Source organism: Chlorocebus sabaeus, chromosome 11 (assembly GCF_047675955.1).
Source record: "Chlorocebus sabaeus isolate Y175 chromosome 11, mChlSab1.0.hap1, whole genome shotgun sequence".
In the NCBI taxonomy this organism is placed as follows: domain Eukaryota; kingdom Metazoa; phylum Chordata; class Mammalia; order Primates; family Cercopithecidae; genus Chlorocebus; species Chlorocebus sabaeus.
The window spans coordinates 8,711,532-8,850,251 of record NC_132914.1 but is presented as its reverse complement, the minus strand read 5'-3'; the positions used below and the strand labels follow the sequence as shown (position 1 = coordinate 8,850,251).

General features: G+C 37.9%; 2 protein-coding genes and 1 pseudogene across 12 annotated transcripts; 2 read left to right on the top strand and 1 right to left on the bottom strand.

Annotated features, from left to right (window-relative positions):
- Positions 1–19,133: 19,133 nt before the first annotated feature.
- Positions 19,134–43,570, bottom strand: YBX3 (Y-box binding protein 3). 4 transcript variants are annotated; one of them, XM_007967646.3, is made up of 10 exons: positions 43,048–43,570; positions 39,262–39,325; positions 38,270–38,303; positions 35,714–35,803; positions 33,273–33,395; positions 29,997–30,203; positions 24,142–24,239; positions 21,981–22,152; positions 21,295–21,395; positions 19,134–19,699 (listed from the first exon to the last, which is right to left on the bottom strand). In XM_007967646.3, the coding sequence occupies exons 1-9, from the start codon at positions 43,310–43,312 to the stop codon at positions 21,330–21,332; spliced, it is 1,119 nt and encodes a 372-aa protein (XP_007965837.1). In that variant the 5' UTR covers positions 43,313–43,570; the 3' UTR covers positions 19,134–19,699; positions 21,295–21,329. The 4 variants fall into 4 exon arrangements, with proteins under 4 accessions (XP_007965837.1, XP_007965836.1, XP_037851071.1 ...); XM_007967645.3 differs by having other exon boundaries at positions 21,981–22,155; positions 43,048–43,569; XM_037995143.2 differs by lacking the exon at positions 29,997–30,203 and having other exon boundaries at positions 43,048–43,568.
- Positions 42,331–96,454, top strand: LOC103218594 (uncharacterized). 8 transcript variants are annotated; one of them, XR_491638.3, is made up of 5 exons: positions 42,331–42,531; positions 42,732–42,815; positions 82,912–83,028; positions 93,071–93,103; positions 96,332–96,454. XR_491638.3 is itself a non-coding variant. In XM_073020452.1 (4 exons), the coding sequence occupies exons 1-4, from the start codon at positions 42,471–42,473 to the stop codon at positions 52,637–52,639; spliced, it is 294 nt and encodes a 97-aa protein (XP_072876553.1). In that variant the 5' UTR covers positions 42,331–42,470; the 3' UTR covers positions 52,640–53,100. The 8 variants fall into 8 exon arrangements, 3 of the variants coding, with proteins under 3 accessions (XP_072876553.1, XP_072876551.1, XP_072876552.1); XR_012094440.1 differs by lacking the exons at positions 82,912–83,028; positions 93,071–93,103; positions 96,332–96,454 and adding exons at positions 44,673–44,712; positions 52,557–53,100; XM_073020452.1 differs by lacking the exons at positions 82,912–83,028; positions 93,071–93,103; positions 96,332–96,454 and adding exons at positions 44,673–44,712; positions 52,531–53,100.
- Positions 89,368–89,746, top strand: LOC119622689 (10 kDa heat shock protein, mitochondrial pseudogene; annotated as a pseudogene).
- Positions 96,455–138,720: the final 42,266 nt, after the last annotated feature.

Here is a 138,720-nt window from a genome sequence, read left to right as displayed (position 1 = left end):
AAAGTAGCGGCCAGCAACCAGTCTGATTGGTGATGCAAAATGACCAATCGGAAGCTGAAGTGAAGTTACAAAGTTACACACGAAGAGTTGGCCTGTAACCAGTCTGATTGGTTGCAGGAGGGGACCAATCGGAGGTCCTTTCATTTTTCATCTGCAACGCAGAAAAGGGTGGAGCGGGAAGTTGCAAAGGAAGTAGCCTCTGATCATTTTGTTACTTGGGTGTGGAGAGGTGGGGTTTTCCTTTTGATTCAGTTCTAGGAGTCAGAGCCAATCGGCCTTAGGTTTCCTGCCTTCAAACCCTATTCTCCTGCCTCATAATCACAGGTTCTGAGGATTAGGGTGTGGACATCTTTGGGGGCCCATTGTTCTGCCTACCACACAATGCTTGTAAGAGCGTGCAGTATAAGGTCCATGTCTTACACCACTTCGTAGTCTCTGTTTCCTGTAAATACTAAAAAATAAATGTTATTGTCCATAAAAAACGTATACCACTTGCCAACTACTTTTATTCTCAAGAACATTCGTTCTCCCTATGGATTTAAAAAACGTGATAATTAAGGATATGATGTCAACCATTTGGGTCCACTCACTTTTTTCTTCTCGTTTTCCTTCTTTCGCCAGGATTCTCATACAGTTTTCAGTTGAGAATGACTGTTTAGAGATCACTGACCTACAGCTAGATTCCAGAGCTCGCATCAGCTTGAGCAGGTTGACCTTTCTGGGCCTCAGTTTTCTCACTTGTAAAATGGAAACGTGAGACTACATTAGCCTCAGGTTCTTGTCAGGGTTCATATTCTATGATCCTCTAAACATTGCATGCACAATCTCGTCTCCCCCTAACTCCTGCCTGCTAGAGCTGTTGCATGCTTTGGAACATCTCCGGCAGGTAGACATCCAGCTTTGTCTACACTTCTTCAGTGCTGAGGACCGGCCACCAAGTAGCTTATTCCATTCATAACACCTGATTATCAGAATTTTTTTTCTTATACTTAACCTCTCTAACCCCCAATTTGTTTACATGTAAAATGAAACAAAAAAGGCCTAACTCACAGAGTTGTTGAAAGTTCAAATAAAAAAAAAAATACTGAAAGTACTTCTTGAAAATCAAAAGCACTACATAAGTGTTAATTGCCATATTATTATTACCTAATATTGCTAATAATAACTTACGTTTCTATTAATCTATACTTGTGCAACTTATGGTGGATTGTACATCTCTCTTTTAAACACTTTATTTGTTCATCTCAGTCCCCTTCAGGTAAAACATTAAAAATAATTCTGACTCAAAATTCTGACATTATCCCTCTCTAGCTATATTACTGAGATATTTTCAACTACATACTTGACTTTTTAAAAAAGCACCCGTTTTATATTATTTCCACCTACTTCACTGATAAAGGTAAAAAGAACAGAGTTTTTACGATACTACTAAATAATTATCTAAATGTTGGTACTTAATTCAATAAGCAGTCTTTAAATATGATTTTCCAAATAGCTACTGCCCTCCCTAATGGACTATAAGCTTCAAGTTAAGAATACTGTATCCACTGAGCTGTTCAAATCAGGAAGCTGGGAAATGCCACATAAAAGATGTTCAATCTTTTTGCCTCCATTTCACGTAATCAAATATCAGTAACAATTGTACCTTCTGAATCTCTTTATCTTGTCTCTTTTCTCTCTTACATTATGTGAATTCACCCCTCTTCTTTTCCTGCCTGAATTTCTGTAAGAGTCTTCCAACTGGCCTTCACTCCTCAATCTCACCTTCTAATTTTTCATTTTATTGCCAGCATATTTTTCCAATGAGTATGTCTTACCATGTAATACCTACCCCCATTTAAAATCTTTGCAAAATAAAATTTCTTAAAGATGATTTCTTACATCATTACAAAATAAAATTTCTTGATAGTGAATCTCCCTTAACCCTCACCTTATCTATACTTCCTGATATCCACCAATCATACTACATATTCATTTTTTCTACAAAAACCAAAGAAACAAGTACTAAATCCTCTTACCTGACAAGCATTTGCACACTCTGTTCCCTATGCTTGTAATGCCCTTCCCCTCCTAACTTAATAATTCCCACCTAGCTGTTTAGGATGCAGCTCACCTCTGAGAAGTAAATGGTCCCTGAGCTTTACTCTGAGTCATCTCCTATGCAGACTGTCCTTCTTTCTTCTTGGCACCAGAGTGTTTCTCATTTGTAGTTTCCTTGTCTATTTCTTCTAATAGACTACATTCTCCCTAAGGACAGAGACCCCAATTTATCACTATTTATAGACCCTTGCAAAGTGCCAGGATGTGTTTGCCAAATACGGGAAGAGTATAAGAAAAAGTGATGGTCTTACACTGAAGTCTCAAAATACTTTCAGATTTATCATTTTGTTAGATCTCTATAAAACCTTAGTGAGGCAGAGAGGACAGCTACTGTAAAAAACATGTAATTTTTATTGAGATTCAGTGATTGTGTCTTGTTCGTAGTCACACAGAAAGTAAGCTGCAAAGTCAATATTTGCCAAATTAAATGCTTTATTAAATACCTATTTGTGCCCAAATACATAAAAATTGCTAGTAAAATAAACTTTAAAAATATAACTATGTGCTAAAGCCTCTAAGAGGTAATTAAGAAATGCATTGAGATCAGGAAGCCCAAATCTCACCAAGGATTCATTTATATCATAGTAATGCTGTGGTCTGAATAGAGTCCAGAAAAAAAAACCCAGAGTGAAATTTTTTATGTATTCAACATTACCAAGGGGAAATATGCTTTTATCACATGATGTGAACACTTTGTGTAGCATAAGGTTGCTATTACTACATAACACAAGATCCCCAGTACTTCCTTCCCCAGGTCTCCCCAAGGAGACTGTGTCTCCGTGGCTTCCCAATATCTTTCAAAAACTCTAAACATATTCCCGGAGCAATGCACTTGTGATTTATTGTTCCTAGAACATTCTGGATTTCTCCTCAGCTACCCGCCACCATCACTTCCTTCAGGTCTCTGATGAAATGTAATCTTATCAGTGAGGCCTTTCCTGACCACCCAACCCCACTCCATCTTGGCACATATAGTCATCCTTGCCATTATTTTCCCTTTAGAGCTTATCATACCCAAACATACTATACAATTACTTTATTTATCATCTTTCTTCCTCAACTTTGTAAAGACAGAGTCCTTTTTGGTTCACAGAAGTATTTCCAAAACCTAAAACAGTATCTGGTACATGATAGCCCCTTAATAAATATTTATGAAATGGATGAGTGAATGAGTCAATGATCCGTGGGATATATTTCCTTCTGGGTTAAGCATGAGGTGTAGTTGTACATTTTGGAAGCAAATTATTTGACTCTTTTTATAGGTGCAGTTCACTTATAGCTACTTGTATTTCTTAGAAGTAAATTTGTTACAAAATATCGGAACCAAATTTATGGCCCACTTTATTATGTATAGGATTCATGGCTAACATATTGTGCTCTGCCTCAGTTTTAACTTCAACCTATTTGCCCTTTACTTCATTATCTTTCCAATTTACTTATTTTTATCTTTTGGTGTCATATATATACATATATATATATTTTATATATATAAAATAAAATCTTAAGATGCTTTACTATATATAGTATATAGTAAATATAGTATATATTAAATACAAATATAGCATACAGTAAATATATAGTATATACTATATAGTATAGTAAATATGGTCTATAGTATATACTACATATAATGTACTATATATCATATATACTATAGTAAATTTAAGTATATATACTATATAATATATATATTGTAATATATTTCAGTATATGATGTATAAAGTATATATAGTATATCATATACTATAGAGCGAGTAAAGCATCTTAAATTGTTCTAGAATAGGAAGGAGAAAAATTCAATAAACAGAGGAAGTTTTTTAAAGTTATTAAAATGTCACTTCTTATAAATGATTTTTGCAAACATAGTATTAAACAATCCTTGGGGAACTAAAAATTAGCAGTTTATGAACGGGCAAAGCTAAAGACAGATCTCATTTTCACCATGCTGTGCCCCTACAAAGTGCAGCATGAAGAGGCAGTTAATCTTTTCATGGGTTCTTCCTTTTGCCTAGCACTGACAATGTAGCATGAAGAGAAAAGCATGGATATTGTAATCAGAAAGACCGTGGTTGAAACCTAAATCCACCTCCAAACAGTTCATGCTTTGGAACTGTGGCAGAGATTGTGGTAGGTTCTGCCCACCTCACCTATTTCTTCCCTCTAGGTGTACTTTCCCAGCACCCTCACATCTGGGTAGGACCATGTAACTAGCTCTTGTCCAGAGACCATAAGCATTAGTGCGTTGTTACTTCCAGTCTGAAGCCCAGGGGCTCCCTCATTTCCCTGCCTACTGGCTGGATGACCACAGAAGAGGCTGAAACCACGTTAAAGGTGATAGAACTACAGTGTGAAGGAGACTTTATTCTTAAGTAGTGACCGGAAGGAGAAATGCCCAGAGAGAGCCACCAAACCAAACACACAAGAAAAAAATATATTAAGCCACTGCAATTTAAGATTGTTGATTACAGCAGCTAGCATTATCTTGAGGAACGCAAACATATTAGGATGCAAGAGCCACTGTTTTCCACATCAGTAAAAGGGAAATAGAATGTGTTTCAGTAAAGGTAAAAGATAGTATAGTTACAATGCTTGATATTTTGGTTACTTTGGTAGGTAATATGTAAACCAGAAGGAAAAAATATATGTGTCTTGAAATATATATGTCTTGAAATATATGAAAATAAGTTTTTGCTAAAATTTACTAATATTTTATATCATGAAATGACAGTGGCACCCTCACTGGGTCTGTATGTCACAGGGTTGTGTATTCTGTATGGAAGACGAGATATTCATCTAGTATCCTGGTGAGTAGGACAGCAATACATGGAATGAAGGGGTTGCTCATGTGCAAGATGCATTTGTTCATACCTGTTTAACATAATGCAGCCTATGATAATATCAGTGTGGTTTAGTTTATAAAATAAAAACCAATAAATAGTGTGATCTTAGCAAAACCATAAAATGACAGGAGTAATAATTATAATTACTTGTTTTTACTGCTATCATCTGTCAAAATACTCAAGAGTTATCACGTTCAAAATACTATTCATTTTTCCCTTTACACATAGTCAAGTTTCCCACTTTGCGCTCTATTCTTTGATAAGTACTGGCAGGAATATGCTACCTAGCAAACGATATCCCATGACTTAAATACTATGATATAAAATAAACATCAATCCTCTGTATATGTGAGTTTCAAATCCACAGATTCAACCAATTGCAGATTGAAAATATTCATTAAAAAATGGATGATTGCATCTTTACTGAACATATGCAGATTTTTCCTTATCATTACTCCGTAAATAATATGGGATACCAATTGTTTATATAGCATTTACATAGTATTAGGTGTTATAAGTAAGCTAGAGATTATTTAAAGTATATGGGATGATGTACATAGGTAATATGCAAATACTATACCACTTTATATAAGGAACTTGAACATCTGTGAATTTTGGTATCAGCAGGAGGTCCTAGAAGCAATCCTCCATGGATACCGAGGATCAACTGTACTTAAACACTATGTCTATACAATGAATATATCTTTTGTTACATGATAAGGAAATAAGAGAGGAAAGAAAACAAAGATGCACATAAACACAAATGTATTCATGGCAAAATAAGGAGGAAGTACTCATGACAATTACAGTCCTTATTTCTGTAAGCAGTCAAGTGGTTGTAGCTGGTATTTGTAATACCATCTTTCACTACCTTTTCTGTGTTCCCTTTGCTTTTAGCAACACCTCAGCTAGTCATGATTCTTTATCAGGTGGTGTGACCAAAACCTTCATTTCTGAAGGATCTGCCCCCTTAGTCCTCCTCCCTAGACTGGGTTGCTATAGTTTCACTGACCTTAATCACAGAGCATGTAATCTAAGAGATGCCCTGAAGGATCTACTGTATTCCAGACATGTTTTCTTCCTTATTTCCATTGCAAAGCAGTTGTCCCATTTTGCCTTACAAGTCAGGATCTTCCTCTGCTAAGGTCAGTATTCACATGGGACACAGGAGAAGTCTATCCATATAGCTCTTCTGCAAATATTTTTTGCCACCAATATTCCAATCATATTCCTTCCAAATCCCTGAGCACCCAGTGAAACCATTGACCACAGCCCATAAATCAGTACATAACCACATGTTTAGCCATTTTCTATTACAAGCAAAGTAAACAATCAGGTGCACTTCTCAAAGTTCAGCCCACTGGGGGGCGTTCCCTTTACCACTGTCCTTCAGTGATGTTCCATAGCGGGGCTTTAGGGTTGCAGCTGTGTAATTTCAGGTAGTGCCTGCATATAGTGCAGAACCATCTGTAAACCAGACCTAAGTCTTCTCTTCCTCTGACCACTGATCACGGGGAGCTCCCAGTGAGGCTGTAAGTGTAGGCTGGGAGAGAGAAGGCAGTATAGTCGGAGTGGGCATTTGGGCCACTTTTCATGTAACCTACTTGTGCCTTTAGGCCTGCTCAGGCCTGATCATGTATATACCACTTCCATTTGGTGATGGAGTATTACTGGCATACCCAATTTTATGGGTTGAGGAGCCAGAAAACTCCCAGTTCATGGTGGGGGGCTCAGGTCCAGTTAAATTAGTGGCCCATAATTAAGTAGTCAGTCTCTACTAGGCCCAGTAGCACAACAAGAGTTGTTTATCATAAGAATAGTAGTTACTTGTGGATGATGGGGCAGGACCTTGCTCCAAAATCCTAAAGACTTGTCCTGTGATTCACCTAAGGGAGCCTGCCAAAGGCTCCAAACAGCATCCTCATCTGCCACTGATACTTCAAGCTCCATATGGCCCAAGTAGCAAAGCAGCTTGCACAGCAGCCTGGACCCATTGCAGAACCTTGTCTTGTTCTGGGCCATACTCAAAACCAGCAACTTTTCAGCTCGCTTGTAAATGGGCCAGAGTAACACACTCAAATGAGTAACATGTTCCTTCAAAATCCAAAGAGACCCACTAGGCATTGTGCCTCTTTCTTGCTTGTAGAAGGGGCCAGATGCAACAACATATCCTTCACCTTAGAAGAGATATCTCAACATGACCCACATCACTGCATCCTAGAAGTTTCACCAAGGGAGAAGATCCCTGAATTTCCATCAGATTTATTTCCCACCCTCTGACATATACATTTCTTACCAATAAGTCTAGAATAGTTCCCACTTCATGCTCATGAGGTTCAATCAACATAAGCCATCAATGTAATGAACCACTGTGATATCTTGAAGAAGAGAAAGTCAGTCAAGATCACTGAGAACTAAATTAAAACATAGGTCTGGCAAGTTGATCTACTGATATGGTTTGGCTCTGTGTCCCCATCCAAATCTCATCTCAAATTGTAATCCCCACATGTCAAGGGAGGGACCTAATGGGAGGTGATTGGATGATAGGGGCAGTTTCCCCCATGCTATTCTCATTATAGTAAGGTAATTCTCACGAGATCTGATGGTTTAAAAGTGGTGCACTTTTCCCTGCCCCCTACTCCCATGTAAGATGTGCCTTGCTTCCCTTTTGCCTTCCACCATGATTGTAAGTTTCCTGAGGTCTCCCCAATCATGCAGAACTAATAAAATTTGGTTGTGTCCCCTCCCAAATCTCATCTTGTAGTTCCCATAATCCCCACGTGTCATGGGAGGGACCCAGTGGGAGGTAATTGAATCATGGGGTTGGTTACCCCCATGTTACTGTTCTTGTGAATTTTCATGAGATCTGATGGTTTTATAAGGGGCTTTCACCCCTTTTGCTTGGCACTTCTCTTTCCTGCCACCATGTGAAGAAGGGCATGTTTGCTTTCCCTTCCTCCATGATTGTAAGTTTCCTGAGGCCTCCTCAGCCATGCTGAACTGTGAGTCAATTAAACCTCTTTCCTTTATAAATTACTCAGTCTCACGTATGTCTTTATTGGCAGCATGAGAAAAGACTAATACAGGAAGTGAGTTAAGTAAACCTCTTTTCTTTATAAATTACACACTCTCAGTAGTTCTTTATTGCAGTGTGAAAATTGACTACTACAGAAAATTGATACTGGCAATTTGGGGCACTGCTATAAAGATACCTGAAAATGTGGAAGTGACTTTGGAACTCAGTCACAGGCAGAACTTGGAACAGTTTGGAGGACTCAGAAAAAGATAGAAAGACAGGGAGAATTTTAGAACTTCCTAGTAACTTGTTGAATGGTTTTGACCAAAATGCAGACCAAAAACCTCTTTCCTTTCTAAGTTACCCAGCCTCAGGTAATTCTTTATAGCAGTTGAAACTGGATGAATACACCTACCCTTTAGTTAAGACAGTGAAAGTGCATTAATGGCATCGCCAGGAGAAAGCAAACTGCTTCTGGTGAATCTTATGAACAGGTATGGAGAAAAAGGGATTTGATAGATCAGTAGATGTATACCAAGTACCAGAGGATAAGTTAATTCGCGTAAGCTATGAAACCGTATCTGATACTGCAGCTGCAACTGTAACTATTACCTGGTTAAGCTTGTGATAATCCTCCGTCATTCTCCAAGATCTATCTGTCTTCTGGACAGACCAAATACGAGAGTTGAATGAGAATGTGGGGGAATCACTATCCCTGCATCCTTCAAGTTCTTGATGGTGGCGTGAATCTTGGCAATCCCTCAGGGAGTGCAGTATTGTTTTTATTTACTATTTTCCTACGTAGAGGCAGTTCTAATGGCTTCATCTTGGCCTTTCACACCATAGTAACCCTCACTCCACAGGTCAGGGAGCCAATGTGGGATTCTTTCAGCTACTAATGGCATATGTCTATTCCAGCAATGCATCTGGAACTGGGAAGAAGACCACCGGATGGATCTGGGGACCCACTGGACCCACTGTGAGATGACCCTGAGCTAAAACTCCATTGATCACCTGATTTCCATAAGCCCCTACTCAGACAGGTAGGTCAAAGTGATATTTTGGGACTCCCAGAATAAGTGTAATTTCAAAACCAGTGTCCAGTAATCCCCCAAATGTCTGATTATTTTCCCCAGTGATTTTCACCCCAGCAAAAGGCAGTAGGTTTCTTTGTGGAGGGCTTGGAGAAGATTAACAGTGTACATTTTTGATAGGGCACCAGGCTCCTCCCTCAAAAGGACCTGGACTCCCTTTCATTTAAGGGGCTCTGGGTCTGTAAATTGGCTTGTCTGGTAATCAATTGAGGAGCCATGACTCTCTGTTTTTATGATTCAGCTTAGATTTTTGTTCACTTGACCTAGAACTTTTCTGCTTAAACAGGTAAAAAATGTAGTAGACTTTCTATTTGTTTCCCTTCTAAGAGCACTATAAGCAATTAGCTAATATCACAGGTCTACACAAGTCAGACTATTCTGATTACTGCTTTGACTCTGATGCCCTCTAATGTAACTACGCCCAACTTGCCTTCGCCCCGCTACCCCAAGATCCAATTACTCCTACTGCATTTAGGTTTCCCAATTCAGTGACTGCAGTTCCCACTATGAGATCTGGCCTATAGAGAGTAGAACAATCAGAGAACTCTTCAAGGATGCCAGAACTTCCTTCACAAATTTATTTCTTCCAGTATTGCTGAAAGATATGTCTTCTGGACTTCTCAGTGTGAGTATGTCTTAAATGACTAATTCACTCTAATTCTAATATCCCTATGCCTTTGGATTTCTTCCTCTACATTAAACCAAGGCATTTTTGGTATTTCCAATTCACTCATGGTGAACCACCTTTTGGTTAATGTTTTAGCCAAACAATCAAATTAATTTTTAGAGCTCATTCTAACTCCTTGAGTTGATCTGCAACATTAAATGCAGAATCTCTGCATAGTGAGCCCATGTCAATAAATTCAGCTTGATCCAATTTTATGTTCCTTCCATTATCACCCTATACTCTTAGTATCCATTCCCACACATATCCCCTGGATTTCTGTGTGTATGAATTAGAAAACTCAAGTAGCTCATTGGGAGTGTAGTGCACCTCCTCAAGGGTCATACTTTCTACCTCACCCTTAGGGGCCTGCTGGGACTTGAGTCTGGTTGTAGGTCTAGAAGAAAATAAGGGTGTTGGGAGTGGGTCCTGAAAATCAACATTGTTTCATTGGGCCACTGTCTCAGAGAAGGCAATTACTGTTTTCAAGGCAATTCAGGGTTAATACCACTGGGGGTGAGGATGCCATTGTATTGGGCATGGGGGTACTGCTTCTTCTGGAGTTCAGGGGACCACTTCTGCTGGGGCTAGGAAGACCTCTTCTACTTGTGAAGAATGCTATGAGAATTGAGGGACTCAATGTCCCCAGCTTCATCAGGGTCTTCCCACACAGCCACATCCTAATGTATAGGATCCCATGCTTTTCCATTTAATGCCCTCACTTCAATAAAACATACCATGCAAAGCTGGGAATTCAACTTGCCGTGTACTCAGCCAGTCACAGGATGAGGTTCTGCCTTCAATTTTCAGCAATTTCAGTCCTACAGCTACAGGAGATAAGAGTCTCCTTCAGCTCAAACATAAAAACTCTTGAGACAGTTATGTAGTGCTTAAGCTGGGATTTCATATCCCTAAGCTCATCCTTTCATTTCACTACTTTGTCTAGCAACATAGGAACAACCAACTAACATCATTATTTTCCTTAGTTTTCCAAAAGTGATTGAAAGTATCATATACATAGTCACTTAGCTCCTTGCTTCCTTGTAAGTGGTGAACTAGGAGTACCCAGTAGAGAGATTTTGCATATCTCCATAAACTATCAATACACTATCATTCATGCCATACACTATCAATGCTTTATTTACTACTGGAAGTAGTCATTAGCATCTTTAAATCTAATCAGATTAGAGTCAATTCTGGGAACTCCAGAAGCAATTCTGAAAACTCATACTTAAAATTCTATTCCTCTAGAAGCACTCTCAATACCAAAATCTCTATTAGTCAGGGTTCTCCAGAGAATCAGAACTAGTAGCATATATTTATATGTGTATATATAATATATACATATAAAATATAATGATGTATATATGTATGATGTATATATGTATGTATATATGAGGTATATATGTGATCTATATATGATGTATATAAAAGATTTATTATAAGGAATTAGCTCATTATAGAGGCTGAGAACTGCTTGCTGTCTGTAAGCTGGAGTTCCAGAGATGTCAATGGTTTAATTCAGTCAGAGTCCAAAGGCCTGAGAGTCAGAGGAGCCAGTGGTGTAAATACCAGTCTCAGGCAAGAGAAGATGAGATGAGATGTTCCAGTTCAAGTGGTGAGGCAGGGAAAAAGGGGTAAATTCCTCCTTCATCTGCCTTTTGCTCTATTCATGGCTTCAATGGATTAGGTGATGCCCACACACACTGAGAAGGACAATCACTTTACTGAATCCACAGGTGCAAATGCTAGTATCTTCTGGAAATACTCTCACAGGCATACCTCAAAATAATGTTTAATCTAGGTACCCTGAGGCCAGTCAAGTTGACACACAAAATTAATCATCAAAACCTTCCCAACTACAATGAACTTCATAAAGGAAGGTCTCAATACCCACCAAATGCTGCTTGTTGGGGATGATGGAAATGATTAACAATTGCACATGCCATTAGCAGTCATATAACCTTAAAATTTAACCTTAAAAAGAAAAAGGAGGAGAACTAAGCAGAAAACGTAGGAGGAAAGGGTCTGAAAGTTCTGAGTCTGTCAAGAAAATGACTTCAGGAATAAAGGGGGAAAAAGTCATTATCAGCACACTTACTTTCACAACATCATCAGGGTTATCTCAAACTGTACTTGTCAAAAAGGATCTAATACCACAGTTTAAATATACTTTTTCTAAATAGAAACTAAATGACCAGAACGAGCAAGGTATTTGATCCTTGTTTAGCTTCTCTTACCTATTTTCGTCGGCTATACTTACGATACAATGTCATTGGCACACACTTGGATTACTCTACATTGGCTGTGGCCTCCACTATCCTTTGCCCTACAATTATGTAGAGGTATAGATTACATGTCTCAGGCAGTGAAACATAATCCCTAGATGAGACCAGGACAGAACCATCCACAAAAAGACAATGGCATATTCTAGCTGAGGGAGAACTGGGATAGTCTGAAATGTCTTCCCCTTTACCTTTAGTTGAAAACCACATTGTTCCTTTCAAATATGTTGAAACCACATTCTTGAGTGAGCAGCCTGAGGTTATAGATGATGAGAGTTTTAGACCTGAACCTAGATCTTGTAGCTCCTGAGCTTGTTCTCCATCTAGCCTACTTTCTGTGAATTTCAGTCTTATAATACATTTGTGTAACCAGCATCCACAACATTCTCATTTCCTAAATGGCAACAAAAGAGACTAGCGAGGATTGTTGTGGAGGCCTAAAGCAATGTTGAGAACACTGGTATTTAATATGCTGTTCATTTATGCAAGAGAATTTAAAGATAACTTCATACCATGCTTCTCAACATTTTTCACAAAATTTTTATAATGTTTCACTTTGCCTCACCGAATTTCTCTGACTTCTGCAGTAGTCAAGACAGGTTTTGGTTAGATTTACTTGAGTCCACAAGGCAAGTTTCAAAATGGAAGAGGTGCTTTAATTGGCTGGTTCAAACCAGGTCTTTTGGCCACCCCAGTCAGCATATGGCCCCAGATTCCCTTGTCTCCCCCAAAACTCAGCAGTTATCATGTTCATAGAGCAGAAACTACTGGACCTACATGATTAGATGGTCTTTCTATTGGTCCAAGGATAAATAACTTAATAATATCACTAAAACCACTAAACAATAGCAGAGTTATTTTTAAGAGCCCATGGAACATTCACTAATCCTGGATCATAAACCAAACAAAACTCAACAAATTAAAATAATCAAAATGATACACTGTGTGTTCCCCAATTATGATGAAATAAAAGTAGAAATACCAGAATAACAGAAAAACCAACAAGCATTGGAAATTAAACACCATACTTCTTAATGGGTCAATGAAGACGTTTCAAGAGAAATTTTAAAATACATTAAACTGTATGAAAATATGAATACAATATTTGAAATCTGTGGGCACAATTAATGCCATATTGAGAAGGAAATTTATAGCATAAGTGTTTATATTAGAATAGGAAAAAAAGTCAAAAATAAATAATCTGAGCTCTAGTCTTAAGAATCAGAAAAAGAACAAAATAAACCTAAAGCAAGCAGGACAAAAGACATAATAAAGAACAGATGTCAATAAAGTGTGAAACAGAAAGCCAGAGAGAAATCAGTAAAACAAAAAGCTGGTTCTTTGAAAATTTTTGATGAAATTGAAAACCTCTTATGAGACTGACAGAAAAAAAAAAAGGATGCAAATTACAAATATCAGTACTGAAACAGAGATTTTACTACCGTCCCCAAAGACATAAAAGGAAAATCTAAAAAATCATTATAACTCTTCATACATAAATGTGGTAATAATTTAGAGGTAATGAATTCCTTAAAAAGCACAAACTACCAAAACTCCCCCAATATAAAATAGATAATTTGAATAGACCTATAATTGTGACATTTGTAGTTTAAAAATTCTCAAAAACATCCTCTATGCTCAGATGGTTTCACTGAAGAATGCTACCAAACATTTAAAGAAAATTTAACATCAACTATACATAATCTCTTCCAAAAAATACAAGAGGGAGGAACACTTTCCATCTCATTTTATAAGGCTAATGTTAACTGTGATACCAAAACCAGACAAAGACAGTACAGAAAAAAAGAAAAACTACACACCAGTATCCCTCATGCACAGAGGAGTACAAAACTTCAACAAAATATTAGCAAGTTAGATCCAATAATATATTTAACATTATACAACATGACCAAGTGCATTTATTCAGGGAATGCTAGGCTGGTTCAATATTTGAAAATCAATATAACCCACTATATTAACAAGCTAAAGAGGAAAAATCATGTGATCATATCAACTGAAGCAGGAAAAGCATTTCCCAAAATCCAATAATCATCCATGATAAATACTCTCAGCAAACTAGAAAACAGTGAGGATCTTCCTGAACCTGATAAAGAAGATCTACAAAAACACCTACAGCTAACGTGATACTTAATGACGAAAGGCTGAATGCTTTCTCCCTAATATTGGGAAAAAGGCAAGATTATCCACTCTACTATTCTTAGTTAATGTAACACTGAATGTCCTCACCAGTCAGCACAATAAGAACAGAAAATAGGCCGGGTGCGGAGGCTCACGTCTGCAATGCCAGCACTTTGGAAGGCTGAGGCGAGCGGATCACGAGGTCAGAAGATCTAGACCATCTTGGCTAACAGGGTGAAACCCCGTCTCTACTAAAAATACAAAAAAAATCGGCTGGGCGTGGTTGCGGGCGCCTGTGGTCCCAGCTACTCCAGAGGCTGGGGCAAGAGAATGGCGTGAATCTGGGAGGCCCAGCTTGCAGTGAGGTGAGATCGCGCCACTACACTCCAGCCTGGGCGACAGAGCCAGACTCCGTCTCAAAAAACAAATAAAAATAAAAATAAAAAATAAAAATAAAGAACAGAAAATAAACGAATAAATGGCACACAGATTAGAAAGGAAAAAATAAAACTGTGCCTACTTGCAGATAACATAATCTACCAAAAAATTTCCTAAAACTGTTAAGTTCAGTGAATTTGCAGCATAAAAGGTCAACATATACAAATCTATTTCTATACACTAGCTATGTATGAACAGTAAAAGCTTATAGTACCATTCGCAACCACTAAAAATGAAATACTTGGGTATAAGTCTAATTAAATATGTACAGAACATATATGCTGAAAAGTAAAATGCTGACGAAAGAAATCAAAGATTTGAATAAATAGATGTATGTGTTCATGGATTGGAAGACTCAACATCAATTCTCTCCAGACTAATCAAGGGCTTAACACATTCCCTATCAAAATCCGAGCAAGATTTTTTTTTTTTAGAAACAGATAAGCTTATTCTAGAATGTACACAGGAAGGCAAAATAACTAGAATAGCTAAAACAATTGTGAAAAAGAATAAAGTGGGAAGAATCACTCTACCTGATATTAAGATTTACAGTAATTATGGCAATAGGTTATTGGCAGAGAGATAACAAACAAGACTAGTAGAACAGAATAGAGACCCTAGAAGAAGACCCACACAAGGAGAACCAACTGGATTTTGGCAATGCTATAGAAAAGCTATGCAAGTAAGACAGTCTTTCCAACAAATGGTGCTGGGACAACTGGACAGACACAGGTGAAAAACTGACCCTCAACTTAAACTTCATATCTTATACACAAAGATGAAGAAAAACATGGAAGAAAATCTTTAAGACCGAGGCTAGGTAAAGAGTTCTTAGACATAACACCAAAAGCACAATCAATAAAGGAAAAAAAATAGTAATAAACTGGAGTTCACTAAAATTAAAAATTTTTGTTCTGCACAAGATACTGTTAAAAGGGTAAAAGACAGCTAGGTGCGGTGGCTCACACCTGCAATCCCAGCACTTTGGGAGGTCGAGGTGGATGGATCACAAGGTCAAGAGAGCGAGACCAGCCTGGCCAATATGGTGAAACCCAGTCTCTACTAAAAATACAAAAATTAGCCAGGCATGGTGGCGCGTGCCTGTAGTCCCAGCTATGGGAGGATGGGGCATGGGAATCGCTTGAACCTGGGAGGCAGAGGTTGCAGTGAGTCGAGATCGTGCTACTGCATTCCAGCCTGGGCGACAGAGACTCTGTCTCAAATAAATAAATAAATAAATAAATAAATAAATAAATAGATAGATAGATAGATAGATAGTACTCATCTAGATTACATAAATAACTCCCAAAATTCCAACAGTAACAAAAACCAAACAGCCCAATCAGAAAATTGGTAAAAGACATGGAAAGACATTTCACCATAGAAGATAGATGGCAAATAAGCACGTGAAAATATATTCAACGTCATTAGCTATTAGGGAAATGCAAATTAAAGCCACAATAAATATCACCTCACCTATAAAAGTTAAGCAAATAACGGGGACAATACCAAATGCTGATGAATATGTTAAGAAACCAGGTCTCATATGCTGCTGCCATGAATGTAAAGTGACATAGCCTCTGTAGTAGTTTGCTAGGGCTGCCATAACAAAATACCACAGATTAGTGGCTTACACAATAGAAATTCCTTTTCTCAGGTCTGGAGGTTGGAAGTCCAAGATCAAGGTGCTGGCAGGTATGGTTCACCCTGAGGCCTCTCTCCATGGCTTGCAAATGGCCTTCTCTTGCAGCTGCTTTACATGGTCATCCCCCTGTGCATGCATGCTCCTGGTGTTGCTTCTCACAAGTACACCAGTTATATTGGATTAGACCTCACCCTAAAATGGACTTATTTTAAAGTAATCTCTCACCCCTTAAAATAACTTATCTCCCAATATGGTTACATTCTGAGGTACTGGAGGTTAGGACTTCAACATTTGAGTTTTAGGGGGACACAATTAAAACCCTAACAGCCATGCTGGAAAACATCTTAGGAATTTTTTAAAATACACACACACACACACACACGAAAGCTTCTTCCCACAATTTTTATTACTCGGGAAATTCTGTTCTCAACTGATAAGAGGGAGTTTTCACCAGTGATGCCAAGTCCATGTGGCAGGCACAGGCGTTGCCTGGAACTCCTTATGTGCAAGTCTTCATGAATTTAACAATGAGATCAATGCATAAAAGAACAATACTATGGCAATAGCAAAGTGGTGATTTCTAGTCTCTTTTATCACATGCCTCTATTCTATACCCCTTTTACTAGAATACTGTCCAAACTAGAAACATAGGGAGGGATCTGCAAACTAAGCTCCCTGTGTTATTTGACCAGTGTGGATCATTCATTAGAGCTTACCATCCCCATTCTGAAAGCCTGGGTGATTCTGGAGCTAGGTCATCAGTTAAAATGAAATGCTTTCACAAAGCATTATGAGAAAATCACAAAGCTGATGAATTCTTATTTCAGCTGCTGTACAAGGTCACCACATTTCCAGAGATTTATATCAGCACCTGTATCCTTTCTAGACTTTTTATTAAACAAGATGCTTATGCCATAATATACAAAATCATTAAGAGATTCTTTTCCATTTTTTACCCGAAACTAGCTTCAATCTAATTCTGCTCTAAAATGTTTCTTTAAAATCTCAAAACATTGGTCTTTATAAACACATTTATCCACTCCAAGAGCAAAAATCTTTCAAAACTTGCATCTTTGCAATAAACACAAGAGCCCTTATAACACAGTTACAGCTGATTTACTTGTGATCTGAAAGCACCCAGCATCACTCTTACACATAGTAGGCACTCAAATACTGATCCGCATAGTGCTGTTTTCTAATAGGTGCAGTACCATCAAATATGAACAACCACACAGTTGTGATTGCAGTATGACAGATAGCCTTCCAGTTAATTTCTGGCTGTGGTCTCACCCCAGTAGCGTGTATTTCTTGATAAAGCAATCCAAGGTCCCTGGTCTGCTGCTGTGAAATAACGTGCTTTCGGCCCATCCTCACATCACATCCAATTTGTGTTCTTTCTGTACCTACAACCAGTGTGTTTTCCCCAACTCTGCATTCATCATTCCATTTTTTTTCTCCAGAAATAGAATAGCTACAATCCTGAAACAGGTAATAGCATCTAGAAGTAAGGATATTGGGATTATATCAGGCAAAATGTTTGCAATGGCAATTAAGATACCCTCAATATTCCATCATAGAAGGCTAGTACAATTATGGATAGTTATGTAATGGAATGTTATATAGTCAATACAAATGATGAGAGGACTCTACACATGTTGGTAACAGGAAAAATATTAGGTGAAAAAAAAGTCGGTGCCAAAAAGTATACGGTACATTTTAAAAACATTTTTAAAAAGTATGTTTGAAATATTCTATACTAGAATAGCTTTAAAGTGAGCAGGAACAGAGAAGGGGAAGTTAGGAAAAAGAAGACTGGCTAAATAGTATAGTTGAATTATCCATAGAATTTTAAACACGGATATGTCTAATGATTGTTTTTAAGTTGTTAACATAAGCACAATTTAAGCTCATTTCCTCTTCTCAAATTTGCATTAGTCTGCCAATCACACACACACATACACACGGACTCACACACATGAAATATGTGAAATGGATGTATTTTTAAGATATGCTAACTGGTTGCCTGGAGGAAACTGGAACCAAGATGGGAGACTTTTTAAATAGAATACTTTTTTATGTAGTTGATTTTTTTTGCTTTGGCCTATTACCAATTTTTACCAACCCTTTTAACTTCAAGATAATACAAGGTTCTTGAACAGTTCACATTCACCTGCTTGCCATTTATTAGGCAAACAACGACCCCTCCACCTGTAGTGTTCTTCCCTGCAGATACTCAAATGTTTAATGACCCCTCACCTTAGGACTCCATTTAAATAGGAGACCCTCCCCACTATTTAAAATCAACATACCCATATAATTATGCCAGTCCCTATCCTCCTACCATGTCTTATGTTTCTTAACAGCACTTATTGCCATCTGAATTAAATTCCATATTTGTTTATTTTCTATATGTGCCTGGTCATTGAAACAATGGTATTTTGTTGGTTTGTTCCGTCCTAGCCACTAGAATAATGTTTACCACAAACCTAGACTCAATATGTACTGTTGCAGCAGATCTGAAAAATAACTATATAGCACTGACAGCTGCTATAGTTTTTCTCAACTTAGGGGCACCATGGCTGGGAGTGGGGGAGAAATGTGAATGAACCCAAAAAGGCAAGAGCTCCCTTGTATACTCTTGTCACCCCACTGAATGAAGATTACTCAAAGAGACAGTACCAAATAATTCATGCCTACTACTGACCTCAGACATGAACTTGTGAATTTCCAGCTGTACATTTCAACAGGAATCCAATTTTTTATCATCTCAAGCTTATACGCCTAAATTTGTGAAACAGCATTAATTTAATTTACATTTGGCTTTGAATTTGCCAGTACTCAAGTCAAGTAAAAGAAGTGGTGGAGAAGACAAACACAGGCTAAGGTCAGCAAAAATACACTCCTCTTAAACATTTTGTCCTTTGAAGGGTAAAAATTTTATTTTTGAGGAACTTCTTACTGCACATTTTCAAAGAGAGTCACATAAGAAAGCAAAAATGTTATCCTCCCCTCATTCTAGAAATAAATAAGGACATAAATTTTTTTTTTTTTAAATCATGACACTTGGAGGTTTAGCACCAGCATCCAAAATGAACAAAAACGGAAAAAAAAGCATTTACTATATATTTCAGATTTCTTTGGTTGGGGTTCTCCCCATGCGGTATTAATATTTCTTGTTTCAATATATATATTACCAAAACAGTAAAAACCAGGAAAAAAAATATAAACCTAGCGGTCGCTGAAACTGGGGAGGCTGCTCTCTTGTCTTCTGTGCAGGAATTCCCAGGTTCTCAGCTTGCTGGAAAAATTTGTTGACATTTTCTTTTTGTAGTTGTTTCTTCAAGAATAACAGTAAACATTCCAATGTCCAAATCTTGGTTTGTCTTCCACTTTATTGCTTGAATGTTTCTTTGGTGTTGGTAAGGTTGTGGCCTGCTTTTTGCTTTATTTCTGAATGGTCACTAATTCTTTAGGTCACCTGAGAAAAATTAAAATCAAACTTATAAAGAACGACAAAGTAATCATGAGTTAAAGAATAAAAAGGCAGAAATCTGCTTTTCATATAATTAGAAAAAGAGTACTTCAAATGCTCTAAATACAAACACATCTTGTATAGATCTGTAAGCAATATGTAAATTAAATGGAAACTCTCACTTTTTAATAAACTATTTTTATAAACCAGAAGTCAGTACATAATAGTAAAAATTTTATAAAATTGTATAAATGAAAATTACCATTACTAATGAACAATACTCAAAATCATTTTAGTGGCTGCACCCTATCTCCTAATATGAATATACCACAATTAGCTACTTACCAAATGTCAGACAGACTACATTATAAAAATATTTTTTCCTAATATTTAAAATTATTTCCTTAGAAACAATACCTAGAAATAATGTTACTCCATAAAAGGTTATGATCATTTTTATGATTAATATGCTACTCTAAATCAGTTAATTCCAAGTTTAAATAGGGAACTTATTTCTGTGACAGACTGTCCATGCTACCCAAGATAAAACAGAATATTGCCCTCATAGCAAATGCCTACCTAATTAAAGGCTGATTAAAATCCCACATCATTGAATATAAAAGCAGATGGCCTTAAGACACAAGAACTTATAATAATCCCAAAACTTCATTTATGAAATGTTAACCATTTTTGAAAAATAGCATTGACACTGAGTTTACAACCTCTCTCTTAACTAAAAGCTAATGGAAAGGGTGATAACCAGAAGTATAAGAACTAAAGTCTCGGTTAAAAGGGTTATAGGAAAAAGAAAAAAAAAAAAGCCCAGAACTTATAATTGAGTTGATCTTTCTAGCTATAATTCTTTCTATGTAAATAAAATGTCCAAGACCTTTAAAAGACAGAAAAAAGTAGAAAATGACAAGAAAATAACAAGTTATCCTTTTATGAGAGGTTATTCTTTACCATACCCTACTGTAAACACTTCCTGTTATTTCACTTAATAATCCTTGCAACAACCCTAGTAAACATAATTGGCATCCCAATTTTTACCAGTAGCAGACAGTACTGAGACAGAGGATAAACTGCTCAAGATCACCCAGCAAATGAGAGGTGCAGTAGAGCCTGCACTGGATAGAAAAACCTTGGCTCTTATACATTACGCTGCACCGCCGCAAAATAAATAAAGTTGATTATCAAAGGAAAAGGGAAGGAAAAAAAAACCCTTTAGTTTATTCTACTGTTTCTGATTACTTAACAGGTTCTGAAACTGTTTCTGATTACTAAAACCAGGCCTTTGTTAGGAACTTTCAGCATCAGTTTTCCTAAGTGGTACTAGCAGTTAAAAAACTGCCTGTCTAGAAAAAAGTTGAGTATCATCAACTCCGTCTGAATGCTTATACCCTCACCAAAGCTTATCAAAATGAGGTCAATCCCAGAAATATTTAACCACCAAATCACTCTTGCCACAGAATCCCAACAGAGACAAAGAGTTGGCACAGATGAACTGCAGAACTAGTTTAGACTAATTTGTAGTCTTGTTGAGAAACCAGTAATACTAAACAGAAAATACCAACTCAAGACTGGGCTGCCCCAGCGCTTACCCTGCCGATGGTGAAGGTGCCTGGGGAGCCTGGTGTTACTCAGCACTGCTCTGCTGGGTGGGTGGAGCGGGGTTCTCAGTTGGTGCTTCACCTGCCTTGGCCTAAAATGCAAAACAAAGCCATAAATCAGATAAAGTCACATGACAGTGGAAAGTTCAAGACTGAAAGTTCTTCAAAGTTTGAATTTTCCTGTAAAGGAAAATTAGCAGCAAAAAATTACTCTTATGTATGAGTCACAAATTAGTACCATATTCAGTCCCTGGCATTTCTACCAAAACAAAACAAAACCAAAACCCCACAAAAACAAAAAAAAACAAAATTAGTACCATAAAAGAACAGCTTACAAACGGCAAACTAAATACCGCTACTCTCCATGAAGTCTGTGACATACAACTGCTTTCAACTCATGCTTAGAGGCAGCTTCCTCTCGATTAATGCCTCTCTTATTTGAAGAGCCCTAAATGTATAAGCTCTGAATCCCCATTAGTATGGGTCATTCTTTCAGAGAATGTTAACTGGATTCAAATATTTGGTCTGTGTTATGTGCAAGGCACACCCTATATATACAGATCTTGAGCAAAATGTTTTTGTATTTGTTAAGTGTCAAGTTATCATGTGATAAAACCACTCTTAGAATGCTAGTTTGACATGATTAAAGACAATCCACCCTGACTGGTTGGATTGACCTCTTTGCCATCTTGTGAAGGAGCGTTAGGAAGACGCGGGCGACGTCGGTAATTGTAGGGACGCCGGTATCCACGGCGAACTGACGGCTGGTTTGGACCACTGGAGGCTTGCTGATTTTCTTTATCTTCAGCCTCTCCAACTGCTGGGGCAGGTCGTGGGCGAGGAGGTCCTCTGCTGGAGGGAACACAGGACAAAAGAGAACAAGTGCCAATAGAACAAAACAGAACAAGTGCCAATGGGACAGGGCTTCTCCAGAAAATAAGGTTTTATTTATTTTTAAAAATTAAGAAGTCAAGTGATCAGGACCAGGCGTGGTGGCTCACCCCTGTAATCCCAGTACTTTGGGAGGTTGAGGCAGGCGGATCACTTGAGGTCAGGAGTTTGAGACCAGCCTGGCCAACATGGTGAAACCCTATCTCTGCTAAAAATATAAAAATTAGCCAGGTGTGGTGGCACGTGCCTATAATCCCAGCTATTTGGGAGGCTGAGGCAAGAGAATTGCTTGAATCCATGAAGCAGAGGTTGCAGCAACCAGAGACTGTGGCACTGCACTGGAGCCTCGGCGACAGACGGAGACTCCATCTCAAAAAAACAAAAAAAAACCAAAACAAACAAACAAACAAAGTCAAGTGATCAGTACTTATTGCTAGAATTATTCACAGGTCAGTGCAACAAAAGGAATAGAGGTTTCATGAAATAAAGAAAACAAAACAAACAAAAAAACACTTAATTTTCCATCATTTTCCCCTTTCATTTGAATACCTATTTGCAGTGCACATACACATACTGAACACATACTCTGTTCCTATCAGACCCTTTGATAAGCACTAAGAATAGGAAAATTAAAAAAGAGAAGAAGAGTAGTCTGGCATCTGCCTTCCATGAACAGAATTTAGTAGAGACTAAGGGAATTAAACATGAAAAGAAACAATATTATGTGTCAGAGTCTGTGCTAGTCGGTGTTCAAATTAAATATTTAAAATTTGAATGGTAATTCTGTGGATGAGATTTATAACGAGAAAACCAAGAGGTTTGGATGATAAAGTGTACGGTTGAGCTGTATAAAAGTGCTGCTTTTATAGGTTAAAAAAGGTCAACTATGACTTTCCAAGATCACATAGCCAGGGACTGACGAAGCTGAACCTCACACATGCTACTGTATCCTTTTTGTTCCAATAAGACATTTCTATGCCATCTCTTTTATTTGAAAGTCCTTAGTACTTAATCATTCATGATTATGCCTAAAACTGGAGGGAACCTTGTGAAGAAAAAGGATACAATCCTTTTACAATTACATTGGTAGAATCCTTTCCCAGTATAATATACTTTTTCTCCCTTTAATAAACCCGTATTGACACATTTCAAGGTAGCATAAACACCATTCAGGAAGGAAGTTGTAGTTTTCCCACTTACCACAAAGGGTAAGATAAAAGAATGGGCAGGCTTATAGTATAAAAAGCTTCAAAGGGATCTTAGGGAGGGAGTCTAGCCTAACCCAGTCTTCAAAAGGAATAAAGCACAAATACAATAACCCAGCATTCACTAATATTAACCTCAATGGTGGTAATAATATCTAATACATATTGAGGTCTTTATCAGGTACCACACTAATTATCTTAGATGCATTAGTACCTTTAATCCCCAACTACAGAATACCTCTGTTTTCAGACAGGGTCTCACTCTGTTGTGTAGGCTGGAATGCAGTCCAAGAACATATATCTTATGAATTATAGAGTAGGAAGATAAATTCAGGTGATCTGATCATACCCTGATTTAACCCCTCTACTGGACTGCCTCAGCGATTAATATTCAGTATCCCAAACACCCTCTGACACTCAATTCTTCCTCCATTTGCAGCATCACCACAGAATTGCCCACCAATACTTTATCTGATTTATTTTGATAAAAATTAAGTATTAATTTACATCATATTATAGTTCCAGAATACAAAATGATGCTTTGATGCAGAGATAACTAAAAAAATCTAGTATTAAGTAGGGGGGAAATGTCACACCACCACCTGAAAACTCTGGCATGCAATCAAAGCATTCACATCTTCTAGATATATAATGAATCCATTAAAACAGAACCACACGGTCCTCATTCTACCACTGTGCACACAAGTCCTTTAATAGGCAATTAGTGGAAAATGCGACATACCTACGGTACCTTGGGCGGTAAGTTGGATTTCGATGAACTGGTCCCTGAAGTTGTGCTCCCTCTGGGACTCCATCCTTCATCTCTCCAATCTCACCAGCCTGGAGAGGCAATGAGAGCTGACAGTGAGTGTCACAGCACAGGGGATAAGATACAGTGCATACAGCTATGTTCAGAACATTTTTTAGAAGTAAAAAATAAAATGCTTCATTACAAAGCTAGGCACTCTCGGCGGTAACACAAACTATTTACGAGTAAATCTTTGTGAATGACTGAAAAGGAAGACAAACCTAGTCTGACTAGAACAGTCATTTGCTTAATCCCAGAGCACCTCACTTTATTTTCGTGCATCAATTTAACATTTTGAAATCGGATACATCTCATTCATCTCTTTAAATAAAATACTCTTTTATTTTTCTTTACAACAAAGTTACTTTAAGCCAGTGGAATAAAACTAACTTATTGTACTACTTCCAGGGGGAAGAAAGAACAACTTAAAAAACAAACAAACAAAAACCCACCAACAATGCCTGCAATTCTTTACCATACAAGCCATAGCTTAACTTTATTTTCTTATCTCAAAACATCCCTTCTGCCTCCTAGGAGCCAAATACTGTCTTTCATATTTCGTCAAGAAAAGAGATAGTCAGAAGACAGTTTCCACATCACTAGCAAATCTACTAAGCTCCCTGTATTTACATTAGAATGTTCTTGTCTCCCATTATCCTGGATAAGTGATCCAAGCTCATATTTGAAACCAACAGCCTCTCTATTCTCATCAAGTAGATACAGCATGTTAACTCTATTCTTCACTATATATTTTTGCCTTTTCTATCATTTCCATCCAAGCATATATACCCAGTGAAATAGCACCCATACTTTTCAATTTCTTAAAAGTGTGAAATAAGCACAAAGTTCCAGAAAAGTTACATGTAATTCTCAGATCCCATTCGAGTTTCACCATTTGTCCCAATGATGCCCTTTATAGCAAAAACACCATTTAGAATTATGCACTGAAGTAAGTTATATCTTTTTGTTTGGAGCATTTATTTATTTATTTGAGATGGAGTCTCGCTCTGTCGCCAGGCTGGAGTGCAGCGGCGTGATCTTAGCTCACTGCAACCTCCGCCTCCCTGGTTCAAGTGATTCTCCTGCCTCAGCCTCCCAAGTAGCTGGGACTACAGGTGTGTGTCACCATGCCCAGCTAATGTTTTGTATTTTTAGTACAGATGGGGTTTCACCATGTCCGCCAGGATGATCTCAATCTCTTGACCTCGTGACCCACCCGGCTCGGCCTTTCAAAGTGCTGGGATTAGAGGCATGAGCCACCACGTTGGTTTTCATGACCTTGATGCTTTTTTAAAGATGACAGACCAGTTATTTTGTAAAATATCCCTCAACTTAGGTTATTTGGTATTTACTAATGATTAGATTTTGTTTTTGCATCCCCAGCAAAAGTGACACTGCATTCTCCTCACTGCATCCTGTGAGGTGGCATATAGTTCCAATTTGTGCCACTACTGACAACGTTCACTTTGATAAGTGGTTAAGGTGGTTATCTGCCACCAGGGTCCTCCTCTGTAAGTTGACTCTTTCCTTCTTTGTAATTAATGAGTCCTTTGTGAGGAAGTACTTACAAAGTGTGTAAATACACTATTCCTTATCATATTTTTCAATATATTGGTTTATTTATTTATATTTTTATGGACTCATGGTTTTCTATTTTATTCAATGAGTTGTATTCTGTTACTATCATTACTGGCCAACGGGAACCCCTTCAAGCTGGCTCATATCCTTTTGACGTGTTTCCAACATTCTTTGAGTACTTCTTCCCTTTCTGGCACAACATGATGTTCCAGGCTCATATTGTACTTTCTCTGTCCCAGCTCTGAAATCAGCCATTTCTCCAAAGGGAATTCTTTTTGTTTGAGAATATTATTTAAAAACAAAAAATTGGGGGACAGGTATGCTCAATGCTGTTACTAAGGTATCACTGCTTTCAGGAACTTAACAGACAGAACTATGGAACACATATACACACAATGTTACATACATATGTGTGTCTATGTATGTGTATGTATGTGCATGTATGGCAAACACACATGCCTACCTTGATCTGCCCATCTAATGGCTTTATAAGTGGTTGGTGAGATAAGGGGTAAGGGAGAGACTGGGGCAACTCTGCATTGTAAAAAGCAAATCAAATCACGCAAACATCTTGCTCTGATCGCGTATCTTTTTCCAGCTACTACCCCATTTCTTTACAGACAGACATACTAAAGAAAAACCAAACACCATGACCACCACTACAGGAACCTCAGTGGGGGATATGTCTCCTCTTCCCACCCTTTGCTGTTTCTTAAGTTCATTCTATTTAAACTCTTGTCTTCACCAAACCACTAACCTCCAAGTTACCAAATCTAATAATCAATTCTCAGCTCAATCTCCTCTACTTATCAACAAGCATTTAACACATTTCATTCTTGAAATACGTTCTCCTTGGCTGCTCCTTCTCATTGTCCTTTGCTAGACAATCCTCATCTTCCTAATCTTTAATTGTTGGTGTGTCCCGGAACTTGATGCTGAAATCCTATTTCCACCTACACTCACCTTATAGTTAATCTCATCCTGCCCCTATGGCTTTAAATATCCTGTTTTATAACTCCAAATCGGCCAGGCGCGGTGGCTCACGCCTATAATCCCAGCATTTTGGGAGGCTGAGGCGGGCGGATCACAAAGTCAGGAGATTGAAACCATCCAGGCTAACACAGTGAAACCCCATCTCTACTAAAAATACAAAAAAAAAAAAAAAAAAAAAAAAAAAAAAATTAGCCAGGTGTGGTGGCGGGTGCCCGTAGTCCCAGCTACTCGGGAGGCTGAGGCAGGAGAATGGCGTGAACCTGGGAGGCGGAGCTTGCAGTGAGGTGAGATCACGCCACTGCACTCCAGCCTGGGCGACAGAGCAAGACTCCACCTCAAAAAAATACATAAATAAATAAAAATAAATTAAAAAAAAACTCCAAATCATTATTTACAATCCCATTTCTCCCCTTCAGACTCCCATTCACGCTTTTCCTGGGACTTGATGGACTTGATCCTTTGCTCCATTTAGGTCTCTTCTCAACTACAACTTAATAAACTCCCCAAAACGCTGTCAACCACTGTATCTAAGGCTACACCTTCCATCCTCCAGCCACTTCCTACCTCTTCCCTCTGTTTTTTCTGCCTACTTAACACCTCCACTTGTACGTGAATTTACTATGAGAAAAAGACCTCCAAAGAATTTTCACCTTTCCCTCCAAAGCCAATCTTCTTCAATATTCCCATATTTGTTTAAATCAAAACTACAGAGGTATTATTTATTCCTCATATAATACATTGCCATTCCTCATACTCCTCATTCAATCCATCATGAAATGACGACACTTCTATATGCTTAAAACATCTTCCAAATCTAACCATTTAATGAGACCTTGCACTGACAGCTTCTCTAAAACAGCCCATGTTCATCTCTCTACTGAGAAGATTACAGCAGCTGTTCTCCCTCCTTTTAACTCTTGCCTTCTGTGGTCTAGTCCCAACAAAACAGTCCAATAATCTCTTAAATGTTTCTTTACTGTTGAGATCCCTTTACTGGCTTCTCATCACATTCACAGTAGGTCAAGTCTTTACAGCGGTCTACCAGCACGACTGACCTCCCCTGAGAGCTCACCTCATACCCTCCCCCGCTTCACTCACATCATCCCCACCACATGAGCCTCTCTTTAGTTTCCTAAGTAAGCTCGGCCATTTCTTCCTCAGAAACTGTGAGTCACAAAAAAAGACTGACAGAAACAGCCATTCACGTGTATAAAGGGTGAGAGTCTGGCGGAAAGACTGGGTGACATGAACAAAATGAATTAAAATTAAGTTCTACCACTTCTTGTCCATGTAAAATAAAAGCTGCTGATTTTTAAAAATAATCAAATTCCTTCATTTGTGACAACAACAAAAAATATGGAAGCCACTGTTTCCCTCAGGCTACGGAGAGAACTAAAGAACCGATTCCAAACATCTGGCACTTGGTAGGTGCCACAATGTTGCTCCCTTCCCTCCATCATATAATTATTTTCTCAAAGACGACAAGTACCTAGTAGCTCAGTGAACGACTCTACTTAATTTTCAAATCTACAGAACTATTTTCTTTAAAAATGGAAGTCATTCAGTCACTAATAAATCATGCTATATTATGTCCTTGCATAAGGCAAATACCACAGGCCTATTCTATATATTCCTGTTTTTTTGTATTATGCCCAATACATTTCATAGCGTTGTAATAGAAAACGTTGGCAAAGACTTTTCTATTTGATCTCAGTAATTTTACCATCCTAGAGATCCATCTATATATTTTTAAGACATCACACTGACAACTTTGAAGTAGCTTAGTTATATGGATGAGAGCTTTAGGAATTTTCTTTTGATGATCTTGACCGGCTCAATCAGACTACTTAGTCAGGGAACTAGTAGATATTATACACATTATTAAAAAATACTGTTTAAAGGATCAAGACAACTTTTACTTCTGACATGGAATAGGTAGGAAAGTCAGTCATTCAGTCAACAACTAAATGCAGTTAGGTTACGGGAGTAAGTGTACATGTTCAAAAGGAGCTTTTGATTAGCTTCTGCACTTCATGTTTTACGTGGCACTAAGGAATGACTTTGCTCTGAAACTTCAATTCCTAAGGTGAAATACATTTTATTTCAAAAGATATGAAAAAGAACCACCACGCTTTCAGCAAACATGACATATGTTGTATATGCCAAACACTAAGGAGGAGTATTTCAGGAAAGCACTATGAAGACACTAAAAATAAGTGCATATTACAATCTCACTGACTTTTCCTGTCCTTGTTCCCTAGAAGCCCAGAGTGCCGCCCTAAAGCTACTATGTCTCATGCGCCCCATCTCTCCGTATATGTAAGTCTACTTGCTATTTTTAGCACATTTGTCAGGGGCAGCTGTTGAAGAGTAGAAGGAAAAAAACAAGAAAGGACACAGTCATGCATGATGGGACAGGAGAAGGGTAGCAAAGAACAGACTGAACATAATGTTCAGTCAAAACATCTAGTGGGGGGGAAAAAAAGAAACCCCAAGGACACTGAGGAAAAAAAAGCTGTGGCTAGTGATAACAAAAATGATGACCTATCCCTAGTTTTCCAAGTTCCCCAGGAACTGCAAAGGTGATGTAAGGTTTATTAAGCACAAAACAAACTCACAACAGCTGTACTAATATTTTGCAGTAAAAAAGGAGTATCGATAATCAACAACCTCCGTTGTGGTAGGTTGCCTTTAAAAATCAGCACTATCTCATTTAAATCTAATACTTTATAAAAGTTATTTATGCTGCAGGCATCTTTTGCTAAATCCTTTATATTTAACCATCACAACCCTATGGTGCAGGCATTTAATGCCCCCATTTAATGGATGAACTTAATCTAAAACTTGGTTTACTCAAAAGCTCACAAGTAAGTAGCAGAAACAGGATTCAAATTAAGCCTGACTTCAGAGTCCAGGCTCTTACACACTCCACCTGTCTTGTTACCTTAATTATTTTTTCATTCTTCTATCAACTAGAAACTTTAGCCACGAGGGTTCCCTATTATAGGCATGGAACACGTGGTTTTGCTTTTAGAAATGTTACCGGAATGACTGCTTTGAAAAAGCAGACTGAAGGCCTTGCCTCAAGCTTTTGTAGCATCAGGAAGCCATAAGCAAGGTTTCTGCAGCTGGTGTTGGAGGAGGAGGAGGAGGAAGAGGAGGCAGAGAAGGACGGAAGGGTGAGGATTGCTGAAGAGAAGTCTCAGTTGCAATTTTACCTGTATTCTGTTGGGATGGGGTAAGACCCGTGAGCGACGGTCAAAGGTCTGTCCCACGTGGTAAGGCGGGAACCGCCGCTGCCGGTACTGAGGGCGATATTGGGGGCGGCGCAGCTGATTCCGGGCCCCAGAGAACTGCCTATCAGTGGCAGGGGGGTCAAATCCTTCACTGCTGCCGCTCCCTTCCTCCTCCTCCTCCCCAGCGTACTAGCGAAGCAAAGAAACAGAGATTCAGAAGAAGTTTTAGCAAGGAAAGAACCAAAGAATACCATTTAGGATGAGTATCACCAAAAGAAAATCTCCCCAAAGCAATAATCCTTTCCATTATACAGACAAAATGCATTTAACCCAGATTATCATGTGATTTCCTGGGATAAACTACATTAAGATTAGAGTAGATTTGTGCAGATAAAATACCAAGAAGCAGAAAAGCAAGAGCAATCAATCTACAATCAATTTAATATTCATCTAATTAGAACTGGTATCAGCTAACCAACCACCCAAAGAGTATCTGCAAAGCTTATAATGTTTAGCTCCATCAAATGCGTGTCTCCCAGGATTTATCATCCACTGAGGCAATGTCAGGGAAAAGCCAAAAAAGAATACATTTTATGATGTTACCAACATATTTGACCCAAGTGGTATTCTTCCTACAACAGTCTGTAAAGTGTGGATGGGATCTCTGAAAACTTCCAGGGGGTCAGCGAGGTCAAACTATTGCCATAATATTACTAAGATGCTATTTGCCTTTCCCAGGCATTCTCTCAGAAGTATATGGTCTCCCAAAGGCTACAATGACATGTGGTCTCTCAGCAGACTGAATGCAGAAACAGATGTGAGAATCCAGCTATCTTCTATTAAACCATACATCAGAGATCTGCAAAAGTATAAAGCAATACCACTCTTTTCAATTTAAATAGTTTTTCCCATAAATACTGTTATTTTCATGAACATATAGTTACTTTAAATCAATTAATACTTCAAATTTTACTTTCTAATATAATATTAATATAAATACACATTGACAAAAGCTCTAGGATCCTCAATAACATGTAAGCATATAAACAGATCCCAAATCCAAGAAGTTTGAGAACCACTGACCTATGGCATGACTCCCTTTATATGTTTAAGAGTAAAGCTTTAACCGTACTCTGATGGTAATAAGCCCTAATACTGGAGGTTTCTAAATACAGAACTTATTAACAAAGGAAATTACTGATTCATTTTATATTTTTCCTCTAAATTATATCATATATTACCATTTTACATTTTAAAAAACTAAACATCCTACAAAGACTATGTGATTTCATGTCTGACTTTAAAGGGGATATGCAACTGTCTTTAATGGGAAGTAACTAGATTTTAAAATGAATAAATAAAAAAAGCAAAATAATGACCCATTACTTTTTTTTTTTACACGAGTGTATTTAAGCTTTGGACCCTTCCAGAACAAGTGCACATGTGCAACCAAACTCCCCCTCCAAAAAAGCCTCAACTAGTCTAACTTCAAAAAAAATCAAGCCTTTCTACTCTTCAGACAACCTCTACCAAAGATGAGATTCACAATTATGTAAATGTTTATTTGCACAGAAAATGCTTACCAAAATATTAAGTGTGAGACAACATAAACTGTTTTTCTTCTTAGGCTTATCTTTCTCTTTTGCATTTCACACAATCAAATCTTTAAGAGTTTTACAAAGCATAATAATGGCACCAGCACTGCTGAACGTGCTCTTTTGAGAGATACTGAACAAGTTGTTGGGACTTAGACATTACAACAACAAAGCTCATTTATGTCTACACTTAAGAGTTTTAATAATTTTGTTTCTTAAGCGTTTTAACAATTTTGTTTCTAAATATCTTTTATATGTGTAACTTTAGAATTTTCAGGTTTTGGAGGGGAAGTCTTTAAGAAAAATTTTTCACTGAATGTTTTTCTACCACTTTTACTTTTGAATTAACCTAGGAGTCAAAATAATCACAGTTAGAGCTCTGTGACTCTGACGAACTTGAAAGAGAATATGTAGGAAACGCTACAGCAGCTCTTTCCTAGCTACCCCCTCATAGCTTATTAAAAATCAAATAAGATAAGCAAAAACAAAGAAACAAGTGAGAAGTCCTAAGGAATCTGACAGAATTAATTTGGGCAGGGTGTGACGATGGCAGAATAAAGAGGAAAAGCAGTTAGGTAAACAGAAAGATGTAAATCTATCAAAACATAAAGATAGGTCATTCTCAATCTGCAGATATTTAATTCTGTTGAGTTTTTCTTTGGATGAGATAGGTAGTCACAATCCCGTGCTGACAAAACATTTGGAGTTTTCTTCCATGTGCCAGTACCTGGTTCTAATTCTAGAAACACCAAGAACTGATTCAAATCTAGTAAGTTCCTCATGACCACAAATATACTGGATCCATTTTGGGTGCCTTGAGAATACTCCTATAAACTGAGCCTCCCAAGAAAGCTTCAGCCAGATTTGCTTACAAACTCTTTCCCCTGCATTGAAACCAATCTAAAGAACTAAAAATCCACAGAATCACTTATTGCTTCTTTCCTTTGAAATAATGGAAAAATGCTATGCTAAATAAAACAGCCTCTTAACCAAGGCAAATTAGTTAATAGTTCCCTGGCCTGCACTTTTATTGCCCATTCACAAGTTATTTCCCATTCTTTCACCAACAAAATTTTTATTTTCTTAGAGGTCAAAAGTGTCGGCACCAAGGAATGAACAAGGTTAAGTCAATGATGGAAATTGCATTCCCCTTTGCCAGTGAATGTGTGACTAGGTTCTGGCCAGAAAAAAGAGCCAAATGAAGAGAAACCTTGTTAAAACCTCAGCACTGTCTCCCTTAAGTCTTCCTGTTCCAAGATAATTAAATGTCTATCACTTGTAGCCAAATATATCTTAACTGATACAACTTCTGAATGGCAAGTTTCTAATGAGACTAGTAGCTCTTTAAAAATTCTGAGCACTAAAATTTCCCCTTTAGAGTACCGTGTATACTGCTCCAGTGATGGGTGCATCAAAATCTCAGAAATCACCACTAAAGAACTTATTCATGTAACTAATCACCACCGGTTTCCCAAAAACCTATGGAAATAAATAATAAACATTTAAAAAAATAAGATAAAAATTTCCTCTAAAGAAAAAATAAAAATCACTTAAATCATTTGTCTCCAAGAGAAGACAAGGCATTTATCTGCTCCAAGTACATACACTTAATTCCATGCATGAAGAATTTCTCAATCACTGGTAAGTAACAGAAGCAACGTACATTCCGGGGAGGGCCACGGCGCCTTCCATAGTAGCCACGTCTGTAACGGCGCCGATCAGCAGCGTAACGACTCCCTTCCACAGGAACTCCATCCGGGCCAGTCACATTGGCAGCTTCTGCACCCTGAGAAGAAAAGAAAAAGATGGCCTCAAAATTAAAAAGAACATAAGCTAACTCACAAAACAGCCTCAGACTGCAAGAGTGTAAGACTGACAGAACATACTAAGAATTCCCACTGTGATTTTAAAAACAGATCTAGGTTTTAAACAAAGTGAGCAAGGCACTTCACAACCTGATTTAAACATGTATGGCTTCTGCGCTCCCACAACCTGAGCTTTGCTTTCTTGTCTAGTTATGCCAATCGCAAAAGCAACGTGTAACCTCTTTAAAGAACATAAACTAGCAAATATACAACTGTCAAAGTAGAAGTAATGCTAGACCAGGAAGACTATTCTTCAATGGGAAATATCTGAGATACTGTTACTTTCCTAGAATGTGTTGAAACCTATGTTAGTCTAGGAGGTACCAAGAGAATCCCTATTCATGGGCTCACGTGATTCTCTGTCCAGAACAAAGGTACTGAGTGAAACTTCTCCCATTTTGGCAGCAACAAGAAGAAAGGGTCTTTGATGAATAACATTCTCCACACATGTAGTCCTTCTTTACACTTTCCTTCTTTAGACTATCCTTGAAACAGATTTAGAATTCTTATTCTCATATGGACAAATGGATAATGTTTCAAAAATGTAAAAAAAAATGTAGACCAAGAAGATTTCAGAGAATGTATTTCACACCCTACATCAATTTGTAAAACCCTGGGTTCTGAAAACATACAGAAGAAAAATCAACCCAAAACAATTTTTAAAAAATTGGACGGGATATCAGAGATCCCCACAGACCGGCATGTGCTGGTGAGTGATCTGGAAATCTAAAAGACTTACAAGATACCCCGGAGATCACACTGGTAAAGATAATCACTTAAATTTCTGCATCAAATGAAATAAAGTGTTTTCTTTTAAAACACAATGGTTTGAGAGCCATTAGGAACATGAACTATGGAATGGTATATGTGTATGTGGGAGGAACACATACAGGGAGTTAACCTGTCATTCATTCAGTTAATTTCTAATTCAGCTGCCATGACTATCTGCCATGGCAGTTGTGCTATATGTAGTTTTAGCGTGTTTTTAATCTAACTCAACATTGTTTTACTAATATCTATAACAGACTAAACACAAAGCATAGAGGATACTACTGACATGGAATTAAATATATAACAGTATTAAAAACTTCTGTAGCTAGTCTTCAGGATAATCCCTCAACTTCTTGGATTCAATTCACCTGAACAAAGCTATTTTAAGGTCTATCAGGATACCTTCAGCTTCCCAAAATCCAAACCAAACAGAAAACAAAATGATTAATATTCAATTTCAATTTCCTTTTATTAAGATTAAAATATACTTTACTATGTATTATTTGTAGGTAGAAATGCTTACAAGTCAGCCTGAAAACTTTACTTTGATAAAACAAATCTTCTGCCCCAAAGCAGTTTTTTCTTTTCTTTTAGTGTTTGAAACAGAATCTTGCTCTGTCGCCCAGGCTGGAGTGCAATGTCTCAGAGGTACAGACTCCATCTCCTTGGTTCAAGCAATTCTCCTGCCTCAGCCTCCTAAGTAGCCAGAATTACAGGGATGCAACCACAATCAGATATTTTTGTAATTTTAGTAGAGACGGGTTTCACCATGTTGGCCAGGCTGGTCTCGAACTCCTGACCCCAGGAGATCTGCCCGCCTCAGCATCCCCAACTGCTAGAATTACAGGTGTGGGCCACCGCGCCTAGCTGCAAAGCAGTTGTAATAATAAGATAGTTAAATTTTAATCTGCATTTCAAAATACATACCTTTGGTACAAAAATAAAGTTATTTTTAAATTGCGAAATCAGCTTTTCTTTCCATAATCAGAGTTGATCATTTATTTAATAAGAATTAAAGTATCTTTATTGCAGAATGTTTATAATGACAATGTCAAAAATATTTCCGCTGGCTGGGGGCGGTGGCTCACACCTGTAATCCCAATACTTTGGGAGGCCGACACAGGTGGATCACCTAAAGTCAGGAGTTTCAAGACCAGCCTGGCCAACATGGCGAAACCCCGTCTCTACTAAAAATACAAAAATTAGCTGGGCGTGGCGGTGGGTGCCTGTAATCCCAGCTACTTGAACCTGGATGGCGGAAGCTGCAGTGAACCAAGATTGCGCCAATGCACTCCAGCCTGGGCAACAGAGGGAGACTCCATCTAAAAAAAAAAGGTTCTGTATAAAAGTCACTTCCTGCTATTGTACAAAAATTCCAAAGTCATGTCAATTAATAAGGGGCTGACAATTTACTGTGCAACAAAACTATGTGCCAGCACTTTGATACCCAACCACAATTTCCTCTCACCTTCTCTCCTTCAACCACATCAAACTCTACAGTTTCTCCATCTCCTACACTGCGCAGATATTTCCGTGGGTTATTCTTCTTGATGGCAGTCTGGAAAGAGAACAGAAAATTTTATTTGAAGTAAAGAGAACAGAAAATTTTATTCAAAGTATATTTCAATATTGGCCAGAGATGTCATTGCTTTCAAGTACACTAGAGTGAACCTGAAGAAACTGTTGATCAATTATTATTTTTCCATCATTCTCCCACTAACTTGGAGCTCTAAAACAACAACAAAAAAACCACTATAAAACTATATTCCACATTACTTTCTTGATTTGTGCTATTCATCTTGACAGGTAGATTAAACAGAACATGTTTTTCCTATAATTGCAGTATGTGCAGTGACTACACACTACTGTCCCAGGCTGATCACCTGATCATATTAGCTGTATTAATTACCTCAAACCAAAGATGAAGCTGTAGCTCCATCAGCAAGGGCAAAAAAATGCTTTTGTGAGATCTTACATACACACACAAACACATATTTTAGGGATAGAGGTTGCTGTAGACAACAGAAACTACTCACTTCAATAGGGATTTTTAAAATGTGAGCTAGGCTTGAGGGTTTCGGAAAGGAGGCAGTGATAAAGAAAAAAAATTAAAATGCCAAGGGGAGAACTATTTCTGACAGAGTAAACAAAATTGTCTCAAGAATCAGAATGTATTAGCAATAATCTGGCCTCCCCCCTCCTCCCTCCCATTTTGCAGAGGAGTTAACAAGAGGCTAACAGTTAAAGTGATTTATCTGAAGTCACAAAAGTAACAGCCTCAGGGATGATGGGGGAAGTGGAGGAGAGGGAATTCATATCCCTGTAGTCTACCTATATGATATTTATTCAACATTTCCCCCATCACACAATTCATATGTCAACAAATCCTATGTTTCCTGATAATACATTAAAAGGTTAGTGAAGATGCTATTCTTCATTAAACATCTACATCTAAATATCTCCTTATGAATAGGTACTGCTCTCTCTTTTTCAATCAATGAAGGCAGAAAATAATTCCTGCAATGCATTTCCATTTCTTTGGCTGGTATCTCTAAACAGTTAAAGGGGCTTGAGTTTCTATGGAACTAGGTCAACCTTATTTTACAAAGCGATTAAGCATGTGTAATCCAGCCCATCCCCTAACTCTGAGTAGGAGGGAAAAGAAATAGTGAGCCAATAGAGCAGAGACCTCACCCATAGAGGAAAAAAGGCAGTTCAGGACAGGATATATGCGCACTCGGCATGAACATTCAGCCATTCCAAAAACAGCCCCTCCCTGCCGGCTCTCTCCCTTTTTCCTGTTAAACTGGGCAGGCCTCAACACACTGAGGTGACTCACCACACAACCTCACAGGGGCTGGAATCGGGTCATATACTCACAGGCTAATAAAGCCAGCCACCAATACAGCAACTTCTGAGGACCTTTACCTCTAGCAGTCTTCAGCATTCTTAGCCCAAAAGGTCTATTAACCTCAAACCTCCAAGTATTATAAACAACTCTATTATGACCCTAAAAGTCACTGTATCTCAACAAAATAAATCTACTCAAATTATCTAGGTACAACTGAGATATATCCAGTCAAGTAGAAATATAAACAATAGAAACCATAGCTAGATACCACTATCTCCAACTCCTACTGCCACTCCAATACACACACAAACCTAAACAGAAGGAAACAAAAACACAGAAAATCAGATGTATTTCTGGATTTCTGCATTGCAAGAGAACGGGCTGGCATTAGTACCTGCTGCTCTATCTTCCTTACTGTTATACTCTGAGAACGCATATTTCAGACAATTCACTGAAAACTAAATAAAAAGAACACAAAGGATAGTATTCCTTCTCTTAGCCTATTTTATAAAGGGAGTCTAGGATATATTAATAACAAAATAAATAACATCCTAGGCTATCAAAGCAAAGAAAAACTGAGGCACCAATAGCAGAGAAGCTCCATATCTTACCCATTGCCTGTTTCCTGTAAATCTAAGGGAATTTGCATCTTTTGACCTGGATATGTCCTAACATGCCTCATTTAACAAGAGTGAGGGCTACCCTGGAAACTGGAAGTTTTCTCATCTTACTATCTGCTTCTCTGTGCTATTTACTTCAATTGAGAGCTGCTCTGACAGAAGAGCTTTAACCAACACTTACCCAGGCAGAAGCCAGATTGGCTCCAGGCAAACACTGAGGAACCACATCAGGAGAACAGGATGCTAATATGGAAACAGACTTTTTTTTTTTTGCCTAAGGACTCAAAGTCTTTAAAAATTACAAAGTGGTCTAACCAAATATTGCTTTATAAAACTGCAAAAATAAAACTATTTGAAAAGAGTTAATATGACGGGACAGAAGAAATTATTTGCCAATCTTAAAATGTGGAACTGAGCTCTTGTTGCAAAAGAAATCACAGAAAGAGTTTAGATTAAAATAATAATCCACAGGACTTACTTTTGGGAAAGGGATGACAGAAGATTACATACACCCTCCTCACATAGCAAATGTAATATTTATAATCCCTCTTACCTGATGTACAAATACATCTTCTTTGGTGTCATTTCTGTTGAAAGACAAAAAGCTCACAATTAAAGGTAGTAGGTATGTGGAAAAACTTAAAAGAACCTATGTGTTATTAATTTAAATCCCAAGTTCTCAAAACACAACATATATTTTCACTTATTTTCTACACTCAATTCAGACACCTAAAATCAATCCTTGTTAAACATTTCTAACTCCACAAGCCACCCACCTTCTTCCTCCACATTGCCAGTGCTTAGATCCAAGCTCACAGACTCAACATACAGAAACATCCCCTTCCTCTGTCTCTTTCTGAATCACATGGTGTGTAATCAGAGCCTTAGATTTTCCTCCCAGCAAAAGCAAAGCAAGACAGTTAAAAGGACAGGGCACAGCTGTGAACTAGGCTCTCCTTACACTGAAACTTAAAACAGTCCCCCACCCCCACCCCACCAAAGGAGACAAGAAATTGGAGGAACTTTAAGAAAGGGTGGGAAAGCAAGAAAATGTCGATATCATGTAAAAACCTCAGAACACTCCCAACATCTTGTAGTTGTGTTCTCATTCCTGTATGGTTAAAAGCGGCCACAGTTTACAGTTTCTACATAGGACTGGACCAGAAGTGGGTTAAAGATCCAGCTCAAGTACTCACTAGTTGGGTGACCTTAGGAAAGCAGCTTAACCAGTCTAAGACTCCATTTCTCCATCTGTGAAATTATGGATATTGTCTCATTTATCCTAAGGCCCTTCCCATTTCTGATTTTATCCCCTCCTCCTTTTTTTCCTTAATGACTAGACTTTACGAAATAAGTTATTTATTAGTGTCCAAAGTATTTTAAGTAATATTTAACAACCAGTAGCTTAGAAATAAGAATATTTACAGTGCTTAGAAACCTAAAAAATTTATATAAGCCAATAATGAAGTATGATAAGGGATTTATAACTGTTAGTGCCACAATATAAGTATAATTTAAAACATGCAAATATACACAGACACATACCGATTTATAAATCCATATCCATTTCTGACGTTGAACCATTTGACAGTGCCAAGGACTTTGGTGGCTAAAATAGGATTAAGCAGATAAATTAGTATCTGACCTACAAAGAGATAAAGCTCATATCACTAAGATCTTGATAACATTAGACAAAGCCTAAACATACCTAAAGAAACCATTAAAAGCTTAATTCCAAAATACGTTAGAAAAAGAAAATGGAGCAAGCCAAGATAGTCTAAGGAAACACTTTTCAGAAGACTAAACCTTTCTTCCTTATTCAACTTTTCAGGAAAGTCACAAGATAAGCAGTGATTATGTCTATACAATTCTGTAATCATTAAAATTGAGAAACACTGAAGGAAAAAAAAATGTTCAAGAAGAATGTTACAAGTTTTAAGCTAGACAAATGTTGTAAGTTCAAAAGAGGGGCTACAATAAAAGAGTGAAAGACCTTAATACATCACTTTCATACTTCGAAATATTAGGCAAACTTGAATGAGAAACATGGTGGCTCCTTGTTAACAGGCACTCTAGAAAGACGTAAAGCAACTTGTCCAGTTGCCAAATGGGAGCCCATCAGAGGAGTCAAGAATAATAACAGAACTGCTGCTGTCTCAATCCAGTTCGGTACTTACCACCCTGAGACATGATATAACAGGTCTTTTCAAACCACATGATGAATTTGGGTTTGTTTCTTTGTTTACCTTGCTCTCTACAGTTGTGCGAATCAAACTTAAGCATTTTCCGTAAAATCCCCCTCTTTACTGTGATCGCTGTCTCTACCTCATGAGCAGGACCACTTCTCTACAATGCCTGGTTTTAGCAGAATTAAGAGAAGGAATCTAAACAAAATAAAACTTCATGTAACTTGTATTTTGTAGGTTTATATTTATCTCAACTATTTCAAATATGATCTTTGGAATCAATTGTGAATGACAAATTCAGTACTTCTAGGAAATGTCCCTGTCTAAATTCAGGAAGTGCAAAAAGCAATTATCAAGACTTAATGAAACAGGACACCTGATAATAGATTACCTTAAAGACAAAATAAAGAAAAAAGGCTCAGTAGAGAATGAAAGTAATTATTAACATCAATCCATGCTGTCTCTTCATAAAATACAAAGTTTATAATTTCCAAGGATAAACAATAAGGCTTCACTTTTAAATTCAAAACTAAAATAGTAATTAGGACTCGCTCTGTTGTAGGCAGGGTTAGTTCTGAATTTTGCTAGACTGATATACTTGGGAAAATACTTTAGCTCTCTTCGTGGGGGGAAAGAAAAACAAAAACAAAAAACATGTCTTTATATCTCCAAAGTTATGCAGTCTACATTGATTAGGCATTCTCCAGCTTTAATTCCAAAGATCTCTCATCTCTCCAAAGGAGAGATCAAACCCAGGCAATCTTACGCTTGAGGCCACTCTAATTGGAGCAGCAAGGCAAAGGACAAAAAAAACAGTTGATGTTTTAGATGCAAATGTACACAGAAGAGGCCCGTTTTTGATAACATGCATATGCATTTAAGTCAGGCAATATTCCAAATAATATGCTTTTAGTGCCTCTTTTTATTTGCCCCAAAAATTAATTACCTGGGAAAATACAAAGACTGGAACTGTTTTTTAATATCTAGCATTGTTGATGGAATAATCTTGATTAAAAAGGCAAAACTAATAATACAGGGAAAAGATGATAAATAATTCTCAGGGCTAGACTCAATCCAGGCTGAAGGTTATTTTTACTCTCCAATGTAGTTTAAAAAAAAGTTTTGTAATTCCACAAATACTTCTCCGAGGACTTCATATGATCAAATTCATTCCCACTTCTTGCTTTAAACCATAAACCTACTACATATACACTAAGGGGAAGGTTTGGGGAGGAACACCATAGATTTCCATAATATTTATCAGAAGGAAAATTTTTTTTGCACTCGTGAAAACAATTTTTCCTGGTCTATGTGCCTATAAACTCAAGTTAAGGCCCATTTGCAAATACTAGAACATATCCATTTTAGTCAGCACTGTGCCTAGCACATCTTAGGCATCCATGTGTTTGCTTGGCAAAGGAAAGGGGATGGCAGGACACACTAGACAGAGACAAACAGTGTTGAGGTGTCATGTAGAAAGGGCTGTCCTTCATTTTTAGAGAGATGCAGTAAGAGTGGAAAGATAAAAGTCAACAGACTCATCACCAGGGATCTGCAGAGGCAGTTGGTTGAGGAAATCAACCTTCATTTATCTGTTTCCCTCATCTTTAAAGATAGTAGTATCTGCTTTCCCAATCTCAGAAGAGTACAGGATTAAGTGAAAAATCGCAAAAGTTTTCTACAAAAATAAGGTATCATTAAGAATGTTATCTTAACAGTGCTTTGGAGAACACAAGGTTGTCTCTCTCAGACATCTGGCAGAAAGTGTTCCAATAAATATTTGCTAGAAACAACATCACAATGTACTACTGACTAGATTTAAGTAACTTTTAGTCCAGTAAAATGAGGCCTATTTTGTTTCTTAACCTACACAGGTTACAATTACCATGTTGTTTGGTAGGGACTTAGTAAAAGCCCTGGGAAAAAAAGAGGAAAATAGTCCTCTCAAGGTGGGGAATATTGAAAGGTGTTACACTTTTCTCACATTGTTCCCTCAACTTTCTTCCCAAAGGGGAAGTAGGACTCAGAGATCAGACAAACATGCCCCACCCCAAATAGTGAAAATGTCTCCGAAGCATCCTACACCATCTGTTAACATTCCTGTGTTCCTGTTTAAAAGAGTGAACGATATGGACACACACCCTTTAGGGAGGTTATTCACCACCCACCTGCTTTGCAAGCGTTTAAGAACTCACACAGGGCGTTACTTAAGAACAGAACGCTTAAGTTACGTGACTAAACCAACAACCATCACAGAAACCCTTTCCATCCACTGCTCCCCCCTAAATCTGAACATTTCATCTTCCTGTTTCCCTTCCTAGGTTACAAGTGCCAAGGTAACAATGTTTTGAACTAACGTCATACTCCTACTTCCGACGAAGTTTTTTCAGCTGCTACACCACGTGCGTTCCCACAGTCCGGGAAGAGGGAAGCGTGTAGCCATTGGTGGACACTGAATGGCTGTTTGCAGCAGTGGGCACAGAGAGGGGGAGGAGGACGTGGGACTAAGATCCAAGTTTCCCGGAGACGATTGCAACACCTCTTTGCTGGCATGTGGCCGACAGGAGCATGGCGTCTTTCCCATGCCCATGTGGGAAGGGCGTCAGGGACAGACACCCGACCCTTTCTGGCAAGAAGCTTTTCTATCTTTCCCTCCCTGTTTCCTTCTAGCGCCTTCCTCTTCCCCAAAGGAAATGCTCTCCTTTCCCAGATCCCAAGCAAGGACCCCAAAGTGCCAGGCCCACGTGTCCGTCCTTCCCCTACGTCCACATCCATCTCTACCCAAGGTCCCCTCTCCCAGACCGCCTCTCTTTTCCTTTCCAAACGTAGGCGTTTTCCACCACGGCAATCCGCGACAGTGCCCGTCTGGTAGACAGAAGTTAAGACCTAAACTTTCTGGCCCGGAACCAGAAGGTAGGTGCACGCGGCGGCGAGGAGCGCAGGGCGCAGCGCGCTCACCTGGGAGCGCCGGCAAGGGAGGCGGCCAGCGGCGGCCGGAACTGGGGACGCGGAGACCCCCAGGGACCCCGTGCTGTCAGCGTCTCCAGCCCGGGTGGGAGGTGTAGCGCGAGCTGCCCACACGTGCTCCGCGGCCGGCCGGGCCCGCCCCACTACTGCATCCCCTGCCCTCCCCGGCCTGACTCACCGAGAACTTTTTTCTCCGCGTCTTCACTGCCGGCGGCGGTGGCTAAAGATGCGGCGGCCGCGGTACCCGTGGCTGCGGGGGCCGCGTCCCCACCCGGGTTTCCTGCGACGTGGGCGGCGGGCGCCGGGGCCGCGGCCTGGGGCGCACCGCTGCCCACCGGGCTCTTGGGCGCGGGGTCCTGGGGAGCCGCGGCGGCCGCCTCCGTCGGAGCCTGCGGGAGGGTGGTGGTGGTGGTGGTGGTGGTGGCCTCGCCCGCCTCGCTCATGCCTCCTCCTCCTCTGCTCTCGCTCAGGCGCCTCGGTGGCGGTTGGTCGGCGGTTAGCGCGGCTGGTGGTCGCGGCGGCCCGGGCTCGCTCTCGGGGAGGCCGGGGCGGATCTCGCGGCGCAGGCGGCGGCGGCCGAGGTGGGGTCGCGCGGCGGAGGCGGCTCGAGCTTTGGGCTGCGCGCTCGCTCTTGGGCTCCTCGCTCGATCTTACTGCCCCAAAAATGGCCCCGCACAAGTTTTTCTAGGCGGCGCACCGGCCCGGGAGGGAAGGGCGGGCGAGGGGAGAGGGTGGAGAAACTTGGCTTGGGGGTCGGGCCCTTGGCTCTCATTAGCATTTAAAGGCGCCCGGTGCCCTTTCCATGGCTCCAATCCGCCGGGACGCGAGCGCGCGGGCCGCGTTGCAGAGCCAAGGAAAGCCAGGGTGAACGAGGCGCCTGGGTTGTCGTCTGGAGCGTTCCGAGGAGCCCGCGCTGCTGACCCTTTGTTGGAGCGGGATGCAGGGGCTCTCCTCCCTCAACCCATCTTGACACCCGCAGCTGACCTATAGGAGAGGTAAAATAGGGCACCCAAACTACTCTGCGCTTTACTGTCTCAAACACTTGTTTTTAAATCCTTTGCATCTAGTCAGTCATTCAACTTATATCAAGCCCCAACAGCTATTCGTAGCACAGCCATTAAGAACTGGAATAATAAAACCTTAAGACTATTTGGCAACTTACTCCTGAAAGGTAATATACGGATAATTTCATCTGTAACACGCAGATGAGGAAATTGACCTCACAGATTTAATGTAAATTCAGAGTTTACACCAATTTAACCGCGACAAATAATGAGCTGTCAATATATATTTAATAAGGTACTTGAAAAAAGCTGAATAAATCCACGTCCTACCTTCTGCTCCAGTTGCCTCTGCCAGCTGGTGAAAGCTTAAGGAACTGAGCCCTCTTAACCTCCAGGATGAGAGGTATAGAGAAACAGATCACCCAATCAACATTATTCCCAACTTGATGAGCCCGCATGGCTCTTTGAGAATGGACTGGATGGTACTAAACACAGGGCCAAAGGGTCTGGGATCTATACCCAAAGACTGTCTGGAATACAGGATTATTTGGCCCCTAGGGTTCAGACAGGCGAGGTATAAATTCTGGCTCTGTTCTTTATTAACCAGGTTAACTTGGGACAGAGATTCAATATCCTAGAGTCGGTTTCCTTCCTTATGAGAGGTTCTCAAAGGTGACATGAAAAGTAGATGAGATTATCATGTGTAACTCCAATGTCCAGTCCACTTAAAGCTCCTTCGTTTTGTTTGTTTTTTAAGTTATTGCCTGTTCCCTGAAACAATTTACCAAATTTTTTCCAGGAATGTATCTGGAATGTCGATGTCTACCTTACATCAGTAGGTAACTATCAAGTGTAATTCATCTTTGTATCTCCACTGGTTAGTATAGTATGTAGCACAGAGTTTGGACATAATACATTTTTACAGAATGAAAACAGATCAAATTCTTCCAAACTCAATTACTTATCTGCACATTTGCTATCAATTATGAAACTTTCCTGAATTCTTACTTTCTTGTTTCATCCACAAAAAACACAAAGAAAATAAATTATTTGAAAAAATGGCAAATTATGGAATTTTGAGCTTTTCTATGTAATTCATCAATATTTTAAAAATTACAAACTCTTAAATGTTAGATTCATATTTTAGTTTGACTTCAATATGGAGCATACAGTGATGTTATATAAATGCAGATGCTTTTAAAATGCTGGTCTAATTCTGAGAATGATTAAATTCTTTCTTAATTTGAAAAGTTATGCTCTTAATTACAATTAAATTATAAGAATGATTTATTCTGGTGAGGACTGACCATTGACTTTCTTATTCAGCAAAGTGATTATCATTGCCATTACCTTTCAGAATTACATTACAGGAAAAAAGAGATTGAACTCTTCAAACCGATCCAAAAGTAAAGCCTTTTAAAAAATTTCATCCTTGGAAATAATTCATAACTAACAGGTGTGGTCTCCAACCTCTGGAAGACCCTAAAATAATTACAGATGCACCCTGGGATTTCCTAGAATTTGTGCTGGACTGGCTCCCAAAACTACTCATCATTGTCATCCAAAAAAAGCAGTGAGCAGCTGGAAGTTCTTGGTACTGGGCTAAATAAATCTAAAGAAAATTAGAACAAACATGATCTATGTTGTTTTAATAATCATAACTAGGAAGCAACTTGGATACAGATACACATAAATTTATCCATTCTGTCATTCACTAATTCATACACTCATATTTGCTAAGCAAATACTTTGTCAAGTACACCATTATGAGTATCCAATGTTGACCAGAATGGAGCTGGTCGTAAGGTCTTTTGATGTGATGTTAAATTATTTTTTACTATCAACATTTCTGTTGTAAGACAGTATCATCACTTATTAAGTTTAAGTCAACAAAGAATTATAATCTAATTGCTGACAGCAATCATTTTTAAGCAATTATTGATTTGATCATAAAAACAAATGCCACTCTGTTCCTAGCATGGAGGAAGTTAAAGCTTTCACAACCGTTGGAAGGGCTGAAGGAGGGAAACTCAGAGAAGCTCCGTTGAAGATCTCAGACTCCAGTCCCCAAGACAGTGGTTCTCAGGAGTTCTCCTGAAGCCATTGGAGCCACAAGATCTTTCGGAAGTTCTCAGCAATTCAGGGCTGGATTGAGGTTTTGTGACACTTAAAACTCATACAATTTAGAGAGCCCTTTTTGAGATAAAGTTATGAATACTAAATTGCTATGAATACTAAATTGCTAGGACTGCTCCTAGAGTCTTAGAAAGGATCGGCACAAGATAGGAGCCCTGAAATTTAAACTTCATTAGCTTTACTTCTGTACCTGCTATCTCAGTCAGCACCACAGATGCAGTAAGTCCTCAAGAAGTTCATCTGGAAGCAACTTCGATGCCCATGCATCTTTCTGGAACTGACTCTGGAATATAATGGTCTCCTCCTCTTCTTCCTTCTAAACTTTGAGCGAAAGCCTCTCATTTGCAGATTCCAACTTGGAAATACACAGGCCAGGAGGGAGATTCTGGGAAATGTAGTCTCTGCGTTTGAAGAAGCTAAGGTTGATGCTAAATTGAGAAGAGACTAGCATATCACCCTAAGGAAGAAAATGCAATTAATTGACTAAGGAGATTGAGGAGAATTCAAGTTATTCAAGGGACTGGAGCTTAAAGTAAGGAAGCATTGTATATTAGCATATTTGAAACTGGAAAACAGTGAAGTATTAATCTAAACTTAATTAATACAAAAAAGAACATGAGGGAAATGATCAGTTTGGAACAGAAGAGTTCAAGAATAAGAGAGTAAGGTATTTCAGGATGTCTCCAGCAATGTTCAGGGGGAGAGTGGACCTTGGTTATCATGCTCTGTTTGGCACTCAGTAATAGTGCATTCAGCACATTTATTAATCATTCCAATTCGGTGTTGAGAACATCATGCAAAACAGGACAGGAATGCCCCTGTATTGATGAATTTATGGTATAGACCCACACTGTCCCAATGGAAATATAAATTGAGCCCCAAGTGTGAACCAAATATTTAATTTTAAATTTTCAAGCAGCCACAATAAAACAGTGAAAAACAGATGAAATTAATTTTAATAGATTTTACCTAACCCAATCAATATAAAATATATATTATTTCCACATTTAATCAAGAGTAAAACTATGAATGATGTATTCTACATTCCTCTTTTTTTTGGTGCTGTCTTCAAAGTGTGTATCTTACACTTTTAAGACATCTTAATTTGAACTCACATTTAAAGAGTTCAGTGTGGCTGATGACTACCATATTGAGTAGCACAAGCCTTCTAGTCAATTAGAAGTTTAGCCTGAATAATTCTTCAGGATTCCATTGGGAAAAAGTCCTGGTCCTGAAAGGTGGACCATACATTAGTCTGTGGTTACCCATCAGGATAATGCTACCTGTTGGGCTGGTTTGAGCTTCCTTTGTGACATATAATAGCCAAAGAATTGGATATTATATCCAAACATGTAATTGGATATTATATCCAAACATATAATATCCAAACATGTATCATAGTGCTGTAATTCTGAATATAATGATGTCACTGATAATCTCTAGGGTATGTAAGCAAAGTGAATTTACAATATCCATTCCATGTCACCACTGCCTTTATAGACTATGCTTCTTATTTAACTTTCACATATATTGGCCTACCATAATGAAGATGTATTATAGGATTTCTTCCTTTTCATTAAGAGAACTAAGAATATGGTGGGGAATTGGCTGTGACTTTACTCTCCCCTATGGAAAGCTGGATTTAGAGTTCAGAAAATGTTGCACCTGTAGACCTGAAATTAAGCAGGAGAAAAAAAAAGCAATTACTGAGAGGTTTTAAAAAACCTGATTATTTGAACATATATTGATTTTATATAAAAGTTCCAGCTTCTAAGTGACTTTGTTGCATTTGTTTTGCTTTTACTTATTTTCTCAACTATTTAGATGTGTTCTTAGTGTTTATTTAAAGACTAGCAGATGGATACAGTTTTGGTGGAAGAACTTGAAAAGATTATCCGATAAATTCGAACTAGAAAGAAATTTATGCATTTCAACCCCACTCATTTTAGAAACAAGGAATTGCAGTTCAGAGATTAACCGACTTTCTCAAACTAATTTATGTATTTGGTGGCGAAGCTAGAACCAAAACCCGAGTCTCCTCAAACCCAACTGAGCGCCCTTGCCACCATAAAATTCGGATTGACAAAATGTCCATGCTCTATCGTTGAGTCCCCTCAAAAACAGAGCAAGGCAGCACTTTGGGAGGCCAAGGCGGGTGGATCGCTTGAGCCCAGGAGTTTAGGACCAGCCTGGACAACATAGCAAAACCCCGTTTCTACAAAACCAACCAACCAAACAAAAACTGACAAAAATTAGCTGTGCTGGACATGATGGCACATGCCTGTAGTTCCAGCTACTCAGGGCTACTCAGGAGACTGAAGAGGGAGGATCACTTGAGCCTGGAAGGTTGAGGCTAGAGTGAATCTTGATCATGCCACTGTGCTCTAGCCTGGGTGACAGAGTGAGATCCTGTCTTAAGAAAACAAAGAAAAGAAATAAAGCAAGGCTGTCTGGCCACAGAAGATAATGTTCAGATCTTTCCAATTAGGTCCTCTGGAGAGGAAACCAAACAGCTGTGTGCAATTTTATTTGAAGCATTTTGAAACTTTCTGAAGCAATGAATACAATATATTCTCTTCTTCCTAAAAAAGTTTTATTCTGTCTCTTTTTGCAGTACTATTTTTCTCTTTTTTTTCTGTTTTAATCTACTTTCTTTATTCTTTTAACTTTCTTTGTCACCTCACTTTATGTCCGTACTTGTTTAGGAATTAAATCTCAGAGACTATCAAATCTAGATCATTGTCTAGAAGATATAGAGTCTTTTATTTCTTGGTAGATATGATAATTCTTAAAAATGCACTCTCAAACAGCAAACAGGAAAATGCACTCTCAAACAGCAAACAGGGAGGAAAATCATCCAATGTGTCTCTTCTTCAGTTTTTGCTCTTCAAAATTCTTCCTTCTCTTCTCCTTAAATTGAACTCTTCCTTTTAGTCAGACTTTCATTTGATCTCTTTAGCATCCCTAGTGGCTCACCATAATGATCTATTTAATACTCATTTTTTGGAGACATGTTTAATTGGATTTTGATGTTCCTTTAACATGGAAACTTTGGAGTAGAAACTGAGAATGAGAAAATTTGGGAGAAAGAAAACTGGCTCCTAAGAAAATTCCAAGAGAGATTTGTTAAAATTCCAATCCGAGTTTTAACTTCCAAATGAATATATATATATATATTCAAAAAATAAATACACGTGCACATGCACACACACACACACATGACCACAAAATAGTAGTATTTGTTAATGTAGATCTGAATATGTATTTATTTTGACATTATGGAGTAAATATAAACAAGAAGTATAATATCTGCTTCTCCAAGGATTTAGATCTCCAGAAATCTTACTGCACTGTGAGCAAAATATTTCTAGTTTTTTATTTCCTTTTATTCTGCTTTTGCCAAATCCCTTGCATCCATCACTATTGGTCTTTTAGTAAGCATGGGATGGTAGGGAGGAGAATTTAAGCACAGACGAGTATTATGACGGGATACCTATTAGTTTGTTTGGGGTGCTACAGAAAAATACCATAGACTGGGTAGTTTCTAAACAACAGAAATGTATTGCTTACAGTTTTGGAGGTGGGGAAATCGGAGATCATGGCACCATCAGATTTGGTGTCTGGCGAGGGCCTGTTCTTCATAGATGTTGCCTTCAGTGGGTCCTTACATGGTGGAAGGACAAAAAGGCTAACAAGCTCCCTCGGGTCTCTTTTATTAGGGTGCTAATCCTATTGGTGAGGGCCTGTGCTCATGACCTAAATGTCCCCAAAAGGCCCCATCTCCTAATGCCATCACCTTGGTGATTAGGCTTCAACGTGTGAATTGTGGAGAGACACAAACATTCAGACCATGGAACCTGTGTCTTGACTAGCATGTATTTTACTACCATTTCCAATTACAGATCAGCTTGTTGCCAATTTCCAGAAACGCATCAACCTAGTGATATTTTACTTTAAATCATAAAATATATATTTTAAAGTAGTTTTAGTAAAATAATTTTTATTCTCTTGGTATTCTTTTTTTGCAGCCTACACTGATTTGCAACATTAACTCTTAAGCCAGCTTTTTCTTCTCTTTGACTTTTTATTAAATTTAAGATGAAAAAGAGTAATCAATAATAGAATGGTCTTATTGATAAAGACAGATCAATTTTAGAGTTTTTCAAGATAAATGTTTTAGCGTTTAAAGCTATACCACTCTAGAAGTACCCACAGTGAAATTTTACATGGAAAATTAAGAAACAAAACTAGGAGTCTTGAAATATCAAAGGGATAAACTTAAATTCAAGTAGGTTAATTTGTAAAAACAAGATTGCAAGAATCAACTGGAATGGTTTGGTTTGTTTTCTGAGGGGGTTACTTTTTTTGTTGTTGGTGAGTTGAGTGATGATTTATATACATTTATTATTATTATTTTGGGGGCCATCCTAAAAAAGGACCCACTAAGCTAAAAACCTGTATTTTAGAATAGAAGGCAATATTAAAAAGTATGTTCCAGTAAGGACATATACTGTTTGGCTGTGGCTACTCCCATTCTCCTGTATGTCGATTTCATGAATTTCTTTTCAAATTCAGGATTCATAACCTATAACTACTATGAAATACAAAATATTTCCCTAAAATATGGAAGCTGACATCTAAAAGGACCCATTACGCATATTGGGGCCTAAGAAAATAGAAGAATGCCATTTTATTTGAATTGCACTGATGTGTATAACTAGCTTTTTTAATGTGTCTAATAAGTGTAAAACAGAAGAACACAAGTTAAATTGTACCAAGAAGGAACTTGGTTTGGTAGCATCAAAATGTGAGGGGTGAGAAATTCCATCATGTGACAAAATGACTTTGAGGTGTCCCTTTGAGGTAATCTTTGTGGGCAGGGAGTTGGTTAATGGTTGGATGTAGTCTGGGCTGTTTGTGAAAAGGTCATTAAAATATACTCAATTAGGACTTGACTGTCCGGATTTGACAGGAGTAGGAATCTGCTGTGGAGGGTTATCCACACTCCATTCCATCACTCAACCCTTCTTTATAGATTAGGAAATAAGATTCACTATGAAGACTCAACAGGTATAACTGGGCACACCTCATCCTTGGTTTCTGATCTCAGTGTATCCTGGTCCTTCAAGATTAGTTGGCACTTTCCTGACCTTTATTAGGGCTGAAACTCTTAAGCAAGCTGTACATACCTGCAGAAATAGGCCACAGTACTCTTTGAGTTAGAAGTCTGTCGAGAAAATGCTGGATTGGGGTTACTGAAGCCTTTTGCTCCAGATGGGGACCAACCCCTGTTGAGAGTAAATTTGGTAATCAGAGGATCCCTCTCATTTCCTGCAAACAAAAACTGGAAAGAAGAGACAAAAATATCTTATGAGTAGAGACTCTTATAATTTCATTTGACCTTAACTCTCAGTCCAGTTCATTTTTCTTTTTTACTTTTCTATTTTCTTTACAGACAGGGTCTCGCTCTGTCACCCAGGCTGGAGTGCAGTGGCACCACCATAACTCGCTGCAAACTGTATTTTCCAGGCTTAAGAGATCCTGCCTCTCCTGCTTCAGCCTCCGGAGTAGCTGGGAATACAGCTCTGTCGCTATTGTTCCTCAAACTCCTGGCCTCAAGTAATCTTCCTACCTCACCTGCCTCAGCCTCCCAAACTGCTGGGATTACAGGCTTGAGCCACCACACGTGGCCAGTTCATTTTTTTAATCCATCAACTTCTCAGGCCTTTCTCTGGTTTGCTGTATTCTGTGGTTTTGAGGGTGGGATAATTACTTGAATATGAACAGGAAGCACTCTTCGTCTGGTACTTACCATGGTCTATGTACTAAACAGGGACCTTGTATTTATCATTTCTAACCTTTACACCAGCTCAGTAAGTTTGGTGTTATTGTAATTTTATAGGTAAGGAAACCAAAACTCAGAATGGTTACTCAATTTGCTTATGATCATAAAGATAGTAGGTCATAAAATAGGGATTCAAACTGATTCATCAGGGTCCAAAGTCAGGACCATCTCCTCAGCTCTACACTGACATTCATTTCTCTTGTCCTTATCCATGCAGATTATGTGGGACTATCAGCTCTGGACAGTAATTAAGTACACGTTCAGAGAGGCAAGTTTGTTTAAATATTATAGGGGAAATTACATCATTATATGTTTACCTTAATCCTCCTGCCTCCCTCCATCTCTGTCAAGCTCCGAGGCTCAGAAATATGGAGGCAAAGAGTGGAGGGGAAAGGATGTATATGCAGTCAGACAAGTGACAAGGCTATGACTGTTTTTCTACTTTTATATACATTGATATTTTATGTGTATATTTTTTTCTTGTTTCTATCTTATATACAAGCTAGAATTAGCATCAATTTCCCCTTCTGCTATGCTACCCCAACTCCAACTCCATTTAAAATTCCAACTTGATTATGTAAATTAAATTGCGTGTTATTCATGTTGCAATAGAAGAGTCAGAGAGAATTCTGACTAACTGGATTTGTTTCGGTGATTTTCTTTTTCCTTATTCTAGGAAGCTAAGTTTTTGGCATTTGGTAGTTTGCAGGACTGAAAGCAGAAGCTGCTTCCAGAAGAACCCCCTCCCCCGCCCTCTTAATTTTGTGAGAATCCAAGCCCACTGAAGAAATTATGCCAGGAAATTCAGAATGGAAGGGGAAAAGAGTTAGTGTCTGAAAGAAGATACGCAAAAGCAGAATTCAAGTTAAGGAGAATCTCAAGCCTGGGGAAAAAACAATAAGCTCATCTATATAACTGGGACTGTGGTTGTTTCCTCTTGTGTTCTCTGGAAGGACTTGGAAATGTGGAGGATATCTTCATAGTAGGCACATTTGAGTAGCACCGTGTTCCTCAAGGTTCTCACTTCTAGCAAAGATTCCCAAGAACACTGTGGTGCAGAGCCACAGAACCACTGGACTTGGGCATTCCTGCAAGTTGGACAGTGTTCATCTCATCAGTAAGTGTGGTCAGAATCTAGATTAAAGACTAAACAGCATGCTGTACTGAAGATGGGATGGGTGTGAAGAGGAGGAGATGGATTTGGGATGGATTCCCCCAAATAAAGTTAATTTTAAGTGAAAGAAAATAATGTAGGCTGATTTTTTTTTTTTTGTCTCCAACATCCATTCTTTACCTTTTTTTCTCCCTGCTCTGTGCCCCAGAGAATTAACCACTTTGAACAGCTTCTACAGACTTCTTTGCTCTGGCTTCCAGTTGGGTCCAATCACTGGAGGGCACTGCAGAAGAAGAGAAGAGAATGAATTGGGATATTTATTTCCAAGGATCCCTCCCTATAGTTTGATGGAGTCCCTTTCCTGAAGGCAGCAAATCCTGTCTGGGGGCCCTGTCTAGTCTGGGTTGGGTTCTGGAAACGATTTCCTCTCTTTGCACTCTCAAACCCTAGGATCGTTAAGTGTCCCTGTTGTTAGCCCTGAGGGTGCTTCATCATTCCTGGTTGATCTCCCCTAATCCTCCCTACACACTTTAGGGTATTTTTTTGGTTAAAACTCTCAATTACTTGCCTTTTATCATGCTTTTTCCTGCCAGGGCCCTGACTGATACATTATATGACTTTTTTTCACCACACACGAATATGTGGGCTATGATTCATATCTCTATTATGTGCCTTCCCCCCGGCTCCCCTGCCGCTGGAATTACCAAAGTATTTGTGTGGTCCATATCAGAGCCATGGGTAGATTACAACTCTTAGCACTGAAGCCAAATCATTTTGAAATTTTAGCACCGAAAGTCCCACATCCTGGGAAATGCCTTAGTCCCAGACAAACTGGATGACTGGTCAGCCTAGCTGTGACTCTGGTGTAGATTTGGGTGTGCACTTTCACAAGTCCCCAGTGATATGTGACTAGAGTACTATGGTGAGACTGTTTGAAAGTTACTACACAATTACACATATAAGATTGTCCAGCAGAAGATAAAGAAATTAAATTAGGGTAAATATAATCCACTTTAGTGTTTAGCAATTACCTGGAGAGTACTTTTTGGGGGGTATGACTATAAGACCATCATTTCAGAATGGATTGTTAAAAATTAAACTTCTGCTTGAAGATGGTGGAGTCATGTTGTCAGAATCCTGGGCACAAGGCAAACATCATTTCCCCAAACCTGGACATGCCATCTGACACATGGTTTAACATGATGGGACAGATGACAGAACCTGGAAAAGGGCACTTAGATTAAGCTGGAGATGATTACCTACCAGAAATTCAAAGTGTTTTTAGGAGACACAATTTCCATCCCAAGAGAAAAGACATTTCTGTCTTGATTAAGGCTCAATAATGAGGTGTCAGGTAGCTGAGAAACGAAGAGGACCTCTGGAACGCCTGAGGGTGTCAACCTCAGGAAGCCACTAGTGCTCTCAAGTCATGTGTTTCTGAGACTAGTTCAAGGTACTTGACAGATGGTTCTGGGTACTTAAAACCAGAGAAGATTGTAGGTAGACATCCCAAATGTTGCCAGAAGGCTCGGGAAAGCTGACTATATTCATAGTAAGGTTAACTGGCCCATTCAGCCCTGGTATGGGCAGGAGCAAAGCTGAGCATCCTTCTCTCTGCAAAGCCTAATCTGACTATACCCAATCCCTTTGCCAAACTTCTCTCAACTGGTGAAGCTGGTAAAAGAAACTGTTTCCTTCCATAGCAGGAGACAGGGTGCAGGCAAACAGATCCTTTTCTATGGGCCCATGAGAGAGTTGATGGGGAATTAAGGTGGCAATTAAAATCTCTGAATGCTACTTTTCAAAGTTTTAGGTAACTGGGGCCCCTGGATATCCACACTGGATACCCTTTTCTCATTCTCACCAGGGAATCGGCTTCTGTGAATGTTTGGCTGCTGGTACCCCCACTGAATTGCAATAGACTTTAACCTGCCGCCAATGTGGTGGCCTGAGGCACCTGGAGAGAGCCTGGGACCTGAAAAAGACTGGCCCCATAGCAACACCAGCTCTACCAGTATCATTTTGAAATTTTAGCACCGAAAGTCCCACATCCTGGGAAATGCCTTAGTCCCAGGCAAACTGGATGACTGGATAAAGGAAATTTGAAGTCATATGTCCTGGGTTTCAATTTTACAAGCTGTGCAACTTTGGACAAATTTCCATTTCTTTTCTTCAGTATCTTCATCAGTAAAAGGCAATGATAATAATAGTACCTCTTGCCAAGCATGGTGCCTTATGCCTGTAATTTCAATACTTTGGGAGGCTGAGGTGGGAGGATCGCTTGAGGCCAGGAAATTTGAGAGCAGCCCAGGCAACATCATGGGACCTTGATCCTACAAAATTAAAAAGAAAAGAAATCAGCTGTGCAGTGGTGCACGTCTGTAGTCCTAGCTACTCAGGAGGCTGAGGCGGGAAGATCACTTGAACCTAGGAGTTCAAGGCTGCAGTGAGCTTTGGTGGCACCACTATACTGCAGTATAGGTGACAGAGCAAGACCCCAGCTCTTAAAAAATAATAATTATAAGGTTGTTGTGATGATTAAATGAGACAAAGTGCATAAAGTTCTTAGAATAATACTTGTCACAACCAAAATACCCAGTGAGTGTGTGCTTACCCTCATCATCAGAAGGGACACATGTGTAAGATAGCTGTTTACAGTTTAGGGGTGTGCAATCACCCTTCTTTTATTGTGCTTTTGAGGAAAATTTACGTGCTCACAACTAACCACACAGTAAGTGCTTTGATGAAAAAGCTGAGTGTGTTTTGGGGTTCTTTAGGAGAGGGAGTTCCAGTGGGGCCACTCTTGTCTCAGTAGAGGTCACATGCAATTGACACCTCTTTTGCTTGACTCACTTTGAGTCACAGCTCTGCACACTGTGCTCAGGAACTGGGAAAAGCTAACCAGCTCTTACTAGGTACTTTCTCTGTAACAGAGAACTGGTTGTGCTTGGGAAAGATTTTTAGACAATAATAAACTGGAAATTTGAAACAGGAAAGTACAGTCTAAACCTTCACCTGGTAATGGATGAAAAGCAAGGAGAGTGGCACCACCCTCTCATTCTTCCCCAAACATGGATGGATGTGAGCAGGGGACTATGACCCAAGGGTCAGGGAGAAAGGAGAAATGGAATAGCTTCAAGGATGAAGAGGCTTGACTGAAGATTTGGTTTGAATGAGCAATTCATGGCTTCCCACCAATAGAAAAACCTCATATCTCCGTTTAAGCCCCACATGGCTACTCCATTATCTGAGACTCCAAGTTCTGTGAGGCTAATATAGACTCTGAGTAGCCCTGTCAATGAGTGGATTTGGAACTGTCCTGGAAGAGAGAAAATTTTCCAAGAAGACTCAGTTTCTGAAAGGCACAGGCAAGAAATGTCCCCTGTGCTCAGCTCACATATTCAGCTCTTGAGGAATTCAGGGAACTTATCGCCCCTCCATTCAGCCACTGATTTTTCTGAAGCTTCCTGTCCTTGAAACATCTTTCATTCAGGCTAAAAAAATGGTTTCTTTTTGTATGCTGTAAAGAGGAAAACAAAATAGGTGTAAGTTTTCTTTACAGAGATAAATTAATTGATTATGGAAATGAGGTAGAACAATATTGAAATATAATATTAAATTATACCTTTTTGTCAGCCTATTTGAGTGGCAGGTTGGATTTGATTTAATTTCATTTAAAGAAAATAATTTGACAATTCATGGATATCTCATTTTGTGAAGACTCATGTCCTCATTATTTTCTCGAAACCTTCTTGAAACCATATAAAGTTCTGTAATAAGTGTAGATATCTTGATGACAGTTAATTTAGTATCTATCACGTGTTAAACCCCACACTACAGAGCTAATTCTAACTAGTTAATATGTACACTCAGCCAGTTGATCACAAGAAGATTAGTTTACAGGCCATGAGCCATCAGTGGAACTCCAAAAATGTGCCTTTCTTATGTGCATATCTTAACTAAGAGATAGGTATTAACAGTGTCCACTGTCTCAAGGCCAATTTCCTATTACTTCCTTTTGCCTCTACAGTGTCTCCGGGGAAATACTTTCTTTTACCGTTTTAAAATTTTTTTCATTCGATCTTTTAAAAAGAGGGAGGGATATGCGCTATTGTGAAAAGCTTAAAAAGTAGAGTTTGGCTGGGCATGGTGGCTCACACCTGTAATCCCAGCACTTTGGGAGGCCAACGTGGGCGGATCATGAGGTCAGCAGTTTGAGACCAGTCTGGCCAACATGGTGAAACCCCATCTCTACTAAAAATACAAAATTAGCTGGGCGTGGTAGCACACGCCTGTAATCCCAGCTACTCGGGAGGCTGAGGCAGAAGAATCGCTTGAACACAGGAGGCAGAGGTTGCAGTGAGACGAGATTGCGCCACTGCACTCCAGCCTGGGTGACAGAGAGAGACTCTGTCTCAAAAAAAAAAAAGTAAAGAGTTTATAAAAAGTGAAAATCTCCCTTTCAAAGCCTTTTCTCCAAATCCCGCTCACCAGAGATAACCACTATTAAAAGTTTGTTTTACATAATTAGGTACAGTAATGACTTACATAATTAGGTAGAGTAATGAAAATATAGAAGGCTAGAGAGTCATGGTGATTAAAAAAATAAATAAATGGAGAGAAGAGAGGAATCTTGCTTAAGAACAAAACGCTGAGTAACCGCTGACTGGCGAATGTGAAAGGCAAACTGAGTTGTAAATCAGCATTCAGCAGCCATCGTGGCACTAACTGGATCAAGGTAAGATTCATCAATTTACACTAAATCAAGGAAGAAAATTTGATGAGGAGCAGGGCATCTCCATGGGTTCAAAGTATCCCCACAAATTTCTCATTAGTTGGAAGAGAAAAAATAGTAATTATGTAGTGGAGAAACTGAAGAACACCTTGATTAGGTAGGTGATCAAAATTAATACCATCAATGAGTGGTACATGGACATCGTGTGTCTCTAGATGAGGTATCCTGTGAGGATACAACATCACCTACGTAGGATTCCAGCTGTAAATGCATAACCTGAATTTAATAGTGAGGAAATAGTAAACAAAACCCAAATGAGGAATGCTGTATTAACACGAAGTGGGTCTATATTCTTCAAAAATGTCAATGTTATTAAAGAAAAAAAAGCTGAAAATGTAGTCAAGATTAGAGGAGGCTAAAAAGGCATGACAACTAAATGCAGTAGTAAATTGGATCTGTGAGCTGGAAGATGAAAAAAATCTATAAAAGATATTATTGGGTCAACTGACAAAACTGGAATTCAGATAGTAGATTAAAGCATTATGTTTAACACTGTGATATAATGTGGAATTTATTTAAGTTGACACCTGTTCTGTAGTTATGTAAGAGACGATTATGATTGTTAGGAAATACATCCTGAAAAGTTTCGGGTAAAGGACCACAATTTATGTAACTTACCCTCAAATGGTTCAGGCAAAAAAAGAGATAATAAAGCAAATGGTGTAAAATTTTAATAAGTGAATCTGTGTAAAAGGCAAGTATGTGGATTATTTTTGTACTCCTCTTCTACTTCCAACTTTTCTGTACATTTGAAATTACTGGAAAATGTAAATATTCTAAAAGCATTTTTTTAACCTTTCAGGATTTTTCTACATTTACAATGTTTGTGTGTGTGTGTATGTGTGTGTATATATATGGATACCATATATTCAAATGCATTTTCTGTCATTATAAATCAAGTTTACTTTAACAATTTATTAATCTACCAATTGCTATGAGAAAACCACAGAACTGGGCACTGAAGAGGAGTTGGAGTGGTTCTCAGTGGTACACCAAGAAGCCTAAGGCCTCAAAGCAGAGAGTATGACATCTTTGTCATTGGTTACGGTTCCTGTGGTCACCTGGCAGGTTGGGGAACAGAGCGAAATAAGGGTGAAGGGCATAATGTGAACATCTTACTATGTCTAAACACCCAAATCAAAATATAAAACACATTAAATAGGCCTGGCGCGGTGGCTCAAGCCTGTAATCCCAGCACTTTGGGAGGCCGAGACGGGCGGATCACGAGGTCAGGAGATCGAGACCATCCTGGTTAACATGGTGAAACCCCGTCTCTACTAAAAAATACAAAAAACTAGCTGGGCGAGGTGGCGGGCGCCTGTAGTCCCAGCTACTCGGGAGGCTGAGGCAGGAGAATGGCGTGAACCCGGGAGGCGGAGCTTGCAGTGAGCTGAGATCCGGCCACTGCACTCCAGCCTGGGTGACAGAGCGAGACTCCGTCTCAAAAAAAAAAAAAAAAACACATTAAATATATGAGATAAATATGGACCATTATACATTTGGCATATTTTTCACTTATTCATCTTAATATATGTCAGATTTATAATCCATGCAACATCTAGCATATTGTGGAGATTTAATAGAATTTTAAGATAACTAAGAAAATAAATTATTTTATTAGATTCTGTTGGTCAATCACAATGCTTATGACCAAAAGGCAAAAGAGACATTAGTTATCAAAAGACTCTGCTATTGATTGTGAGCCCTTCAGAATATAACTTGCTAAATTTAAGGCCTTTTTTCCTCTCATTATTTTTTGAAATAGGGTTTCGCTCTGTTGGTGTGTAGTGGTGCAAACAAGGCTCATTGCAGCCTCGATTTCCTGGGCTCAAGGGATCCTTCTGCCTCAGCTTCCTGAGTAGCTGGGAACACAAGTGTGCACCATCACACCTGGCTATTTTTTAAATATTTTGTAGAGATGGAGTCTTGCCATGTTGCCCAGGCTAGACTTTAGCTTCTGGGCTCAAGGGATCTTCCTGCCTCGAGCTCCTAAAGTGCTGGGATTACAGGTGTGAGCCACCACACTTGACCTTCTTTTCCCTATCTTTAAAAGGCCATAATAATGCTGATTTCTCAGCAGCTCTCTGGGGAGTAACTTGTAAACAATGTCTAAAGGCTTCAATAACTTATGAGTGCCTTATAAAGCTAAGTTAATACTGACAGGTGTTATGGGCTGAGTGTTTGTTTCCCTTCCTCCCCAAATTTCTTATGTTGAAGCCCTAACCATCAATGTGATAGTATTTGGAGGTATGGCCTTCTGGAAGGAATTAGGTTCAGAGGAAGTTATGAGAATGGGGCCACCATGATGAAATTAGCATCTTTATAAGAAAAGGAAAAGACCAGAACCCTCCCTCTCCCTGCCTTGTGAGGACTCAGCGAGAAGGCAGCCATCTGCAAGCCAGGAAGAGAGCCCTTATTGGGGTACCAAGTGGGGTGGTACCTCAATCTTGGATTTCCCAGATTCTAGAACTGTGAGAAATAAACTCTTGTTCTTTAAGGCACCCAGTTTATATTTGTTATGGCAGCCTGAGCTGACTAAGACAACCGGGTATCTCAAGTCACATACAACTCTGTAGTTTCAGATGGTAAAGAGTGGAGTGAGTGGGAGGTCTCAAGACCGGCTGGAGGCAGTCATGAGCTTTAAGAAATATTGCATGTGAACATTGTGACAGTAAAGATATAGACATTACTGTTATTTATTTGGGGATATAATTCTAGGAGCAATACAATATGTACCAAACAGAATCAAATGAATAATGTAGCAATTTTTTTTTTTTTTTTTTTTTTTTTTGAGACGGAGTCTTGCTCTGCATCCCGGGCTGGACTGCAGTGGCCGGATCTCAGCTCACTGCAAGCTCCGCCTCCCGGGTTTACGCCATTCTCCTGCCTCAGCCTCCGGAGTAGCTGGGACTACAGGCGCCCGCCACCTCGCCCGGTTAGTTTTTTGTATTTTTAGTAGAGACGGGGTTTCACCGTGTTAGCCAGGATGGTCTTGATCTCCTGACCTCGTGATCCGCCCGTCTCGGCCTCCCAAAGTGCTGGGATTACAGGCTTGAGCCACCGCGCCCGGCCGTGCAAAATTTTGAAACACTTACCAAAAGGTAAGGTTCTTACAGAGCCCAGGAAGGTTATTTCAGGTCCTCACCTAAAACTCTAGTTAACTTGGCTTGTTTGTTATCACTCCTCTGAATGATACAAAGCAAAAAGGTAACCGAATTCCCCACGCTTGACTCATCATGCCCTTTCTTTCCCCACCTTCGCTTTTTTTTGGTCTCATTTTGAGACAGTCTTGCTTGTCACCTAGGCTGGAGTATAGTGGCCTGGTTACTACTCACTGCAGCCTTGATCTCCTGGGCTCAAGCAGTCCTCCCACCCCAGCTTCCTGAGTAGCTGGGACTACAGCCGTGCATCACCACACCCTGCTATGATTTTTTTTTTTGTAGAGACAAGTTGTCGCTTTGTTGCCCAGACTAATCTCAGACTCCTGGCCTCAAGCAATCCTCCTGCTTTGGCCTCCCTGCTGGAATGGCAGGTCTCTTTCCCCTTTTATCATTTTTTCCTCTCTTTTCCAGGCTCAAGCCCTCTCTTCAGCAACAGTAGCATCTTGTTACCCTTATCTTACATATATACAGAAGGCTGTCACCAATGAGAACTAATTTGAGTTATTCACATGGAAACCTCATCTACTGTAAAATATATGCCACAAGTAGACTGAAATTCTAACAAATAGAAACTTACACATTTTAGTTAGTGTGCTTTTGGTAAAGAGATTTTATATCTTGTGAAAACTTCAATGGGTTAACAGTGGTTGCCTAGACTGTTTCATTAAGAAGAGCTCGGCGGGGCGCGGTGGCTCAAGCCTGTAATCCCAGCACTTTGGGAGGCGGAGACGGGCGGATCACGAGGTCAGGAGCTCGAGACCATCCTGGCTAACACGGTGAAACCCCGTCTCTACTAAAAATACAAAAAACTAGCCGGGTGAGGTGGCGGGCGCCTGTAGTCCCAGCTACCCGGGAGGCTGAGGCAGGAGAATGGTGTGAACCACTGCACTCCGGCCTGGGCGACAGAGCAAGACTCCGTCTCAAAAAAAAAAAAAAAAAAAAAAAAAAAAAAAGAGCTCTGGAGTCACATCTGAGCTCAGGATGAAGGAGAACCTTGACGGGTTAGTGATGCCAAACATGTCTACACAGGATTAGTCGGGGGATTCCTTGTTCTTGTGTCGGATCTTCCATCTATAGGTAAACATATTGCCTCCTCTACAAATCCTCTTTTTACTCATGTGCTGTCACGGCTTCATATGATTTTACAGGCTGTTTCTTCTGGCTGGAATACCCTTTCTTGTTTGCACACCTGAGAGCTTTCATTATTTTTTCAAGACTGTGTTCACACTTTACCTTTTTTCCAAAGCCTCTCCCAGCTTCTCAAAGCTTCTTTTGACATCACTGGATTGTGAACTTCTGGTTTCTCACCAATCTCTGCAGCACCTGAAGAGGGCCCAGCTAAAAGTGAGCACCAAAAGAATGATAAGGGAGTAAATGTTCACACACAAGAAAAAACACAAACTAGTGGAGGAAAAGAGAAGACAAGCAGTATCTAATATAGGAAGTTAAGCAGGCAAAGAACACAAAAAAGTGACTTGCAGTATTGTAGGTATTTGGAAGCAAAGAAAAATCTGGGGATAAGGCAAAGAAGCATGGAAGAAATGACATTTGAGTGACACTTTGACAAACATAATATTTTGAGAGAGATGGCAAGGATCATTGCCATAAAGGCAGTGTAGGTAAGGATGAAAATGTCCTCAAAAAGGCATTTATGTCATTTTAGATCACTGACAATATAATGTAAACTAGTTTATAAAACAGCCTCTGTTCTGTAGAATAAATAGTAAGAGAAAATGAGAATCTATTTTGTAGAAGAAGTTCAAGATCAGATCCCACTCTCCCTCTGGGAACAAATTTAAGAGCAGAAACACTAAAGAATTATTGGAACAATGAAGGAAAAAATGGAGATAAGTCACCCAAAATAAACTTTCCTGCATCTTACGTTTGCTTAATTAGGTCTGCCAACAAGGTCCTGATGGAATAATAACTAAAAGTAGTGATCATTACTTAGAAAGAAGTAAAGCTAAAGAGGGCAAGGCATGGAATATTGACTAAATGAGGAAGTTATTCTGCAGTGAAACCTCTGTTTCATAATTGCCAGGGAACTTGAAATGGGAACTGTAAGAGGTATAAGATAACTCATCTTTGTAGAAACATTTGGCTTCAAACTATTGTGGTTTGACTTTGAATTTTTGCCTAGATTATCTTGTAATTCTGTTTTTTTTGTTTGTTTGTTTACAAAATAGGAATAATGATGGTTATCATGATGATGACTGAAAAAACTTTTGTAAGGATTAAGTAACCTAATCGAGTTCCTTGCACATAATAGGACCCTAAAGCAATGTATGGTGGCTTCTGTGAGTGCTAGGCATTATGCCATATGAGTTCTACTATGCACTAGGCATTTTAGTATATGTTATCTGATAGTGTTCTCAGCATCACTTTTAATAGGTATTATGAAAACCAGGATACAGTCAAACAAATGTCCTCAGAGAGTTAGGTAAATCCTCAGATTCCATATTTAGTAAATGGCAGACCTAGATCTTAAAGACTGGATGGCCTGGCAACAAAAGGTGTAATAAATCCATTATACCATGCTCCTTCACAAACGTGTGACAATTTGAGCACAAATTTTTTTTCCCTTTTCATTTTTGTCTAGGACTAGCCTTGACTCTAGCTTTTGAGCTTTCACTTACCTTTGAGAGTATGTAGATGTCATTTGTGAATGCACCTATATATATATATTTTTAACTCTCCTGACCACCATTGTACCAAATTGCAAATGGACCTTGAGAAGTAGGTCAGCTAAAAATTTTGCTGTATATTTGTTTGATTTTGGTTTTTGTTACATTTGGTTTTGTTTAGTATAACTCTGTATAAACCTAGAAAAATGTCAGTTAGAAATGGTTTCTCTGTCCTGAGCTTAGAGCAAGAGTTCTTAAAGTGCAATCCCAGATCAGCAGCATTGCATCACCTGGGAATTTGTGAGAGAAGCAAATTCTTGGACCATATACCCCAGGCCTGATGAATCAGAAATTTGAAGGGGAAAAAGGTGGCTGGCAGGCAGCAGTCTGTGTTTTCACAAGCCCTTTAGGCAATTTTAGAGGGTACTGTAGTTTGGGAACCACTGACATAGGGCATAAGCAGCATGTAATTTAGCTTTTGATAATAGGTTACACTTATAGTGCATTGGTAACTTTTACCTTTCTTTTTTGTTAAGTATAATAAGAAATACTGGTTGTAAACAACTTCAGAATGTCATTTAAAAAATCCACTGACTTGCTTCTAATCAATGTATTAAATATCCTTACTATATCTGCTTTATTATTATTATGAATTTTCCCTAGGAAAAAGTCTTTTTTTTATTATTATACTTTAGGGTACATGTGCACAACATGCAGGTTTGTTACATATGTGTACATGTGCCATGTTGGTGTGCTGCACCCATTAACTCATCATTTACATTAGGTATTTCTCCTAATGCTCTCCCTCCAACGCCCCCCCCCCCCCACCCACAACAGGCCCCTGTGTGTGATGTTCCCTGACCTGTGTCCAAGTGTTCTCATTGTTCAGTTCCCACCTATGAGTGAGAACATGTAGTGTTTGGTTTTCTGTCCTTGTGAAAGTTTGCTCAGAATGATGGTTTCCAGCTTCATCCATGTCCCTACAAAGAGAATGAACTCATCCTTTTTTATGGCTGCATAGGATTCCATGGTATGTATGTGCCACATTTTCTTAATCCAGTCTATCATTGATGGACATTTGGGTTGGTTCCAAGTCTTTGCTATTGTGAATAGTGCCACAATAAACATACACGTGCATATGTCTTTATAGTAGCATGATTTATACTCCTTTGGGTATATACCCAGTAATAGGATCACTGGGTCAAATGGTAATTCTAGTTCTAGATCCTTGAGGAATCGCCACACTGTCTTCTACAATGGTTGAACCAGTTTACACTCCCACCAACAGTGTAAAAGCGTTCCTATTTCTCCACATCCTCTCCAGCACCTGTTGTTTCCTGACTTTTTAATGATTGCCACTCTAACTGGCGTGAGATGATATCTCATTGTGGTTTTGATTTGCATTTCTCTAATGACCAGTGAAGATGAGCATTTTTTATGTGTCTGTTGGCTGCATAGATGTCTTCTTTTGAGAAGTGTCTGTTCATATCCTTTGCCCACTTTTTGATGGTTTTTTTTTTTTTTCTTGTAAATTTGTTTGAGTTCTTTGTAGATTCTGGATATTAGCCCTTTGTCAGATGGGTAGATTGCAAACATTTTCTCGCATTCTGTAGGTTGCCTGTTCACTCTGATGGTAGTTTCTTTTGCCGTGCAGAAGCTCTTTAGTTTGATTAGCTCCCATTTGCCTATTTTGGCTTTTGGTGCCATTGCTTTTTGTATTTTAGTCATGAAGTTCTTGCCCATCCCTATGTCCTGAATGGTATTACCTCGGTTTTCTTCTAGAGTTTTTATGGTTTTAGGGCTAACATTTAAGTCTTTAATCCATCTTGAATTAATTTTTGTATAAGGTGTAAGGAAGGGATCCAGTTTCAGCTTTCTACATATGGCTAGCCAGTTTTCCCAGCACCATTTATATTAAATAGGGAATCCTTTCCCCATTTCTTGTTTTTGTCAGGTTTGTCAAAGATCAGATGATTGTAGATGTGTGGTGTTATTTCTGAGACCTCTGTTCTGTTCCATTGGTCTATCTCTCTGTTTTGGTACCAGTACCAAACAGGCTTTCTTCAGAGCTGTCACCCGGCTTTGATGAAACAACCATGACACTGACCCTAGACTAAGGTTTGAATTCTGCCTAAGTCACTGACTACCTCGGTTACCTTAGATAATTTACTTGATTTCTCTCTTTCTAGTTTTTTTTTTTTTTTTTCCTGTAAAATGAGGAAGAGATTGGTACAGTCTCCTTTGCATTACTGTGAGGATTGCCAAGGGTCTGGATCACAGTTGGTTCTCCCGTGGGAATCATTGCCATCATCGTCATTGCCTTGTGTGCGGCCTTCCTTCCGCCAGCTTCTGTGTCCTCGGTGACATCATAAAATCAGGGAAAGGGAAATCTGGAAACACTGGCCATTGAAGAATACGGTTTCTGAGAATTTCCACTCTGAATTCGCTTTCAGTTCAGTGTTATCGCCACCCTGTGGATTTCTTGGGTAATGAGACTCAGACCGGGAAGTGAAAACGGGGATTTTCAGCAAATGGGTTCCAGTAAATCTCAGCTGCTCTTGTGGGCGCCCTCTTTTGAGCACCGGAGGAATGAGCACAGTCTTTCATTCCTTTGGTTTTGCAAAGTTGTAGAGCTGCGTTCATAAGTGATATCATTAATTAATCGGCCCTTCTCCCTAGACCTTCCTCCTCCCCAGTTTTCAATATAAAAACTGACTCCCAAATAGTTTTAATTTCAAAGCTGGTCAGTGGTAAATTCAGGAAAAGAATTTAAGGTCTCCTGACTTCCAATCAAACATAGTCCCCTCTTGCCCAAGTGGATAATAGATGTTTGTTTTACAATTAGCTGATTATTTCTCAGTATTTACTTACTTTATAAGTAGTAATCAATTGACCAATTGGACTTATGGCACTGTGTTTACATGTGATCCTGCTCCTTTCTAGTTTATTTTCTGGAGGTTGTCAATCATCTTCCTTTAGAAGTATTTTCTGCCATTCTTTTTTGTGGAATTATTGGGTGATTGTCTAAAGGCCTGTCCCTATTTTCAGGGACTCCTTGAGAATTTCCACCTTTGTGTATTTCTCATACTTCCTGAAATATCCCTTCATTTCTCAGAAACTGTGCAAATCTTCTTTCCTCTAAGCCCAATTTAAGTCCTGCTCACTTCTGAGCCTTTTAGGCCATAGTAACTCTTGCTCTTCTTTCTGAGGCTCGTATCACTGGCATGTATGAATTATTTTAATGTCTTAATTGCATTACTAAGAGCACTCGAATTCCCAACACATACATGATTAATGCTTATTTCTGGATCTATTGTGGGCATCCCTGCTTTCTCTTCCCCTTTCTATCATATTTCCATCTTTCCAAACAAGCAGAAAAAAAAAATCTATGGCCTATTTTAGGTAGTGGCAGATTATTGTGTTTTGTTTCTACAGGTGTTTACTTGTGGCAACCTGTTTCCTCGTTGTGCATGTGTGTGCATGCTAAGAACGTGTGTGTGTTTAATTCCCTTATAACCTTCTGCTGTGAGGATTGTATCTATAAGTATTCCTTGGGATCTGTGTGCAAGTTGCTTTCCTCTACAGGAAAGGTTTTCCTTTGCTGCTTACATGCAAACTGAAGGTATCACTTTAAAACAAAATTTCAGGTTGAAGTTTTGGGGACTAAATGTTGCAAACACGTTTGAAGCCTGGCTTATGGTTATGAATTCTTAATGGCAATTATTTTCCCTCTCTCCTCTCGTTTCCAAGGTTGAAACCTTTAATACATTTGTTGTTCCCTTTTTGTTGGCTTGTTTGTTTGCTTGTAGCTCTCCATCACAATCAGGGTGTAGTTTTATTGTATCCCAGGTGCATGTGTGCTGGAGGAGTTTCTATGAATTAGTCTCCAATTTGACTGTTTTTTTCATTAGTCCAACTTGAGTGTGGGCTTTGTGGCTGTCCTTTGTCCACACTGGCTACATGAATGAAAGCTCAGATTATCCTTGATTTACATATACCTTCAGGACAGGACCAAATTTTAGGCTTTACTTACTTCCCTGGATTTTTGCTTTGTCTTTATTTTTGTTAAATCTATGAACATTTCCTTTTATTTTTACCAGATCAGCCATGCATTTAGCCATATTTTTTCATGTTACAGCTAGAATCCTAAATTCTTTGAGTTGAGATACTTGTCCTTGAAGTACACAGTGATCACCCATTGAAAGTTTTAGACTAATTTTAGGATGAGTTTGTAAATTTCATGGAAAAATTCTGTTAGGATTTTAGATTGGAATTTCACTAAATTTGGAGAATTCCAGGAGAATTAATATCTTCACAGTACTCTTCCTTCTCATTCTTGAAAATAACTTATGATTCCACTTATTTATGTCATTATGTTCTTCAGTAATGTTTATGATTTTTCCTTTGAAGATCTTATGCTGCGGTTTTGTAAACAGGGTTTTTTTAACTTCCATTTTTTTATTTGTCACTGTTGTGTAACTAGCTAATACTTACATAGTACTTACTATGTGGCAGAAATCATTTTAAATCCCTCATTAATCTTTTACCTGATGAACTTGTTTATTGATTTAAATAGTCTGTCATTCGGTTTCTCTTGAATTTTCAATGAAGGCAACTATCTTATCACTAGTCATTGACTCCTTTCTCATTTTCTTTTCAGTACCTGTGCTTTTCATATAATTATTCATTCATTTGTTCTTATTATTTGTCTATTTGGTGTCTCTCTTTAATAAGATTGTTCTGCACTGTGTGGGTTGTCACTCTTGATTGCAGTTTTATATTTTCATTTGAGAATTCCTCTTCCCCTGCTTACAGTGTTCGAGTAGAGACGGTTAGAATCTGAAGGATAGAAATCTGACAGGATTGAATTGAGGAAGAAAATCTGGGCCCAAAGATAGAAAGCAGATAAGATGGCTATGGGTGAGATTTATTCTGTACGTATATATGCAAACACACACATGCACACATATATAAAAGTATTGTCAAACCATTTGCAGTGGTAGCTCAACCTGATGGTTCAGAGTTTCCAGACAATACAAAATGTGTTGGGAAAATAGTGTTGAAAGACAGATACTTCCATCTCTCATGGGGCTTATATCAGAAGAGGAGTCAAATGTTAAAAAAAAAAAAAAGATTATACTAAAACAAAGTCATAATCATTGTACTAAGGACATTAAAGCCATAAATCATTTGGCAATGTACTGCTCAAAAGAATCAAGTTTAATTCCTCTTCCCCTGCCTACAATGTTCTAGTGGAGATGGCCGGAATCTATGACTGCAAGCCCTTCCAGTGCAGGAATGAAGATTTTTCTATTCCTTTTGGGTGTTGCCAAACACCTGGAACACTGTGCTACTTCTGTGACCCAGTTATTCCTACTAATGTCTCCGGTCTAGAAGCAAATGCTACACTGTTCACTGCCTGACTGTCTCTCTCTGTCTCTCTCTCTCTCTCTCTGTGTAAATGCTTGTGTTTGCGTGGGGATGTGGAAACGGGGCCAACCTGCCTGACTGTTTTACATTCCATCTCTAAGCAGTCATCCGAAGGATGATTGTCCTTGGCTCCAGACTCCTCTTTATTTTCATTAATTGCAAGTTAGCAGAGTCTGCAGAATTCATCTCATTCGTATCAGCCATCTTATCTGATTTCTAATTTCTATTTTTGCGCCCAGATTTTCTTCCTCAATTTGATCCTGTCAGATTTCTATCTTTTAGATACATATACACATATTTGGTTTTCTAGTGACATTTCCTTCTTTTGTTCCAACAGGGTTAAGACTTTGTTCTTTATTTTAACATTCATTCTCAAAGATTAGTTGTGAGGTGAAATTTGTTGCATTTGTCCATCCTGCTTCATTGATGTAATTGTTACTAATACTTACTTATTAATTGTTTTCCTTATTCTTAGCTATCTTTTATTGGCTGAACTGCTAGCACAACAACCAATAATAGAAGAAGTAATAAAATAATATTTGTATTCATCAACCTCTGATCAATGCATAGATCAGAGAAACAGTGACGTGAAAAAAATGAATAATGATCATAGGCTATTATATATTAACTGAAATCACTTTGCATTTCTCCAAAACATTCATAAATCATATCACAAAATTCTCCCCACAAGCCTGGGACAATTGGTGTAATTTCAAGTAGAGAACAACAGATCCAAAGAGTAATTGAGATTCACACTATTAGAATGTAACAGAATGTCTCAATGCTCAGGGTAGCATGGCTGTTAAAAGCACAAGATGTGCAGCCAGACAGTCTGGGTTCAAATTTCATTCCAATTACCAACTAACTTGTGTTACCACTGCAAATTATTTAATTTCCCCCTCTCATAGTTTCTCATCTACAAAGTGTTATTAATTAGTACTTCCCTTAAAATATTATAGTAAAGATTAAATTGAAAGAGCTTAGAACCGTTTCAATTATATAATATGGTGGTCAGGGACAAAGGCTCATAGCTGTAATCCAGCACTTTGGGAGGCCTAGGCGGGCAGATCACTTGAGGTCAGGAGTTTGAGACCAGCCTGGCTAACATAGTTAAACTCCATCTCTACTAAAAATACAAAAACTAGCCGGGTGTGGTGGTTGACTTGAACTCCTGGAATCAAGTTATCCACCCACCTAGGCCTCCCAAAGTGTTAGTTTATAGGTGTGAACCAGCATGCCTGGCCACATATATGATTTGTATTAGTCCTTTTTCTCGCTACTGATAAAGACATACCCAAAACTGGGTAATACAGGAAAAAGAGTTTCATGCACTTGCAGTTCCACATGGCTCACAATCATGGTAGAAGGTATGGAGTACTGTGTCACACCTTACATGGATGGTGGCAGGCAAAAAGAGCTTGTGCAGGGAAACTCCGCTTTTAAAACCCTCAGATCTCATGAGACTTATTCACTATCATGAGAACAGCATGTGAAAGACATGCCCCATGATTCAATTACCTTCCACCAGATCTCTCTCACAGCATGTGGGAATTCAAGATAAGATTTGGGTGGGGACACAGCCAAACCATATCATTCCGCCCCAGCCCCTCCCAAATCTCATGCTCTCACATTTCAAAACCAATCACGTTTTCCCAAAAGTCCCCTGAAGTCTTAACTAATTTCAGCATTGACTCAAAAGTCCACAGTTCAAAGTCACATCTGAGATAAGGCAAGTCTCTTCCACCTATGAGCCTGTAAAATCAAAAGCTAGTTAGTTGCTTCCTAGATAAAATGGAGGTACAGCCATTGGGTAAATATAGCCATTCCAAATGGGAGAAATTGGCCAAACAAAGGGGTACAGGCCCCATGCAAGTCTGAAATCCAGAGGGGCAGTCAAATCTTATAGCTCCAAAATGATCTCCTTTGACTCCATGTCTCACATCCAGGTCATGTTGATGTAAGAGGTGGGTTCCCATCACCTTGGGCAACTCTGCCCCTGTGACTTTGCAGGGTATAACCCCAGTCCTGGCTGTTTTATGGGCTGGTGTTGTCTGTGACTTTTCCAGGCACATGGAGCAAACTATCAGTAGATCTACCATTCCGGGGTCTGGAGGATGGTGACCCTATTCTCACAGCTCCACTAGGTGGTGGCCCAGTAGGGACTCTTTGTGGGGGCTCTGACCCCACATTTCCCTTCCACACTGCCCTAGCAGAAGTCCTCCATGAGGGCCCAGACCCTACAGCTAACTTTTGCCTGGACATCCAGGAGTTTCCATACATCCTCTGAAATCTAGGTGGAGGTTCCCAAACCTTAATTCTGGATTTCTGTGCACCTGCAGGCTTAATACCATGTGGAAGCTGCCAAGGCTTGGGGCTTCCACCCTCTGAAACAACAACCTGAGCTGTACCTTGGCCCCTTTTAGTCATGGCTAGAGTAGCTGGGGTGCAGGGCACCAAGTCCCTAGATTTCACACAGCAGAGGGACCCTGGGCCCGGCCCAGGAAACCAGTTTTTCTTCCTGAACCTCCTGGCCTGTGATCAGAAGGGCTGCTGCAAATGTCTCTGATATGCCCTGGAGACATTTTCCCTGTTGTCTTGGTGATTAACATTCGGCTCTTCATTGCTTTGCAAATTTATGTAGCTGGCTTGAATTTCTTCTCAACAAATGGGTTTTTCTTTTTTATCACATTGTCAAGCTGCACATTTTCCAAACATTTATGCTCTGTTTCCTTTTTAAACTGAATGCCATTAACAGCACCCAAGTCACCTCTGGAATACTTTGCTGCTTAGAAATTTCTTCTGCCACATACCCTAAATCATCCCTCTCAAGTTCAAAGTTACACAAATCTGTAGGGTAGGAGCAAAATGCTGCCAATCTCTTTGCTAAAACATTACGAGAGTTCAGTTTTTTTGGTTTTTTTGCTCCAGTTCCTGACAAGTTTCTCATCTCCATCTGAGACCATCTCAGCCTGGATTTCATTGTCCATATCATTATCAGCATTTTGGTCAAAGCCATTCAACAAGTCTCTAGTGAGTTCCAAACTTTCCCGCATCTTCCTGTCTTTTTCTGAGCCCTCCAAACTGTTCCAACTGCTGGCTGTTACCCACTTCCAAAGCCACTTCCACATATTTGGGTATTTTTTCATCAGCACCCCACTCCTGGTACAAATTTACTGTATTAGTTCGTTTTCATGCTGCTGATAAAGACATACCCGAGACTGGGTAATTAATACAGGAAAAAGGGTTTAGTAGACTTACAGTTCCACATGCCTGGGGAGGTCTCACAATCATGTAGAAGGCAAGGAGGAGCAAATCATGTCTTACATGGATGGTGGCAGGCAAAAAGAGCTTGTTTAGGGAAACTCCTCTTTTTAAAATCATCAGATCTCATGAGACTTATTAACTATCATGAAAACAGCATGGGAAAGACCTGCCCCCATGATTCAGTTACCTTCCACTGGGTTCCTCCCTCAACATGTGGGAATTCAAGATGAGATTTAGGTGGAGACACAGCCAAACCATACCATGATTGAAACAGTTCTAAACTCTTTCAATGTAATATTTACTACATTTTGAGGGCAGTACTATAATTAACAACATTTTGTAGATGAGAAACTAAGAGATGGGGAGATTAAATAATTGCAGTGGTAACACAAGTTAGAATAAAATTTGAACCCAGACTGATTACTAGACTAGTAGCCTAGTAATCCCAGCTACTTGAAAGGCTGAGGCAGGAGAATCACTTTAATCTGGGAGGTGGAGGTTGTAGTGCCAAGATTGCACCCCTGCACTACATCCTGGGTGATAGAGCAAGACTGTCTCAAAAAATAAAATTATTTAAAAAAATCATATAACATGCACTCAATAATTGTAGTAGTTGTTATTATTATTGCTATAATTTTGTCCAGCAGCTTTTACTGTATTATATTATTGTATGTATAGGGGTAAAACCCCATCCCCGATATTTAACTGTGAGTTCTTTTCTATTTCCCTAAGCATCTCGGCTGGTTTGAGAAATAAAGGGAGAGTACAAAAGAGAGAAATTTTAAAGCTGGGTGTTGGAGGAGACATCACATGTCGGCAGGTTCTGTGATGCTCCCCAAGCTGTAAAACCAGCAAGTTTTTATTAGTGATTTTCAAAAGGGGAGGGAGTGCACAAACAGGGTGTGGGTCACAGAGATCACATACTTCACAAGGTAATAAAATATCACAAAGCAAGTGGAGGCAGGGTGAGATCACAGGACCACAGGATGGGGCAAAATTAAAATTGCTAATGAAGTTTTGGGCATGCATTGTCATTGATAACATCTTATCAGGAGACAGGGGTTGAGAGCAGACAACTTGTCTGACCAAAATTTATTAGGCGGGAATTTCCTAGCCCTAATAAGCCTGGGAGCGCTACAGGAGACCTGGGCTTATTTCATCCCCTCGGCTTCGACCGTAAAAGGTAGCCGCCTTTAGGGGGCCATCTATAGACCTACCTTCAGGGTGCATTCTCTTTCTCAGGGATGTTCCTTGCTGAGAAAAAGAATTCAGCGATATTTCTCCTATTTGCCTTTGAAAGGGGAGAAATATGGCTCTGTTCCATCCAGCTCACTGGCAGTCAGACTCCAAGTCTTATCTCCCTTGTTCCCTGAAGATTGCTGTTATCCTGTTCTTTTTTCAAGATGCCCAGATTTCATATTGTTCAAACACACATGCTCTACAAACAATTTGTGCAGTTAATGCAATCATCACATGGTCCAGAGGCGACATTTATCCTCCTCAGCTTATGAAGATGATGGGATTAAGAGATTAAAATAAAGACAGGCATAGGAAATCACAAGGGTATTGATTGGGGAAATGATAAATGTCCATGAAATCTTCACAATTTATGTTCAGAGATTGCAATAAAGACAGGTGTAAGAAATTATAGAAGTATTAATTTGGGGAACTAATAAACATCCATGAAATCTTCACAATTTATGTTCTTCTGCTGTGGCTTCAGCCAGTCCCTCCATTTGGGGTCCCTGACTTTCCGCAACAGTGTGTAAGACATTTTACATAAAATGTAAATTTTCACAGTCCTTTTGAATTTAGGGATAAGCCCAGAAAAAAAGAAAAGAACTCTAAAAGTGCAAATATACACAAACACACACATGCACACATATATAAAAGTATTGTCAATCCATTTGCAGTGGTAGCTTAACCTGGTGCTACAGAGGTTCTAGACAACAAAATGTATCAGGAAAATAGTGTTGAAAATGATAGATACTCCTGTCTCTCATGGAGCTTACATCAGAAGAGGAGTCAAATGTTAAAAAAATGATTACACTGAAACAAAGTCATTATAATTGTATTAAAGGCATTAAAGCAATAAATCATTTGGCAATGTACTGCTCAAAAGAATCAAGTTCAATCATGATGACTGCAATTTTATCTCCTGGAAGATATACCTGGAAAATATGATAGTTGCTTTTTAAATTGTTAAAAAAATGTGGTAGCAGAATGTTTACAGCTCTTATTAGAAGAATTGGAAACTTAGCACTTTTTTATTTCCATTTTTACTCTACAGTTGAGAAAAACAAAGAATCTAACAGGTAGGATAATTCAGGACTTTGGAGACATGTATTCCATTGTGAAGAAAATGACAGATGTTCTATTGTTATTGTTGTTAGAAGATTCTGGAAGTGGGGAGATGGCTAAAACAGTAAACATGCATTAGTAGGTTCATGGATTGTAACTAGTATGTTAGGAAGGCAAAAATAAAAACTTTCTTTTTTTTTTTTTTTTTTTTTTTTTGAGACGGAGTCTCGCTCTGTCGCCCAGGCTGGAGTGCAGTGGCGCAATCTCGGCTCACTGCAAGCTCCGCCTCCCAGGTTCACGGCATTCTCCTACCTCAGCCTCCCGAGTAGCTGGGACTACAGGCGCCCGCCACTGCGCCCGGCTAATTTTTTTCTATTTTTTAGTAGAGACGGGGTTTCACCATGGTCTCGATCTCCTGACCTTGTGATCCGCCCGCCTCGGCCTCCCAAAGTGCTGGGATTACAGGCGTGAGCCACCGTGCCCGGCCAAAAATAAAAACTTTCTATGTATTTATTGGAGATTAATATACACAAGAATTCTTCCATTACTTGTGTCATTAATCTATATTTAACTCAAAGTTGAATTAATAAAAACAGTTTCAGGGGTTTCTTTATTATTATTATTATTATTATTATTATTATTATTATTAGATACGGAGTCTTGCTCTGTCACCCAGGCTGGAGTGCAATGGCACAATCTCGGCTCAATGCAAGCTCCGACTCCTGGGTTCACGCCATTCTCCTGCCTCAGCCTCCTGAGTAGCTAGGATTACAGGTGCCTGCCACCATGCCTGACTAACTTTTTTGTATTTTTAGTAGAGGCAGGGTTTCACCGTGTTAGCCAAGATAGTCTTGATCTCCTGACCTTGTGATCTGCCCGCCTCAGCCTCCCAAAGTGTGGGGTTTCTAACACTTAACATTATATAAGAGTATCCAATATATTCTGATTGCCTACTATGTCCTAAGCACTATTCTAGGTATTTGGGGTGTATTAGTGAGCAAAATAGATAAAGATCTCTAACCTGAATGCACCTCAAATAAGTCAATAGAAAATACCCACTGTGTTCCATGAACCCTGTCTTTGTGGAGAGAGAAATGGGAGAGGAGTAGAACCCTGCTTCTGAGGATAGAACTGAGGGCAAATTAAAGGTAGCCAAGCTCCAGTAAAAGAAAGGGACAGCTGTCATGACATGCTCCTCATGCTTGTTCCAATGATGTTTGCTCACCTGAGGTATCTTCACTGTTTACCCCTTAATAAGCAACTACACTTGTAGGCTCACTTGCCACTAGGTATGCTGTTCAAGCAACGTCACGAACTATCCCCTGCATCTCAGGTCATCTCTGTTTCTAGGCAGAATATTCAGGGCATGAGGAGAAGCCAGATTACAATGGATTGAGAAGTGAATGATTGCTAAAGAAGTATTCTTAGATGACAGAGTGAGATTTCAGTGGCCTTAAAACAGTCATTCAGGATCCTGCTACTCAGATTTTTGCCACACAATTCCTGTTGTAGGAGCTTATATGAAAATAATAGTGGAAAAAAGAAAAGCACACTTCTGTTGAGTTGCATCTAACATAAATTTAAGAACCAAAGTTAGGACACCAGGGGAAAAATTGTGGATTGACGGAATTACCCTTGATGATCCCATAATTGCCCAAGTTCAAGTACTTGGTACCTGTTTTGTTTTTACAACTATATATCAGTTCCTGTAACCTTTCGTTAGTTAATGTCTTTTATGCAATTAGTGAATTCTCCAATTGCTTCCTCAAGAATATTAACGAATCCATCACTGCTTACATGTCTGTTCATATGAACCATTCATTTCTTTTCTTCTTTTTTTCTTTCTGACTCTATCTCAAAAAAAAATCTTTTGAATCAATTCTTTATTTTGTTTTATTTTATTTTTTTTTTGAGACGGAGTCTCGCTCTGTCGCCCAGGCTGGAGTGCAGTGGCCGGATCTCAGCTCACTGCAAGCTCCGCCTCCCGGGTTTACGCCATTCTCCTGCCTCAGCCTCCCGAGTAGCTGTGACTACAGGCCCTCGCCACCTCGCCCGGCTAGTTTTTTGTATTTTTTAGTAGAGACGGGGTTTCACCATGTTAGCCAGGATGGTCTCGATCTCCTGACCTCGTGATCCGCCCGTCTCGGCCTCCCAAAGTGCTGGGATTACAGGCTTGAGCCACCGCGCCCGGCCGAGACAATTCTTTATTATTTCCTTAGGTTTTCCCTTGTATACTGACTTTTTCAGCCTGATTGTACTCAGTAAAGGTGATCATTAGCGTCGTATATGCTACATTTCAACAATTTTAATGTGTGAATGGATAGCTTCCATTGTAACATTTGAAATTATCTGGATAAGCACTGGGTAATGCAGGACTATTTGGTGCAAACCAGATTACAAGTACCTAAGTGAGCCCTTTGACTCTATTTCTCCTTTGAGAAGGCTGAGCACAAGAGGGCACCATTGACTATTTATTGACCTAGCCAAATGATGAAGAGAGAAGAGAAGAATCTGTCTGTCCTAAGCGCGAAAGCCCAGCTAGAATATATTCCAGGGGGTAACCCAGCTAGAATATATTCCAGGGGGTAAATGACCAATAGTGTGCACTGCACAAGGATTCTGAAACAGCATACCTATCCCTAAAATATAACCAAGTTAATATCCTAATATCCTTGGTTCCGAACATTCAGATGAGAAAATCGTTATATCCTGGGAGGGAACAGAAAGGGAGGTGGGCAGAGATTGGAAACATGGAATGAAGCACAAAACTGTATGAAGAATAAGCATACCTCTCTTTTCATAAGTACCTCATAGCAAACACAGTATCCTATAGTTACTAAACGAACCCAAATTTTACAATAAAAACACCATCAGAGAAAAAGTTATCTCTTATTAAATTTTCAAATAAAATATCTCATGCGTTATCAATTAAAAATTTTAAAAAGTAAATTCCACATTACTCTGCTCTCCAACGTCATCTTCTGCTCATTTTATTCAGGCCATTCAGATACCTTGTTAAATTCCACTTTCCTTTCATTGTAGCTAAGATTGAGTCATTTTCACTTAAGCAATTATAGGTGCTTGCATCTCGAAAGTCAAAAAATATTCCCTTGCTTTCCCCCAACAGTCTCACACATATTCCTTTCCCAAGTGATAAGAAAGATGATTACACATAAAAAATATTACAAAAATATCTCCACAGTTAAGTTTTGAAAATTTGCCTTGAGCAATACCATTTAATGAGCAAAAGCGATGTTCCTTTGATGAGTTACAGAGGTAGAAAAAATGAAAGAAAGAAAATATTGTTTTCTACTTAAACTGTCAATTTCTAACAGATGTCCATAGTTCATAAACTGTAAACTTCAACTCCACAGGAAAAAATATCACCTTTAAGAAGTTAATGGTGAGTTTATGCCTTATCTACACTCTCAGAGAAGAAAATGTGAAACTCCCTGTTTTCTTTAAAATTGTGTAAACATTGTATACAGTTTACTTAAGGAATTATTCCCCTTAGTTTATGAGAAATCTGAATTTCTATTTCCTTTTGAAGCTGATACTCCTAGTATCATAATACTAAATGGAACATGAGTTCCACAGTGTTTTATTTTATTTTATTTTATTTTTTTTCAGCAGGGCACTCTTATTTGTAAAAATATAGGTCCAGGAAAACTTAGCCATCATCCAAAATCTTCCAGTCTCCTTCCTGTATGTATGTATTTCCATCAGAATCCCAAAACTTTTAGCTCTACATTATAGTGTCTGTCTTTATTACCTCCAGTGGTAAAATTCTCTACCATCAGCTTTATTGAAGTATAAATGACAAATACAACTTGTATATACTTATAATATACAATGTGATGTTTTGATATGTGTATACATTGTAAAACAATTACCAAGAGTTAATTAACTATGAGCCAATTAACATATTCTTCACCTCACATAGTGATCCCTTTGTGTGTGTGTGTGTATAGTGAGACTATTTAAGATCTATTCCCTTACTGATTTTCAAGTATACAATACATTATTATTAACTATAGTTACCCTTCTGTAAAAATGGATCTCTAGAACTTATTCCTCCTGTCTAGCTGAAACTTTATACCTGTTGATCAACATTTGTCTCCCCATTCTCCAACCCCAATCCCAGCCCCTGGCAACCACCATTCTACTTTCTTTAGATTCTACTATAAGTGAAATCATGCAGTATTTATATTTCTATGTCTGGCTTATTTTGCTTAGTAAAATGCCCCAGGTTCATCCGTGTTGTCACAAACTACAGAATTTCTTTTTTTTAAAGGTTGAATAATATTGCCTTCTAATACACACACACACACACACACACACACACTACATTTTCTTTATGTGCTCATCAGTTGATGGACACTTAGCTTGATCTCATAAATGGCTATTGTGAATAATGCAGCATAACATCAAGATACTGATTTTTTCCTTTAAATATATATCCAGAAGTGGGATATCTGGATCATATAGTAATTGTATTTTTAACTTTTTGAGAAACTTTCATACTGTTTACCATAATGACTGTACTAACTGACATTTGCACCAAAAGTGTGCAATAGCTCCCTTTTCTCCACATCCTTGCCAATACTTTTCTTGTATTTTTGATAAAATCCATTTAAACAGGTGTGAGGTCATCTCTCATTGTGGTTTCAATTTGCATTTTCCTGAAGATTAGTGATGCTGAGCATTTCTCAAATACTTACTGCTCACTTGTGTATCTTCTCTTGAGAAATGCCTATTCAGGTCCTTTGCCCATTTTTAAATTGGGTTATTTGTTTTCTTGCTATTGATTTTCTTACATATTTTGCATATTCATCAATACATATATGGTTTCAAATATTTTCTCTCATTGTGTAGGTTGTATCTTCACTCTGTTGATTGTTGCTTTCACTCTACAGAGCTTTTTAGTTTGATGCAAGTCTATTGTTGCTTTTGTTACCTGAGCTTTTGGGGTCACATCTAAAAAATCATTGGCCAGATCAATGCTAAACTTTTCTCTGTGTTTTCACTTAGCCATTTTACAGTTTCAGATCTTACACTTAAGTCTTTAATTGATTTCACTTTTGCAGATGGTGTAATATTTTATATATGATGTGGTCCAAATTCATTCTTCTGCATGTGGATATTCAATTTTCCAACATCATTTATTGAAGAGATTGTTCTTTCCCTATTGTGTGTTCTTGGCACCTCTTTGAAGATCAATTGATTTATAAATGCATGGGTTTACTGGACTTTCTATTTTGTCCCAGTGGTTTATATGTCGCTTTTATGCCAGTGCCATGCCATTTTAATTACCATCATTTTGTAGTACCTTATGAAATTACATGGTGTGATGCCTCCAGCTTTGTTATTTTTACTCAAGAGTGTTTTGGTCTTTTTTTTTTTTCATAGAAATTTTAGGATTTTCTGTTTCTGTGAAAAATGCCATTGGATTTTGGTAGGAATTGCATTAAATCTGTAGATCACCCTGGATATTATGGACATTTTAACAATACTAGTTCTTCCAATCCATGAAGACAGGGTATTTTTCCATTTATTTGTGTCTTGCTCAATTTCTTTTGTCAGTGCTTTATAGCTTTTAGTGTACTGACTATTCACCTCCTTGGTTAAGACTTCCCTTTTAATATACTTTTTGACCCATTTGCTGTGCAAGAGTGTGTTGTTTAATTTCCACATTATGTGAGTTTTCCAATGTTTTGACTGTTATTAATTTCTAGTTTCACGCTATTGTGGTCAGATAAGATACTTGATATGATTTCAGTCTTCTTAAATTGGTTAAGACTTGTTTTCTGACCTAACATGTGATCTACCATGTAAAATGTTTCATGTGTACTTGAAAATAATACATATTCTACTGCTGTTAGATGGAATGTTCTAGATATGTCTATTAGGTTGATTCGGTCTATAGTGTTATTTAGATATGCTGGTTTCCCTATCCCTAATGATTTTTTGCCTGTAAGCTTTTTCCATTGTTGAAAGTAAGGTATTAAAGTCTCCTTCTATTGTATTGCTGTCTCCTATTATTGTATTGTTATTTCTCTCTTCAGTTCTGCTAATAATTGCTTTACAGTTAGGTGCCCTGATCTTGGGTGCATATCATTTTACAATCATTAAATCTTCTCGATGAATGGACTCTTTAATGATTATATAATGACCTTCTGTGTCTCTACCCACAGTTTTTCACTTAAAGCCTATTTTGTTTACATAAATATAGTCATGTCTGCTCTTTTTTAGTTATCATTTGCATGAAATATCTTTTTCCATTCCTTCACTTTCAACCTGTATGTGTTCTTAAGGGTAAAGTGAGTATCTTGTAGGCAGTGCGTAGTTGAATTTTGTGTTTTTTAATTCATTCAGCCACTCTAAGCTTTTTGATTGTAGAATTCAATCTATTTACACTCAAAGTAATTATTGATAGGTAAATAATTACTGCTGCCATTTTGTTAATTGTTTTCTGATTAGTGTGTGGTCCCTTTGTTCCATTCTTCATCTCTTGATGTCTTCTTTTGTGATTTGATGGTATTTTTGTAGTGATATACTTTCAATCCTTTCTCTTTGTCTTTTATGTACTGATTATAGATTTTTTTTCTTTGTGGTTACTATGAGGCTTACATAAAACACGTTATAGTATAATAATCTATTTTAAGCTCATAACAACTTAACTTTGACAACATTAAAAAATTCTATACTTTGACTTCTCCTCCCCCTCCCAGTTTTTATGTTATTGATGCCACAATTTACATTTTAAATGTATCTAGTAACAAATCTATTATTGTGAATCTATATATCTATTATATAATATATACCTATTATATCCATATAATAGATATATATTAACAATTTATCTATTGTTATATCTATTAACAAATTATTGTACCTATAGTTTTGTATTTTATTATACTAGATTTGAAGGCTATTTATGCACTACCATTATATTAGAGTATATAAATTTCACTATATTTTTTCCTAAAGTGAGTTTTATTTTATTTTTATTTATTTATTTAAAGTTAATAGACTCTGTTTCTTAGAGCAGTTTTAGATTTACAGAAAAATTGAACATAAAGTACAGAGATCCTATATATTCATCTCCCATCCCTACAGTTACCTTTATATTAACATCTTGTGTTGGTGTGGCACATTTGTTATAATTGATGAATCAATATGGACACACTATTGTTTATCTAAAGTTCCTATTTTATATTAGGATTCACTATGCATTGTACAATTCTATGGGTTTTGCCAAATGCATAATGACTGCTTTAACTTTTATCCGTCATAAGAACTAAGTGATATACAATTTTAGTAGAATGAACAGAAAAGAAATGAATATAATTAAAAATCAAATTGTGCAATAAAATGATTTAAATTATGTGGATTGGTGCTGCATAATTTAATAAATTTTTATTTGCACTGTAACATACTTGTAAAAGTAGACTTATACAGTGAGTTACATAGCTTTATATGTTTCTACGTTTATAGTTAGAATTCTTTCCTTTCAACTTTAAAAATTTTCTCTGGCATTTCTTGTAAGGCAGGTGTAGTGATGATGAACTACCATAGCTTTTGTTTGGGAAAATATTTCCCTCTCCTTTATATCTGAAGGGCAGTCTTAGTAGGTATAGTGGTCTTGGTTGCCACTTTTTAAAAATTTTAGCTCTTTGAATAAATTATTCCACTCTCGTCTGGATTCAGGGTTTCTGCTGATAAATTTGTTGAAAGTGTTTTTGGGGTTCCCTTATATGTGATGTGTTACTTTTCTCTTTCTGCTTTCAAAATTTTCTTTTTGTCTTTGACTTTTGATAATTTAATTATAATATGTCTTGTGAAGATTTCTTTGTATTTAGTCTATTTTGTTACTTTTGGCTTTATGAATCTATACATTAATTTCTCTCTCCAGATTTGGGAAGATTTTTGCCATTATTTCTTTAAGTAAACTTTCTGCTTTTTCTCTTTCTTTTCTCGTTCTGTTACTCCTATAATGCATACATTGACTCTCTTGATGATGTACTATAAATTCAGCAGATTTTCTTCACTCCTTTTCATTTTTTTTTGTTTCTATAACTGGATAATTTCTGATGACATGTCTTTATGCTCACAGATTCTTTCTTCTAATTGATGAAGTCTGTAGTTGAAGTCTATGATATTTTTAAGTTCAATCTTTATGTCCTTCAGCTTCAAAATTTCTATTTGATTTTACTTTTAATAGTTTCCATTTTTTTTGGAACTTTTCATTTTATTCATGTATTATTTTCCTAATATTTGCTTAGTTGTATATTTGTGTCCTCTTGTTCTCACTGAGCCTCTTTAAGATGGTGTTAATGACAATGATTACTGTTATTTTTTGAAACAGGATCTTGCTCTGTCATCCAAGCTGAGTAAAGTGGCATGATCATAGCTTACTGTGGCCTCAGGCTCCTGGGCTCAAGTGATCATCTCACCTTAGCCTCCTGAGCAACTGGAATTACAGGTGAGTGCCACTATGGCCAGCTAATTAAAGAAAAAAGTTGTAGAGAAGGGGTCTTGCTGTGTTGCTCAGGCTGGTCTCAAACTCCCGGCTTCAAGTGACTCTACAACCTCGGCCTTCCAAAGTGCTGATATAGGTATGAGCCACTGTACCTGACCAAGATGATTATTTTGAATTCTTTTACAGGTAACTCATAGATCTCTATTTCCCTAGAGTTTGTGCATTTGATGAGCAGGTACCTTTTCCAGCCTTTATAGACTGGCTACAGCAGGGAAAACCCTGCACCAGTCAGTTTATCTAGAGATTCTGTGTGGGCCATGTAAAAGAATTTCTAGAGAGACGGCTTTGGTGTTTGGATTAATGTTGAGCAGGTCTGACACCTGGAAAAACAGAAGCTGTCCAGGCACCATGGTCTACTGCGGTGGACCTTTTGTCTGGGTCCGCAGAAGCAGGCCTGGAGGTGGGATCCACAAAGACCAGCCTGAAGCCTGGATCCATAGCAGCCAGTTGGAAGCTGCAGTGGGACTGGGACCTGGGTCCATGATATAATAGTAGGCTTGGGTCTTTGGTCCTGGATCCACAAAGTCTGTCCTGGAGCCTGGATCTATAGCAGTGGTCCTGGAGCTTGGGTCCATGGGGCCAGTCTGGTATTGGAATGTACTGTAGCAGTTCTGGACCCTGGGTTTGTTAAAGTAAATCTGTAGTGTGGGATTCCAGGGGCTGGCTGGGACTCTGGGGCCATGGGAACCAGTCTAGAGCGAGGCAGACCTGGAGTCTGAGTCCATGTGGGCCAGCCTGGATCCTGGGCCATGGGATCTAGCCTCGTATGATATTTCACTGAAAAAATATAGCAAAATTCTTTATGCGTATGGGTCCTGTCCACTAGAAGAGTTTAATTGGCTCACTTCTTCATTTTAATGGAGGCATAACCTATATACACTATAGCACATATCTTAATTATATAGCTTGGTAAAATTTTACATATAAATAAACTGTGTAACTGCTTATGAGATCTAAAGAACATCTCTGTTAGTTTATTCTTAAACTGAACTCTTGATGTTTTTGGAGCAAAGTCTGTGCCCCCAGATCCAGGTGAGGAACAATATATCCCTTTCTGTAAGCTCTCTTCTTCCCCAAAAAGTGCTTTTTTATGGCTTCTAAATTTCGCAGGCCATGAGTATATTGCCTACTTCAAAGGAAGCAGATATAGCTCTGTAGTCCAAATCCTATTCTGAAGCAGTGGACTTGGCCTCTGGTGTTCTAAGATTTTTTGCAGATGTGACTTTACTTTTTTTTCCTAAACCATATTTAACTTAATTGTTTTCATTTTGTTTACATAATGACTAACAAAGTTGAATATCTTTTCTTGTGTTTATTGGCTATGTCAATTTACTGCTCTGTGAAGTGTCTGCTCAAATTATTTGCCTATTATTGAATGGTTGTCTCACATTTCTTATTGCTTTGTAAGGGTTCTTTCTAATTTCTGCTATAGCCCTTCTTAAAGACTTGTGATGCAAATATCTTCTTTATGATCTGCTCTGTTGGTGTCAATTGCTATTTTTATGATTTCCTAGGACACTTTTGGAGGCCACCTCTCAATAAGTTTTGCAAATAGCTCCTACTAGATCAATTATTCCACTTTGTAGGATCTTGTTTTTCATTCTCCATTAAACCAATCCTGACCTATTGAAAATGAAGTGAGGCCATTAAATATAAATTGTGCTTGATCCAAAATGTAATATGTAAACATTACATGTAACTTTTTGAAATTAAACCTTACTATGGCATCATGAAGAATTAACAATAGATAAAGGAATCTGAGCAATGTTCCATAATGAAGTTTGTTTATTCCAGAGTAAAAGAGAGTGAATAATCTATGTATTTATATGTTGTAAAGATATTATAAATATATCTGAGTTAGCAGGGAGACATGTAACCATTTTAAGGCAGGAGAACAGACTGTTAGATGCTCTTGCATTGTTCCTGCATACCTTTGGTTCTAGGTGTTTTCATAAAGGGAAACTATAACTTATGAGAAATAAGACTTTAGATCTATAGATTATTTGTTTAATAAAATAGGAAGATATATCAGGAAGCTCAGCATACCTCATTTAAATGGGCACCGACCTCAATAAAGAAACTATTTTCTCTCAAAATTCTAATCTTTTCAAACAATACATTTTGTTAACCAACAAAAATAATCACGGTCCCTTTACTTTCTATTTCTTATTTGACTGATATTGTGGTTGACCCTAAGAAAACTCTCAGAAGCTCTGTGTGGTGTAAGTATTAAGAGGAAAAAGCAAAACAAGCTTAAATATTTCACCCTTGTATATAAGGACTGATGCCTAACATGGATTAACATCATGTAAAGAAAGTTTGAATAATATCATGCTTTTTAAGAAAATTCCTCTCTCGATCAGGAATATCAGACGGCTGTTAGTGTTTGTTAGTGTTTCTCTTGCTGTTCCACTTAGTGTTATTGACTTTTGTGCTTTAACCTTTCCCTTTCCTGGAATATCTAACTCTCCTGCCAATCTCAACAACCGGTGGAAATCTGACTGAGGAGCTTTCTCTAAATCCTGTGCTGGAAACCTTCTGTAATGAGGAGGCACATTCTACGTCATTGAGAATAAAGCTATCAATCATAAATAATCCATAACAATAAAATAATAAAGATAACAATGTTTTTCCTTTATCTCCCTGTTTTTGTGTTTTAGCATCCCTGTAGGACTCAATTTAATATTGAGGGATAGGTAACATTTCACTGATTATTTCTGTATACCCACCAATTCCCAAAGGGCTGTGATGGAGGTTTACTACTTTAAAATGGAAGGTACAAAGCAAAGGTAATAAGCTTTTATTCAAGGAAGTCTTTCAAAGTCATTGATATAACATCTATTTCAAATTATCATGAATATATATGGCACATGAAAAGAAAGCAACCTCAAGAATTAAAACCCAAGTTTTACTTTGGATTCTTCTCCCATAATGAGTAAGAAGTACTTGAGAAAGTCATTAAAACACTCTGGGCTTCACTTCACTCTCCTCATTTTCAAGTTAAGGATTTGGGAAAAAAAGTTTCCCTGATATTTTTTGCTTCATTATTTTAAGATAAAGTTTAGTTTTATAAAGTTAGATTAATAAAAATTTAGGTTTTAAAGGAGAAAATAAAAGAGCTATATCTATTGGGAGATAACCGGTTTTAATGATACCATAGATACATTTTTCACCTACATCAATATTGTTTTCACCTGCAAACAATATTGTTCTGTAAAGACGACACAAATGGTAGATGTCAGTTTAGAAGCCCACGTTTACCCGTGAATAGAACATACTGCTCTTTCTCAAATTTGCATCACTAGATGGAGCCCTTGAGGGAACAGCAGGAGATGGAATTTTGAGGATTCATTTTAGAAATGAAAGATTCCAAGCCTCACACAAATCCAAAGGGAATTAAAGCTCTTCTCTTGAAGTTCAATGCACTTTAACTTGGCTTTGGATAAACAGAGTGCCAAGCTGAGCTAATGATTTTCCCCAACTTCTACGACTGTTCTTCTTATTCCCTTCATATTGCTTTGAAGTAGACAGCTTTTAAAATTTCCCAAACTGAAATTCTAATAGTCTTCCTGTCTAAATTGTGTGAGTCAGGGCAAATAAAAAAGTTGAAAATACAAAGTAGATATTTGGATAAGGCTATAATATACTTGTAGAAACTCACCTAAGGGCTTAAGACAGTAGAGGGATAATAATGTGAAATTCATCTATGTTTATAATAACTGTTGTTCTGTTCCCTGATAAGACTACTTTTGTGTTACTTTAAAAAATACTACAGTCATCATCTGGTCACTTCTCACTGCAGCTACTGTTATTTCTGCAGTGTGCTCCTGTGCCCCACCACCGTCTCTCCACATCTCATTCTGAATACTATACAGCTCTCAACTTTCTCTTTGATACTGCCTATTTGTTTTCTAATTTCTGCCCTTATCTTGTATAAAAGACAGAAATAAAAAGATAATTGGCCGCAATCTTGCCTCCTCTCTGTAATAGCTCTGATTCTTTTCTGCCAATGTCTTCCTCCCGCATGCCAAAGACGTGGCTGCCAGTGCCTTGGATCCTGTCTCTGGTGTTAACCTTCTACTTGGCTCTCTTACTAACTCACTCTCACCCTCCATATACTAATACATGCTGTCAGTATGTGGCAGGCAATCTTTTCTTTCATCCTGCTGTAAATATCCCAAAGAAGAAATGCGTGCATTCTAAGGAACACCCATATCGTTCATCATTATCACTTTTAATATTTATTGAATATTTATGAATGTACCAAGGTAAGAACTTTATATGTGTAATGTTATTTATCACAAAATGATATGAGTTAATTACTGTTTCTCTTTTATAGACAAAGAGAATGAATGCAGCTTACAGAGGTTAATTAGTTTGCTCTAATTACACAGCCAGTAAGCGATGAAGACAGATTTTGACACTGTATCTGACTTCACAACATAAAACTTAACCCCTGTGTTCCATTACTTAAGGGAAGTTTTCTTCTTTGGGTGTATTCTCTCAATCAAGCCTTTCCCCTGCTTTTAAAATAGTCTTTTTTATTTTTGTAATTTTTCATAGACAATTTGATAAAGTATCAATTTCTACCATGAGAAACCTTTTTTTTTTTTCCCCGGATATGAAGCGTTTAAGACAAGCATAAGTCTTTAGAAAGTGATTAATTCAGTTCTCTCAGTTTTAATAATGCTCCAGGTCAAAAAGGTAATAAATGGAGGAGTCAAGTCCTGAGTTCATGGAAATCATTAGATTTGACCTTTTGTGTTTATGTGAGAAGCAACATTTTTTTTTTTTTTTTTACTTCCTAATTTCCTTCTGTGGAGGCAAGTTTGTCTTAATTTTCCTTTCAAGGTGCTGTGAAAAAATGTCATTGTTCACCACATGTTCTCTGGATCCTCTATGCAACTTCTAACATCTCACTTCCAACATTTTTTGCTAAGGGCATGCATAAGGTGTCATCCATCTTTATTTTTAAATTTAATATCTATGAACTAAATTAAATCTTACATTAGATATTATACGTTAATGTGGGTCTCTACATTATAGATGCTTTCTCTGATGCTCCTTTGTGACTCTTTTTCTACTGAGAAATCAGAAAGTTCTCCTAGATTCTTTCCCAGAAGAGTTTTTGGGCCAGCAGGCAATTATATTTGTGTTATCTTAACCTTTTGTTGTTTGTCATTCTTGTCATAGTTAAGGAAGACAGCAGAATCCATATATCATTTGACAATTGTTAGTAACATAGAACACCATGAAATAGGTGGTAAATCATATGAAGGGAATGTTCCGGTAAAAGCCGCCTCAAACTCCAGAGGCCATTCCTGGGTAGCAGCAATGCTGTTATTGTTCTCTATAAGCCGTATAAGTGAGGATCCCCAAATTTCTCCAGCAGAGGGGGAAGTATAAGTCTGATTTAAAGATGTTTTCTTTCTTTCTTTCTTTCATCTACCTTGCTGGCTTTGAGCACAACCCAGGAAGAAGTTCAAAACCAAGAAAATGATAAGTCTGATACGATGACAGGTATAAAGTTTTGAGACGTGTTAGCAACTAGACTGTCTTTTTCACTTCAGTCATGTTTTTCCTTTCTTTTTCCCAAGACCATAGAGAATAAGATGTAACAGAATTAAGATTTCAACCCTAATTCCAACATAACAACTGACTAGACAATCTACTCAGCATATGACTTGTTAAATCATGATTCCATTTCATATTTGTCTTTTAAGTCTATTGATTTCTCTATCAGTTACGTACGATGTCAGTTCTTCTAATCAGTAGTACAGATTAACAACAACTACACACTAACATTTCTAAGATTTCTCTTATCCTTTCTTAAGAGTCTTGCCTTATTATTTTAATCATGTGGTATTGAAATTTCAGGGAGAGATTTAGCTTATTTTGAGTAGCATTTCTAATAGCTAATTGAAATAATCAAAGGACAATTTCTTGTTATACACTTGTCACTTTGGTCAATTAAAATACAATTTTAGAATGCTAATTAAATTGATTAAAGAAGTTATTTTTTTCTATAGAATTGTAGAGATAAGCCTTCTTCAACTTATTCATTTTAAATTAAAAATGTATTTACTGAAAACCTATTATGCAGAGGGTACAAAAGAAACATGTGATGTGACTTACTGCCTTTAGGTAGCAGACCATCTTCATGGGAGAGTAAGGCTCAAATATACTTAGTAAGGTAGTACCTAAAAGAAGTACTAAATTCAACGTTTTTACTGATAGATTATGTTATACAAACAAGTGATACACATTCCGTAGACCCGCAGGATTAGGATAATGACGAACGGGGTCTCTCCTTGCAGTACTATATGAAAGCAGAGTAAAAGTCAGCGATAGAGGGGCTCATGGCAGGGCAAGCATTTAGAAAGTTACTTCCACTCTTTGACCAAGTATTGGTTGAAAGGTGTGCCATCGAAACTGTAACCAAAGGAACCATTATGCTTCCAGAAAAATCTCAAGGAAAAGTATTGGCAGCCACAGTAGTAGCTGTTGGATCAGGCTCTAAAGAAAGAGTGGAGAGATTCAGTCAGTTCGTGTGAACCTTGGAAATAACGTTCTTCTTCCAGAATATGGAGGCACCAAAGTAGATGACAGGGATTAGTTCTCATTTAGAGATGGCGACATTCTTGGAAAGTATGTAGACTGAAATAAATCCTGTTGAAATGGCATCAACACGAAGCTTCCTATTCCACTGAAGTTCTGAAATTTTTCATCATGTAAATAATTTATATGTCTCTCTTTTACACTAAGCTAATCATAAATAATGGCAAAAATAATAATGACTAAGTTATTAGAATCAAATAAAAAGAGAATTAAAGGAGTCAGAAATGAGCAAGAATGGAGTATACTCGATTGAATTATTTTTTCATAGTTATGTTTGCATCTATTATATGTCGTGCTATTGCAATGAACATATAAAAAAGTAGTGCTTGGAATAAGATTAATAATAACTATTGTAAATGTATCATTTGAACCTCTCCATCCTTATGGATTTCATTATTTTAAAAAGTACCACTTTTTTTCACATAGAAATAATATAAAACATAATTTAAAAGTTGAAATATTTACAAGTCAACCTTAGGTGTCATTACAAAGTTTTCAGCTAAATTGTAAAATCATGTATTTAGTTTTAAGAACCTATTTTTTTCATTCTTGTTAGTTTATCTAATATTCTTTTCTGTAATTTACATCCTATATTTGGTCTTATATATTTTCAATCTTATATATTGCTTAAAAATAAACTTAAAGTAGGAAGCCACATTAAGAATAAAATAAAAGGACCATGAAAATGGTTGTAATTGATATCTAGAAATAAGATGATGTATAAAGTGGGTTGCATCAAAGCTATACTTACATTTACCACAAGGTGACACCCTAGCATCACGAGTGACAATAAAACGATAATACATTCAGAAGCATAATCACAATATGATGAAAACTAGCTCAAATTATTACAAGTTCTTTCTTTCAAGGAAATCATCATGAGAAACCAGGGTTTAAGCATTATGCTTAGTATTTTATAAGTTTAACTCTCCCTAACTCTAGTTACCTTAGATTTTAGATAATTCTAAATAATTATCCAGAATAATTCTAAATAATTATCCAGAATAATTCTAAATAATTATTCAGAATTCTATATACTTATCTAGATAAAACTAGATAATTCTAACATCTAATTTTACCTCTTATCTTGGCATCTGCCCTTTCCTCCTAGTCATATCTTCCTTTATTTAAAGAGAAAAATGAATCCTTCCTAATCCTCAAGCCAATTATATATCAGCTCACTCAGTTCTTGAAAAATAATCCTTGATTTGTAGAATCCACTTTCTAATTACTCTCCAGTCAACAGGATTTTGGTCACCAATGCCACCTTTCTGTTGAAACTAGCTTTCAAAGTTTCAATGAGTTCAATGAGTATCAAAATGAGCTTGCATTTGACACTAACTGCTGTTCATCCTACTCCTTTGGAAACTCTCTTCTAGTAAGGTGTGGTGGCATTAGCCTCTTCTAAATTTGTTGTTAGCTGTTAGGTTGTTGCTATTTAATTTTATTAGTTCTTCTTCCTTAGTCTCTTCCTTATATGGTGGCATCCTCCAGAATTTTGCCACCAAAAGATCTGTCAGCCAGTCAGTTTTCTGTACAGGAGTCCACAGACTATTTTCTCAATCTTTTTCTTCGAGTTCAAGAAACATAATCCAGCCAATATGGATTTCATAATGTGATGGGCTTTGGGGCATGCACATCTTTTTCTTGAGTTTCCATCCAAGGTTTAAGGTTTTAGTTCCTGATACTGAGAACACCCAAGGCAGATGGCAGGCGGCTTCCCCTCTGAATCCTTTTCAGGCTCATCCTTCTATCCTTTCAACTTATCCACTGCCACCACTTGTCTCTTCTTGCATTTGATTCCGATGAGTGGTTCTACTGCTGGGCTCCACTGTTGAGTAGGGAGAAAAAAGCAGTCTTGGATCCTGCATGTGAAGGTGGAGAGGGAAATAACTCCAAGTCATGTATTGTGTTAGGTCAGATTCTTCAGAAGCCAATCCTTAAATGGGACTGTTTTTAAAAAATATTTATTGAGAGCTCTCCCAGAGAGGGGATTTAGTAAGCAGGGTAGATAAGGAATAAGGCTAAGCAAAATGTGGTCTCACGTGCAGACTAGCTTAGAAAAAGTCTGAAACACCTATTGCTCCACAGAGTTAGTCTCAGTTGAGGCAAGGAGGCCAGACTTTTATACCTTCATGCTAGAGAGCCACTGCTAAGGGTAGTTACCTAGAGAATGAGGTAGCTGTGAGTTGCTAGTAGCCAATACTCATGGCAAGTCAATGGCCACTGGCCAGTAAAAGGGATGAGGGCAGGGCTCCCATAACTTCCCTACCTGTTGTCTTCAGATGGAGGATCTGAAAGCAAGTCACACTTTTTCACTGCAAAGGTTAATCCTTGCTAATATCCTAGAGGTAGACATGTTCTATCTTTGACCTAGTGTTTAGTCACTTTTAAAAACTCCGTTTACATATAGACAACAAAAAGTAGAAACTTTACAGTGAAGAAACCTGGCAGATACCATCTTAAATAAATAATCAAGTTAACATCGTCAGTAAGTACCAAGACACAGTGATATCAGGCACCCCCTGATGTGATCCAAGGAGAAGGGCTCTTCACCTCTGTGGTACTCTTTCCAAAATCCATTACTGCAGTTTAGCTATAAAAAAATCAGACAAACATGAATTGAAGGACATTCTATAAAACAGCTGACCAGGACTCTTCTTAGATATACAGGTCATGAAAGACAAGGAAAGACTGTGATAATCTCACAAATTGGAGGAGACTAAGAAGTTAGAAATAATGCAGTGTGGGTCTCGCATGGAATCCTGAAACAGCAAATGAACATTGGTGGAAAAGCAGGAAATTCAAACAAAATCTGTAGTGTAGTTAAGAATATTCTACTACTGCTAACTTCTTCATTTGGATAGTTGTACCATGGTTACGTAAGATGCAAACATAAAAGGAAGGTAAGGGAAAGGTCAACAGGCACTCTCTATTATCTTGGCAACTACTCTGAAATCTAAAATCATCCAAAACTTAAAAAATATTTTTTTTCTTTTGAAAATCCTTATTCTGTTTACTTATAAATGAGGGACTGGGTTTGTGATGAAGAAGAATCCATTCTGCCATATTACAAGTACATGAAATAGTTGACAAAATAATATTCCTATTGAACAGTGAAAAATCAATAACAAAGAATATTTATATCAAGCGTAATTTTATGCTACATATTCACTGAGATGATACATGACAAATGGCTGTAGTATGGCAAATAGAAAAGAGCCACTTTGTTTTCCAATCACTTACTTATAGTAATTGCCCTAGAATGAGAACAACATATTATCAAGTCACTTTAGAATTTGCTAAAAGAAGATGTTTGAGCAAGAAGGGAGCACTTACTTTATACTTTATTCTCCATTTCCCTTAGGTGTCTGGCAAGACCAGGATGCTCAATGGCAAGGTGAGATCCTGGTTATCTCTTTTTCTTCTAGCATTTGTTTCCCTAAGTGGAATACGAGATTTACTGCATCTTTTTGGTGAATGATATGAAATAGAGGCCTGATGTTCATGACTGGAGGGCTTATCACTGAGAATTATGTTAAGCTGTAAGTAATAGAATTCTTGACTAACTGTAGCTTAAACAAATAGCAGTTTCATTTTTGTGTATAATGGGAAGTCTGGAGGTAGACAGGCTCCTGTATTTCAGCTCCTCTGTCTTCCTTTGGGGGTGCTCCACCCATTGCAGGACACCCAGCAGCCTTGCCTCACTTACTGAATACAGTTAGGGAGCTGCAGTGCTGTGACAGCCAGATTGGCCAGCAAAGATTTCCAAAATGCTTCCAGTTGAGATCCACTGGGCACATTACTCCCCTGAACAAAATCAGGGTTCTATTAGCAAAGAAGAGGAGAAAGAGAAGTTGGGCTAGCGCTGCCTGCCAGAGAAGATAATGAAGTGGAAAATAAAGGGCAGAGTTATATTTATTTACTTTTACTCTCAGATCAGGGACTGACTTGAGTACATTGTGCAATGTGCAAAAGTAATGTAACATAATGTCATTCTGCCACCTGAAACTGCGACCATGGAACACGTAGCAAAGAGGGAGTGAGGGAAAGGAAGGTAAGAGACATCACTATCATCTGATAAACAAGCAAGAGCTGGAGAATAATTACCCACAGGGTAATTGACAGGATTGAACAAACTCATAGTGAAAGAAAATGTCACAGAAAAATTAGCTATGCAGGACATTTTATCAATTTTTTTCCAGAATTAAACAGACTGATGAAAGAAGACATTGTAATATGTATAGCTCCTCCATGAAAAGGATTGTAAGCTGCTCCAATTCTGTTACTCTCCTATTAAAGTAAACTAAGGGTTATAGAAAAAAGAAAAATTCAGTTTTAAGCTGAAATTAATACTTGGTTAATTCTATAATTCTACTATTTTTCCTTTATCTTTTTTAGGAAGTCAATTCAGACAACCATATTAGTTTTATTTATTGTTTAATTTACAGATTATATGTATCTCTCTGTGTATGTGTGTGTGTATCTTTTCTTTTCTTTTCTTCTTTCCTCTTTTCTTTTCTTTTCTTTTTTTTTCCTTTCTTTGAGAGACAGAGTCTTACTTTGTCACCCAGGCTGGAGTGTAGTGGTGCCATGACAGCTCACTGCAGCCTTGATCTCCTGGACTTGAGTGATCCTCCCATGTCAGCCTCCCAAGTAACTGGGACTACAGGCTCACACCATCACAGCTGGCTAATTTTGTATTTTTTGTAGAGACAGGGTTCGCTATGTTGCCTAGGCTCATCTTGAGCTCCTGGGCTCAAGTAATCCTCCTGCCTCTGGCCTGTGACACTATATATTTACTCTTTTCTCTTATGTACAGTGTTTCCAAGTCTATGGTATAAGGAACATCAGGAGTTAATATATTCATATGTTAAATTTTCTTAACTTTCTATAGTGTTATAATGGCATAGAATAATTATGGACGTTTATAATGCTTCCTGTCATTTACTAATTACTGATGATATTTATTTGCATTTTAATAAGAAGCCTGTAACCTAATTGACCTCATGTAAAGGAAGAAAGCTATTCCTGTTAGTCCTAGTGAAATTTGATCAGTGTTTCTTGAATGACAGTAAGTGTGAGCAGATAACATACACAGTGTGCAAAAACTTCTGAAAATAACTAATTTTTGTAGATTACATAACTAGGGTTAAAGAATTAGGGACCCTTAGCATTGCAAGGTACTTTTAGGAATCTCCTTGAATTTAATTATTCTCTTTAGCAGTAATCTTTGTCTAATATACTGTAAATTTTACTAGTTTATCTTTATTGTCTATCTTGTCCACTCCAAAATAGAACTTTTTTGTTTTTTCTATTTACTACTGTATCTGGAGTGCTGACAACTCTGGAATACACAGTAGGCACCCAATACATATAAGGGAATAAATAAATGAATAAAAGCTGTCTGTATCTGCTGATCATCTGCAATTTAGATGTCCTATACTACATTCCAAGTAAGCCTACATTTGAACACACCTGGTAGTTTAAAAAAATGTGTACATGTATGAAACTATTTTAACATAGCACTGCAATAAAGTTCTATTAAAATAGAAAAACATGAGTTGAACATCTTTCCATATTGTATAAGTAATTCCTTGACCCCAATTTATTTCAAATGTGTATATTCCAAATAAACATACATATACTAAATCTATATATATTCGGAATATATACTTTCCAATTATGTATATAAATATTTCAAATATATATTTTATAAATATATGTAATCCATACATAATATATATCAAAGTATTATAATAATCAGGTTGGATTTAGTCTAACAGCCAGTTCATAATGATACCTTAAAAATATACTTGATAGTGCTTTATAGTGCTTTTAAAACATGATTTAAGGAGCAAAATCAGCTAACAGAAGAGCATAATTAGGAGATTATAGACATATCTTTTAAAGAAATTAAATTCCTGGTACAAATAAGAGAAGGTAAAAAGCTCACAATTCCTTTTTTCTTTCGTAGTTGAGGGCAAGCCAGGTACATGTCCTGAATTTATAGAATCTTTTGACACAAAGCAACAGAGCCGCAGTCAAGACTGAAGTCAAAAGAAATTTAGATCCCATCTGGGCAAACGGGCCTCTAAGCAACAATCTAAGATTTCCACCTGTTGTTCTGGGGTTCCTTGTATAAATGATTATGACTGCAGGGATCTTATGAAGTGCTGTGGTACCTGTAGATGTGGCCTGAGGTACACACATCCTCTTATGATTGACCCTGTATTTTTCAATTCACCTCCACAATCTAAAGCATAAGTAAGTATGGGGCAACATGATCTCCTCATCCGTTCTCTGACTAGAAGAAATTCCGCATATATATCACCTGATTTCAATTATTTATTCATTCAATTAACATTCATTGGATGCCCACTATATGTCACACACTGAGAATGAAGGAATGGACAGGACAGATGGAACCTCTATAGTTATGCAGTTGATAATATTAGCATATGTTCTTTATCCTTCACTAAGCAACCAGAACTTTTCCTTTTTTTTATTCCCTTCTGCACCCCTTCCATCTCTAAGGAAAAGAAAGCATGAGTCTCATGTCACTTAAAAGTTAGGCATCAGTTTTTAAGCCTTGGTCGAACTACTTTCTTCTGTGTTTTCCTCCCAGATATTGGATGGAGAAATGGATTCAGACGGAGGCATCATTGAGCTTATTCTTCTTGACTCATCTCAGTCCAAACATTATTCTCTCAAGTGTTGTTGTTAAAATCTGCATATTAAAAGCTCAGCATCATCTATTTGTGAGCTCTGTGTCTCATTCAGGGGTTTTAATTAATTTTGAGTTCTAAGGGTACTAGAAATAACTGGATTAGCAAAGCATACGGTCTTCTTTGCTGTCCAGTTGGGATACCTATGGCCCAATGGGGCATCCCCAAAGTTTCTTTAGAATATGAAATCTAAGGGATTCTGGAAAATATTCAGAAAACACACATTTCAATTTAATCATCGAAATGGCCTGCAGATAATTCTGAAAGTCCACCTGCCATACAGGTTCTTTGTTCCTGTTTTGTCTTGTATGTAATTGGTATTATTTTAATCTTTCATTTGATATTGATCTAATCTTTTACTATTTGTTTTGGGGAAATATATGGAAGAAATCCATGCCAATGACATTTACTAATCTGCTTAAGTTAAGGCACAAAGTAGATTAGTGAGATCCATGGGAGCCATCTCTTATGATGTCCACTTCGATATGACAAATTTTTCCCATTTGTATAATTTGAACTTGTTAATTTAAGAAATAATTAATGAACTTTAATGAAGCCTACCTTTGCACAGACATGCTTCATAATATGGCATGAAAATGCATGAATCATATGGATAGTAACTTGTACGAATTCAAAGAACAAAGAAATTGCTGGTATAAGCTATAGCTGACAATGCTGGCAAATATTCTCATTTGTTTTTATATTTTATTTAGTGATGGGGAAGGAGAAACTCCAGAAAAAAGAATTCCACATAAATATTAGTATGTTTCTTTTATACTTTTTCAAAGAAAACTTGTTAGAATAAAAAGAAAAACTATGTTTACTAAAAGGTGGTAACCAAAAGTTGCATATAGCTCAGCATTGTATTATGTTGCTCAAGGCTTACATTCAATATGCTCCTCTGCAAAGCTATAATTCTGATTTTGTTTCACTGAGTCAACGAGGAAGAAAATTATTATGTTCCCATAGTACTGAAATGAAAGTGAGCTTGCAGCTGGAGTGATGAGATAAGACTAATCTTGCTGTTAAGTGTCTAACTGGACCTAAACATGGCGGGTCTTAGGCACTTTGAATAGCAAGGGGTAGGTTGATGATAATGCTAGTGAAAAATTAGAATTGACCACTTTAGCTGCTTACTAAGTAAGACTACTTCCTACCACCATGAGCTATGTAGCTTAGCTATCAACTTTTAAAATTTATTTTTATTTACTTTGAATTCCACAATTAATATATAAAGTCATTCTCAGTGTAAACATATTTTTAAAAATTATGAACAAACTAAAAATCCTTCTTGACTTACCTAAAAATAAATAATAAAATCTATTTGATTTATTATCCAAACAGGCCTTTTGGGGTGCCTTTATGTTTAAGAACATTTATAAATATATACTGTTATTTTGTGTACTTAATTAAATGTAACGTATGCATCATAGCATATCCATTGTGTTCCAGCTTTAGTTTCTTACTTAACAATATGTCTTGGAGATAATTCCATGTCAATTTGTAAAGAACCACCTCATTCTTTTTTTTAACTGCTGCTTAGGATTTTATACAATTAGATATATTAGAATTAACTCCAGCATTCCTCTGCTGGGGGCCATGTAAATGGCTATAATTTTTTTGCTATTACAAATAATTTTTAATATATATAATATTTAAATATACATGTTTTAATATAAGTATTATTATTCTTTAGGTATGGTAAGAGAATGGGACACACCTTATCATACTGTGGCTGGTCACACATGGAAGCCTCCATGACAGTCAGGCGGCAGAGGGAGCAGGAGAGGACTGTGGGCAAGATCTTCCATTGTGGTTTCTGTGGGAAGGAATGGTTGATGCAGGATAAGAAGGTTAAGGATTAGCTAGTTTGTTTCAGTGGGCTCTGGGGTATATAGACTGTTCCTGGTTGTCTGCGACCCTGGGGTGATTAGGACAGGTGGATAGTGGTCTGGAGTGTGAGAGCCCAAAGGAGCTGGTTGTGGGGTGTGGACACTGAATCGATTTGCCTTCGTAAAGCAAGCTCACTGGATGGGTTGCTTGCTGTCTCTAAGAACTGGCTAATCCTGCGAGGTTTGGTCTCCCCAGGGTGAGCAAGGCCTCGGATGTCAAGGCATCGACACACAGAAAATAAAGCCATTTGCTATTTAAATACCCTTCCATTTCATCTTCCTATGTTAGCTCCTAATGGAATTGCAGAAGGGAAAACAGATTAAAGCTTTTCTAGGTCAATCATATTAAACAAATACCTAATAACGATCTTGAAATTTTTTATGTAATACTTGTTTACAACGTTTGTTTAAAAAATAAACCCATGGTGACTGGTACAGATTGTGAAAAATTTAGAATATACTTTCTATTTCAGTTATTATTAAATCTCCACTTTTAAACAACATACACTGAGAAATAATCAATATTCTTCCACATTACCTGCTTAGAGAATAAGGTGGTCTCATGCCTTAAGTGGTTGAATTTACAGCTTTTCTGTTTCTGGACCTGCCTGCTCTTCAATATTTTGTACTTCTAGAAAGAAGTACATATTGGGAAGTAACTCTTCTGTTTCTCCAAACTTGTTTCTCTAGGCAAATGCATTTTTTTCTCATTTAGCAAAAGCACACAAAAAAAATTTTATTCATAGAATAAATCGAATAAAATATTACCACATTTTTGAGGTTATATTACTTTAATTCTAATTCTGATACAGTTAGCAAGGTGATCATTCTTAAATCCAATAAACTAGTGGAAGCAAGTGTTTTTGCTTATTGCATCAGGGAGAATGGCAGTGGTGTGCACGTATTTACTTCCTCAATTCTATGATTTCATTTATTGTAAGATATAACATCACTTTAATGTCACATAACTTTAATATTGAAAAACAGCTAGCTTCATTAAAACACGCATTGATTGTAGGATGAATGCCATTAACAGAAAAGAAAAAATAAACATTAAATATTTCCGTTGTAATAATGTTTTTAGGGGATTTTGTGAGATTTGTATTAACTTTTTTATTGATACATGATCAATAAACATGTTTTAAAATTACATATGATAATCAAATACATTCATATAATTTTAAAAGACCAAATCATTGTAATTGAGCTATCTATCACTTTAAATATTTGTTCATGAAACTATTTTTAAGTGCCCTCTTTTAGACTTCTACACTGGAAGTTGAGGTGTGGTGAGCAAAAACAAATAACAAAAAACAAGAGAAGTGGAAACAGCGCTTGTGCCCAGAAAAGTGGTGAAGGCAGGGTCCTATGAGCCGTTTTGAGACAAAATAAATTTTTAATAGAGGTGACTCTAGCCACTACTGTAAATATAAATTTACAGTAAATTCAGGACCAGTTATAGTACCAGTAAGAAAACAACTGAGTTACGGGCCCATATACCTAATGTAAATGACGAGTTAACGGGTGCAGCACACCAACATGGCACATGTATACATATGTAACAAACCTGCACGTTGTGCACATGTACCCTAGAACTTAAAGTATAATAAAAAAAAAAAAAAAGAGGAAAAGAAAACAACTGAATTTAAGCCAGTGGATGACCAATAAAGAGAAAAGAATGTCTGCCTGGAAAAGAGTAGTCTGAGAAATATGTAGCACTAGAAGGCAGAGCTAAGGAGAAACCTTATCAGCAGAAGACAAGACATCATAAGGAAGCTTTTTAATGTTATCTAAACTTAGGCTGACCACCCACACCTCTGCAAATCTTTTCAACAACAGCTTTCTCTTAGATACAGTGGTGAGTAGAAATTTCAGTCTTGGTTGTTGTCTTAATTGTTGCTCTTAGCAACGTATATTTGTCCCATATCTTTCAATTCCATAGTAAACCACTGCTCACTTTGCTGTTGGATACCACCAGGGTGCCCTAAATATAATACTCGTGAATTATTACTGTTTCTTCCCCCATAATAACATTAAAGGAGGAGGTAAGAGTCAAAACAATCTTTCCCTTTATTCTCTTTCCTGATGTATACATTTTTAAAAAGGAAAAGTTTAGACTAAATGGAAGAAATTACAATGTAGAATTGGAAAATATTAAAACTTTGTACTGAAAGTAATTTTGTCCGGGGCCTAAGGAGAAAGCATTGAGGAAATTAAACTTTCAACAAAGAATCACTGCAAGTTTCTGTCTACTGACCTTTCACAAAAATGAGACAATCTTTTCATCTTGAGAGTTCTAGCAGTATCTCAGACAAAAGAATTCAGGGTGGGAGATATTAAAAGATGGGCTCAAATGATTTAAGGAAGGTCTTTCAGGATAGAGAAGTGATTGGACTTGGGCAAATTTCATGGCATAATAATTTAGAACTGGTGGATATATCAAAGTGAGGGTCTTGAAGCTAATTTTTTTTTTTTTTTTTTTTTTTTTTGAGACAAAGTCTCACTCTGTCGTCCAGACTACTGGAGTGCAGTGGCACGATCATAGCTCACTGCAGCCTCAAACTCAGGGCTCAAGTTATCCTCCCACCTCAGCCTCCTGAGGGCTAGGTAGCTAGGACTACAGGCATGTGCCACCATGCCTGGCTATTTTATTTCTTACTTTTTTTAAAGATGAGGATTTGAGGTTTTGTTATGTTGCCCAGGCTAGTCTTGAACTTCTGGCCTCAACCAATTCTCCTGCCTCAGTGTCCCAAAGTGCTGGGATTACAGGCATGAGCAACTGCACCTGGCCCATAGATGTTTTTAAATAAGCTATTTGTCCAGGTGAACAGACTGTTGCCTAAGAAAAGTTGATTTTCAAGAATTTCCTGAAGCACAACAAAGTGAAGTGATTTTTGGTCTTACAGGCTTATTTTTCCCAGACTAAGTTTTCTCAGAATAACTAGGTCATATTAATGCAGGAGAAGGTTTCAGTTCTTAGTTCTAATATCTATGTCACATCAATGCAGGTTGTTACAATTCTCATAGGCCAATTTCTAACCTGATTCCCTTGCCATCAATTTTGTAACAGTTTGGCTTCTTTGATTTTCTAAACCTCTAGTAAATCCCAGGATATCATGTTGCTTACCTCTGGGTTTGATTGTGCCCTGGAATGTAACCTTCTCTTCCTACTGCAGTATGTTTCCTAACGTCTAAATAATTAATCTATGGTAATGCCCAGAGAATTTTCAGAAATATAACGGGTGATGCCTGTTGCAGTTTTAACTCCTAAAATGCCCAAGAATTTATGGTAGAGGGATATGGATACAGGCTTTAATTTGGCATTCCAAATTGTATAGTGTCTATGAGGAAATGTGGGTCCTCTTAGGTGATTCTCTTTGCCATGTTTCTATAGAGGTAAAGTACAAGCATACTTGTGTAATAATATTAAAATGAGACTCTTGGTTTTATGAAATGCCTTAGATGGTTAAAACTAACTCTGCTTACCTTTTAAACAAGGTACTAGATGGCCTAAGCAGGACTTGCAAACCATGTGGCTGAAAACGTATTTAAAACTAATGTGCCATACCTACTTTCAGGTAATGTATACCAAGCAGACTGGAGATGAGAGAGAGGTTCTTTGGGGAAAAAGTGGTGAGAATGCCGTGACAATTTTCCTCTCTCCCCATGGAGATGAGTTGAAGAAAATGCTTCCTCCTCACTGACTGCTTAGTAAGAGGGGCTCAAGAGCTTAATATGGTTCTCTGGAATTTGAGGAGTACCAGTTAATCATCGTCTAAATCAACCCTGAGAAAAATGTCTTCAGGTGAGTGTGGCTGAACAACCTTGTTGCCCAGCAGAGTAGAAGGCAGCATTTGAGAAGAAACCGCATGCCTAGCCGCAGCAGATGAAAGGTGCATGCTTTCTATGGAGCACTTGTGGGCTACCTAGCAAAGAGAGACTGAACTTCCCTAGGAGATGTTCTGATATGGAGAAGCAACTCAGCAGAGAGAGGCTGGGGCAGAATCTGGGAAGGGAATGGGAATGATCAGAAATTGTCAGCTGAAGCCAGGGTGCTGTCCAGGTCAAGGGAGTTGCAATCAGAGGCTGCAGGGTTGGGGAAGGGGAATCACTCTTTCGCACCCACCTACACCTCACCCACTGCCCCTCATGTAAAATAAAAATAAGTAAACAAACCCATAAGAGAAAGGGCAGCTTTCAGCATGTGTCCCAGTGGCAACCTATAAAATAAGTTTCAACAAGCCGAAGTTAACTAAAAATTATTTAATCATTTGATCAAGCGAAATCAACAAACATGGCAATTCTTTTTTTATTTTATTTTATTTTTTACAATGCTTTACGAGTTTATTTAACAATTCTCTACCCAGTTGAAAATTAAACCAAAAGAGTTTCATGGAGTCATTCTGAGATGCTCATAGAAGTATTAGCAAAAAGGAGCTAGTCTGTTTTATATGTCATGTAAATATTTTAGAATAGCATTCTGTGATCATTTTTTTAAAAAATTTAAGTTCTAGGGTACATGTGCACAACGTGCAGGTTTGTTACATATGTATACATGTGCCATGTTGGTGTGCTGCACCCACTAACTCGTCATTTACATTAGCTTTTTCTCTTAATGCTATCCCTCCACCAAACCCCCACCCTACAACAGGCCCCAGTGTGCAATGTTCACTGCCCTGTGTCCAAGTGTTCTCATTGTTCAATTCCCACCTATGAGTGAGAACATTCGGTGTTTGGTTTTCTGTCCTTGGGATAGTTTGCTCAGAATGATGGTTTCCAGCTTCATCCATGTCCCTACAAAGGACATGAACTCATCCTTTTTTATGTCTGCATGGTATATATGTGCCACATTTTCTTAATCCAGTCAATCATTGATGGACATTTGGGTTGGTTCCAAGTCTTTGCTATTGTGAATAGTGCTGCAATAAACATACATATGCATGTGTCTTTATAGTAGCATGATTTATAATCCTTTGGGTACATACTCAGTGATGGGATCACTGAGTCAAATGGTATTTCTAGTTCTAGATCCTTGAGGAATCCAAACATGGCGATTCTCTTAACTGAAAACAAGACAATCAGAGAAAGTCATCTTAAAAATATTATGATGTATTTGCTTCCATAAAGCCAGGAAATTAAAATTATAACAAATTCTGGTTTTGTGATATTAAAAATAATTAAACTTAAAAATAATTTTGTAAGTTTCAATACATCTACTTTTTAATTTTTCAGTATATTTTCATTAAAAATATATAAAAACATGTATATAGAAGAATATATTTTCCCTTTTGCCTCTAGTTTCAATATAGATAGTATGAAAATATTTGTGGTATCTAATATAGTAAGGCACTGGTATTTATTTAAAATTTCAACATTTTGCTAATTATGAATTTTTCTGTGTTAATTTTGACTGTTAAATGTTGCATTAAAATTATTGATAAAAATAATAAGCAAATAAATATATAGCATTGTTGTTGATTACTGAGTTTTTTGACACCACCTGAAATTTTGTACCCAGGGCAAGTGCTTCTCTTGCTCCACCATAATTCTGGCTCTACCAGGTGGAGACATATACTCTCATCTTACAAATCCACCATGCTCAGAGAGTACAGTCTGGATTTATTGATAAGAAGATAATTTTTTCTAAGTGGCTTATAATTTGCGAAATAACTTAGTTTCACAGTGAAGTTAGTATTTTGCATTGTAAACAGAACAGTTTTTACTTCTCTTTTATCACTCCTGCTTTGTAATAATGTCCTGAAACCTAAATTATTGCGACAATGTTATATAACTTTCTTATAGTAGAATATGTTTCATATTTGTGATTGATAAAAATAACTCTTAAAATCTATATAGAATATTCATGATCCATCACTCAACTTAGAACATTAATAACTCAAAGCTGACTGTATGCTTATCTCCCAGTCCAACTCCCTGCAGGTAACACTCCAAATTTTCCTTTATTCCCTTGCCTTTAATAATAGTTTTACAACACAGTATCTGCAAAAACAAACAAACAAACAAACAAAAAACCCAGCAGTTGCACATAATGTTGGAAATGGTATCAGATCAGTGCTGTTCAGTACCTTAGAGTCACTTTAGTGATAGCATGATAAATACCAGATAATTTTTTGTTCTTTAATTGTTAGTCTCATGACTGGTGACATTTTCCTGCCATACTTTAAAAGGAAAAAGATGGCCGGGCGCGGTGGCTCACGCCTGTAATCCCAGCACTTTGAGAGGCCGAGGCGGGTGGATCACGAGGTCAGGAGATCGAGACTGTCCTGGCTAACATGGTGAAACCCCATCTCTACTAAAAACACAGAAAATTAGCCAGGTGTGGTGGCGGGCACCTGTAGTCCCAGCCTCTCAGGAGGCTGAAGCAGGAGAATGGCGTGAACCCGGGAGGCGGAGCTTGCAGCCAGCCGAGATCACACCACTGCACTCCAGCCTGGGTGACAGAGCGAGACTCCATCTCAAAAAAAAAAAAAAAAAAAAAAAAAAAGGAAAAAGATGAAGTGATTTGTGAATCTCTTTTATATACTTCTAAATAATATATTGCTTAGTTGGCTTGTGTTTTATAGCATGGTATTGTAGTATATGCACAGTATTAGGTGGCTTGAATTTTTTTTAACCCCACATTCTATTTTTTTTCAACTTTTATTTTAGGTTCAATGGGTTCATGTGCAGGTTTGTTGCATGGGTAAATTGCATGTCATGGGGGTTTGGTGTACAGATAACTTTGTTACCTAGAAAATCAGCATAATACCTGATAGGTAGCTTTTCAATCCTCACCCTCCTCCCACCTTCCACCTTCAAGTACAGTGTCTATTGTTGCCTTTATGTCCATGTGTACTCAATATTTATCTCTCACAAGTGAGAACATGCTATTTTGGTTTTCTGCTTGGGTGTTATTTTGTGTAGGATAATAACCTCCAGCTCCATCTTTGTTGCTGCAAAGGACATGGTCTTATTCTTTTTTTATAGTTGCATAGTATTCCATGATGTATATGTACCACATTTTCTTTATCCAGGCCACTGTTGATGGGCATCTAGGTTGACTTCATGTCTTTGCTATTGTGGAAAGTGCTGCAGTGAATATGTGAGTGCATGTGTCTTTATGACAGAACAATTTATATTCCCTTGGGTATATACCCAGCAATGGGATTGCTGGGTCAAAATGTAGTTCTATTTTAAGGTCTTTGAGAAATCTCCAAGCTGCTTTCCACAGGGGCTGAACTAATTTACATTCCCACCAGCAGTGTATAATCATTCCCTTTTCTTCACAATCTTGCCAGTATCTGATGTTTTTGACTTTCTAGTAATAGCCATTTTGACTGGTGCGAGATGGTTTTTCCTTCTGGTTTTGATTTGCATTTCCCTAATGATTAGTGACATTGGACATTTTCTCATATGCTTGTTGGCCACACGTCTGTCTTGTTTTGAGAGGTGTCTGTTCATGTTCTTTGCCCATTTTTAATGGTTTTTTTTTTTTTTTACTTTTTGATTTAAATTCCTTATAGTTTCTAGTTAGTAGACTTTTGTCAGATGCATAGTTTGCAAATATTTTCTTCCATTCAATAGATTGTATGTTCACTCTGTTGATAGTTTCCTTTGCTGTGCAGAAACTCTTTAGTTTAATTAGGTCCCGCTTCTCAATTTTTGTTTTTATCGTAATTGCTTTTGGAGTTTTCACTATGAAGTTTTTGCCAGGGTAGATGTCCAGAATGGTATTTCCTAGGTGTTCTTCTAGGGTTTGTATAGTTTTAGGTTTTACATTAAGTCTTTAATCCATCTTGAGTTGATTTTTGTATATTGTGAAAGGAAGTGGTCCAGTTTCAATCTTCCGCATATGGCCAACAAGTTATCCCAGCACAGTTTATTGAATAGGGTGTCTTTTCCCCATTGCTTGTTATTGTTGACTTTTTCTAAGATCAAATGGTTATAGATGTGGTTTTATTTCTGGGTTTTCTAACTTGTTCCATTGGTCTATATGTCTGTTTTTGTACAAGTACCATGCTGTTTTCATTACTGTAACCTCATAGTATAGTCTGAAGTCTGGTTGTGTGATGCCTTCAGCTTTGTTTTTCTTGCTTAGGATTGCTGTGGCTATTTGAGCTCTTTTTTTGATTCCAAATGAATTTTAGAATGTCTTTTCTTAATTCTGGGAAAAATGTCATTGGTGGTTTGATAGGAACAGCATTGAATCTGTAAATTGCTTTGGGCAATATGGCCATTTTAACCATATTGATTCTTCCTATCTATGAGCATGGAATGTATTTCAATTTGTTTGTATCATCTCTGCTTTCTTTGAGTACTGTTTTGCAATTCTCTTTGTAAAGATCTTTCGCTTCCCTTGTGAGTTATATTTCTAGATACTTTGTGTGTGTGCTATGGCTATTGTGAATGAGATTGTGTTCTTGATTTGGCTCTCAGCTTCGATGTTATTGGTGTACAGAAATGCTACTGATTTTTGTACTTTGATTTTGTATCCTGAAACTTTGCCAATGTTGTTTATTAGATCTAGGAACTTTTGGGCAGAAACTCTGAAGTTTTCTAGGTATAAAATCACAATTGCAAAGAGAGATACCTGCAAAGAGAGATAGTTTGATTTCCTCTCTCCCTATTTGGATGCCTTTTATTTCTTTGTCTTGCCTGATTGTTTTAGCTACTATGTTAAATAAGAGTGTTGAGAGTGAGCATCCTTATCTTGTTGCAGTCCTCAAGGAGAATGCTTCCACCTTTTGCCTTTTCAGTATGATGTTGTCTGTGAATTTGTCATAGATGACTTATTATTTTGAGGTATGTACCTTCAATATCTAGTTTTTTGAGGGTTTTTAACATGAAGGGATGTTGAATTTTATTGAAAGCCTTTCTGCATCTGTTGCAATGGTGATGTGCTTTTTGTTTTTAGTTCTGTTTATGTGATGATTCATATAACCTTGCATCCAAGAAATAAAGCCTACTTGATCATGGTGGGTAAGCTTTTTGATGTGCTGCTGGATTCAGTTTGTTAGTGTTTTGTTGAGGCTTTTTGTATCTGTCTACATTCTACTTTTGTGATTCCTCCATATTGACAGTAGATGTGATTAATTTTTACTCAACATACCATTTCACCAAGTGAACACATTGTATCTGTTTATGAATTGTGTGGATAATAGAGATTTGAACTGCTTCCAACATTTTGTTATTGAGTGACATTATTATCAACATTCTTGGAAATGTCTCAAAGAACACATGAGTAACAATATCTGAGTCATAGGGTATGCACTAGTTTAGGTTTACAAGATAATGCCAACTTGTGTTAGAGTGGTTTAATAATTTTTGCTTCTATAATCAGTATAAAAATTCCTGTTTCACATCCCTGCCAAGTTTGCTTTTGTCCAACTTCTTTAAATAAAAAGTTTTATTGAGATATGATTGTCATACAAAAAGCTATACATATTTATACAATTTGACAAATTTAGAAATAGATATACATTCATGAAACCATCCCCACAATCAATACCATAAATGTGTCCATCACCTCCAAAAGTTTCCTCCCATGCTCTTTGTTTTTTCAGATAAGAAAACATAAGATCTACTCTCTTCACAAATTTTTAAGTATAAACACACTATTATTACTATAGGCACTATGCTGTATAGTAGATCTGAAGGAATTAATGTATTTTGCATAACTGAAACTTTTTACCCTTTGACCAATGCCTTTCTTTATCTCCCTGTCCCCAGCCTCTGGCCACCACTGATCTGCTCTCTGCCTCTTTGAGTTTGACTATTTTAGATTTCACATATAGGTGGCATAATGTAGTGTTTGTCTTTCTATGTCTGATATATTTCACTTAGCATAATGTCTTCCGGGTTCTTCCATGTTGTCACAAATGATTGAAACTTAGAAAAATTTATTGTAATTGACAAAAGTGAAAAAAAAAAAGAGCTTCAACCAATCACAAACAACTAAATGGCCATTTGAACAGCCACTTGATTATACAACTGGAAACCGCTCATCAGAACATACACAAATAGGGCAAATATCTCATCACACCAGTCCCAAATAAGGCAAACACCTTACTGTTGCCAATTAGGTGATTCATCTGCTTGCCTTTCCTTTGTGTCATATAAGAAGCTCACTGTTCATGCTGCTGTGCAAAGCTCTCTGAACTTCTTTCTGTTTTGAGTACTACTCAATTAATAAATTGTTCTTTGCTCAAATAAACTCTGTTAAATTTTATTTGTCTAAAGTTTTTGTTTTAAAAGTATATACCATATTTTCTTTTTCCATTCATCCATTAGTAAACATTTAGGTTGCTTCCACTTTTTGGCTATCGTGAAAAATGCTGCAATGAACATAAATTGCTAAGATCTCTTCAAGATCCTAATTTCAATTATTTTTGGTGTATACCCAGAAGTGGAATTACTGGATCATATGGTACCCCTGTTTTTAATTTTTTGAGAAATCTCTAAACTGTTTTTCATACTGGTTGACCCAATATACGTTCCCATCAACAGTATACAAACGGGATTATGTCAAATGAAAATGCTACTGCAAAGCAAAGAGAACAATCAACAAAATGAAAAGGTTATCCACTGAATGGGAGAAAATGTTTGCAAACCATGTATCTATAAAAGGTTAATAGTAAAAATACATAAGAAATTCCTACAACAGAAAAAAAAACCAATTAAAATTAGGCAATGTATTTCAACAGACACTTCTCAAAAAAGATATACAAATGGCCAATAGTTACGTCAAAAGGTGCACAACATAATTAATTATCAGGGAAATGCAAGAAAAGAACTCTTGTACATTGTCAGGCTTCTTTACTTTTGCCTGTCTGGTGGTGGAAAAGTGGTATTTTATTGTTGTCTCATTAGCATTCTCCTGGTTATTAATTAGGTTGAGCATTTTTTCATGTTTATTGGCCATGTGAGTTTACTACTTCTGTGCAATTCCTGTTCAATGTCTTTTGTCAATTTTTTTAATTGAGTTGTTTTCCTTATTTTTTGGAGTTCATGTAAATTTAGGTTACTAAGTGTTAAATATATGTATTGTAAATAGTGCTTCCGGCCAGGCGCAGTGCCTCATGCCTGTAATCCTAGTACTTTGGGAGGCCGAGGAGGGTGGACCACCTGAGGTCAAGAGTTTGGGACCAGTCTAGCCAACATGGTGAAACCCTGTCTCTACTAAAAATGAAAAATTAGCTTGGCATGATGGCACACAGCTGTAATCCTAGGTACTCATTGTTTGAACCCTGGGGGCGGAGGTTGCAGTGAGCTGAGATCATGCCATTTCACTCCAGCCTGGATAAAAGAGCAAAATTTCGCCCCCACTCCAAAAAAAAAAAAATTGCTCCTATTTTGTATCTTTTCTTTTTTGTCTTTATGATGTCTTTTGATGAATCCAAATATTCCAACTTTTTTCCCCAGCTTTATTGAGGTATTACTGATAAATAAAAATTATGTATATTTAACATATACAACTTAATGTTTTAATATACATATATATTGTGAAATGATAGCCACAATGAAGCTAATTAATATATCATCTCACGTAGTTACCTTTTGTTTGTTTTGTGATAAGACAATTCGACTCTATTAGCAAATTTCAAGTATACAAAACAGTATTATTAACTATAGTCACCACTGTGTATGTTAGATCTCTAGAACTTGTTCATCCACATAACTGAAACTTTGTGCCTTTGACCAATATCTCTTCATTTCTTCTACCATTCTACTCTCTGCTTTTTTGGTTTGACTCTTAGATTCTACATTTAAGTGAGATCATGCAGTGTTTGTCTTTTTGTGTCTGGCTTATTTTACTTAATATAATGTCCTCCAGGTTCATCTATGCTGTTGCAAAAAGTAGAATTTTCTTCTTTTTATAAGCTGAATACTATTCGTGTGTGTGTGTGTGTGTGTGTGTATTTACTATTTCTGAAAAAATCATTCATCCATGGACACTTAGGTTATCTTGGCTATTATGACTAGAACAGCAATTAACATAGGACTACAGATATATCTTCAACATATTGATTTGATTTCCTTTGCATGTACACTCAAAAATGGGATTGCTGGATTATGGTACTTCTTTTCCAAAAATCTTTGAAGAACATCCATATGGTTTTCCATAATGGTTGTACTAACTGACAATTCCACCAACAGTGTACAATGGTTCCCTTTCCTCCACATCCTTGCTCAAACTTATATTTTGTCTTTTGATAATAGTCATTCTAATAGTTATAAGGTGATATCTCATCGCAGTTTTGATATGCATTACCCTAATTCTTTGTGATGCTGAGCACCTTTCCGTTGACCTGTTGGCCATTTGTATGTTTTATTTTTGGAAATGTCTATTCAGGTCCTTTGCCCATTTTTTAATTGGGTTATTGGGTTGTTTTTGGCTATGTAGTTATTTGAGTTCCTCATGTATTTGGGATATTAATTCTTAATCAGATACATGGTTTGCAAATATTTTATCCCTTTCTGTAGGCTGTTTCCTTCACTTTGTTGATTATTTTCCTTTACTGTGTGGAAGTCTTTATTTTGATGTAGGCTCACTTCCTTATTTTTGTTTTTGTTGTCTGTGTTTTTGGGATCATATCCAAAAAAATCATTGACCAGACCAATGTCAAGAAGTTTTGTTCTATGGTTTTTTTTTTTTTTTTTTTTTTTTTTGAGACAGAATCTTGCTCTGTTTCCCAGGCTAAAGTGCAGTGACATGATCTCGGCTCACTGGGTTCAAGCAATTCTTCTGCCTCAGCCTCCCGAGTAGCTGGGACTACAGGTGTGCGCCATCATGCCAGGCTAATTTTTGTATTTTTAGTAGAGACGGAGTTTCACCGTATTGGCCAGGCTGTTCTTGAACTCCTGACCCTGTGATCTGCTCACCTTGGCTTCCCAAAGTGCTGGGATTATAGGCGTGAGCCACCGCGCCTGGCCTCTATGTTTTTTTAAAGTAGTATTACAGTTTCTGATCTCGCCTTTAGCTCATTTTGAGTGCAATGTTATAGATGGTGTGAGATAAGTGTCTACTTTCATTCTTCCACATGTTGATATCCAGTTCTCCCAACAGCATTTATCGAAGAGACTATCCTCTCCCCCATTCTTGAAAGCCTTGTCAAAGATTAGTTGAATATAAATGCATGAATTTCTTTCTGGATTCTATTCTGTCCTATTAGTCTATGTGCTTGTTATTATGCCAGCACTATAATGTTTTGATTACTGCTGCTTTATAAGAGATAAATATAATCTATACCTCAATTTATTTACTTACAACTTTGGAACGATAATAGTACCTATTTTTCCAGGTTGTCAAGATTAGATTAAATAATAAGATGGCTAAAAGGGCTTACACAATACTTTGGGCATATATTATCAGTCTCAAGTTTGGGCATGTGAATATTAAAATCAAGATCATGACTCAGTTCTAAAGAGCAGGGGGTGAAGGTAAAAGTTATATTTGGAAGACGGCTTGAAGGAGTAAAATGAAGGTCAATTATCAGGTGAAAGCAGGTAAAGGTCAAAGCCTCATAGAGCCATGTGGAATTAAAGGCTAAACAAGTTAATTATTGGATGATAGAAGGGAAGGTGTCAAGTGTTTACCGGAGCAAAAACTAGACTTCAAGTGATGCTTAAAGGCCAAGATCTGAACCTGGCAGAAGCAAATGAGGAAGTAGGAAGTTAAGGCTTAAGGTAAATTGCAGGACAGTTCCTTTTCATTGTATTAGACTACAGCTTGCTGGCTAGGGTCTTCATTTTTAACAGTGTTTTAAAAATATTAAAAGTTATCATTAAAGTTTAAACAATATAGGAGCATAAAAAGAAAAAGTCTTACTGACTTCCACCACGATTTCATTTCCAGAAATAAATCACTAATAACATTTTTGTCTATAATTTGAAATATTTTCTGAACACAAATCTGTCTCTCATATATATATATACACATATATTAGGTTGGTGCAAAAGTAAGTAACGGCAAAACTGCACTTAATTTTCCACCAATTTATATTAATGAAAACGAAAGAAAAATGATCACTGCTATTAATAAAAATGAAAATGAACACACTACTACATTCAACAAAATGCTGAGTGAAAAAAATCATTATATATATGTGTATATATATTCCTTTTATGTAGAAATGGGATCATAGTAATCTTTGTTTTTATTTAATAATATAGTTAGGATATAATTCCATATGCATACCACACATTTATATCTCCTAACTTCTTTTAAATAACTGAATTATATATTTTTTGTATCGGTGATCTGTAAGTTACCTAACAAATTTGGTGAACATTTATATTGTTTCCATTATTTTGCTATTATAAGCAGTGCTGCAATAAAATTTCTTATTCATTTATTTACCTATTATGCAATAACAGTTGTAGGACAAATTCTAAGACTGAGATTTCTGGATATGGTTCGTACAACTCAACTTTCAAAAATTGCATCAATTTGAACTCCCCAAAGGTATAAGAGAATGAGTGCTTCCTACATTCTTACTAACAAAGTTTAAAAAAAATTATATAGTGTACACAAATGTATATCATCTAATTAATAATTTTTAAAGAAATATTTATTGTTAAAATGTAATATGCCTCTAGAAAAATGTACAAATTATAATTATGCAGATTTACAGATATTTATACAGCAAACATATCCAAATAATACAGTCCAGCTCACTAAGTTGTATACTAATATTTTACATTATATTATAACACTCCAAAGGAATCCCTTGTACTGTTTCTCAGACACTAGTCTCCACTGCCTGTACACACATATCTTTCATGTTGATTAGTTTTACTGTTTTAAACTTTATGTAAAATGTAACAAGATAATATTTACTTTTCTGAGTTCAGTTTCTTTCACTCAGCATTTTCTATGAGTATAGTAGGAGTAGTGTTATTATTATCATTGCTATGTAATATTCCATTCTATGACTATACTACAATTTACTCATCTATTTTCCTGCTGACAGACATATGGGTTATTTCTAATTTGGGCTATTTCAAATCATACTGCTAATAATTATACAATTTTTTTAGTGCACATATCTTACATTACTGTTGTGTCTATTCGTGGAACAAAAATTGCTAGGTCATAGAATATGGGCATGTTCAGCTTTAGTACATACTGCAAATCTTTTTCCAAGTTGTTTGTATTAATTGGTACTCTTCACCAAATACATCCCCCCTGCTGATTTCGCATATAGAAAATGGCATCTCCTAGCTTTAGTGTACAATTCCTTAATTTTATGTGTCATATATTATTGTTTCTTATGTTTATTAGGAAAGTCTGAATTTTATTTCCTTGTGAATAAATGTACCCACCTCTCTATACTACCTGGATACTTCTATAAAATAAAATACAGTAATGCATTGTTTAATGATGGAAATATGCCTGAGAAATGTGTTGTTAGGTGATTTTATCATTGTGTGAACATGATTTAGTGTACTCACACAAACCTAGATGGCATAGCCTACTACACACCTAGACCACATGGTGCAGCCTATTGCTCCTAGACTACAAACTTGTACAGCATGTTACTGCACTGAAAACTGTAGGCACTTGTAACAGAGTGGGATTTGTGCACACTAAGCATAGAAAAGGTATAGTAAAAATATGGTATAAAAGATTAAAAAACAATACACCTATATAGACAACTGTATTAGTCTGTTCTCGAATTGCTAATAAAGACATACCTGAGACTGGGTAATTTATAAAGAAAAAGAGATTCATTGGACTTACAGTTTCACATGGGTGGGGAGGCCTCACAATCAAGACAGAAGGTGAAGGAGGATCAAAGACATGTCTTACATGGCGGCAGGCAAGAGAAGTGCAGAACAAAAGGGAGATAAGCCTCATATAAGACTATGGGATCTTGTGAGAACTTGCTCATTATCATGAGAGCAGCATAAGGGTAACTGCCCCAATCATTCAATTAACTCCATCTGAGCCTGCCCGATTTGGGTGGGGACACAAACCATATCATCCCGCCCCCTCCCAAATCTCATGTCCTCACATTTCAAAACAAATCATACCTTCCCAGCAGTCCCCTAAAGTCTTAAGCCATTTTGGCATTCACTCAAAAGTCAACAGTTCAAAGTCTCATCTGAGATGAGACAAGTCTCTTCCACCTAGGAACCTGTACAATTAAAAGCAAGTTAGTTACTTTCCAGATACAATGGCAGTACAGGCATTGGGTAAATACACTCATTCCAAATGGGAGAAATTGGTCAAAGTGAAGAGGTTACAGGCCCCATGCAGGTCCAAAATCCAATGGGGCAGTCAAATCTTAAAGCTCCAAAATGATCTATTTTGACTCCATGTTTCACATCTAGGTTATGCCGATGCAAAAGGTGGGCTGCCATAGCCCTGGGCAGCTCTGCCTCTATGGGTTTGCAGGGTACAGCCTCCCTCCTGACTGCTTTCACAGGCTGGTGTTGAGTGTCTGCAGTTTTTCCAGGTACATGGTGCAAGTTGTTGGTAGATCTACCATTTTGGGATGTAGAGGATGGTGACCCTCTTCTCACAGCTCCACTAGGCAGTGCCTAAGTAGGGACTCTGTGTGAGGGCTCCAATCCCACATTTCCCTTCCATACTGCCCTAGCAGAAGTTCTCCATGAGGGCCCAGCCCCTGCAGCACACCTCTGCCTGGACATCCAGGCATTTCCATACGTCCTCTGAAATCTAGGTGGAGGTCCCCAAACCTCAATTCTTGACTTCTGTGCACCTGCAGACTCAACACCACATGGAAGCTGCCAAGGCTTGGGGCTTGTATGCCCTGAAGCCATGGCCTGAATTGTACCTTGGTCCCTTTTAGCCATGGCTGGAGTAGATGGGATGCAGGGCACCAAGTCCCTAGGCTGCACACAACAGGGAGGCCCTGGGGCCAGCCCATGAAACCATTTTTTTCCTCCTAGGCCTCTGGGCCTGAGATGGGAGCGATTGCTGCAAAGGTCTCTGACATGCCCTGGAGACATTTTCCCCATTGTCTTGGTGATTAACATTGGGCTCCTCATTACTTAGGCAAATTTCTGTAGCAGCCTTGAATTTCTTCCCAGAAAATGGATTTTTCCTTTTTACTGCATTGTCAGGCTACAAATTTTCCAAACTTTTATTCTCTACTTCCTCTTGAACCACTTTGCCGCTTAGAAATTTCTTCTGCCAGATACCCTTAACCATCTCTCTCAAGGTCAAAGTTCCACAGATCTCTAGTACAGAGGCAAAATGCCGCCAGTCTCTTTGCATGGCAAGAGTGACCTTTACTCTAGTTCCCAACAAGTTCCTCATCTTTATCTGAGACCACCTCAACCTGGACCTTATTGTCCATATTGCTATCAGCATTTTGGTCAAAGCCATTCAACAAGTCTCCAGGAAGTTCCAAACTCTCCCACATCTTCCTGTCTTCTGAGCCCTCCAGGTCTCTAGGAAGTTCCAAACTTTCTCACATTTTCCTGTCTTCTTCTGAGTCCTCTAAACTGTTGCAACCTGTCTGTTACCCATTTCCAAACTTGCCTCCACATTTTCAGTGTCTTTACAGCAGTGTCCCACTACCTGGTGCCAATTTATTGTGTTAGTCTGTTCTCACGTTGCTAATAGACATGCCTGTGATGGGGTAATTTATAAGGAAAAAGAGGTTTAATGGACTCACAGTTTTAGGTGGCTGAAGAAGCCTCACAATTATGGCAGAAGGTGAAGGAAGAGCAAAGGCACATCTTACATGGTGGCGGGCAAGAGAAGTGCTGAGCAAAAGGGGGCAAAGTCCTTTATAAAACCATCAGATCTCATGAGAACTCACTCACTATCACAAGAACAGCATGAAGGTAACTGCCCCCATGATTCAATTACCTCTACCTGGACCTGCCCTTGACACATGGGGATTATTACAATTCAAGGTAAGATTTGGGTGGGTTCACGGCCTTATCATGAATGGAGAACTTACCATCAAGCACTTACCATGAACAAAGCTTGCAGGACTGGAAGTTGCTCTGTGTGAATCAATGTGTGAGTGGTGAGTGAATGGGAAGGCCTAGGATATTACTGTGCATTACTATAGACTTTATAGACAATGTAAGCTTAGCTTACATTAAGCTTATTTAAAAAATTATCTTTCCTCAGTAATAAATCAACCTTAGCCTACTGTGAATTTTTTTATTGATCATTTTTTAAACTTTTTGACTCTTTTGTGGTAACATTCAGGCTAAAACACAAACAAATCGTACAGCTGTCTAAAAATATTTTCTTTGCTGTCTAAAAATATTTTCTTTCTTGATATCCTTAATCTATAACTTTTTTTAAGTTTAATTTTTAAAAATTTTTAAATAAACTCTTTATCCAGCCACCTTAAGCTTTTCTCCAAATCTGCTTTTTTATTCTTTTGATTACCCACCTTGGTGAATTCTAATGTTGCTAGTTGTATAAATCAAAAAATAAAATTTTTTGTTAAGAACTAAGACACAAGCACACACATTAGCCTAGGTCTACACAGTGTCAGGGTCACCAATATTACTGTATTCCACATCCACAACTTGTCCCACTGCAAAGTCTTTGAGGGCAATAGCAAGCATAGAACTGCCATCTCCCAGGATAACTGCGTTCTTCTGGAATACCTCTTGAAAGACTTGCCTGAGGCCATGTTACATTGAATTTCTTTTTTTTAAGTAAGTAGAAGTTACACTTAACTTTCTTTTTATAAGTAGAAGTGTACTCTAAGATACTGATAAGAAGTATAGTAAATACAGAGAAGTATAGTAAATACACATACCAGTAACATAGTCATTTGTTATTATCAAATATTACGTGCTATAAAAAACTGTGTGCACTATAGTTTTATACAACTGATAATGCAGTAGGCTTGCTTCCACTAGCATCATCACAAACAGGTGAGTGATGCATTGTCCTATGATGTTAGGATAGCTACAATGTCACTAGGCAATAGGAATTTTCTGTTTCATTTAATCTTATAAGACCACTGTTGTGTATGCAATCTGTCATTTACTGAAATGTCATTATGTGGCACATGACAATAATTATATTTGTAGTTTTAAATTTTTGATGAGATGTAAGTAGTTTGGACTTTTATTTTTATTGATTTGCTCTTTCAGTCTCCATGTGACTTTCCCAGCTAGGAAAATTTTTTTCTACTAATCTTTCATTTTTGCTTCTGTGCCAAAGTGTCTATATGTTGACTGCCCATTCTCTGTTCCTTTGTTATTGCATTACAATTTTTATGCTATGTTCTTTCCCACTGCATTCTAGACACATATTTATTATAATAATAACTAGCATTAATTTTGAGTATTTACTAAATGACCTTTACATATTTTGACTCAATCATCATGAGAACCCAAAAAAGTGAGCTCTATTACCATTTCTAATTTATACACAAGGAAACTGAGGCCAGATTAGACTGAGTAATTTTCCCAAGTTTATGTGACTAGGAAGTGACACAGTCACAATTTTAACCCAAGCAGGTTGGCTTTGAATTGCTGACTTGTAAACAACATTCCACTCCATACTGTCTTCCCTATTTACATAGGCCACAACACATGCTATTTGATTTTCTGGTGAATGTTTTTTGCTTCTTTCTGCCTTGATGGATTTCAGTTGTGCTTTTCTAGTTGTACTTTTCTAGTTGTACTTTTCATAAAAGCCTTTCTTGTTTGATCCAATTCCACTTTTATATCATAATGTTCTCTTCTGCAGACTTTGTGCTACTCATTCACAATGCCTACTATTCATTCTTAATCTTAATTGATTTCTTCTTCTGTTGATGTCACTAAGTACTCTCTGATGGCATCCCCACCTGGGGCTCCTTGATTTTTTCTGTATCTTAACCTTTAGTTTTCTCAGGAGAGTCTTTAACTGTCTTCTTCCTTTCTTGTCTTACACACTGGGGTTTATTTCATTCACTGCTATGGCTTTAAGCACCTATACATTTGTGACTCCAAAGTATATATTTCACCCCAAGCCGAATCCTGAGCTATAGAGTAGAATATTTATTCCTGTAATGTTGGTTGAGAACCTATTTTCCAGGTGCATGTGAGACACTAGAAAATTCCACATGTCTTATCCAGTCACCTTAAGCTTTTCTCCAAATCTGTTTTTTTATTCTTTTGATTACCCATCTTGCTGAATTCTAATGTTGCTAGTTGTATAAACCAAAAAATAAAATTAATCTCAGAAAACTCAATTGACTTGCTTTTTTATTCTATCATCTTTACTCTACTTCTGGAATATCTCAATTAGTATTTTTCTTCATTTGAATTATCACTGTGTGTTTCTTGGAGGAATTGCAATAGTCTACTTTCTTCTCAACAGTCGTAAGAATCATCTTTAAAATGTGGTGCTCTAATGAACTTATTTTTTGTGTGATATTTGTTAATTATCTCCCATTCCATAAAGTATAATTAATACCACCACCTTTGTATGGCACACACAACTTTTGTCATTTGGTTTTATCATTTGGTCCCTGCCTACACATGCAGTCTTTTCTCCTTTCACTTCAAATCTTTTCTATCTTAAGACACTATAATTCAGAAATACTGAACAATATTCAATGTCTCAAATATGGATGTTCTTTCACTCTTTTTGTTCCTTTACACATTTCCTGAAGTACTCATCATTCAGCTATCTACCTGACGTTTAACTTTTAACTTATGACTTCTTTGGAAATGCCATGTTCTTTATGAAATTTTCTCCGATTTCCACAGGCAGACGTGAGTACTCCATTTACTGCTGATGATTTGAATTTGCATGTACTGGCCTAATGGCACTAATCCCATTCATGAGGACTCCACCTTTGTGATCTAATAGCTTACCAAAGGTTTCACCTCCTAGTACCATCATATTGGGGTAGTATTTTAACGTAAGAATTTTGAAAGGATAGCAACAGTGAGCCATGAACATAACACTGCACTTCAGTCTCCAGCCTCCTGGGCAACAGAGTGAGACCTTGTCTCAATAAATAAATAAATAAATAAATAAATAAATAAATAAATAAAAATAGTGACTAGTCCTATAAAATAAGGAGTCGTGAAAATAAGGAGTTGCGCTTCCCAGTCTTGCTTTCTTAACCGCTAGTCATCTAAGCAGCACACATAAAGTTTTGCATTCCACCCTAACAGTCTACTGCAAGAATGATTCCTGTAGATGTGACAGTTGAAATGATGGAAATGATTGATATTTATAAGGTCAAAGTTAGAAACTTAAAGGGTCAGCTGGAAATTCATTCATTATGTAGCATGTCTAACTGCTAGAAACTTAACCAATTATTTTTGTCTAAGCAACAAGATGTCCCAAGGCCATGGCTGGTATGGAAGTTTAGTTATGCTATCAGCAACTAGGTATTTTTCTATCTTTATTTCTACCATATGAAACGTGTTGATATTCACCCTCATCTTATGGTCCCATATTGCAAGATGGCCATTAAGATTTAAGATATTGTGTCTGCATTTCAGGCAATTAGAAACAATGGTAAATGGTCAAATATTATGCCCCAGGTATCTGCTCTTCCTCCACTCCCCACCTGAATGTAAAGTGGCTCTCAGAAGCACTATCCAGTAGACTTCAACCAACTTCTAACTTTCTGGAAGTATGCCACATGGTCACCCCCAGCAGCAAAATAATCTGAAAATAAATATTTATTAACAGGAAATGTTGCCACCCTGATCAGTATTGGGTTTCTGCAAATAAAATGGTAAAAAGTGATACTGGGTAAGTAGACAGTGGTACCTGCCCCACCTTGTAGGTAATAATTTAAAAATGAATATTCAATAAAGCAGACACAAAAAGGATGTAAAAATAATCGAGAAATTTCAGTGTTACAGAAGTCAAAAGAAAAAAAAACTGTAAGAGGGAAGAAATATATAGTAATATACAAAATGTTAAAGAGGTTAAGGACAAAAGGATTAAGAAAATATTACTAAGTTTGATGATCAGAGACAAGCTGTGACCTCCAGGGAGAGTAATTTCAGGACACTTTTTTAAAAGTGAGCAATTGTTTTAGTGAGAACAATGGGTAGCTCAATAGGTTAGGAAAATTTAAAAAGTTTATGGAAGACTTTTTTTAGGCTAATGGAAACTTGAGGATTTTTTGGCTATAGGTAGCCGAATTAATGAAGATTGAAGATGTAAAGAAGGGAACACAAAATTGTAAAAACAAAATATGAAATTTTCATCCAGAGGAAAAAGAATCCTTTCTTTCATTAACTATGTTTTAAAGAGATAGCTGGATACGGTGATTCTATTCCAATGAGTCTCAACTTCTTTTTTTTTTTTTTTTAAACATGCTAAATATCGATCGTTTAGTGCCTGAGAACATTCAGGGATAAGAAACTAATTTTCCCTGGATAGCTCAATCAATTATTTCAAGTTTTAATAATTCTAAGAAATTTAATTTAATTTTAATTTAATTTAATATTATTCTAAAGTAATTAAAATTATTTAAGATACTTTAAAATTCAAAATTATTTAAGATAACTTAAATAATTATAAAAATTATTTTATACTATCAACAAATTATCCCCCTTTTAAAATCAATAGCTCTTTTTGTATCTTCCAGAACTACACAAACAAGATTACTTTTTGTTATATGTAACTATGTGGAACTATCATGCTTACTCATATTCTTCTCTTTGCAAGCTGAACACTCTTAATTCACTCAGTGATTCTTGAATGATATTGTTTTCCAGCCCACTGATTATTCTGATTATGTTTAGTTTCAAGATTTCACAGTCCATTCAAATAATGAACTCAAGCACATTCTGAATAGCTATAGTTTTCTGAGTCTGAAGTTGATTTTAGTCTCTTACTGGCAATTGCTTTCATTTACCCAAGCCGTGTTAGATAACTTATACTAATCTTTCTCGAGGCCTTACTGCTCTTTCATCTTGTGATTATATTTCTATTATTTTAACCTTTGATTTCCTGATGATTCTGTTGGCTCATTCTATAGGAAAAGGACCAGAAGTAATTGATGTTTGGACAACTTGAACCATATTGAATATGGTAACAGAAAAGAGAACCATAGTTCTGAGTGGAATATTAATTAATGAAAGACAATTATTAATACGTATAACTAACAGTTGAGGAGGATGAGCAATTGTTTTCAGGAATCTGACTAAATTTATGATTTTCCTTTGAGGAGCTGGACCAGACTTTAAAACCAACTCAGCAAGTCTGACTAATGAGCAAATGGACAATTAGATATGAGTTATGAAGTGCCCAACCCAGTCCTTTATGGACTGTGTCTGAGGTTCCCACAGCATCAAGGGAGATGGACACCATGGCTTCCATCAAGGTGCTGCTGGTCCTGTTCCCAACGGCTTTGGTGACCCTGAGCTCTGCTCAGAGCATAGATGATGGCAAGAGGAGGAGATGGGGACAATACAACGGATAATGGGGAAAATACAATGGATAATGGGGTTAAAATGCATGGAAAAGACTAGAGTTAGATTGACCCTTTCAGAAATTAAGCACTTTATTTTCAGACAGTAGGTCAGTAAAAGAGGCAACCTTAATTTCTATTTTTCACTGATTGCAGATACCTCTCTGAAAATCTGGGCCTAAGTCTTAAGTCAACATCTTCATGATGTAATTTTGCTGTTCTAAAGTATATGGATTTTCAGTTATTGATTCTGTTTCTGTGAAACAGGACATCTAAATTGAATGGAAAATCTGTATTTTTCATTTCTATAATCTATAATAGAATTCTATAATTCTGTAATTCATCTAGAATTGCATTTCCTTGACATCAAACTCTTGAACATTTAAAAATATTGATAATTTTGATTAAATTTGTACTTAATCAAAATTTTGATGTTAAGCAGGCACTATCAAATTCTTTCCATTCCATTCCTTAATCCTTTAAAATACAGGTCACCCCGCATTCAGAGTCAATGATTGGGACTAGGATTCTACTTTGGGAAATTTTGGTTTATTGTATCCAAACCTTTATAATTTTTTTCCCTAAAGCTCTCTTAGGCATTTTTAAAACTCTTGTGTCTAAACCTAAGTGTCTTTCTACAAATTCACAGTTGGGGTTTTATGGAATCATGTCTTAAATTTGTCTTCTTTTTCATTTCTTTTCTCTTAAAATCCTGAGTATTGTTGATGAAGAGTTCTTTCAAGAGTAAGGTAAACCTTTATTAAGGGATGTGTTCTTTTCTTTTTTCTTCATAACCTACCATACTTTTCTTCTTTGTTTAATAAGCATTCTCAAAATTCTTGAACATTGTCAACATTGAGTTTAGGGAGTACCAAAGGAAAAAAGAGACTTACAAAACCTGTAAGTTTTAGTGGTTCTCAATAATAATATTGTTCGATTTATTGAGACAAGCCTCCTCTGTCACCCAGATTGGAGTGCAGGGGTGTGAACACAGCTCACTGCAGCCTCCACCTCCTGGGCTCAAGCTATCCTCCTACCTCACCCTCCTGAGTAGCTGGGACTACAGGCACACACAATCACACCCAGCTAATTTTAAAATTTTTCATAGAGATGGAGTCTCACCATGTTGCCCAGGCTGGTCTTGAACTCCTGGGCTGAAGATATCTTGCCACGTCATCCTCCAGAAGTACTGAATTACAGGCATAAGCCACCATGCTTGGCCCAATAATGGCTAATATGGACCATCTCCTTCATTTTCACATTAGAATCTCTTGTGTCAGAGTTGTAATTAGCATCTGAAAATCAGCAGAATATCGACACAGTACTTATTTGTAAATGTTTTTCTCTAAATCTTTCTATAACCAATGGCTAATGATTGAATAGCACAAATCTCTTATCTTCGCAAGAGCAATATCTCCCTTGACATATAACTAATTTGAAGCGTAAAGATACTGTGAAATTTGCCTACATTATTATAGTCAATCAGTGAATGTATCATTGCACTTTCTTTTGCCACTCTGAATTAAAACACAAATTCTTCATTGTTTAGTTTTCAAGTCCTGATGTCTGCTTAAATACTAATTTGTCTCAGAGTAAGTGAAATTTAAAGCCGCTGTTAGTCACACACACTTTACACGAAAAATTTGAAGTCCGTTCTAATGGCCTGGGTGAGAGACTCTGTGTAGGAGGAAGGATATAATACATGTCCAGAGTACATGAGAGAGCTAATGAGTTATGCCACCAAAGAAGTGGCAGAATTGAGTAAGTGAGTCAACCAACAATTTTGTTGTTTAAAGAAAAGTTTTATGCTTAATCATGTTTTTCCCTGGTTCTGACTTGTCAATGACCCTTCTAATGAGTTTATGATGTCATTTCAAACTTCATTCTTTTTCTCTTCTTTCTTTGAAGGAGCCTCTCAAGAGGAAGATGAAAAGACCCAAGCACCATGTGAGCTATTTTGAGTTCAATTAAGTTATTAAGAATTGTTCTGAATGAATTGAAGGAACCTCTTGGTTATTGTTCTAATAAAAAATTTCTACAAGTTTTAGCTGTAATGCAAATAATCATGTTTAACCATGAAAACTTTTTTTCTCAACCATTCTACTATTAGATTTTAGTTCCACATTGTAGAAGAACAAAAGACCAAAAAAAAGTCCAGGTGTTGCGGCTCAGACCTATAGTCCCAGTGCTCTGGGAGGCTGAGAAGGGCAAATCACTTGAGGTCAGGAGTTCGAGATCAGCCTGGCCAACATGGTAAAATCCCTGTCTCTACTAAAAATACAAAAAGTTAGCTGGGCATGGTGGCACACACCTGTAGTTCCAGCTACTTGGAAGGCTGAGGCACTTTAACCTGGGAGGCGGAGGTTGCAATGAGTTGAGATTGTGCCTCTGCACTCCAGCCTGTGCAACAGAGCAAGACACCATCTCAAAAACAAAAATAAAAACGAAAACAAAAAGACGCAAGAAGAAAGAAAAAAAAAAGAATGATCTGCTTTAGATATAAGGGGCTGTCTGAGGTCCAGTGTGGAGTTCCTCCTTGCTTTCTGATTTTTTTCTTGCCTAAGGTACCTGGCCTTGGCTGGTGTTGTGTGGCCATGCCTGTTTGATGATTTCTGAAAGAGATATTTTCATTATTCTCCCCCAACATTAATTCAATAAAATTCAATGCTTCACCATCACTCAGGCAGGGCCCTATTCTCTGTACTAAGGATACAAAAAAGTAAATTAAACACTGTCACTGTCCTTAGGGAATTCAGAATGTAATGGAAGATGTAGCTTGGACATAACACCTAATGATGATCACCATCAAAAGAGTGACAAAAAAGGGTGTTATGAAAGCTCAGAGCAGGAGATGAAAGGGAAAGTCTCATGTAGGAAGTGATATGTAATCTGTGCCTAGGAGAATGGTGGGAAGGGAACAGAAGGAAATGCACGGCTAAATCTACACATACCTCATTTCATTTTCAATGGCTTAGGAACATAGAATAATCCTGAATGGCGGAAACCAAAATAAAAGATAATGAAGTTGGAAATGTGGGTGAGCTCCAGATTGTGAAGGCTGTTACAAATGGCAACTTGAATTTGTTATTTAGTTTTGTGGCAAAGAGATTTTTGAACAGCAGAGTGGCACAATCATTTCTCTGTTCACCTGACAACAATGAAGGTAGCTTGAGGACACAGACTGCCTTTGGTTCTTTGAATCTTAGTGTCTGACATGTCTAGGGCATTCAATTAAAAGTATGTTAGTCTGCAAGAGAATGATCGTAATTAAGAGTCACAGCCATGAGATCCCAAAGAAGTAACTGAAAGTTGATACGAAAGACAGTGAGGGCCTACAGTTTTGGGGGGCATTTCTGTTTTTGTTACCAGCATATAAAACTTGGGAAACTTCACATAAATATATTTCTGGGTTCTCTGAAAAAACAGAACAGGATACCCTAGACTCTGTTTTCAAACCTGACTGAAGTTATCTGGCAATAGATAGTGGTCTTTACCTTTGCATGGCACTGGTAGTAGTCTCTTGTTCACCACCTGGTCCACTCATGATTCCCCTGGCTCCTCTATATTTGAGTTTGAGATTCCCAGCTTAGGGTATTTGCACACCTTGACAGTGATGGCAGTCATCTAGATAGAACAGGGGGAATATCTGAATTAGGAGTGTGTTGTTAGTGCTTCAAATATGAAAAGGATTTAAGAATGTCCTTTACTGAGGTAGAAGAGCCAGAAGTAAGTGAGAAACATGGAAGTAGAAGAGTGTGTTCTGGGCTGAATTGTATTCCTCCCAAATTCTTATCTTGACAACTGATATGGTTTGCCTGTGTCCTCACCCAAATCTCATCTTGAATTGTAGCTCCCATAATTTCCACATGTTGTGGGAAGGACCTGGTGGGAGATAATTGAATAATGGGGGTGCTTTCCCCATACTGTTCTCATGGTAGTAAATAAGTCTCACGAGATCTGACAGTTTTATAAAGGGTTTCCCTTTTTGCTTCACTCTCATTCTCTCTTGCCTGCCACCATGTAGGACATGCCTTTTGCCTTCTGCCATGATTGTGGGACCTCCTCCCCAGCCACATGGAACTGTAATCCATTAAATTTCTCTTTCTTTATACATTATCTAGTCTTGGCTATGTCTTTATCAGCAGTGTGAGAACAGACTAATACAATGTTCTAACCCCCAGTACCTCAGAATGTGACCATATTTGGAGACAAGGCCTTCAAAGAGGTGATTAAGTTAAAATTAGGCCTTTAGGGTTGCACCCCAGCCCAGTATGACTGGTGTCCTTGTAAGAAGAGGAAGAGACACCAGGAGCACCCATGCACAGAGGGACTGCCATGTTAAGAGGCAGCAAGAGGGTGGCCTCTCCAGCCAGAGAGGCCTCAGAGGAAACCAAACTTACAGATGCTTTCATCTTAAACTTCTAGCTTCCAGAACTGTGAAAATAAATTGCTGTTGTTTGAGCCAAAAAAATAGTAAAGATGGTGAGGGCTTGGATTTAATTATAGGTACTAGAAATTTGCTAAAGGAGACAATATGGAGCGGGTTTTATTTATATATTCTATTTGTGAAACTATAGACTTAACAGTTTGTGGAAAGTAATAGAAGCAGTGGGAGAGTGGGCCTTGTATGATGGCTCTGCTATTGGCATAGATAAGGTGGCTGATAATTATCCCCTGTTCAATAGACTTGTGTCAAGGTATCATATATATTTACAGGTAGCGATAGTGACTCTGTCTGGTGGTTTTTTTAGACACCATGAGAAATCTGGTGGTTTATGGTTTATTTCATGTACTGTATAGACACTCCTTTATAACCATGGGGGATTGCTTCCAGAACCCCTTGTAGATATCAAAATCTGAGATGCTTAAGTCCATTATACAAAATTGGGTAGTATTTGCACATAACCTATGCAATCCTCTGGTGTACTTTAAATAATATCTAAATAAGATATATACTTAATGAAGTGTAAATATTATATGAGTACTTGTTAAACTGTATTGCTTTAAAATTTGCTTTTTTTTTTTTTTTTTTAGATGGAGTCTTGCTCTGTTGCCCAGGCTGGAGTACAGTGGCGAGATCTCAGCTCACTGCAAGCTCCACCTCCTGGGTTCATGCCATTCTCCTGCCTCAACCTCCCGAGTAGCTGGGACTACAGGCGCCCGCCACCGCGCTTGGCTAATTTTTTGTATTTTCACAGTGTTAGCTAGGATGGTCTCGATCTCCTGACCTTGAGACCCGCCCGCCTCGATCTCCCAAAGTGCTGGGATTACAGGCATGAGCCACCACGCTAGGCCTAAACTTTGCATTATTTTTAATTGTTCTATTATTTTCTTCAAATACCTTTGATCGGTGTTGGTTGAATCTGTGGATGCAGAACCCAAGGATATGGAGGGTGGGAGAGTACACCGTGAGGAGGCAATTAAGAGGTGCCCAACTAAGTGCGGGTCCTCTCAAGAGTCGGGATTTCCCTTCCTCTTTTCTTCTAGGGCCTGGGTCCTGGTCACCACCTAATGCCCTTTAAACCAGTAAAATATTACTCCTCACTAAGTTTAGACTATGGCGGATTCCACAGTTGCCTTAAGTTTATGGCTAACGCTTCTCTTTACTTGTTCTTTTCTGGATCTGTGTCATTTCACCTAAGCTGCTGATGAATTAGTTGAGGAAACTCAGGAGGAATCAACTCACACCCCAAGGAGAGCTCAGATGCCAGTGTGGCAAGAAAGGCAAAAATAAAAAGGCAGGTCAGGGTCAGCAGCCTGTCCAGGGAGGCCAGGAGAGCTCACCTGAAAGCTGCACGGTGGAGGTGAGAGGTGAAAGCGTGCCGGCAGCCCTGGCAGCCCTCCCTCTCAGCGCCTCCTCAGCCTCCGCGTCCACTCTGGCGAGGCTTCCCTTCAGCCCCTCACTGCACTGTGGGAATCCTTCTCTGAGCTGGCGGAGACCGGAGCCCGCTCCCTCTGCTCGCAGGGAGGTGTGGAGAGAGAGGCGCGGGCGGGAACCAGGGCGGCCCCGGGCGCTCAGGGACCAGTGCGAGTTCTGGCGGGCGCGGGCTTGGTGGGCCGGGCACTTAGTGCCGCCAGCCGACGCCACCGGCCCAGGACAGTGAGGGGCTTAGCATCCGGGCCAGCAGCTGGGGAGGGTGCGCTGGGTCCCCCAGCACTGCCGGCCTGCCAGCACGGGGCTGAATTCTCTCCCTGCCTCAGCCTCGGCCGCCTACCCGCAGGGCAGGGCTCCCACCTGCAGCCTGCCATGCCCGAGCACCCGCCGGGTGAACTCCTGGGTGCGCGGAGCCTCCCGGAGGGGCGCCGCCCCCTGTGCCTTGGCGCCCAGTCCCATTCACCTCCCGGCTGAGGGGTGCAGGCGGTGGACTGGCGGGCAGTCTGCAGGGCCCCGGTCCGGGATCCCCTAGTCAAAGCCAGCTGGGCTCCTGAGTTGGGCGGGGACTTGGAGAACTTTTATGTCTAGCCAGAGGATTATATATGCACCAATCAGCACTGTGTGTCTAGCTCGGGGGTTTGTGGATGCACCAATCAGCACTCTGTATCTAGCTAATCTGGTGGGGACTTGCCATTTTGTCTAGCTAAGGAATTGTAAATACACCAATCAGCACTCTGTGTCTAGCTCAAGGTTTGTAAACACACCAATCAGCACCCTGTGTCTAGCTCAAGATTTGTAAATGCACTAATCAGTGCTCTGTGTCTAGTTGAGCTGGTGAAGGTTTGGAGAACTCATGTCTAGCTAGAGGATTGTAAATGCACCAATCAGCACTCTGTCAAAATGGATCAATCAACTCTCTGTAAAATGGACCAATCAGGTCTCTGTAATATAGACCAATAAGCTGTCTCTAAAATGGGCCAATCAGCAGGATGTGGGTGGGGCCAGATAAGGGAATAAAAGCAGTCTGCCCCAGCCAGCAGTGGCAACCCCATAGGTTCACTTTCCGGACCGTGGAGGTTTTGTTCTTTAGCTGTTAATAATTTTGCGGCTGTTAATTGTGGGTTCACGCTGCTTTTATGAGCCGTAATAGTCGCTGCCAAGGTCTGCAGCTTCATTCCTGAAGCTGGTGAGACCGCGAAGGTCTGCAGCTTCACTCCTGAAGCCAGTGAGACCACGAACCCATCGGGAAGAAGGAACAACTCCAGAGACGCTGCTTTTGAGGGCTGTAACACTCACCGTGATTGTCTGCAGCTTCACTCCTGTCAGCGAGACCACGAACCCACCAGAAAGAAGCAGCTCCAGACACATCTGAACATCTGAAGGAACGAACTCCAGACACCATCTTTAAGAACTGTAACACTCACCATGAGGGTCCGTGGCTTCCTTGTTGAAGTAAGTGAGACAAAGAACCCACCAATTCTAGACACAGAGGTAGCATAGGAGGATGACATTGCCAGGTTGCCCAGGGTGACAGAGGTGGTAGAGGTAGCTAGAGAGGCCACCCTGGAAGAGGTGGCCAGGGTGGTCAGTACAGAGGCGCTCCTATTGGCCAGTGAAGAGGGAAACCAGCTAAAGATGGTCTTCTGTAATTCCCTAAATCCTACCTTTATTTTGTTCAATAATCTACTGAATTTCTTTTTAAATTCCCTATTGATTGTTGTTGGTTTTAATTTCTCTTATTTAAAAAATCTTGACTTTAATCTCCCTTCAAGTCTTTGTCTAGATTTGTATTTACCACAATTTTCCTTGTTTCCACCTTACCCAAAGACAAGTCGCCTTCGTTTTTATAAGAGCAAGTGCTATTTCCGCTCTGAGGTTTTTCTGACACTTTTACTTTAGCACATAGCCTACGCAAGTTCTACTCCTCTCTTTCTGTATTTTTTTCTTCTCCTTTCTTCTTTTCCTCCTCTCCTAGCCGCCACCTCCTTCTTCCCCTCCCCACTTCCTTCTCCTTTCTCTGTTGGTATCTTGCGTTGGGAGACCACTTAATGGTAGAGCTATCAGGCATAGATGATGCCCAGGTTAATTTATTACTTCTATCTAAAATCTTTCTCTCTGCTTCAGAGACTGATGGAGCTCAACTGGTGACGAAAGACCTTTTGAAAGTGCAAATTTCTGGGTCTTTCTTTTCTCAAACTACCAAACATCAAAGTCATCAGCATTAAAGCCTTGGCGGCTGTTTGCTTTTTAGGATCATGATTCTTAATCGAGGGACACAAAAATAGGGAGATACAGGGCCCTGACTGGACTCCTACTGGTCTGTATTGTGGAGCTTTAAGGGAGCTCAGCTTGTAATATAATTTTTATGAGGGCTTAACTACCAACCATGTTTGAAATGAAACTCTCTTTATTCTTGACAATAGTAACTAAATTATCAATACAGGTATGCTTTTCTCAGTTCAAACACAGGGAAAGTTACCTTGTGAACTTCCTTTGTCAGAGGCAATCTAGCAAGGCACATGAGCCATTTTGTTACATTTTTGTTTATAGCTCGGATTCATGAGGGCCTGTGGAACCTCAGCATGCACTGTTAGAGATGACTTACCAATCAGCTGTCAATCAGGCAAACTTCCCCTTAGTTTATAGACATGCAGATATACCTTATACATTATTTTGAGATCACACAGTTGACTTAATTCTGCATATATGAATATGTGAAAATTACGTGAGTAAAACCTGGTGATGGTACCAGAAGTAGGCAAAGCATAGAAGAAGATGCATATAATGGGTTGAATGTGTCCTCTAAAAATTTATATGATCCTGAACTAACATCAGTATCTCTGAATGTGGCCTTATTTGAAAATAGGGTTGTTGTAGATGTAATTAGTTAAGATGACTCACATGATTAGGGGCTGACAGCCCTATGATTGGTGTCTACAAAACGTGGGGATTTGGACACAGACATGAACACGGAGAATACCATGTGACGATCAAGGCAGAGATTAGGGTGATATAGCAGAAGCCAAGGGATGCCCAAGATCACTGGCAAACTACAGGAAGCTTGGAGGGAAACACGGGACGAATTCTTCCTTATGGCCCTAACACGGAACCATCTTGAGTCAGTAACTTGATCTCGAACTACATCCAGAACTGGGAGAGAATATATTTCTGTTGTTTAAGGCACCCAATCAGTGGGTACTTTGCTACAGCAGCCCTAGCAAGCTAATGCTGTGAGAAAGTTCACCTATCTGATTTGTTTTTAAAGAATGAGCATAGCCTAATTACACTGTTTTTATTCCATTCCACCTCCAGAGCCTTAGTGGAGCTCAACAGAAGTGTTAAGAGGCATGTATCTCTCAGTTGCTGGGCTCACAGTCAAGCTAGTGGTTATGCCTAGCTGAGAATTTCCTTGCTTTTCTGAGTGTCAAAATATAGTTATACCTACGAGGAATCTCCCATGTGAATGCAGAAGACCCCCAAAAAAGATTGACTCTAAAATCAGATGAGGATAAAAATGAAGGCTCGAATGGCATTTCTATTAAGGTTATAAATAGTTTACTTTTAATGTTAGGATTAATGAAGAATTTATAGAAGGAGAAATGAAAAATATTTAATTCTGTTGATTTCTACATGCATGATCACGTTTAATTCTAGAATCAGATTTAGAACTGACCTTTTTCTTGGAAGCAAAATTAAGATTTGATAGTCCTGTTTTTCTCAGTGCCTGGATTCCTGATAGAATTTCCCTGTAGCTTCTGAAGTAATATGACCACTCTGTGAATGAATGACTGGATTCATGTTCAAACATATATGAGTGTAATCAATTCAAAATATACTAAAACAGATAAACCTGAGGGTAGAAATATTTGGAACTGATTAAGGTGAGGATTAAAGAATAAATGTTTTATTTTTGTGTTGCAAGCAGGCTAGCAGCCTTATTTGTGATCTTTTCTAATGTTTCATTAAAACATTTATTGAAGGTATAAAAAAGCTAAAAAATAAAAACCAATGAATCTCATAATAACATTAGGTAGTACAGATAATTGACATTAATTTACTTGGTAATGAGTTGGTATCATTTCAATCAAAATATTGGTCAGCAAAGATCGTGTCCCATATCCAATCAATACAGTTTTGTGTAATACAAGCATAGCAAATAGGCAAGGGCATTCACAAATAAATGGAAATGTATATATAAAAGTATGTATGTATGTACAAATGCCATATATATGTATATGGCACATTTTCTTCATCCACTCACTGGTTGGTGGACATTTGGGCTGCTTCCACATTTTTGCAATTGCAAATTGTGCTGCTACAAACATGCATGTGCATGTATCTTTTTCATATAATCACTTCTTTTTTTCTGGGTAGATACCTAATAGTGGGACTGCTGGGTCAAACGGTAGATCTACTTTTAATTCTTTAATGAATTCCCAAGTTGTTTTCCATAGTGATTGTACTAGTTTACATTGCCACCAACAGTGTAAAAGTGTTCCCTTTTCATGATATTCACACCAGCGTCTATTATTTTTTGATTATGGCCATTCTTGCAAGAGTGTGGTGGTATTACATTGTGGTTTTGATTCGCATTTCCCTAATAATTAATGATGTTGAGCATTTTTCCGTATGCTTGGTATCCATTTGCATACCACCTTTTGAGAATTGTTTATGTCCTTAGCCCACTTTTTGATGAGATTGTTTGTTTTCTTGCTAATTTGAGTTCTTTATGGATTCTGGATATTAGTCCTTTGTCAGAAGTATAGATTTTGAAGCTGTGGGTTGTCTGTTAACTGTGCTGATCATTCCTTTTGCTGTGCAAATGCATTTTAGTTTAACGAAGTCCCATCTATTTACCTTTATTTTTGTTGCATTTGCTTTTGTGTTGTTCGTCATGAAGTCTTTGGCTAACTCAATGTCTAGAAGGGTTTTTCTGATACTATATTCTAGAATCTTTATGGTTTCAGGTCTTAGATTTAAGTGTTTGATCTATCTTCAGTTGATTTTGTATAAGGTGAGAGATGAGGATCCACTTTCATTCTTCTACATGTGGCTTGCCAATTATCTCAGCACCATTTGTTGAATAGAGTATCCTTTCTCCACTTTATGTTCTTGTTTGCTGTTTTGAAGATCAGTTAGCTGTAAGCATTTGGCTTTATTTCTGGGTTCTCTATTTTGTTCCATCGGTCTATGTGCCTATTTTTATACCAGTACCATGCTGTTTGGGTGACTATGGCCTTACATTATAGTTTGAAGTCAGATAAAGTGATGCCTCCAAATTTGTCCCTTTTACTTTGTCTTACTTTGGCTATGTGGGATCTTTTTAAAATTTCATTTGAATTTTAGAATGTTTTTTTTTTTAGTTCTTTGAAGAATGATGGTGGTATTTTGATGTGAATTGCATTGAATTTATAGATTGCTTTTGGCAGTAGGGTCATTTCACAGTATTAATTGTACTTATCCATGAACATGGGATGTGTTTCCATTTGTTTGTGTCATCTATGATTTTTTTTCAGCAGTGTTTTGTAGTGTTCCTTGTAGAGGTCTTTCACGTCTTTGGTTAGGTATATTCCTAAGTTTTTGTTTTGTTTGTTTTGTTTTGTTTTTTTGCAGCTGTTGTAAAAGGGGTTGAGTCTTTAATTTGATTCTCATCTTGGTCACTGTTGGTGTTTAGCAGAGCTACCTATTTGTGTACACTAATTTTGTATCCTGAAACTTTACTGAAAACATTTACCAGTTCTGGAGCATTTTGAATGAGTCCTTAAGGTTTTCTAGATATACATTCATATCACCAACATTGACAGTTTTACTTCCTCTTTACCAATTTGGATGCCCTTTATTTGTTTCTCTTGTCTGGCTAGGACTTCCAGTACTATGTTGAATAGAAGTGGTGAAAGTGGTTATCCATGTTTTGTTCCAGTTCTCAAGGGAAATGCCTGCAACTTTTTTTCCATTCAATATAATGTTAGCTGTTGGTTTGTCATAGATGGCTTTTAGTACCTTAAGAATGCTCCTTCTATGCTGATTTTGTTGAGGATTTTAATCATAAAGCGATGCTGGATTTTGTCAAATGTTTTTCTGCTTCTATTGAGATGTCATGTAATTTTTCTTTTTAATTCTTTTTATGTGATGTATTGCATTTATGGACATGTATGTTAAACCGTCTCTGCATTCCTGGTATGAAACCCACTTGGTCATGGTGTATTATCTTTTTGATAGGCTGTTGGATTCAGTTTGCTAGTACTTTATTGAGGATGTTTGCATCTATGTTAATCAGGGATATTGGTCTGTAGTTTTCTTTTTTTTGTTATGTCCTTCCCTAGTTTTGGTATTAAGGGTGATACTAGCTTCATAGAATGATGTAAGGAGAATTCCCTCTTTCTCTATCTTTTGGAATAGTGTCAATAGGATGGGTACCAATTCTTCATTGAATGTCTGATAGAATTCAGCTGTGTCCATCTCATCCTAGACTTTTTTTTTTTTTTTTTTTGGCAATTTTTGTATTACCATTTCAACCTCACTGATTGTTATTGGTCTGTTCTGAAGATATGGAAGAGATTCTGTATCTTTCTGGTTTAATCTAGGAGGGTTGTGTATTTCCAGGAATTTATTCATCTCCTCTAGGTTTTCTAGTTTACGTGCATAAAAGTGTCCATAGTAGCCTTGAATAATCTCTTGCATTTCTGTGGTACAGTTGTAATGTCTCCGGTTTCACTTCTAATTGAGGCTATTTGGATCTTCCCTCTTCTTTTCTTGGATAATTTCAATAATCGTCTATCAGTTTTATTTATCTTTTCAAAGAACCAGCTTTTTGTTTCATTTATCTTTTGTATTGTATTTTGCTTTCAATTTCATTTAGCTCTGCTCTGATCTTATTTATTTTCTTGTATTGGTTTTGGGTTTGGATTGCTCTTGTTTCTCAGTTTTCATGAGGTGTGACCTTAGACTGTCTATTTGTGCTCTTTCAGACTTTTTGATGTAGGCATTTAGGGCTATGAACTTTTCTCTTAGCACCACTTTTGCTGTGTCCCAGAGATTTTTATAGGTTGTGTCACTATTATTGTTCAGTTCAAAGAATTTTTAAATTTCCATCTTGATTTCATTGTTGATCCAACAATCATTCATGAGTAGGTTTTTAAATTTCCGTGTATTTGAATAGTTTGGAGGGTTCTTTTGGAGTTGATTTTCAATTTTATTCCACTGTGGTCTGAGAGACTGCTTGATATAATTTTGATTTTTAAAAATTTACTGAGACTTATTTTGTGACCCATCATATGGTCTATGTTGGAGAATGTTCCATGTGCTGATGAATGTATATGCTGCAGTTGTTGGGTAGAATATTCTGTAAATATCTGTTAAATCTATTTGTTGTAGGGTATAAAGTCCATTGTTTCTTTGTTGACCTTCTGTCTTGATGGCCTGTCTAGTGCTGTCAGTGGAGTATTAAAGTCCCCCACTATTACTGTGTTGCCATCTATCTCATTTCTTAAGTCTAGTACTAATTCATTTATAAATCTGGGAGCTCTAATGTTAAGTGCATATATGTTTAGGATTATGATATTTTCCTGTTGGACAAGGCCTTTTACCATTATATAATGTCCTTCTTGGTTTCTTTTTAACCACTGTTCCTTTAAAATTTGTTTTGTCTGAAATAAGAATAACTACTCCTGCTCATTTTTGGTGTCCATTTGTATGGAATATCTCTTTCTACCCCTTTGCCTTAAGTTTGTGTGAGTCCTTCTGTGTTAGGTGAGTCTCCTGAGGACACCAGAAAGTTGGTTGGTGAATTATTATCTATTCTGTTATTCTGTGTCTTTTAAGTGGAGCACTTAGGCCATTTACATTGAATGTTAGTATTGAGATGTGAGGTACTATTCTATTCATTGTGTTGAACTTATTGTCTTTATAGATTACCTAATGCTTTTGCCTTACAACCCTTAAGATTCTTTTGTCTTGACTTTAGATAACGTGATGACTATGTGCCTAAGCAATGATCTATTTGTGATGAATTTCCCAGGTGTTGTTTGAACTTCTTGTACCTGGATGTCTAGATCTCTAGCAAGACTGGGAAAATTTTTCTGTTATTCCTTCAAACATGTTTTCTAAACTTTTAGATTTCTTTTCTTCCTCAAGACACCAATTATTCTTAGGTTTGGATGTTTAACATAGTTGCAAACTTCTTGGAGACTTTAAAAATTCTTTTTTCTTTGTTTTTGATGGATTAGGTTAATTCAAACGCCTTGTCTTCAAGCTCTGAAGTTCTTTCTTCTGCTTATTCGATTCTATTGCTAAGACTTTCCAATGCATTTTGCATTTCTCTAAGTGTATCCTTGATTTTCAGAAGTTGTGATTGTTTTTAATGTATGCTATTTCACTGAAGAATTTTCCTTTCATATCCTGTATCATGTTTTTGATTTCTTTAAGTTGAACTTCACCTTTCTCTGGTGTCTCCTTGATTACCTTAATAATCAACCTTCTGAGTTCTCTTTTTGGCAATTCAGAGATTTTGTCTTGGTTTGAATCCATTGCTACTGAGCTGGTATGATCTTTTGGAGATGTTAACCTTGTTTTGTGATATTGCTAGAATTATTTTTCTGGTTTCTTCTCATTTGGGTTGACTTTGTCAGAGGGATGATCTTGGATTCAGGGGCCCCTCTTCAGATTCTTTTTGTTGCACCTGGTGCTCCCTTGATGTGGCGCTCTGCCTTCCCCTAGGAGTGGGACTTCCTGAGAGAGAAAATGTAGTGATTGTTTCCGCTGTTCTGGGTCTAGCCACCCAGCGGAGCTTGGTACTGGGGAGTGTCTGCAAAGAGTCCTGTGATATGATCTGTCTTCAGGTCGTGCAGCCGTGGATAACAGCACAGTTTCTCAGTGTCTCAGGGAGCCCCGGGTGGTGATCCAGTTCCTTCAAAGGGTCTGTGGATTCTCTTGACTTTCCTAGTATGTTTCTGCAGTAGTTCTTGAAGCTAAAGTTCACAATGTTAGTCTCCACACACTGCTCATAGGAGCAGGAGCTGCAAGCTAGTCCTGCCTCCTGTCTGCCATCTTCTAAAGTAGATATCTTGATAAAGAGGTACCCCTTTTCTTTAAGCAAAATTTTATACTGTTAAATCATTTATATCCCAATCTGAAGTATTTGCAAAAGAATGATCATCTTACGCCCTCTCAAAAGTCTCTTTGTTGGCTGCAGAATAAATAACAAATTCAGTTTGTTATTTACATCTCTGTCTTTCAACATTATGAAACTAACCCACATTTCCAATTTTAGCTTCCTTTATTTCTCTTCAGCATTGCTGGAGTGTTCAGTGTTCCTAAATCAATGAAAATGCCATGAGCTATGCATAGACTTAGCCATGCATTTCATTCCACTTTCTCCAGCCCTCTACTCTCCCTGTTGCAGATCACTTATCACCTCTTGCATGAGATTTTCCTTTTCACCCCCTGCTTTGAACTTTCATAACACCTTATTTTGCCACTTTTCTGATGGTGATCATCATTAGGTGTTATGCACAAGCTAAATCTTCCATTGGATTCTGAATTGCTTACAAAGTGGTAAATAATTCATTACCTTTGTATCGCTAGTGCAGAGAATAGGACCCTTCCAGAATAATTATTTGAAGACAAGGAAGAGAACAATGAAGAAATTGTTGATTTGTATATTTTGGGCCATGCAAGCTTATTATATGATTCTAACTGGAACAGAGATATCATTTCCCAAAATAATTTTCTTTTGCCACACTTAAGGTTCCTAGCAGCAATTTTTTAACAGTTTTAGAACAGCCTGTTTTTTTTTTTTTCCTAGCTACACCTAAATTCCAGTCCCAGAGAGCATCCTACTATCTGATCGAGATATTTTAAGGATAAACGTTGGGATTTGTATATAAATTGTAATTAAATAATTTACATTATAGCATACAGAAGTTAAATACCAGATTATACAGTTCTTTATTAGACACATAGGTGTCCTGATCAGGTTTGAGAAAGACTTACCTCTCCGCACGATTATGACGGGCCTGGACTGAGAACTACAATAGATTACCTGTACACATATATTTTGCCTTTGGAAATGCAACCATGTGGTTGGTTACAAACCAGTAATTGCCAATATCTGCTCAGAGATGCCAGAATTAGACTGAAAACCTGAACATTCACGTCTTACTATGTGAGAACGGCTTTCGGAAGAAGTCAAGTCTGCACATATTTCTACCTTTTTGGCACCCAATTAATATTTGTCTTTCAACGTCTGCTCAAAACTTGAATAGGTGAAGACAGACTTGCTGACATGCACCAGGTGAGTCATTCTGTCCACCTAAAATTTAAGAGCCTTGATATTGTGTCTGATAGCTGCTAAGTATATCTATCCCAATTTTATTCTTGATAACTAGGGAAATAACCACGAGGTAGGACTGTGAATTCACTGGAGCCACCAAGGAATTTGTCCCCAAAGCCTCCACTCTTGCTGGAAGATCATAATGGCATTTCAATTGCTCTGATAATAGTGTCAGGGCAAACCCTTTATTTAAAAGCTCTTAAAATATATAATAACTCCTCTTTCTCAATTCTGTCAAGTGAGTGCAGTTCCCTTGGAGAGGATTGAGAATTGGGAAGACGTTTACCATGAAAACTTGCAATCACTTTACAGGGTCTTTGCTCAACAGAATACAGCCTCCTACTCAATCAAAGGACTCTTAGTAAAGTGACTTTGTGCTTGAAGCTTGAGGAGGAACAGTGATTTTTCATTGCACCAGCTTCTTGGCATTTCATTTTTTCTTATGTAATTCAAGAAACAGTTTATTTCTCTTTCTGTATGAATTCTAAGAACACCATTTCTGTTAGTGATCACTGCAGATTCCTGTACATCATGGTATTCTGATTATCTCTGTCTGGCCTTGTTGTCAAATGTAGTAACAATCATTGAATACCACACATAGCAATTCCAACAAACTCATTGGCACTTGGGAGTCCAGTTTCTTGACAGTCTCTCCCACTAGGCAACTCTGGTTTACAGAGAACAGCCCATCACTGAGTTCTCATTGCTGCCAGTGCTCCCCTCACCAGGGCATTCGTTATGTCTCAGTAAATGGATGTCCTTTGGGATCTCTCAGGGCACATAGTCAGGTGGTAGTTTCTCAGGTCTT

What these genes read in the sequence shown, in the direction of transcription:
- LOC103218594 (XM_073020450.1), top strand. Translation starts at nt 42,359, where the DNA reads ATGGCTGTTTGCAGCAGTGGGCACAGAGAGGGGGAGGAGGACGTGGGA. An exon ending in TTCTGGCCCGGAACCAGAAG is followed by an intron (nt 42,816 to 44,672) that starts GTAGGTGCACGC and finishes AATTTTTTCCAG; the next exon opens with GAATGTATCTGGAATGTCGA. An exon ending in TGTCTACCTTACATCAGTAG is followed by an intron (nt 44,713 to 52,530) that starts GTAACTATCAAG and finishes TCCTTATTCTAG; the next exon opens with GAAGCTAAGTTTTTGGCATT.
- YBX3 (XM_007967645.3), bottom strand. Translation starts at nt 43,312, where the DNA reads ATGAGCGAGGCGGGCGAGGCCACCACCACCACCACCACCACCACCCTC. An exon ending in CGCGGAGAAAAAAGTTCTCG is followed by an intron (nt 39,326 to 43,047) that starts GTGAGTCAGGCC and finishes ATCCTATTTTAG; the next exon opens with CCACCAAAGTCCTTGGCACT. An exon ending in GCCGTGGCCCTCCCCGGAAT is followed by an intron (nt 30,204 to 33,272) that starts GTACGTTGCTTC and finishes TTGCTTCGCTAG; the next exon opens with TACGCTGGGGAGGAGGAGGA.